We start from the raw sequence: 142,297 nt of genomic DNA, 5'->3' as shown, positions 1-142,297 counted from the left end.
ACTTTCTCCCTGGCACTTAACTAAGTGTCCCGCTGTCACTTGGCAGACCCCGAGGGTTTTTGCAGACTAGCCCCAGAGCAGAGCGCTCGCAATGCAAACAGCGGCCAGGCCTGTGGGCTCAGCCCTGGCATCTGGCGTTACAGCACTAAGGTGCCCGTGCGCCGCTCCGGCAGTCTCCTGCCGACACAGCGGCGGGGACAGCATCACGACAGCATCCAGCAGCACCATCTTCTCCCATGCCAGGAGAGCAGGACGTTGGCAGCTTCCATCCACACCCCTCCAGGAGCCACTGCATCTCCCCAGCACGTTTCTGGCACCTCCAGAGCCCAGGGCAGGGCCAAAGCCGGCCCAGAGTCTAGGAGGGCATCTGGAGCCCTCTGCCCCCACCCAGCAGAGCCAGAGCCCCACAGAGGAGCACACAGGCAACTTCACTGAGACCCAAGAGATATCAGGGAAGGAGAGAGGCTCGGACGTTGCCTGCAAGGCAGTCCAGCACCACTTCTGGCAAGTAAAAGCCGCAATAAATATCTCACTACAAGTTCCTCAGCACTGGGCTAGCCCCTGCTGGAAGTCTCTTACCACGTGGCCTACAAGAGCTTGCCTGCTCTTATCACTCTGCTCTGGGTCTTCTGGGCTTTTTTTTGTTTTTTTTTTTAAATAAAACAAACATCATACATTGTGGATCACACACATCCAGTGGCCCAGGTCCCAGCGCGCTCAGCACCTTCTGCATGGTGGTGACGCAGGCGGCCGCCAGCAGCTGAACAAGAGGCCAACGGGTGCCAGGACACTTGGTGCCGCGGCGAGCAGAGCAGCCCAGACCTGCCGCCTCTGCCCTGCTGCCACCAGCCTCCATGGCCCAGTCCCACAGCCTGGCCTCTGCTCCCATCAGCTGCTGTTTTGGCACCACCCTGCCCGCTACTTCACAGGCATGGGATACTGGGCTAGGGGAGGATTCTGGGATGATGCCTGCAGGCAGGGAAGGGCAGCCAGTGCTAGGAACAAGCCACGCAAGGGAAGGAGCTTCAGACCATGCCTTGCTTCACGAGCCTCATCTCTAGCAGCAGACACAGGCTCTTCACCGGGACAGCGAGCCTGCAGCTGGTATACGCCGCAGGTGCAGTGCTCAGGGCACTGTTCAGAGCACGGGTGTTCCTGGGCTCCCTGGCAGAAAGGAGAGCTGGGATCCTGCTGCCAAAGCAGCCCTCCGCCTGCGGCCTGCCGTTCGCCTTCCCGGGGCACCTTCAGACCAGGCTGGGGCAGGGCAGGCTGCCCATTTCTAATATCCACGGGAGCAAAAAGGATTCACCTGCACACACATGACTCATGATCAACTTTTACCAGGTTAAAGTTAGCATGAAGGAAGGACTTTCACAGTTCCCTGAGAGCGATGGGCACCACAACACCCCTGGCTTCAGGGGTTTGCAAGAGGCACGGCAGCACTGGCACACCGCAGTGGCAAAGGAGCTCTTGGCCAGCCCTCTGGCACGCTCTGAATGAGCGCCGAGACGAGAGGGGACAAGGGTGCAGGTTCAAGAAAGGACGTGGGAGAGCAGAGAGGGGAGGAGGTTTCTGCATGACCAAAGCAGAGCAGTCACTTCTCAGCACACACCTTTGTTTCTGCTGGGGTTCCCACCCATGGGTGAACAGTGGGAGACCACAGCCGAAGCCAGGAGGTGTCCTGCACAGAACCCACTCTGTTACTGGCAGGGGGCAGCTAAGGGGCCACGTTCCCCCTCCTCTAGGCAGCAAGAGCTGCCCACAGCCACAAACAGAGCCACTCTGGCCCTTGGCAGGGAAAGTGCCCAGGAGGCCTCACCGCGGGCCACAGCCCAGGACAGACCATGCCCCGAAAGCGCTCAGCACAGGCCACAGTTGGCAAAGGGACATGCAGGAACGGAGCAGGCAGACCCTGCTCTCACGCAGCTCCCTCCCAAAGAGCCAGGAGGAAACATCTACAGGTCTTCCTTCTACTGTCTGTGCCCATATACAGCAGCTTGAATGTGCCAAGCTCTACACGGGCATCACCCGCTGTGTTCATGTCCTGTCACTGGCAGAGCCCAGCTGCTTCGTACAGCGAGCAGTGCCAGGGCCAGGCCAGCCTCAAGGCCCCAAACCACCAGCAGACAGGTCTTCTCTACACTCCATCCTCTTGTTCCAGCTGGCAACAGGCACCCAACAGTACCACCCCACCGTACACCCGTGTATTCCCGTAGCGCTGAAGCCAGCGTGCGCATCTGCCTTGATAAAAGGAGGCTGGGATACCAGTTAGACCCAGAGGAGACAGTTTAACAGAGAGACCTACTCTGACCGAGCGCAAAGTCACTGGAGTGCGAGGAGAGGCCCAGTGAAGTCATCGCAGGCATCAGGAGAGCACTTGGTCTCCTGTCCGCACCCCGAGCCAGCCGCAGCGAGAGGCCGCCCGTGAGGATGGCAGCACCCCAGCTCCTCGCGGGGCCCGGCCACAGCTCCGGGGTGATGTGCCATCCAGTTTGCGGAAGGTTGCGTTAAACTCTGTGCTGGCCGGGGACCACAGAGTTAATTTTCCCAAGAAGCTGGGAAGGGACACGGCCAGGACAGCTGACCCCAGCTAGCCAAGGGGAGATGCGATACCATATGACATCATGCTCAGCATATAAACTGGGAGAGTTGGCCGAGGGAGGGGGATGGCAGCTCAGGAGCAGGCTGGGCATCTGCTTCCGAGTGGTGAGCAACTGCCTTGCGCATCACTCGCCTTGTACTGTTCTTTTATTAGTGTTATTGTTGTCGCTATTTCTTCTCTCCTGGTGCTGTCCTATTAAACTCTCCTTACTCCAACCACCAGTTTTACTTTTTTCTTCCAGTTCTCCTCCCCAGCCCACCGAGAGGGAAGGAGCAAGCGAGCAGCCGCGTGGTGTTTTAACTGCTGGCTGGGCTAAACCAGTGACAGTCCCTGTGGCCAGTTGTGAACCCAGACACCAGGGAACCTGGGGCACTTAACACACCATCTTGTTCATAATCCCACGGAGCCAGCATGTCCTGCCATCGTCTCTTAGGGGACAAGCTGGAGAGGAGGAAAAGGGCACGTTCATGTCTGCACGGTGCTGTGGTCCGCTTTGGCCTGCAGCATCCAGAGCATCTCGCCTGGCCTCAGATCCAGGAACTTGTCCAGCATCCTGAAGGGAAACAGGCCACCTGCTAGGGAGTACCACCACACTGGCATGCGGGATATATACTTCGAGAACCCCATTTAACTAGCCATTTCCATGCTAATTAAGTATTTGCAGATTAAAGTGAAACTCTAATCTCAAATGAGACAGCCCAATTTTCTAAATGAGCTTATGGTTTTCATATGGAGATCAACATGTTCTCACCAGCACACCATGCAATGCTCCAGGCTGCTCCATTCAGCTTTATTGCTGCCGTCACAAGTGGGGAGTTTTTATTCTCCATGCTCAAGTTTTTATGCCTTTTTAACCCAGGATAATTGATGCACATCCCACACCAGTGCTGCCAGTCTGCAAAATCCCCAGCACCAGGCGGCCACCGGTGCTTTTGGCTGCCGCAGCCGAGGCCATGGTACTGCCTTCTCCGAAAGCAGCCGGCGCAGGGCACCGCGCGCAAGCGGCAAGCACACCAACGCGGCATGCCGCGCTGCCAGGCTGACCGTGCGCTCGGAGCTGTCTCGTTGCATTTCGAGAGACGAGCAAAGCAGTGCTGAAAGCTGTTTTGTCCCTCTACAGGAGCAGACCAACGCGCTGCGGTGCGGCCTCTACAAGGCATCTGCTGCTAGCAATGACGTTTTCAGTTACGCAATTTGGGGCACATCAGGTTACTACCCTCCTCCCTTGGACTTATTTTTATTGTTCTGAAAGCGCAAGACATCCCTACACCAGACCAAGTCCACATTGTGCCAGTATTTCCTGTCGCTCCTGCCTGGGCTCCTCCAGAGGATGCAGCATCTGTGCACAACGCAAAAGCACTATCAGAAATTCCACGTCTGAGCCAACACCAACCCCGACACCAAGCAGTGACCATGTGCTCTTCTCCTTCTAACGGCCTTCCCACAAGAGTGGCCAAGCTCTCCGCTGCAGCTGGAGGATTGATTTTCCCAGTTCAGGGGCTGAGGCTCACTAACACGCAGCTTATGAGCTCCCAGAATCCTGCGGATACACAGTGTTCCCATCACGCGGTCCCGAACATGGGTCCTGCATGCACAAACACATGCAAGTGCTCTGTGAAAGCAGCCACAACTCATTGTGGGGAGTGATCATGTATCTCGTTTGCACGCACGGCTCCATCAGCGCGCGTCCCCGTGGAGTGGTTCACCCCTGTTCTCCCTCAGAAACAGGAGATCTTCTCGAGATGATCTTCAAGTGGAGGAGAAAAATGGGTGTTGAAAATGAGCTGAGAGCAAAGGCAAGGAGAAGCCACAGTGGCCCAGACCAGTCGTCCTGTAAAGGGACAGATCTCCAGGGCTAGAGGAGAACTTTCAACACACACTTCAGAAACACGCTAGCCAAGTTTGGGGGAGGTCAACGTATGAAGGAAAAGGAATAAAGCCCTACAGTGGTAACAGGGATACACCCAAAGGCATGAGTGAGAGCTAGTCCTACCACAGCGCTTGCAGGGCACCTGAGCTGGAGCTGCTGCTGCGGTGTGCTGCCCAGTACCCATGTGGCAAGTTCACTCATTCATGTTAGCAGAGACAACACTGGAGACCACAGCACTCCGGAGAGGCTATGTGCTGGGACTGCCTTTCAGCACTACCAGGGAAAGCCCCCAGCAGCCCCAGGGACCGCCTGGGACAAAGCCACCACAGATGGGCCACCACTGAGGATGCTTTTCAAGATCATAGCTGATGGAAAGACAGACTGCCGTTGCCTATGTCCTGTTGCATGTCAGAAGGAGAGGAGAGTCCTGGCACAAAAGCCAAAGTGCCTTTCCAAACTTTCCACCGTACAACACATCTCCACAGCAGAGCATCTAGTTTCCTGCTTGCTGAACACCATCTAGCTCCAAGCAAACGAAACACACACTTGTGCACTCACCCTCTAGTGCAATCTGTGAGTGATGCACAAGCTGGGCAACATAAGCAGAGCACCAAGGACTCCATTTGTACGTGCAGCTGCTACACCATCATTAGACGAGGAAACACACACTCCTGCACCTGGTCTGCAGAGAGCCACCGAGGAGAATGAGAAGCACTTGGACGAAGCAGAGCCAGGAGACGTTCTGGAGCAGCAGGTACGCCCTTCTGTACGTGGCAGGAGCAGGCACCACGTACAGCACCCAAGGAGTAGCTAGATTCATCCCTGAGCAGAGCAGAAAAGGTACTAACACAAACCCCGCACGCAGGATCCTGGCAAGCAGGACTCAGGGCTGGTAGGACCAGCCTGCTCAAGAGACCCAGCCACACCAGCTCCTCGGGGTCCCACTCTGCCCAGCTGCCTGCAGTATCTTCTGCTCCAGGCACCTGACAGATCCCTCCCAGCACCCCACGGTAGAGCACACTTCTGCAAACATGGTGGCAAGCTGGGGGTGTGCAGGGCACCCTCTGCAGTCTCCCCCATGCCAGGCAAGGATCTTACCCCTACATAGGCAACACATGCTTCCTGGCTTGTGAAACGCTCTGAAGCAAGGATATGAAGCGGCAGGTGCTCAGACAATACCTTGACAGGATCAAACCACCTTGAAGAGGCAAGTTCACATGGGCTGCAGTTCTCCCCACACCTTCCTCCACTGTTTCAAACCACCACATTCCCTGGAAATTCGCTGCCCAGCTGACACTCCAGCCTGGGTGCACGTTCTCTCTCCCCTGACATCTAACAGCCAAGCTACGGCACCGTTCAACATCAAAACTCCTGTTAGGGCCATCCATATGTCCCACAGCATGTCCCTGCTCCTTTGTGCTTTGGAGAGCCTCCTCTCACAGCTCGTCCCCGAGATCCCGAGCTAGAATGGGAAACTTGGCTTTCTCCACGTATCTTGCTTCTCTCCTCCTATTATTTTATATTTTATTTATATTCTGTGCAGGGGGCTAAAAAGAGCCGGCAGGCAGCCCCACACTGCAAAACCGGGAGGAACGCTGCAGGTGGCTGGGCGCCGACTCCCTGCCGCTGCTCCGCATGCCTGGGGCTGTGCTTTGAGGAAGGCCGGCCTGAAGTCAGGGAGAACTTCAGCAGAAAATAATACGGCACTCAGTCTTTCCGTGCTCAACCCCCAGGAAAATCCAAGACAAAACTCCGCTCGGGGTGATCAGCAATTTCATGGCACGTCCGATGCCTGCAAGAGCTGGCGTGGCTGAGAGCAAACGGGGCAAATCCAGGAGGCTGGGGAAGGCTTGGAGAAGGCTTGGAGAGGTCTGTGCCAGACAGTCGGCAAGGAAGAGCTCCTCTCCAGATGTGCCTGTCCAGCACAGGGGACCCTGCCCAGCCTGCCACCGCACCTCGCCTCAGCACACACTGCCCAGAGGAGGTCCCCAGCCAGGCCCCAGCAGCCAGCCCCACCAAAACCACTTCCAGCTTTTTTTCTCCAACCGTGCTGAGCCACCCCCCAGCAGGAAAGCACCCCCAGCTCTTTTACTAAGCCTCCAGAAGCACATCCCTGGCCACGCTGCCTGCCCAGAGCAGGAGCCAGCCCAGGAGAACATTTCACAGCCCCTCTGCGGGTCTGACCTACCTGGGGGAGTTACTGCAAGGTCAGGCTGACCCAGCAAACTCTGTTCTTAGGCCCACATCTCTCCAAAGAGCTGAACGTGTCCTAAACATCCCTGTTACCATCCAATCTGAGAAGTCCTCGGGCCAACAGCAGGGCTGGGTGACTGGCATGTCTGGCAGGATCCTCCAAGCACACCCCAGTGTGCCCGCGGGCACCTGCCTGCAGCACCTCCCGCACGGCCGTCGCGATGCCCATGGAGAAGCCCTGCAGCACCACTGCGACCGCAAGGCTGTAAGGAATGTTGTAAGTCACAGCACTGGAAGCAGGAAATCTAGAAGACAAACTGCTACAGGACACCAAAGAATTCCTAGTATGTGGTTTGCAAAAATAGTTACAATGCTAGCTTGCCTGCAACTGGTAAACAGCGTTAAAACACGCAGCTCTTCAGGGTTCCCCTTTACTCCCCAGATGGATCTCAGGTAACTTCAGACAGATCCCACAGCAGTCTCAAAGCCACAACCCAAAGAAGCTCCCAGTTTAACGGGATAATCATATTTCTGGCCAGGTTTTGAAACTTTAAAGACAACAATGTCTCCAACAACATTGTCGAGTATTAATTTCATTCACATACTGCATAGCTAATCGCCTGTAACCACAGCAAGCAGTGTTCTTCTGCTGCTCCAGTCTCTCTGCAACACACATCTCCTAGCCGGCAAGCCGAGAGCAACCAGGAGGGAAATCCTGGTGGAGCAGCTGGGGGTGCACGAAGCTCCTGACGGACGCTAACCATGTGTCAGCCCCGATAACCTACTTCCAAAACTGGCAGTGTTCACCGCAGAAGAATAAATAATTTCTAATACTCATCTCATCACCTCGTGCGACAGCGACAGCAAGCTCTGCGTGAAGTTCGCTCGTACATCCAGCTCATTTTGGGAACTGCAGGGCTTCAGGAAGCACCGACGAGCCTGCGCAGGTGGGAACGTGCGCCGCAGGAGCGGGGCCCGTGATGGGAAGCCCAGCACCCAGGGCTGCTAACAGGGCACTGCTGGAGCGGGCGGCTACTGCGTGCTCCCTCCAGAACCCAGCCCGAGTCCGGGGGTGCGCAGCCCCCCACCCAGGACCCTGTCCAGGCCAGCTGTTAGCTCCCAGAATAGCTCAGATCAGCTGCAGAGGATCAAATAATTGCCCCAGGGATGGGAAGCACCAACTATTTTCAGCACTGCTGGGTTAGGGGAGAGCAAGTGCCGGGGAGGCAGAGTTCCAGCCCCCAGCCCCGCAGGAGGAAGAGCCCGCAGCTTGTTACGCTCTTTCAAGGTCCTGTTTTTCCCAGGAAAGAAGAGGGTTTCTCAAGAAGAGGAAAGGGTTTCAAAGAGGGTTTAAATCTCAGACTTGCTTTTTTGAAACAATTTTCCGGACTCAGAGGCTGCAGTTTCACACCAGGAAAATATTAAATATGCAGATTTTCCACCAGAGGCACAACCCTGACATCTCCCACCTGCCCTCCCAGCCGAGGGCGGCTCTTCCACAGGCCCCTGCACGCCAGCCGCGGCACGAGCAGCACGCGGCACTGCCGGCCACGCTCCGACGGCCACTCCGGGTGCTCCCACCCCTCATCACAGGCACTCAGCTACTTGCTGTTGGCTCTTTTTCCATGAAATCTTTGCAGGTCACCTTTAAAAGCCACATGAGAGCCCTAAAACTACTTGAGAGGCTGCAAAATTAGTTGTGCCCATAAAGATGTTCTTTACAGCAGCGTGCAATGCCAGATCCGGAGCACTACTGCTTCTGCGCCTGGGCAGGAGCATCCAATCCCCATCCCACAGAGCAGCAATGCCAAAATCCAAATCCAACGCCTGGATCCAAAACTGGGAAGGAGTAGCCTGTCCCTGCTAGCATCCGCATCCTGCAGACAGGAGAAGGCACGGCAGCTGTGCCATCCCGAGAGCGAACAAGAAGGAAGGGGAAAAAAAGAGAAGCAAATTAGTGTTGCACAATCCCTGTCTGTCTGCTCGAATTTGAAATCACAGTTTTCTGACTTAAAAAAAAAAATCCAGAAATTTGCATATAAAATTATAAGGTAACAGGAAAGGAACCCCAGCTAACCTCAACTCTGCTCTGCGTTACTGGCCACCAGGGGAACGGGATGTCCGGGTGCGAGGGCCAGCTGGGGCAGCGCGGCTGTGAAAGCTCTGCCAAAGCAAAGCAGAGCTGCCAAAACACCTGGCCTGGGAGAAGACTCATCGGGCAGCCCTCGTCTGGGATTCAGCTGTAAAATCGGGGTTAGGGTTGAGAGAAAGACAAAAGCTGCAGTTCGAGAGGGGCTGGAAAGGGCTCACTAGAAGAAAGTGGGGGCTGCTAAAAGACATGGGCTTGCAGAAACCTTCCACAAGGATGACCTTGTCCAATGTTCAGCCATTAGAGTTGGGATAAAGTCCAGAGCTGTGGCTGGTGTGGGGCTGGAAGGGGGCTGCTAAAGGACCTGGCAGCTGTCAAGAGACCTGGGCTGGAAGAAACCACTGGTTCAGGTAATCGGTAGGAGACTTCTTGACGGCTTCCCAGGAAAATCAGGGTTATGGCTAAGAAACAGAAAACTCAGAAGTGCGGCAGGGCGAGGGAGGGCTCGTCTGAGCAAAGCAAGGGCTGCAAGAGGCCTCATCTGGGAGAAAGCCTTCCTCAGGGAAACGGCTGGGGGGCTTGGCCAAGGCTTGGCCGGAAAACCAGGGTCAGGGTTCAGGGAAAGAGAAAGTCTGGAGCTCATGTGGGGCTGGAAAGGGACTGCCAACAGGAAGAGGGGCTGGCAAGAGGTCTGGCTGGGAAACGGCTCAGAGACCTTTCCTACAGCTCAGCTGGAAAATAGCTCCTAGGGTCGGGATCTGGACTGAAAGGAAAGGTTACACCCGCAGCTGGGGTGGGCCTGGGGAGGGGCTGCTGAGAGACCTGGGCCAGGAGACACCTTTTGCCAGGAGATGGTTGGGGGACCCTTCCTATGGGGAGCCCTTCCTTATGGGGAGCCCTTCCTCATGGCCCAGCAGGCACAGGAGGGTCCAGGTTGAGATGCAGAAAGCCTGGTGTCATCGCTGGAGCGAAGCTGGAAAGGTGCTGCCAAGGGTAAGTGAGGGCTGTCGAGCCCTGGGCTGAGAGAAAGCTTTGGTCTAAGGCTCAAATGGAAAGGGAGAACTAGAGTTCAGGCTGACAGAAAGCGAAAGCCTGGGGTTTCAGTTGGAATAGGGTCAGCGATGGGCTGCCAAAAATTATTTCAGGTTGCCAAGAGACCTTGGCTGGGAATCATCTTTTGTACAGCAGGTCTCGTCAAAAGGTTCGGCTATAAAATTAGGGTTAGGATAACACTGGCGGCAAGAGAAAGCCTGGAGGGGCAATCGGAGCAGGGGTGGAGACGGGCTGCCAAAGCAAAGCGGGGGCCTGCAAAGAGACTGGGCTTGGAGAAGCCTTTGGTCTGGAAAATGGCTCAGCAGCTTCTCTACAGCTTCCCCCAAAAGGGAGAGTTAGGGCTGAGAGAAAGCCTGGAGCTGTAGACAGAGCGGGGCTGGAAAGGGGCTGCCAAAAGGAAATGGTCAGGACACCTGCGCTAGGAGAAGTCTCTGGTCCACGACATGGCTCCAGGCCATGGCCAACCAATCCCAAGAAAACAAAGGCTAGGAATAGGACTGAGGATGAGAGCTGCCTTCGGAGTGGGGCTGGAAGGCGGCTGCCAAGACACTTGGCATGGGAGAAATTTTTACCTATGCAATGCCTGGGGGTCGTTGTCTGAGGCTCAGCAGGAGAATGAGGAGGAGGTTTGAGAGAAAGACAATTTCTCCAAGTAAGGTGACAGTCGCAGTAACGGGCTTCTGCCCTCCTTTGCTCAGGTGCAACGGGAATAGAACACAGTGACAAACAGCATTTTTTAAAATCAAATGTTTGTTTTCAGAGGCTGGTGCTTTGCTGAGGCTGGCTGAGTTTTTCCAAGGACAGGTAAAAGATCAAATTTTTTCTTTTTCTGTAACCTCTTCCTCAAAACCAACATCCGTTCTTGTTGAAACCTTAGAAAGAAGCCAGCCTGAGGCACTGCAAAGATTTGCACTGCAAAGCAGCGAAAGCTACATGAGGATTATTCCGACTGCACAGAGGAGCTTCACCACCGAGAGCACCAACACCACCTAAGATCGAATTACAATAAAATGTATCTTGCGGGAACGAGCTGTAATGAGACCGGCCCACAGTCCGACGGCCTCCACAGCCAACGAGCTTGTGTTAACAAGCGCGAGAGGACTGTGCCCACAGGTTACGCGTTCCAAGAGCAGGCAACAGGATGAGTCTGCACCATCCAAGTTGTTCTCAGTTGCAAGGTCCTGCACATGGGTCGGGGCAATCCCAAGCACAAGTACAGGCTGGGCGGAGCATGGATGGAGAGCAGCCCTGAGGACAAGAAGGACTTGGGAGTGTTGGTTGATGAGAAGCTCAACATGAGCCAGCAATGTGTGCTGGCAGCCCAGAAAGCCAACCGTGTCCCGGGCTGCACCCAGAGCAGCGTGGGCAGCAGGTCAAGGGAGGGGATTCTGCCCCTCTGCTCTGCTCTCCTGAGACCCCCCTGCAGTGCTGCGTTCAGCTCTGGGGTCCCCAACATCAGAAGGACATGGAGCTGTTGGAGCGGGTCCAGAGGAGGCCACGAAGATGATGTGAGGGCTGGAGCACCTCTGCTATGGAGACAGGCTGAGAGAGTTGGGGCTGTTCAGCCTGGAGAAGAGAAGGCTGCGGGGAGACCTTCCAGCAGCTTCCAGTACCTAAAGGGGCTGCAAGAAAGCTGGAGAGGGGCTTTGGACACGGGTGTGTAGTGACAGGCCACAGGGCAATGGCTTTAAACTGAAAGAGGGGAGATTTCGATTACATCTAAGGGAGAAATTTTTCACTGAGGGTGGTGAGGCACTGGCACAGGTTGCCCAGAGAAGCTATGGCTGCCCCATCCCTGGAAGTGTTCAAGGCCAGGTTGGATGAGGCTTTGGGCAACCTGGTGTAGTGGAGGGTGTCCCTGCCCATGGCAGGGGGTTGGAACTGGATGATCTTTGAGGTCCCTTCCAACCCAAACTGTTCTACGATTCGATGATGCCCTACTTGCCTTTTAGCAGACTCTGCTGGTGGGCTCTCACATCTGAAACTCCAGTTGATTTTGCAGTGCATCCTCTGAAAAAGGCTGGGCTAATAGAAGTTCATTGATCACCAAGATGCCCTGCAAAAAGGTGTCCTCCATGTAATATAACACATACACAGGTGAGGATCAGTCAAACAGGTCCGGTTCTCAGGGTCTCAACAGGACAAGCACTTTGGTGGAACAGTACAGGGGGATGAAGCTTTGGTTCAGTTTTGGGCCCCTCACTACAAGAAAAATACCAAGGCTCTGGAGCACATCCAGAGAAGGGCTATGAAGGTGGCGAAGGGTCTGGAGCCCAAGTCTTATGAGGAGCGGCTGAGGGACCTGGGCTGTTTAGGCTGGAGAAAAGGAGGCTGAGGGGAGACCTTCTCGCTCTCTACAGCTGCCTGAAAAGAGGTTGCCGTGAGGTGGGCGTTGGTCTCTTTTCCCAAGTAATGAGCAATAGGACAAAAGGAAACTGCCTCAAGTTGCACCAGGGGAGGTTTAGATTGGATATTTGGAAAAATGTCTTCACTGAAAGGGTTGTCAAGCATTGGAACAGGCTGCCCAGGGAAGTGGTTGGGTCCCCATCCCTGGAGGTATTAAAAAGATGTGTAGATGCAGTGCTTAGGGACAAGGTTTAGCAGTGGACTGGGTAGTGTTAGGTTTACGGCTCGACCCTATGGTCTTAAGGGTCTTTTCCAACATAATAGGATTCTATGGCTCACAAAAAAACCCTCAGAACAGCACCCAAAACCAGTAAGGCACACAGCACAGTCAAGGGCTGTCCCTGTCTGTTCCGTGGGGACACATCCAGCCTTGCCTCAGCCGTTCCCTCTCTGCAGCTCCTGCATGTGCTCCCAAGGCACCCACCCGCCCACCACCAAGGACGGGCCCCACAGATGACTTCAGACACACAAAGCACGATCTCTGCGTTCAGGCTGGCAGTCCCCCATCACAGACTTTCACCGATAGTCCTTTGAGCATTCTGCGTCCCAACAAGAACAGATGCTCCAACAGCCCCTCAGTCACGGACACACCAAGGCATTTGGGAAAAAAAGTTTTATTCATAGCCTTTATCCAAAGGGTAACTTTCATTTCCTGCAGGGAAATCACATCTGCAGCACAGCGAGGAGGGTGGGAGGCAGCAGCCCTGAACGCAGTCCTGATTTTGTTTTGCCTTCGCTTTCTGGCTCCATTCCTCTGGCTACTATCTTCAAGCTCTCCCATCTCTTCTCCGACCAGCCCAGTGCACCCAGGCCCCCCGGCCCATGGCACAGCTGTACCTGCCACAGCAGCAGCTCAGAAGCTCCCCAAGGCTGGCGAGACACCGGAGCTGCCTCGGGGCAGGCACGAGCACGGCCCAGGTTGTGTCCACAGGCTTGTCTCCAACAGCCAAACGGGCTACAGACTCAGCCAAAGCAGAGGCCTTATCATCTGCAGAAACTGATGGCATTTGCCCAAGCAAGCTCCTCATTCGGCACGGATGAGAGTTTTGTTACTTTATTAACTGCAGCACAGTGCCATGCTCAGCTGCCTGTGAGAGGCAGGTGGCTTCCTTCTTCAAAGGGGAAAAAGAACAGGTTTGATCTGTAGGAATAAGCTGCGGACAGGAAACAACGTGTGCAGTTAAAACAAAAAAAATCAACGCCAAACCGTCAGCTCCTTTAAGACTGTTGATCCTCTTCAGAAGGACGAACAAAAGGGGCAGGTGGCTTTCTCCAAGGGAAGAACAAAGCACAAGATGAGGTGGGATTCAAAGAGCAAGTAGTGCTCGCAAGCCACCTCTGGAAGGACAAGGGGAACCCCCAGGTGCACGTGGCCATGTCCACCCATGTGCCACAAACACTGGTGATAATACACTCAGAAAACCTACACTCTTTCTTTTCACTTCCTAAGCAGGAATTCTGCACCAAAGCCACTCCAAAGCTGCTGCAGCAAAGAGCAGCAGCCCTGGGCTGCAGCCACCAGCACCACAAAGTCATCTGCACATTGACGTGTGCCACTACACCATACATTTCAACCCTGATTTTCAGACCACAGCAGTGGCAAACATCCACTGACACAACCAAGCCACTCAGCACCCTCCACATGCATGTCCCATCTCAACGAAGTGATAGAAATCCAGCAAAGACCTTGCATTCACTTCTCAGCAGGTCTCTGGGATACTCAGGTAGGTATCCCAGAGACCTGCTGAGAACTGATCAGAACTGAGAGGCCCTGACACCTGCTCCTGAAGCCAAGCAAGCTGGGGCCAGTGGGAGCACAGTCTGCCTCGCGCCATGGCTCAGGCTGAGGAGCCCCTCCAGTAGGCCCCTCCAGCCTACTTTCAGTCCAAGGTAACAGCATGCTGCCAGCTGGGAGCACGCAGTGACATTGCAGGCTCACAACGCTATCTTAAATCACTCTGAAAACATGAGCTGGGGTCCGTGCCTCAGCTGCCCACCCTCACCAGGAGCTAAAAGCCAGCATTTAGAGACCAGCAGTTTTCCCAGCTGCTTTTCCTACATGGCAGACTGGAAGATGAACTCATTCTGTGGTTCATCAAAGACATTCAAGGCGAAGAGGAGCCCGCACACTTCAGCCTGGAGGCCTCTCTGCTTATTACAAACCAGAGAAGTACTCCAAAACAGTATACCCGGCTCCACACATCCCCACTCATCCCTCAAACAAGCTGGCACTGGCCCCACTGGAGGTGCACCCTCTCCGGGCTGACCCCATCTGCCAGCCGTGCTCCCTGCGGCCCGAGGGTGCCCTTCCCAGGCGAGGGAGCAGCCCCAGGCACAGCACAGCAGGCTCAGGCTCTGGGGAGGTGCCAAGGACAAGGTCTCACTGCAAGCAGCCCCCTTGAGCTAGAGGCATCATGAAGTGTCCGACCTCCATCCATCAGCAGACATCTGGTGACGCTTCCTTCCAGATGAGGGGTGCAAGCCTCGCTCACCTCCTCAACACTGCATGGCCTTTCTCTCCCCTTCCTCCTATAATTTCGATTACAGAAAGGATCCTGTGAAAATACAGATGCCCAACAGGCACAGCACTTTGCATGCAGCCCCAAAGCTCAAGCAGGAAGGCAGAGAGATAAAGAAGAGAGGAGAATTGCACAGCCGTGCCATGAAATTGCTGATTTTCAAACAAGCAGGTCTGCTCTGCCGAAGTGCCTCAGGAAGTGCCGCATCTCAGTGTTTGGGCACAGCTTGGAAGAACAGAGAGTAGTCAGGGGTGCCGGGTCCCAACCTGCTGCCCAGGCCTGCAGGCTGGCAGCAAGCCGGGCTAGTGGACTGCAGCTAGCCCAGGTAGAGCCAGGGAGGCTCAGCACACTGTTGCTGCTCTGGTACCAGAAGATGTGCTAACTTGCCCTGAGAAGGGCTGGCAGAGGTCGAAGTACAGACAGATGAGAAGATTCCAATCTCTCCAGAGCGGGAGCCAGCGCTCTCAGCAGCACAGAGCTGCAGGCAGCTCCCACAGCCACAGCACGGGAGCCCTGCTCAGCCCTTCCAAACACAAGGCAGCAAACAAAGGGCATCAGGCAACGGGGCAACCCAGAGCTTTCAGAACACTGTCTCCCAAGTAAAAGGGTCCAGATCTTTCTTTTGCCCCACATCATCAATGCCTATGCCAGCGTGCGTAGACAAGCCGTCCTTGTGCGTAGACACCAAGCCAGGTCATTTTTGTATCAGGGTAGACATCACACAAAACCTTTCAGGCCTTTGCAGAGCTGAGGCATTAATACTGCTGCTCCAGCAGGAACTCCCGGAGTTCTGTTACTTGGCACTGGTCAGAGGCACAGGAACCGCATCAGAACCTCCTGGTGTGCCCCATCCCACAGCCTGGAGAGCCTCTTGCAACAGCGCACTGACCAGAAGTGTGTTGGGACAAGCTGGGTCAGCACGCTGGGGGTAAGGGTCCTGCCTTGGCAAGGAAACACTAATCATTTCCAAAGGAGCAAGGGTGCCTGCATCTGCCTGGAGGCAGCTGGGGGAAACAAGTACTGGCCATTGCTTGCCAAGAGGTGTGCTGCCTTGCCCTGCCACTCCTGCCCTAGTCACTACAGAGTGGCAGATGACAGGCCAGGACTGATGGGCTCTGGCAGGCTCTCCCAGGCAAGCTGGAGCAGAGGTCCCCAGGGCCTGGCAGCACCTGCACATCAGAGGGGCCTCCAGAGCACTTTCCACCCTCAGTAGCTTTGCTCTTGGCAAGGCAGACAGCAAGCCCGAGGACAACCAAGCATGGCCCAGGCATCAGCCGCCCTCCCTACCTGATGCATCCACACCGCAGCTGAGCAGCAGGAGAGGACCCAGGGGTCCGGCTGGAACAGACTGAGAGCAGAACTCGGAGCCTGCGCTGTCCTTCATCCGCTTGGCTCGACCAACACCCTTCTCCAAGGCACCAAACAGCAGAGAAAGAGACATCTGCAGTCCCCTGGTGCTGCTTGGTTCTTGCTACCTTATCAATTCCTGTTTCCAGGCAGGGTTGCACAGACACGTCTCAGCCGGCAGAGCTACCGAAGCCTGAAGCCCGAGTATCTGTGGTGCAATCCAGAGGGACTCAGGCAACTACATTCCTGTGGGCTGCACAGAGAAGGGGCTCTGCAGAGACATCGCCCTGCCACCGGATTGAGAGAGGTGCTCCTGCTCACTCGGGGAGATCCAGGCAGGGGAGACAGCACTGAGAAAACACCCTGCAAAACACTGAAGAGGCAGAGCTAGAGGAGGGGGAAAGAGAAATATGGCACAAGAGTGACACTTCTCTCCCTGGCTCCTCCCAGCCAGCTCTCAGCAAGCTGAATTAGGGAGGGCTGTGGACCAGCAAAGCCTCCTCTGCTGGGCAAAACAGCAACCGGGCCGGCTGCTCCTCCACAACGTGCTCCAGCAGCCAGGAGCTTCTCTGTGGGATCCTCTTTTGAAGGAGGTATCCAGCCCCCGCCAGAAGCCACCCGTCTGCAGGCTGGCACGCAAGCAGCCCGGCTCTCTCCCCACAGCCTGCTGCAGCAGGGTTTGTTTATGTGTCTGCAGCTGCTCCGTGCATCCGCCATGGGAATCCAGGCTGGAACTCCAGCGGAGAAGCGGCCCCTCCTCCGTGCAGCCTCGCAGTGCGGCGAGCACACGGAGCCCGGCAGGCAGAGAGCTTCAGGGGGCACGAGCCCCTGGAACAGGCCTGCCAGGGCGGTGAGCTGCGTTCCCAGCCCTCCGCAGTGCCTCCCCCACATCCTGCCTCCAGCCCTCCGCTGGGGGTAGAGAATGCAAATCTTGGGTTGTAATTTTTCCAAGTTAAAAATAACCCAGTAGTTTAGTAAGAGCAAAGCGGCAGCAGCGAGGCAGGGGGCTGGGGAGCTCGCGAGCTAGCTGCGAGGCAGCACAGCATACATTTTTCCTTCCCGAGCAGAGGCTATGGAGAGGCAGCCTCCCAGCTCTGCACACGCGGCGACGGAAGCAAGACCCCTTCAGCATCCCAACCACCGAGGCTCTGCTGAGTGGCCAAACACTTCGTTTCAGAGCTGCCCAACACCCCTTCATGCTCCCTGGCCCCAGAGGGGAGCGGGCACAGGCTCGGCTCCCCTGAGCACGATGCACGGCAGGACGGAGGATGCACGGGGAGAAAGGAGCATAACAAAGGTGTCCGAACAATCCAAAGTCAGAGAGCAAACACCCCTCAGGTGGATGCACAGATCCAAGGCAGGCCGGGTAGAGCGTCGCGCCAACGGCCAGCCCCAGGGGAGTCACAGCTGTGCTCCGAGCAAATCTGTTCTTAAAATATTTGTCTTTAAAATAAGAAGGAGGGGAAATAAACTGTGTTCCCTGTGGGGCCAGGGGAGCTGAGGTATCTGCCGATAACGACACACAGTCCACCAGGTAATTGTGCCAGCCAAGCCATGCAGCATCTTCCGAGGACACCCAACTCCACCACCCCACAGGGGAACAGGCAACAAGACTTTGATGGGCAGGCAAGAAATAGCCACAACCTCCTTGCCACTTGCTCCATGGGACAAGGAATGGGGAAGGCGTCCCTGTCCATGGCAGGGGGGTTGGAACTAGATGATCTTCCAACTCAAACCATTCTGTGGTTCTATGAATTCTATGCACCTCTGCTATGCAGGCAGGCTGAGAGAGTAGGGGCTGTTCAGCCTGGAGAAGAGAAGGCTCCGGGGAGACCTTCCAGTACCTAAAGGGGCTGCAAGAAAGCTGGAGAGGGGCTTTGGACATGGGTGTGTAGTGATAGGACACGGGGCAATGGCTTTAAACTGAAAGAGGGGAGATTTAGATTGGATCTAAGGATCTGAGGGTGGTGAGGCACTGGACCAGGTTGCCCAGAGAAGTTGTGGCTGCCCCATCCCTGGAAGTGTTCAAGGCCAGGTTGGATGGGGCTTTGAGCAATCTAGGTCCCTGCTCATGGCAGGGGGGCTGGAACTGGATGATCTTTGAGGTCCCTTCCAACTCAAACCGTTCTGTGATTCTATGAATATGGTGATGCTACACAGCATTCCCCCTCCGAAAAGCCTGCTCAGCACCAACACTTCTGCTCCCAAGCCCTCCCAGGCAAGCTCTCAGTCCTAAAGCGACAGCCACGTCAGAGACCCTGGGGAGACACTCGAGACGGTGCCACTGCCTGCGCACAGAGGATGCTCTGTTGGCACCCAACACGCAAGAGAGCACAGGCAGGCTGGATGCAGCCCCTGGTAACACAGCTCCAGTCAGCTGCGCTTCATGACTCGCACGACAAGCTCACGTGGCAAAAGCGGTAATTGCTCCTTTTTGGACAGTTTTCAAACGCAGCTCCTAACCCAAGTCCGTAACCACAATGACCTTCAGCAGTTATTTCAAAGCTGAGTGCCACAGGGCTGAGCACCGAGGGCTCGCTGAGACTCCATCCAGCACAGCAGCAAGCAGGGACCAAGAGCATGAGTGGAGAGAAAGCTGGAAAACGTCTGGAAACACCTTTGGTTTTGTTCAGCAGAAGCACATCACGAAACACAAAGCCACGTGTGGCCAGGCAGTGCGTGCACAAAGACACAGCGCTCCAGCTTGCTGTGAAAGAGAGGGAAATCGGCTCTGAGCCCACTGTAATTTGTATGTACCTCACCATCTTCATGGAGAGCTTGAAGTGAAGGGACACACGGCTCCTAAGCAGCACTGGGGTTGAGAGGTGGCTGTCTGCAGGGTGGGGATGCACCCCCTTCCCCACCATGGAGATGCACCCGGCATCAGCTGTCCGCGCCTTCCCACACCATCGCCCCGCTGCCCTGCTGTGCAGGAGCTGCCATGAGCAAGACGGGTTTCTCAAGCCTACGTCGGCTGTCTTCTGATCAGCAGGCCAAGAGTCTCACTCCAAAGAGTTGCTCACAAGCCCCAGGCAGCGAATTTTAATCCTCAACATCAGCAAGGCAAAAACCAGAGGAAAACCAAACCCAATCTCTGCAGCGCAGTAGCCATGCAGACGAGGAGAGAAGGGAGGCAGGCCAAGCCTGCCCGGCCTCGCCACTGGCATGCATGGGTGGCAGGCGCGTGATCACCCTCGGCAGCACCGAGGGGCAGGATTTCAGGGGTGAGGGTGCGCTGGTGCATGCGTGAACACGTGCAGCACCCCTGCGCATGCAGAGGGCCCGCAGCAGGTCCCTGCAGGTGGCACCCCACCACATGCCCTGTCAAGGGCGTCTCCAGCTCAAGCTCCTGCCACCACATCGGCAAAGGCCATCACACTCGTGTGGCATTTTCCAGACCTCTGCTCCCCGTTAAACACAGACTTGCTCTGCTGTGGCATTCGACCCCGGCCACCACACAGGCCGAATTAACTGCCCTGTCTGCCAAATCTTAACAAGCCATTTCTCCATCACCAGTGTCAAGTCTTCCTTCCACTTCTGCCCCAGCATGCTGACCAGCAAGCCAATGAGGAAGGATATGAAGGGGGTGTCCAGGGAACAGACTGTGCCAGTGGCCGTAAAGCCTTCCCCCTTCTCCCATCACAGTCCTAGCACTTAACTTCCTATTTAAAATAAGGGAAAATGCAGTATCTGTACCCATATGCTGCAGGAGAGTCCCGAGTCGCCTACAGCAGACTGCCGCTTCCACAGCTTCCCGTGCAGCATTCCTACCCCTCTGGACTGCACTGCAGGCAGGAGCCAGACAGCTCACAGCCTCTCCTCGCCGGCCGGGAGCCAGAAGCATGCTCCTCGTAACGGCAGCTCAACACAGCTGCAGGACCAGCTTGCTGGCAACCAAGAAGGTGCCTGGTGGGCAACTCCTCTTCCTTAGCCTGGGATCGTACGCCCAACCTGCTCCAACCCAAGGCAGGAGCCTCATGTTCCAAGGGGAGCATGTGTGAAGGCTGCCAAGGAAATGGTACGAAGCCTTTCCATCTAGCTCCGTTTTAGATGGAAACAGGCAAAATAGCTCTGAGGACACACTCCTGGTGCTCTCTTCTCTGACATGGCTGGCTGTTACCACTGGGCAGAGATGGGATCGTGAGCTCAGCTCCTACTGGCTTCCTGGACCAGTGGTCATGAGACGCCAGACTTGCCAGTAGCAAAACTAAAGCCTTTTTGGAATTACTGGGCCCATGGGAGCACAGGGGTTATTGCCAGCTGCTTCAGAGGCTTCTTGCAGCAGGGCAAACCACCCAGCTGCTCTCCAGCTATCAGGAGGGATACAGAGGTTTCAGGAAAAACCAGCGCCCTGCACACTCTGCACATTTTCCTGTTGCTTTTTACTTCTCACGCACAAGCACTCGGATCTTCACTAAGCTGCCCAAGTCCATCCTCAAGGTCACCGGCCCTGTAAAGATGCCACCAGGCACATAATTTAGCCCACAGCACCTTTATTAGTACGAAAGGTGTACAAAAGCCAGCTCAGCCGCTAGACCTTGACATCCGGCCAATTCCAAGAACCTTTTAAAAGGTTACTGCTTGCGAGCTCACACTGGAGAGCACCAAACTCAACCTATCCCAAGGCAGATGGCCAAAAAAACGAGATGGCGTTCCTGAAAGCACAGATCTTCCCCTCTTGCTGTTGTTAATATCAAGCGCTGCAAACTCAAGGTGTCAGAAAACAGCTTTGCCACACTGCAGACAGCTCCTCAAAGGCAATCCGAGCCCGCTGTGCCTCTATTTTCCAACTGTAGAACGGGAGTAAGAACCAGCCTTCACAGCTGGGCTACTGAGAGGATGAACAAGCACTTGCAACGCACCTCAAGACTTGGCTGTAGAGCACATCTGACATCCAGAGCACTTTTCCTGCTGGGATGGCACAGCAACACCGACCACAGCTCCAAACGGTGACAGAGATCCCACTGCAGAGTCCAGTTCTGCTGAAAATCATTCCTTCAGGGGTTTCTGTCCATTTTCTCCAATTGAACCTCCCTGCCATAGACCTCCACAGCCGATGGCCTTCACCCCTGCCAGCCATCCAGCTGGTGTCCCCACAGCCCTGACCACTGCCGTTACCTGCCCACTTTAAGTGATTCCCTGTTGCCCTCTCACTACAATCACAGTAGAGGACAAGGCCGAACCAGGCTTTGCATCCTCCTGTCAACCTGCCCCTGCTTCATCTAGTGAACAGCCCATGGCAACGTGCCCTAGGAAACACAGCCAAGCCAGGAGCTGAATGAAAGGTGACCAACCCACCAGCGGCTGGGCCACAAGAGCACAGTCAGCGTTTTAAGTGTCCTCGCAAGCAGGACGGGCAGCATTGCTTTGCCAAATGCCTTGTCTGAGCACAGGTGGTGGAGTGGGGTGGGGGGTACAGTGCACAGAGCGAGCTCAGGGCCAGCCTCGCTTTGCCCACCATGGCCATATCTCATGACACAGTTCTTGAGCGCAGGCACTGAAGGCTGATCCCAAGCTACATAGAATAATGGAATGGTTTGGGTTAGAAGGGACCTTCAAGACCATTCAGTTCCAACCCCTGCCATGGGCAGGGACACCTTCCACTACACCAGGTTGCTCAAAGCCCCATCCAACCTGGCCTTGAACACTTCCAGGGATGAGGCAGCCATGGCTTCTCTGGGAAACCTGCGTCAGTGCCTCAGCACCCTCACTGTAAAAAATTTCTTCCTTGGATCTCATCTAAATCTCCCCTCTTTCAGTTTAAAGCCATTGTCCCGTGTCCTGTCACTGCACTCCCTTGTCCAAAGCCCCTCTCCAGCTTTCTTGTAGCCCCTTTAAGTACTGGAAGGCTGCTGGAAGGTCTCCCCGGAGCCTTCTCTTCTCCAGGCTGAACAGTCCCAACTCTCTCAGCCTGTCTCCAGAGCAGAGGTGCTCCAGCCCTCACATCATCTCCGTGGCCTCCTCTGGACCTGCTCCAACAGCTCCACGTCCTTCTGATGTTGGGGACCCCAGAGCTGAACGCAGCACTGCAGGGGGGTCTCAGGAGAGCAGAGCAGAGGGGCAGAATCCCCTCCCTCGACCTGCTGGCCACACTGCTTTGGATGCAGCCCAGGACGCGGTTGGCTTTCTGGGCTGCCAGCGCACATTGCCAGCTCATGGTGAGCTTCTCATCAACCAGCACCCCCAAGTCCTTCTCCTCAGAGAAGGAGGGCTGCTCTCAATCCATCCTCTGCCCAGCCTGTACTTGTGCTTGGGATTGCCCCGACCCATGTGCACGACCTTGCATTTGGCCGTGTTGGGAGATGGGCCTCTGCCAACCTCATGAAGTTCAAGGTTAGTATGTCAGGGTCCCTCTGGATGGCATCCCTTCCCTCCAGCATATTGATCGCACCACACAGCTTGGTGTCATTGGCAAACTTGCTGAGGGTGCACTCGATCCCACTGTCCATGTCACCAACAATGGCATTAAACAGCACCGGCCCCAAGAGTGAGCCCTGAGGAACACCACTCGTCACTGGCCTCCACTTGGACATCGAGCTGTTGACCACAACTCTGAGTGCAACCACCCAGGCGATTCCTTACCCACCAAGCAGTCCGCCCATCAAATCCATATCTCTCCAATTTATAGACAAGGATGTCATGTGGGACAGTGTCAAACGCTTTGCACAGATCAAGGTAGATGGTGTCAGTTGCTTTTCCCTTATCCATCGACACTGTAGCCCATATCTTAGCGTGGACAAGTGAGCAGCTCTCCTGTGAGCTTGGCAGCACTGCCACCCTGGTCCTAGGGGCCTCAAAACCCAGCTGACAAAGGAAGCTCAGCTCGGACTGTGCTCTCTCACATAGTGGAGTTTGGAGAGGGAGCAGAGGGGACCTCCGGGAGCAAAAGGACGTTTTGCTGCACTGCTCAGTCCCCAAGTACGGGACACCACCAGCTTACAGAGGTCACTTGCTTGATGTTGCCCTGTTGGAGAGGAGCTCCCGCACACACAGAGGCTGCCCCTGCCCTGTCAGCGCTACAAACCCAGGCCACCCCACCCCAGGAGAGGGCAGAAAGGTTGGCTGGCAAGACCCCTGCCTATGGCAGTGCCAGGCACTGGGAGATCCAAGCTGCTCCTCAGGACCCAGGAAGGCAACATCCCAAACAACTACAGCCTGAGAGTTTCCTGTACGCTGTAGTGAGGTCCCACAGCTCCTGGCATCTGTTCTGCCTGTATATCCCAACAGAACCAGCAAACCTTGGCCCAAATGAGCAGACAGGAATCGGCTGTTCTCCAGGCCTGAGAACTTGCATACTGAAGCATTAGACCTCTTTCCCAACCACCTAAAGAACAGGGAGAGAAAGCAAAACGCAGCACACTGATGCAACACAGAGCAAGAGCATCCTTCACAAGCAGCACCGCTACCCCACTGCCCCCAGGTCCACATGCCTACACACACCTCCACTGCGACTGCTCTGCACGGCACAGACTGTAACTCCCCAACGTCCACCACCAAGGGCTTCCAGTTTATTCTGAATTTAACTCTCTGGGATACAAGTTCTCCACAATCTCAGCTGAAGCTACTTTGAAGAACAGTCTCCAGAGTTCAAATGCCATCTGCAAGGAGACATTCCTCGCAACCATCTCAATGCTGCCTTGCATTTGTGTCTTTTACACCATCCAAAGAAACACTACAGCACGGGAGGCAGAGAAAAGTGCCAAAAAGAAATTCATCAATTCCTCACGTGCAAATGCTTGGAGTTCAGCAACGTCAGGTTTGGTTCCCTCCTCGGCTACAGGCAATTCTTTCATACACTTGGGCTGCCTTTTTAAACGGCAAGCGTCCAAAGTCCTGCCCAGAAACGCTGCAAGTAAAATGCTACCGAAAGCACATATGGAGAGGCAGCCCATTCTTGTCCCAGCCCATAAAGCCCTCCAGTCAGAGGGCAGCTCAGGGAGCAGTGGAGAGAGCAACAGGCCATCCGCCTCGCCAAGCTGGAGGTCCACACTTGCAGCACACCCAAGCTAACACCAACCGTGGAGCACCATCTCTGCAGAGTCCCTTTTGCTAAGCAGAGCTGCCATCTAAGAGCACACCAAGCCCCTTCAAACAGCGCAGAGACAGAGCTGCTACAGGTCTCTCCTGGAGTCAAGCTGTGTTCATTCAGGGCACAGACACGGAAGACACTCACCATGTCCAGGACCCTCCTGGCCAATCAGCACCATCTTCATGGGGTGGGCTGTCCAGTGGGCAAGCACGTGGCATCAGCTGCACCAAACTACCAAGAGACTCTTGTCCCTGCTTGCCTGGCAGGCGTATAGACATCAGTCTCCTTTGACACGTAGCAACACGAAGGCCAGGGGCAAGCAAACTCTGGGCACAGCAGCAGTGCATGGTTCCCACTCTTACTGGTTGTACCTGTCAGAAGTCCATACCAACATGGTTTCCATGTCTCCTCTCCCTCCGTACCTGGATGAGCCACTCGTTTTCTGACCCATTCCTTCAGCAGACATCTCTAGAGCAACTAGCAAGCAACAAGGTCCAGAAATCCACTTCTGCTCTGTGTCAGACATCTCCCTCTCCCAGCCCAGGGTGGCAGAAAGGGCAGGGGGTAGACCTGGATCCAGGTTTAAGAGCACTGTCCAGAACTTCACAGCCCCAACATCACGCTCCGCTCAGCAGAGCAGCCAGCAGAGGGTCTGTCTAGGAACCAGAGAGCAGCACCTGCAGATAACCGCATCTCCACACAGTGCACTCTGCCCCACCAGATGTGGGCACAGCTGTACCTATTCAAACACGAATGGCCTGCAAGCCTGTGGAGCCACCCCTCGCCCCAGGGCTCCTGGAGAGGTCACTCTCATTGAAATCACAACTATTAAAGCTTCAAAGAGCCTGTGCCCATAGCGACCCACTCCTCCCTTTGCCTCCCGGGTTCAGGACCCCAGACCTGGGTCTCAAAGCACTATGTGGGACTGGCCCGACTCCAAAACAGCGATGTTATTCTCAGACAGAAACTCTCACCCTCCGGAGCAAGGAGGTGGAACCATCACCGTGAGCGGCACACAAATCTGTAACCACTTCTCTGAAGAAAGCAGAGTAACCACAAACCTCAGCACCTTCACAGCCTTGCTTCGGTCCGCCTGCCCGCAGCATCCCCGCACAGCCAACAAACAGAGCACAGTCTCTGCTGTCTGCGGTGGAGAAGAGAAACCTGCCTTTATGTATGCACAAAAGTGCATGACGGGAAGAGCTCAGATACCCTGGTGAGGGGCACCCTACGGGGACTGGGAAAGATCACTGAGAAACGGGGCTTTGCTTGCCCTAAAGCAACAAGCAGAGAAGCATACAAATAAGAGCCAAACACTGTGCATGCCCGCTCCCCACTGCTCTCCTTCCCTGGCCACGGGGCACAGGGTCCAGCAAGGCTACACCACGCACAGAGACAGAAGCCATCAAGAGGGAATGGCTCTCTCTTCTCGGATCCCCACTTAACAGACACCTAACACTTAAGCTTCATTTTATCTTCAGTACGTTTTAAGCTCAACCAAAGCGGGTGAAACATTTAGGGTTAAAGGTGCTCTGTGCACAAGACCTAGAGAACTCGAGGCAGCGGCTCACACAAAAATAGCAGCTTTCACAGCACGTCTAGAGCAAAGCACTAATGTTTATTCTTGTATCTAGGACTAACTTTAATTCTGCCTTGATGCACATATATAACAAGGCATTAATGTTTCTTAAAGAACCAATACCTCACCTACCTATATGTCAAAAAAGTGAAAGTCCCCCATAACTTTGCATCCCCCTCGTCCCCACGTGCAGCACACCAGCACATTGCTAATGCTGGAATTCACCTTCAAAGGCAGGCGTGAGTTAAAGCACAAAATGAAAACCAGAAAACACATAAAACGACTTTGTTATCTAATGACCTTCATGATTTCTGAAGAGAGGTTTAACAACTGGAAGTTTTTTGAAGGAAACTCAGCTATGTCTACATAACAAGTGTCAATTCTAAGTGCAATTTCTAGTGCAATGCACCAACATTCTCAGCAGTGGCTGCTAATGCGCAGGGCCGGCTAGCTGCAATTGTTCAATTAGCTAAAAGTCCTGCTTCTGCCTTCAAAGAAATGCAAACGCGATACCTCCAGGGGGAAGGGGTGGGGGTCGTACAGCCTAGGGAGTTTTAGCAACCCTAAGGGCACTAAGTGCTGCAGTCCCTGTCCCCCCAGGCACACTGTCAGCTTTCCCCACCGAGCCTTGGCACAGGCTTTGGGCTGAGGTCCCTCCCGGCCCCCTCCTGCCCTTCCCACCTCTGTTCCTGTGCAAGAGCTCCCAGGCTGCAATTTAAACACGTTTCAGGACCACATAAGACACTGAACGAAACAACCTTGCCCCTCTACTGCCCATTGATCCCTCCCTTGCAAAAACATGCACGTTAGTAGGGACACGCAACCAGTTCACGGGGCTGGGTTAACACCAGCCTGACCCCACATATCGCCTCCTTTTACTCTAATGCAAAGCAGGGCTCCACAGATCCCACTCTTTTATGGAAACATTTGCAAAACACAAATGCTCTGCAAATTGACGCTGACAAGCGTAACTTTCCCCTGTGTTTGGCACAGCCACCCAAAAGGAAGCAATGAGTTACCTGCATTTCAGCCCAGGCTTCCCAGAACAGCTGAGCCAAACGGCAGAACGAGCCAGATAAGTGTCAGAAAGCTCCACCCAAAGAGATTTAAACTTCAACTCACCAGTTAAAACAAAAAAGCCAAACCACCCCAAAACAACCAACCTGATAACATTACCTATGCTAGGGAAACATTAGGGCTGTGCAAAGTTAGGGCGAAGGCAGGACTGCAGAAGACACGCTGTACCTCCTAGGCCAGATGTTAATAATATCACCATCAGACTGCTATTGAGCAGCATCCCTCACAGGGAAACCGGCGCTGGAAAACGCCATGTGCACCCCACGGCCAAGCCATCGTCATGATAACACCTGCACTCCCTGATCCGTACCCAGCGACCCTTGGCAAGCACATTTCCAGCGCCCACGTGAAAAACTAAGAGGGACTGCGACCCGGTTCCCACACTTCTCACTTTCTTTTCTGGACTGAAAAACAGTTTTGCTCCTGTTTGAGCAGGATTTATACTCACTACAGGCTGGGAATCCCCTAGAGGCAACAGGCTCCAGTACGGAAACAGCGTGTACCCCTTAACCTCAAGGCAGCATTTCCTCCACAGGGGGAAGGTCCTTGCACAGAGGATGGGTCAACTCCTCCACTGACCTCCTCGGTGCCGACACCACCAAGGCCCCCAGCTCCTCTTTGAGCTCTGGGCCCAAGGGCAGCGCAGGGCTGGAGCCCTACACTCATGCACCAAACTCTCCCAGCTTTTAGCTGACTTCCCGAGGAGCCGAGTGTGCTCAGGCATTCCCAGAGCACAGCCACAAACCTTCCCCAGATACCTGTCAGGGACCTGCCTCAAACATTAAAGCCTGGCCACGGTGTCCCAGGCGTTTCCGACTTCTTAGGCTGACTGGCCACATCCACCATAACAATGCTAAAAATTAATAGCCACATATTGGCAGATTGCTAGGCTGTGTACCAGATTTTCCCATATAAGGGAAAGTTGAAGGCATTGTCCTATCACACGGAAAACATATTGCACCAGCCTGAGATACTAGAAAGCAAAATCAGAGTCTCCTCGTGTCACAAGTGACACCCACAGCTCCACGTTTCTCCCCTTTTGCCGGCAGCTTGGTCAGCTTTCCCCAGCTCCGTTCTTCCCGCCAGAGGCTCGTGCCTGAGGATCGCTGGAGGCTGCCTGGGACAGGCACTGCCCAGCACCCCGTCTGCAGCACGCTGCTACGCAGGGGCCCTCCACTTTCTTAAAGAATTTTTGGCCCACCACCACCACGCTGGCAACGCAGGCACTGCCACCATTCCCAGGGGGAAGCCTAACTCTGTTTTCATGTTTTTTCAGAGTGCTGAGAGCCCACCTCACAAACCCTGTGTGCCATCGCCAACACTGCATGCAGGAAACAATGCTACTCGACTACACACAGACCAATCACCCTGAGCATCTTCTCTCCCCTTTACACAGCTTGTTGGCCCCCAACACCAGCTCTGCCTCTGCTTTCACAGACCAGGGCGAAGTCACCAACACCAGAGGTTGACACCGCTGTCCCAAGCAGGAAACCTGGGATGAAAGAGGAGAAATGCTCTCATTGCTACTTACAGGAGCAATGAAAACAAGCCCTCTCAGCTCCCCTGAAGCCCAGTAAAGACATCCAACTGCTGTGCTTGCTGGTGTCTCTTTAAGGCAGTTTCAGAGAAGCCTCCCTACGCATGCCTGCTTCCCAGACCCAACACACCGAGTCCACATTCCTGCACCAAAGGCTCCCTCGCAGTGAGAGGCTGATCAACCCTCTCCCCTCCTTCGCAAGTGCACGCTTCTCCTGCACACTGATGTACACGATACCAGCTCTTATCTCTGCAAACCCGAGACAGGCCAGGACACTGCAGCTTCATGCAGAAAACAAAGGCTCGCGCTGGCGGCCGAGCTCTCAGCCTCGCCATCTCACAAAAACAAGTTCACTTGCTTGTGCAAACCCCTCCTGAAATAACGCAAACCATTAAAGTGAAACACTTTGTATTATCCACCTGTAAAAGTTTATGTCTTTGGAGAAGCTCTTGAGAAAACATTAAAGATCTCTCAAGGAAGACTAAATCTTAAAAAATTATTGAGATTACACTTCAGGGGGGAGGGGGGAGGCAGAAATTTGCTTCCTGTTAAAGAAATACAGTAAAAAGCACTCAGGAAAACGAGACGTTCCTCTGAGAGCCTCCTTCAGCAAGCCCCTAGAAGTCAACAGATCCTGAAAATACCCACAGCACTGACCACTGGGGCTAAAACTGGCACAGCCAGGGCCAGCTGCTCAAGGACCAGCAGCTTAGACTGAGCCACTCTCCCCGGATGCAAGCACGCAGGGCAACAGAGGGAGAGGTAAACTCAAGCCATATGCTACCAAAGCAGGCCACAGTGCACAGAACAAGGCAACGAGGGACCCTGACAGCACCATCCACAAGAGATGCACTTTATTCACATGCCGCATGCTCTGAGAAACAGCACAAGAACTGCCTTAGTTTCAGAGGTTCATACAGGCTAGTTTTGAACACACCCGCGTTAGCCCACAGCTTCTCAGGGGCTTCTCAGCAACAGGGCAATCAACATTTCTGCTGGGAAGAATGAGACTACAGACTGAAATAAACAGCCACGCTGCAAGACGGGCTTCAAACTTCCCCAAAGTGAAAATGGACCAAGAAGAGCCTTTCTCCAAGTCCTCTCATTGACTTTGGCTTTTATGTGAGCAATAATGATACATACTTTCAGTTCTGCGGCACAAGGTACAGGCAGATGTTTTGATGGGATGAAACGCCACTGGTTATTATTGTGCTTTACAGCTTGAAGCTCTCGAGGGGCAACATTCAATGAGCTTCACCTCACCACTGCTGCACGCTTCCCATCTTTGCAATGAAGGAAACCCAGCAGCGTGTCCAACGCTCCTGAAGGACCTGCAAGTTTAGGCAGCTGTACCAATTCAGAGACAATGGGCAGAATTAGCTTCCCAAAAAGGAAAGACAACAACACTAAGCTTTGTAGTGGAAGAAGAATCAATTTTCCACTAAACAAGTGGGAAAGGAACCCAGTGGCAGCTCTGAACAAAACCAACCCAGTTGGAGGCCAGAAGCCTTGAGAGAAATAACCTATTTACTCCAGGAAGAATTCACTCCCAGAGCAAAAATATGCTGTTATTGCTTCATACTTCGACAGCTGGACCAAACCAACAATTTCTCTGCAAAGCAGCACAGCAGAGCTCCTGCATGAATGAGGTAAACAAAGGACAAGGAGAGGTAAGGCAAGGCAGCACCTGTTCTTGTGCCATCACCCAAACAGGGCCCAAAAGCAACAGCAAGGCTTCACGGCAGGGAAAATACAGACCTCAGCGTTCCCTCCCCTTTGGCAACACCCTAATCCAACTGACCCCGCTCCAGTTAAAAAGATGCAGGCAGCCCCAGCTGCCAAATATCTGCAGCCCTGCAAGTGAAGGGGTCAGGGATAAACGTCTAACAGCTACAACCACCTCTGTCTGCCCACGAGGAGCCCCTCTGCCAGGGAGGCCAGTGACTGCAGAGGGGTGCTGGAGCCTTCTGCACACACCTACAGGACACTGCACAACCACGGCGAACCATCTCCACCCCTCCTCTCCCCATTCTCCAACACCAAAAGCATTTGCTGCATTTCCAAGCAGGAGGTGAACAACACAAAAAGCCTGAGCTTTTAGCTAAAAGCATCCCAGCTCACTGAAGAAATAAACCAAGCACTTTTTCATCGCAAATTACTGAAACGCTCTACCACATCAAAGGCCGGCAGCCGACCAGGCAGAACCAGCTCTCCGTGTGCCAAGGCAGACGGACTGGCCTCCCCGCGATTCCCGACTTTCCTGGGAGTTTGGCATAGTTGTCAGGAAGGCAAATCGATAAAGGGAGAAACCGTTAGCTGCTCCGAGACAGCTGTGCACACCAGGCAGCAACAGCAGCAGATGATTTCTCTTCATCTCTCCGCATTCTGTCTCTCTCGCAGCGTTTACCCTACAAACCTCATCGCTCGAGACTAAAATCCACCTCAACCGCCAGTAAAAGTCACTGGTAAGAACAGGGAGAATCCCACGACGCAGCCACCAAAACACCGCGGACTCGAGGCTGCGCGGGGCGACTACGGCGCGGTGACTGCAGCGGGAAGGAGACGCGACTCCAACGTGACTGTGATGCCTCTCTGTTGTGACATGGCTGCAATGTCACAACAGATCCACGTCTGCTCCCTTCACAGCGGCTGAAGCTGGACGGATCCGCCGATGACAGGGGCGAGCCCGTCGGCCGGCGCGGAGGGAACGGCCCTTTAACCGGATCCCCCCCCCACCCCGCGCTTCGCATCGCCCCGGGTGCCCTTGCTCGGCAGGGGCCGGGCGGCAGCAAACCCGCGCCCCGGGGCCTCCAGCCTGCAAAGCGACCCGCTTCCCCCCCGCCCGCGAAGTTTAAAGACTTAATTATCGATTTTCTTGAGCACTGCGGCCGAAATGACGGCGGAGAGCTGCGCCCCGCGGGCAGGCTCCCGGCACCCCCCATCCCGCCCGCCGCTGCGGCCGCGCAGCTCGGTGCGGGGGCCTCGCTCCCCCCTCCCCGGCCGGGAGGAGCCTCCGCGCAGCGCCGGGGGGAGCCCGCCCCGCCTCCGCCCCCGGCCCCCCGCACGCCCCGGGGCCGCCGCGGCTGCGGGGGGCGCCGGGCCCTGAGCTGCCGGCCCGCCGCCGGCGAGGCCCGGCCTTTCCCGCGCCCGGCGGCCCAGGGGCGAGCTGCGGGCAGGGCCGGCGAAGGGGCCGCGGACCCCTGCGCGGCCCCGGCTCCGCGCCCCGGGGGAGGGCGGCGGGGGAGGGTCGCGAGGAGGAACCCGCGGGGGCGCCGCCGCCGCCCCTCCCCCGCGGCCGGCCCGGCCCGTCCCGTCCCCGCGGCCGGAGCCATGACAGGGCCGGCGGCCGCCCCGGCCCCGCCGCCCGCCCGCCCCGCGGCCCGCGCCGCCGCCGCCGAGTTCATTCATAGCGCCGCCCCGGAGCGGCCCCGCCGCCGCCCCCCACCGCGCCACCGCCCCGGGCCGCGCCGGGCGGGCGAACCCAAAAGTTCGGGGCAGAACTTACCTAAAATGGCTCCTCGGCCGCCCAAATACAAACAGCTATTATTTGGTGAAGTTTAGCCCAGCACCCTGCAAGGACACCCTAACCTCGCCCGGGCACGCCCCCGCCCCGCGTCCATTGGCTGCTCGCCGCCGCGCTCCGGCGCCCATTGGCAGAGCGGCCCGTCAACCGCGCGGCGCCCGCGCCAAGCTTGGCTGCAGCGCGCCCGCCGCTCGCTCCATTGTGCTCCTGTTTGCACCGATGAGAGCGCGGCGGCGATTGGCCGCGCCGCCGCCCCCGCGCGCCGCCCCCCGCCGCCGCCGCCCCGCCCGCGCCCTCCACGTCCGCGCCCGCCGCTCGTTCCCCGGATGTGAACCGGCCCGCCGGGCCCGCCCCGCCCCCGAGCCGCGGCCCCGCCGGGGCCTGTGGCAGTGCCGCCGGCCCGCTCGCCCCGCTGCCTGACCGGGCGCTGAGCGGGGTCCGCCGGAGCGGCCGTGCGTGGCCCCGGCCCGGCGCCTCCGGCCCCTCAGGCGCCGCGCGCCGCCTGAGGCCTCCAGAGGTGCGAAGGCGCCCGAGGGCGGCTCCGCGTGGAAAGGGCCGGGAACGCGTGAGGGCGGGTGAGGGCGGCCGCTGGCCTGAGAGGGGGCAGTGCCGCTCCCCGCAGGGGTGCTCCAGGAGGCATGGAGGGCTGTGTGAGCTGCCCGTCCCGGGAGAGCCTCGGCAGGGAGCAGCCCGGCACGGTCCGGGTCCGGCAGCGGCGAACGATGAGCCAGGCTTGCCGAGGTGGGTTCGCTGGTGGAGTTCCACACAGCCAGACCTCCCCGGGGCGCCTGTCCCTGACCGCGCAGCGCGATGTCCCTTGACCATCCCTCGCCTGGCTCAGCGCCCCGGCGGCACCCTCGCCTTGGCGGCCGGCAGCGCCGGTGCCTGCCTGTGCTGCCTGAGAAGGCAGGAGCTGCTTGGGAAGGGGTCGAACTGGCAGTGTGGAGTCACTCCATCTTCTCAGCTGATGCAGAAATGGCCTGAACAAGTTAGCTGCGGCACCAGAAGGAAACTCTGCTAGAGCTAATTAGCTGTGCTGAGGCTCAGGGCTGATTAACCCAGTGCAGTGCAGCCAGCCCACTGGCAAGGCCCCAGGAGGATGCTGCCACAGCCCTGTGCTGCGCGCTCTGAAGTCCCGACTTGTTCAGCACCAGCTGGTGCTCGTGTCCTGTGCTGTCCGGCTGCCGTGTTCCCTTTGTGCCTCCTGGCTTTCCCCAGTTGCTGTTCTCTTGGCTACACAGCCCTTCTGCTTGTCGTGGAGGGCTCCAGGGCAGAAAGCAGGCAGCACCGCTGGGCAGTGCTGGTGTGCTCTGGAGGTACCTGTCACTGCACACATGCAGATCAAATGCAGAGGACTCTGCCAAGGCACACAGATCTACTGCAGAGCTGCACCTGTCCCATTCCGCGCCTCCTCCAGGTCCCCTGCACAGACCAGTATACCACTCTGCTCTTCCCAGCGAGGCAGGACTTCCTTCTCTGCAGCATTCCCCTTTATCCTTTCTCACTTGCTCCAGCCCACATCTTCACCCTTTTTCCTCCCTCAGCCTCGCTCCTTGCCCATGGACAGCACTGGTGGACACTGCTGGGATCTCACCATGTATGTTTTATTTCTCCTGTCCCCCAGGTTCAGATTCTTTTTCTGCTTATAGAAGGTCAACAGGTGTGAAGTATTCCTCTCCAGTGCCTTCCCCTTTCCCTGTTCCTGCCTGTTCCTTCTCTAGCCACCAGGCATGCCTGTATCTGAGCTTTTAATTTGCATCCTGCACTGGTCAACCCTTGGCCAACCAACACCATCCTGTGCTATATCCTCCCTCTGTCTCCAGAGCAGCACCTTGGCCTCTGTATGAAGAATGCCTGTAAAGGTGGAATTAATTGATACTTTATGACCAGAAAACCAAAGCACCTTGTTTTCAGATCAGCCACTTTTTGGTCAGTTGGTCTCAAAAGAACGCCTGAGGGTGGTTAAGCAACTCACTGCTGTATATGCAAAACAGACAGACTAGTTGTTAGGAAACAGTGAAGCAAGACAAACAAATCCTCTCCCAAGTGAGAATTCATCCGGCAAATATCATCTGGGAAAACATTTTAACACCTTCTTTACAGAACTGCAAAAGTGTTGGTAGGACAGGACCTCAGGAGGTTGTGTTGGAGATTTCCAGAGGTCCTTCCCAGCACCGCATTGGTGACCAACACAAGATGAGATCAGCCATGGCTCTGCCTACCTGAGCCTTAACACCCTCCATGGCCAGAGATTTCCCCCACTTTTCCAGTGACCGGTGCCAAGGCTGCAACATCCTCCCAAGGAAAGGATGTTCCTAATGTCCCACCTGAATCTTTCAGGATTCTCTTTGTGGTTATTCATAGAATCATTTAGATTGGAAGAGACCTTGAAGATCATCAAGTCCAACTGTTAAACTAGCACTGCCAAGTCCACCTCTAAACCGTGTCCCTGAGCACCACATCAATGCGTCTTTTAAATACCTCCAGGGGTGGTGACCTAACTGCTTCCCTGGGCAGCCCGTTCCAATGCTTGACAACCTTTCCAGTGAAGAAATTTTTTCCTACTATTGAACCTAAACCTCCCTGGCACAACTTGAGGCCGTTTCCTCTCATTCTATTGCTTGTTACTTGGAAGAAGAGTCTGACTCCCACCTGGCTACAGCCCCCTTTCAGGCAGCTGTAGAAAGCGAGAAGGTCTCCCCTCAGCCTCCTTTTCTCCAGGCTAAACAGCCCGAGGTCCGTCAGCTGCTCCTCATCAGACTTGGGCTCCAGACCCTTCGCCACCTTCGTAGCCCTTCTCTGGACACGCTCCAGCACCTCCATGTCTGTCTTGTAGCGAGGGGCCCCAAACCAAACACAGTATTCCAGGGGCCGCCTCACCAGTGCTGAGTACAGGGGCACGATCACTTCCCCAGTCCTGCTGGCCACACTCTTTCTGATACAAGCCAGGATGCTGTTGGCCTTCTTGGCCACCTGGGCACACTGCCAGCTCATGTTCAGCTGGCTATTGGCTGCTCTGGCACTCAGGTCAGACTGGCAGGCCTGTAACTCCCCAGATCCTCCTTCTGGCCCTTCTTGTAGATGAGTGTCACATTTGCTAAGTTCCAGTCAATTGGGACCTCCCCAGTGAACCAGGACTGCTGATAAACGATGGAAAGTGACTTGGTGAGCACTTCTGCCAGCTCTCTTGGTACCCTTGGGTGGATCCCGTCCGGCCCCATAGACCTGTGTGTCTCTAAGTGGTGTAGCAGGTCGCTAACCACTTGCCCTTGGATTATGGGAGCTTCATCCTGCTCCTCATCCCTGTCTTCCAGCTCTGGGGCCTGGATACCTGGAGAGCAGCTGGTCTTGCAATTGAAGACTGAGGCAAAGAACGCATTCAGCATCTCAGCCTTTTCCTCATCCTTTGTCACTATGTTTCCCCCCCACATCCAATAAAGGATGGAGATTCTCCTCAGCCCTCCTTTTGTTGCTAATGTATTTATAGAAACATTTTTAATTGTCTTTATTGCTCTTTAATATATCACCAGGCACTGCCGAGAAGGATTTGACTCCATCATCCCTGTAACTGCCCTTCCAGTACATGTGGACTGCTGTTCCATCAGCTCCCAGGTACCTCTTCACCGAAGAAGCCAGCCCAGCTCCTCCACCTGTATTCACGGGCCCTGTGCCCATCTCGGCCATCCGTCACTGATGCTTCTCTGGCTTCTCCATATTGTGGGCCCCAAAACTGGACACAGTAAAGAGAGAATTTGTTATTTTATAATGGAAACTAATCTACCTAATCCAGACTACGTGTTTTGTTATTCACAGGGTGGGATTCCTGTGTTTTGGACAAAGTGGTTTAGAGAACTGTCCCAGTGTTGCCATTCCACTGTGCTAGCGACACTCAAACAGGCTGAGTGGTGCACCCAAACTGGGACCATTCCCACCTGGTCCCCTCACAAGGCCAGTGCAAGCTCTGTTTTTGGACGGCCCCAGCACCCTTTGATGCCAGTACTGGAATCCCCCTCAGCCTCTCTGCAAAGCAGGATTACGTCTCAAGGTGGGCTATTCCCAAATCCTCCTGGGCACAGGATGTAACCGCTGTGAGTGCAGGAAGCTCAGCTGAACAGAGCTGGAGCCAAGCATCACCTGGAGCACAACCTTGCTGCCAGCAGCCACTGTTGTGCACAGTTTTTGGGATCACCAGCTTCTGATCTGGTTTGAAATAATGAGGAGGAGGAGAAGAGAAGGAGAAGGAGAAGGAGAAGGAGAAGGAGAAGGAGAAGGAGAAGGAGAAGGAGAAAAGGAGAAGGAGAAGGAGAAGGAGAGTTTTGGCCTCTATAAAGAGGGATTGTGATAGTCTCCCTGGGCAAAATCCTCTGGGCTGAAGACACCCCCATACCTCGCTGCCCATGGGGGACCTGCCTCCTCTCAGGAGCACAGCCAGCTCTGCACCAGGATGCATGGAGGGGCCATTGCTACCTGCGATGTTCCGGGTGGAGGCTGCTGTGCATGCAGGAACATCCACCGCGGCCCTGATTTGCAGATGTGCCCCACCCCAGAGGACAAACGTTACTGTTAGGGACTTACCTTCAAACCGATGTTAACTGGAATCAGGAAAGGCAAAATGCAAATGGAGGTGGTTACTCCCAATATCTCAACTAGGCAACAGTGAGGAATGCAAAAGAAAGCAAAAAGAAAATGAAAGAAATAACGGGCTTCAGTGACTTCCATAGAACGTCAGTGGGAAAGGCGGAGGCTGATCTGCAGCCAACTCTCCTGCTGGGACACCGGCTCTCTGGGTGCCTGTGCCTTTCTCCCGACCAGGGTCCCCGAAGCAGGGGAAGCAGCAGCATCTGGGGCCTGGCAGTACCCAGGATGTGCTTCTGCTTACAGAGAGGTCCTGACGACTCCTGAGGTCTGCAGGGAGTTGGGCAAAGGCTCTTAGGCTGTGTCCCAAGGTGGCGGTTGTGTCCTGAATCGTGTTCCCTGTGCAACTGGGGCAGTGGCTTTGCTCTGGCAGCTGCTGCACACCAGCACCCGCGGCCACACGACTTCCTGCAGGCCACTGCACACAGCTCTGCGCCCTGTCGAGCAGCGAGTGGCGAGGTTGCCACCAGGGACGGAGACCTCCGACGTCGCATGCCACTCTTGCAAGTGTCACTGATTTATCCAAGACACAGATTTTGCAGCAGAAGGTGCAGCCTCCCCGCCCAGGAGCGCCGGGGGCTGAGCGGCCGCGCGGTGCTGTGCCATGCCTGCAGGCTACTACCGACCGACCGCGCTGCTTCTCCTGGACGGGAGCCCCGGAGATTTCCAACACCTGCTTAACATTCAGCGGCAGTACAGATTACCCAGGCACACCTCAGTGCCGCAGCGCACTCAGCTGGGTGGGCAGCCACGCGCACCACGCCAGGCATGCTGCCATCGCAGGGTCAGGCACCGGGTGCCCCAGGGACAGCTTCGGCAGCGGGAAGGAAGGAGTCCCTTGAGGCTGAAGAAGTGCCAAGCATTTCCAGACTGAACTTGTCCTCTTGCAGAGCGGGATGCTCCGGTGCTGCCCTCAATAAATGTGCCTGCCTGGGCACTGCTGAGCCCGGGGTGCTGGGGTGTCTGCCCGTCTCACAGGCAGGGGCAGGCAGAGCAAGTGTGGTTTCCCTCTAGCTGATGTGCCACACCATGACACAAGCCCAGGGAGATAAAGACTTTTCTCCGTGGTGGCCGCCCTCACCCAGGAACACAGCAGCCACTCCATAGGTTTTGGAAGCAGTTTGAGGAGGTCATTAAAGGAACAATTAACTGCTGTTGGCCATGGAGGTTTTTTGGGTGCAGGGACACAGGGCTTCATGCACCTCAGTAAATGAGCCTCAATCACTGATGTGGCCACCCTTTGTTTGTTGTGGCCATCTGTTCATTTGCACATCTCGGAGGAGTCCTTCACTTGCCTGATTCTTGGGAGGCTGGTGTGTCTCCGATGGTTGCCTGTGGCCTCCTTACAAGCCAGTGGCTTTACTGGAGCTCTGGACCTTTCATGCACGGAATAATGTTCCTGGGCTGTCGTGAATGTTTGTCCCAGCACAAAGCGAGTTAAGGATCCCTCAGCTCCTTTTTACCATGCATCCTCCCATGCCAAGAGCTTGGCCACGCAGCACTGGGTGGGAGCTCAGCTGTTATCACCTCCTAGTTGCTCTGTCCGACCTCCATCCAGGCTCTCCGGATGGAGGTCAGCAGGGACTGAGGACCAGGAACCTCAGTTCTCCCATCCCTCTTTGATGATCCATTTGTAAAGCAAGGCAGAGGGGTACGTTTGTCTAGGAGCTGTCCAGAAGCTGCCCTGCAGATTTTAGAGTGGACACACAAGATTGTTTCCAAGTCTGGACCTTAGACTCTGAGATATGCAAACCCCTGTCAGGTGCACCTCAGCAGGCAGTTCTGGTTTTACCGCATCCTTTTCCTCTAGAAGCAAACTTCAAGATGGATCGCTCGTGCTGCTACGAACCTGGGCAAAGCCACTGGAGTTATTGCTCTGGAGTTATCGGCGTGAACGGACCACGTTCTGGCCATAGTGAGGGGTGGTGGCCATCCCAGCCATGCTGCACCGGGCAGTCAGGACAGCTTGAGCACCCTCAACCATCCTCTCCCCATACATGCCACAGGCACAACCAGAGAGTGCCAGTCTGTCACTTCAGACCGGAGTTTGAGTGTGGCGGGCCTGTTGGGCTGCTCAGCCTCTGCTCTTCTTCTGCCTCCAATGGTTGAGGCGTAGACAGAAGGCTCAGTGTGAGCCATGGGGTTTGTACACCTGCTCCGGTACATGAGCCCTGCGTCTGTGAACCACATACCATGCAGAACCATCTCGGGGGGCTGGAGACCCACTTGGTCTCTGGCTTGGGGTTTGGAGGGGCGTTTGAGGAGCAGTTGCCAGAGGTCATATAAAATCACATCTTTTAGAGCAAAATTTAATGTGTCTGTCTCTCTCCTAATACAAACCCTCTTAAGTTGATTCAGGAATGTCACAAAAGTGTTTTTGATTTTGTGAAGGTTTGTGCTGCCTGAAGCAAAGCCCAATTGCTTTGGGAAACGCTTTGTCTAAACCCGTCTCTGTCTGCATTAACCATCTCCTGCCCTAGAAGGAGATGTTCTCTAGCGCTGAGCATCCGAAGGCTGGAGCTGTGGGGAGGGTGCTCCAAAGTGTGCTCTGGCACCAGAAACAAGGGGTGACATCCATGGGACCACAGCCCAGTGCAGGACACAGGGACACCTGCCTGGGACCCAGCACCCAGCGAGGCTTCGCCAGGGCTCCGCAGACCGGCCGCAGGAAGATTACCAGCCCTCGTTGCCGATGCTGTTACACCCCCAGAGCAGAGGTGTACGTGCTGCTTGTGCTGGTGGCCCTCCCTGTGCACAAGTCCCTCGGCTGCAGCCACAGGTCCTCTTCAGCAGCTGGGGAACGGGGGCCAAGTCAGAGACAGGAGCTGGGAAGGGGAGATGGAGGCTGTAGAGTCCCACCAGCAGTAAAAGCATCAGTTATGTTTACAAAGGTCTTTTGGGAGGATTTTGCTTGGGAGCACTCGATGGTGGGCAGTGACACCCAAGCAACCTGGGCGATGGGAACATGCAGGTCCAGTGACCAGCTCCTGCTGGGGATGGGAGTGTCAGCTCAGCTCCTGCCATGCCGCAAAGTGGGTGAGAAGTGGAGCTCCACAGCCGAGCACCTCTGGTGAGGCAGCAAACCAGAAAGGGTCTGGAGCTGCCCCGGCAAACTGCCGGCTGTGTGCAGGGCAAGCGGGCATGGAGCCTCCTTTCTGCCAGCTGTGGCCGTGGTCAGGTCCCAGCTGGATCTGGCGCAGCAGGAAGGAGAGGGAGTTAGTGTGATGCAGCAGCACACGTCCTGTGCCCCTGTGAAACACAGAGCCTGCAGGCAGCTGGAGGGGGAAGGAACAGACTTTTAAAGACCCTGCACAGCCTGTAAGCATGCGGGAGTGATTCAGCAGTGTCAGCGTCAAGGTAGAAGTCAGCATTGTGAAGACCAGTGTGGTCTTTCCAAGCAGGCTGACTTTCCATGGTCTGAGGAGCAGCTCTGAACCCTGGTGAGGTGCTTGGACTCTTCTGCTCAGGCCCATGGGCACCGTGGGACCTCCCAGCTCCAGGAGCCACCCGGGGCTGCCCCTTGTTGAAACTCCCGTGCATCAGGTGCTCTTTGCTGGTGCCAACAGCGAGGAGGTGGCGAGCTCCTCCGTGGGCAGCTGAAGCGGTGGCCGAACTGTGCGTGGGATTGGAGATGCCCCGGCCCGGATGCATCTCGGCCCCGGCTTTGCTTGTTGCCCGGAGGGCTATCCCGCCCGTGCTCCAGCCTACGCGGGGGACTCCAGGGATCCCACAGACTGGTGTTTCCTCAGCCTTGGTCCAGGGAGTCTGTGAGACAGGCTTTGGCTGGAAATTCCCCGTTCAAGGACAGAGGTTTCCTTGGATGTGATTATTTGAGGAAATTCGCCTGCTCTCAAGAGCTTCTATCAGATAAATTACACATTTGTTGTAAATTTTCCTGAGGGACTGTTCAGGATTATTAAGCCATTTCTGGGGCTTTGCTGCCGCAGATGATTGATGGCAGAGGAGATGGGGTGCTCCCAGGAATTGGGAATTTCCTGGCCAGTCCCCTGCACCATCGCAGGGTGATGTGTGAGGCTGCTGTGCATGGGGCCATCGCTAACGCGGCGAGCCCTCTGCTTTGTTGTTGCTGTAAACCTGGGGACTGTCCAACACGACACCCAGCTCGTGGTGCGGGTCTAAGTTTGTGCTGGATCGTGGAAGGTCCTGGGACCCTTCCCCACAGGGCGCCCACGCGCCCCAGAGGAGGCCGTCCCTGTGACACGGTACAAGAGCCCACCTTATCCCGCAGACATGTACGGGGCACGAATTACACAGGAAACTTCGTGTCTATGGAGAAATTCACCTTAATCTCCTTTTACCGCTGCTCTTCTGCAGCTGCTGTCCCGGGAAGCTGGGAAGAAAAGGTCTGAGTGGCAGCTGTGACGTGCTGCGTCCCTCTGCCCCACAACCCTCACCGTGCCGACCCTGGGCACACTGCCACGGCAAGTGATGGTGGCAGGAGCTGGTCAAGATGATGGCTTCATCTGGTCAAACCTAACCCCACGGCCGCGCTGTGGGCAGCGGCTTTAGCTGGGAGGAGATCTGCCGGCAGCAGTTTCCCAGTGCTCTCGGTGAAATCCCCAGGACTTACTTTCTGCTCAAGTTTTGTGGCTCCTTTTGCTTCAGACCTGCCAGCTCACAGGTGCTTCTAACCACTCCTCCAGTTAACGAGGGTGAAAGGTGCCTAACATGCTGCTCATCGTTAGCCAGGTCCCTGAACGTCCATCGCCCACCTCCCGCGTGAGCTCTGCTCATCCTGTGCATGCAACTAAAGCAGAGCCACCAGCCGTGACTGCCCCTGGACAGAGACAACAGAAGTAGTTTCAGAAATTCAAATTACACAGCCCTCAGCTCTTCAAACACTGTTTCTCTGGTGACACATTTTCCTCTCGCTGACTCCAATTGATTTTGCTTCCAGGCAGGTTTCCTCGCTGGGCTCTTCTTTCCCCAGGCTCCTGTTGAGCCCCGGCATGACATGGGGTCTGCCGCCCACGCGAGCTTCCCCTGCTTTGCTTTATCCCCAAAGTTCATTCTTGTGGCTTCTCCAGCCCTGGCTTCACTGTCAGTTCCCGGGGGAAGCTGGTTGAGATCCGACCCCCAGCACCTCCCTGTGCTGCCCCGTGGGATGCTGCTGCTGTTGCCACCATGGTCCCTGCAGACCTTTTCATCCCTTTGGTCTCCAGGAGTTATTCTCAGGGTTCGTCCACTTGTTCTACCTTTCCTTCTGGCCGTGAAGCCAGCCAGGCCCGTGCTTTAAGGGTTTTCCGTATGCTTCTACCCAGAAATGGTAGAATCCTGGAAATGAGGGAACCTTTGGGACCAGCTAACACGAATGCCAGCTAACACCACGCTGCTCGGGCCCCAGCTCTGCTAGAAACCTTGGCAATGGAGACCCCAGCCCCTCCCGCCTCTCCACTGGGAAGATTTTTCCTAGTGCCTACCTTGAATTTCACTGTGATAATTCAAGCCCGCTTCTCCATGTGTTATCCGGCACGGGCAGATTAAGCCTTTCCTCATTGCAGGAATCATTTACATTCCTGCAGACTGCTGCCGCAGCCCCCTCCGCTCTCTCCTACCAATTAAGCAATCCCACGTCTTGCCGGTTTTTCTTGCTGGTCATGTTTTCCAGATCTCTGACATCCTTCCCTGGATCCTCTCCAACTGACCCAAAGGGCAATGTCCAGACATAGCTGCCTTCTCCAGCCGCCTCTTCCTGGTGCCGTGGAGAAAGGCAGAGCCGTCTCCAGCATCTCCGAAGCCCTTCCAGTTATGCATCCTGGCATCGTGTTTGCCCCTTTTTTGCTGTTAGCCCTCTGCTCCGCTGAGATTTATTAGAATGTCGGGTCCGACCCCCCACAGTTGCTCACTTGCTCCCCATGTCTTGTTTGCACGAGGGCCTGGCTGTGCCGGGCTGCTGCCCAGTGTCCTGCTCCCCAAGCCCGTCTGTCTAATTTGTCAGTGAGGGTGGGGGGTGGAGGCAGAGTTTGGGGTTAGGAATCTGCCTTCCAACGCAATTCCCGCTCTTCCTATCTTCCTGTTTTGTCTGCAAGTCCTGTGTCCTGTTATCTCACCCGCCGGCAGCTGCAGCCCAGAGGCGGTTATCCGAGCTGGGACCAGCACTTGGTTTACAGCAGCGTTGGGCCGAAGATTATCTGCAACTCTCTTCTGAGCTTCTTTTATGAATCTGCGTCAAAAGCCCGACAAACATCAGGATAGACGCTCTGCGTTTCCCGTTGTTCTGTCACAGGAGAAAACCGACCGCCTTTGCCGTGCTTTCCCCATGAGAAGTTGGTGCTGGTGGCTGCTCCCCGCCGTGCTGTCCCGCAGGGTCCGGGGGCTGCGGCGCTGCCTGCCGGGTGCTGCCCAGGGGACTGAAGCCGCACTGAGCGCTCTGTGATTTTCTCCTGCTTAAAGACCCGCACGGCGTTGCCCTTCTGCTGCCCGAGCCCCCTCCATTTCGGCTGCACCCCTCACACCGCGGGCTCTCCAGCAGCCAGCCCTGCCCGCGTGCACTGCGGGGGCTGCCAGGCCTGGCTGCTCTCTCCGGGCTGCCCAGCTCTGTTCCTGGCAGAGCTGTTGCCCTTTCGTCGGGGCTAATTGCACACCCCGGCGGATCCAGGCTGATGCACCGACGCAGTGAATGCCCCCAGCACTGCAGTCTCTGTCAAGAGTTCCCCTTCCCACCCGGCAGCATCAGCCCCAGCTTTGCTGTCCCCTTTGTAGAATCACAGAATCACAGAACGGTTTGGGTTGGAAGGGACCTCAAAGATCATCCAGTTCCAACCCCCTGCCATGGGCAGGGACACCCTTCACTACACCAGGTTGCCCAAAGCCCCATCCAACCTGGCCTTGAACACTGCCAGGGATGGGGCAGCCACAGCTTCTCTGGGCAACCTGTGCCAGTGCCTCACCACCCTCAGAGGGAAGAATTTCTCCCTTAGATCTAATCTAAATCTCCCCTCTTTCAGTTTAAAGCCATTGCCCCTTGTCCAAAGCCCCTCTCCAGCTTTCTTGTAGCCCCTTGAGGCACTGGAAGGTTGCTGGAAGGTCTCCCCAGAGCCTTCTCTTCTCCAGGCTGAACAGCCCCAACTCTCTCAGCCTGTCTCCATAGCAGAGGTGCTCCAGCCCTCACATCATCTTCGTGGCCTCCTCTGGACCTGCTCCAGCAGCTCCATGTCCTTCTGATGTTGGGGACCCCAGAGCTGAACGCAGCACTGCAGGGGGGTCTCAGGAGAGCAGAGCAGAGGGGCAGAATCCCCTCTCTGGACCTGCTGCCCACGCTGCTTTGAATGCAGCCCAGGATACTGGGCTTGGCTTTCTGGGCTGCCAGCGCACGTTGCTGGTTCATGGTGAGCTTCCTCCCTATGCACTCTCATTGCTTTGCTCACTAAATCCTTTTTCTTTTCCCTTTGACCTTCTCGATTTTGCATTCCAAGCTGATGCATTTACATTCAAGCCTCCCCATCTCCTTCTCAGCCCGTTCCCAGCTGCCTGGTCCAAGACTCGTAGTCTGGAGAGAGCACTGGGGTTCTCTCCATCTTGCCATGACCTCTGGCGCGGCTTTTGGCGTGGTGTCCCGTGGCCTTCTTGCAGCCAGGCTGGTGAGATGTGGATGGCAGAAGTGACCAATAGCGAGGGGTAGGAGAGGGCTGGAACATGGGATGTTTGGGGTGCACAGGGGCAGGACGAGACTCGGCGGGCTCGAGAAACTTGCTATAAGGACAAGACTTTGCCCATGAGGGTGGTCAGCCCCTGGCCCAGGGCTCACAGAGGTTTGGGCTCCCCGTTTGTGAAGATACTGGAACCACACCTGAACAAAGCCCCGAGCACCCTGGTCTAAGTGGCCTTGCTCAGAGCAGCGTGTTGGACCAGGCATCCCCGGAGGTCCGTTTTCTCGGTCCCAGGCTCCGGCTCATTCCCTCTGCAAGATGAGGGGCTCCTTCATGCCTCAGCTGCATTCATCCCACTTATTTCCTGCACCCCCTGCATCCACACCCTGGAGGTTAGAAGAAAAGCCAGAGCCTTTGCCTTCCACTCGCCTTTTGCCAGAAAAAGATCACTTTTAATGCTTTGGGAGCGTTTGCTGGACAGTCTGTCCCTGCTGTCCTGATTCCACACTGGCCGCTCAGGTAGGGACATTCTCCATCACCGCGATGTCCCAGGCTCTGGGTGAGCCTGGCGATGGCTCACCCAAAGCCTGTCAGCGCACGGAGCAGCCGCCGCGGCAGGATGGCAGCCGGTTTCTCCCTGGGTTGCAAACCAAATGCATCCAGCCTTAATAGACAAAGCAACACATTCCTCCCGAATCCCCTGCCTGTGTTTGCAGAACAAGCTGCATCCTTCCAGATTGATATTCCAGTCATGTGGCTGAGCCCATCAAGCCTTTGTTATGCCAATTAAATCATAATCTTGATCACGCATTAAGACTTCCAGCTCCTTTTGTTTATCCCTCCAGAGCGCCCGACGGGGCAGACGTGCGGTGGGCTGACGCCCTCCCCCCCTCCCCCCCTAGTCCTCCGCTGTGCCCAAGGGCTGTGCTGGGAATGTGGGAATGCCACCTCCTGGGTCACCTACGGCACCTTCAAGCTCCATATGTGGGGCTGCAAACCTGCCCGTGCCAGAGCCGGTGCTGGGAGGGTCCTGGGGGAGACGGGCAGCGTTGGGGCTGGTGGGGCTGGGACCCTTTCTCCTTCCATGGCTGGTGCCAGGCAGTGGAGTGAGGGTGGCTGGGGAGGAAAGTAGAAGGAAGATGAACAGCAAGCACCCAAGCTGGGCTCTGAACACCATCTGCTCCACGAAGCAGCCCCCAGCGCTGCTGGAGGAAGCTGCCAGGCAGGGGCAACGCTGCCTGGGCACTGCCCATCCCCGCACAGGTGCCATGGCAAGGGGCCAGCAGGAGGGACAGGACCCCCGGGCCCTGTGTGGTGGCTGCGGAGTCAGTGGTGGTGCAAGAAAGGGCTCTGTGTGTGTGTGTGCACACGCATACACATGTGTGCACGTGTGTGTGTGCCAGGAGTGTCCATCTCGGTCTCCCAGCATGGCATCGGAGCCAGGAAAAGGCAGGCTTGGGTCATTCCAGCTGTGAGGCAGTACTTGGGCATTTTAAGTATCTGATGTAAATCCAAATTCTGGACATGCTTCCCTGGGGCCTGAGTCTTCTCCCGGAGCTTCATGCTTCATCATCAACACTGACTCGGGATAAGGCCCCCCGGCCCTGCCCGAGCAGCCCCATCCCATCCTACCCCCATCCTCCCACTCCATCTGTACCGTTCCTGGGACAAAGGCAGCAGCCAGGCGGGCGGCACCGGGAACATGTGTGCTGGGCTCCCCGGTGTGCCCGGTACCCACCCGGGCACTGGGCATCCCCAGGCTGTTTGGCTGGAGCAGAGTGGGGATGTTTGCAGAGAAGCAAAAAGCCTTGGGGACACACTGCCCGCCTCGGGAGAGGAGCCCATTCCCCCGCGCACCACCGGGCCAGGCTGTTTCCACAACTTTCCAGGGAGTTTTGCATCGCCGTGGTCCCAGGGGACACGAGCCGGGATGGGGACACCGGCCGTGGGGCCCGACAGCATCCGCGGAGCCAGAGCCGGGCTCTTCACTGTGCGGGGGGCACAAGGGGAGGGTGCTGGGACAAGAGAGGCTCAGGCTGGGGCTGGAGAGCTCCGGAGGTGCCATGGGTCTCCCTGCGACCCTCTGAGCCGGGCTCTCTGGTGAACACAAACAGGGAAGAAAATACTAAATGAATTTTTTAAGGTCTCGTGTTTTAGGGTGGCAATGTTGTGCTGGAGCCCAGCACCGCGCGACGGGGAAGTTTCCTCTCTGGAAGCAAAACTCGTTTTCATTTTCCTTCATGTGACGAAATAATTTACTCCTTTTGGAGATGTCGTAGCAATTCCTGGGGAATGAAAGCGGTTCGATTCCGTATCGCTGTGTTACAAACACTGGCCAGCCAGCTCAATGATTTAGCGGGAATTAATGGTGCTGAACATTCCCAGTTCTCCACGCAGACAGAGGGCTGAGCTGCAAATCCCCCTCCGCACACCCCACACCTGCCTAAATCCTGCCTGTCCAGCAGCTGCCTGTCCCCACCACCGGGCAAGGGGCTCGTTGGGCACCTGCGGTCACCAATGCCCGGCGCATGGTGGGGCCATGCGGGTGCCGCTGCAGCTGCACCCTGGCATGGCACCCTGAGCCCCATTGGCACCCTGTGGCTCTCTGGCACTGCAGCCCTGGTGGCACCTGGCCTGGCCCTGGGGCACCAGCTGCCTGTTACTGATGGGGAAACTGAGTCAGGGAGCAGCCGGGCCATCACCCGCCCACTGCACCTGCTGCGGGGCCAAGGCTGCGGGCAGCATCTCCCTCCCCCTGCCAGACAAGGGGCTTCAGTGGGCAAAAACGAAGCTCATTTGGAAAAAGGAGCCCCCTCAGCCCCATCCCGATGCTCCGTGCTGGGAGCGCACGGGCACAGCCACGCTGCGGGCACGGCCTGGCCAGGGGCTCGTTAAGCACCAGTTGAGGAAGAGGACAAAAATCAGAGCCACAAGGGTGTCAATTAGCACCGGTTCGTTCCTGAGCCCGGTGCTGGCATGAAGGAAGGGCCTTCCCGCCCTGGTGTGTCCCTGTCGGGGACACGGGGGACAGGGACACAGTGATGTCGCTCACAGCACCATCCCGGAGGAGAGCAGGGGGGTGAACAGGATTTATTTGGGCCCAAGGCAGATAAGTTGCAGGGAAGGAGGAAAACAAGGACAGGGCAAGGCAAAAGCAAACAGAAAAACTTCAGACACATATTTTTCGGACAAAAGTGCGGGTTTCCAGCAGGACCGGTCAGGCAGGTGGGAAGGAAAAGGGGCATGAGGAGCAGCCATCGCCAGCCAGAGCAAACTCCAGGGTAGCGGGACGGGGGTCTGGGGTGGGAGTGTGCTTTGGGGAGCCCCTGATGCCCTTTCAGGCTGGGGGACCCTGAAGGAGCACCCAGACCTCAGGCCAGGGTGCAGTGCAGTCGGGAGGATGCCATACAACACCATTCAGGGAGGTGGCTGCACTTTCCTGCAGCTCCACAGTGTCCCCAGCCATCACCCTGCCACCATCCCTCTCGGTGCCACCCCTGTGTGCACCATCCCCGTGTGCACCATCCACGTGTGCACCTTCCCTATGTGAACCATCCCTGTGTGCATCATCCCAGTGTGCACTATCCCCGTGTGCACCATCGCTGTGTGCCCCATTCATGTGCACCATCCCAGTATGCATCATCCCTGTGTGCACCATTCCCGTGTGCACCATCCCAGTGTGCACCACCCCTGTGCACCATCCCTGTGTGCACCATCCATGTGCACCATCCCCGTGTGCACCATCCCTCTGTGCACCATCCCAGTGTGCACCATCCCAGTGTGCACCACCCCTATGCACCATCCCTGTGTGCACCATCCCCGTGTGCACCATCCCTGTGGGCCCCATCCTTACGTGGTCCTGCTCAATGGCAGCTCAGAGGTGGCCACGTGCTGTGGCAGCTTTATTGCCATCTGAGTTGCCAGGAGGAGCCCCAGGCAGGAGGCAGCACACGGCTGGACTGGCAGCACCTCCGCTCTCCCGCTCTGGGATGCTGGGAAGCCCTCGGTTAGTAACACAAAGGGCTGGGCCATGGCACGATGGGCCCCTCACCACCCGTGATCTCTGCCTCCCTGGAGGGGAGACATTCACAGAGAAAGACCCAAGTCGGAGCAGAGATGTCCGCATCAGGCGGCGAGTTGATCTTTGCTATCCTGGGTGACTTCCTGTACCCCTCCTTGCACCCTCACCCAGGGAGCCCTTCAGCTGCCCAAGGCTCAGCCTGGACCAACCCCTTCGAGATGTCCTCTGTCCCACTGCCACGAAACGCCGCTCGGGCCAGTGCTGCCTCCCGCATTCATAAACCCACGGTTTGGGGTTCCTTGCTGGAAATCTTGAGTCCGAACATCCTAAAAATGCTTCAGCGAAAGCAAGTCTGTGTCCAGGGATGCCTGGTGGCACCAGTGGGTGCCCTGGTGCAGGGTCTCATCCTGCAGCGGAGCTGTGCGGGGCATCCCCGCTCCTGTGGCCTCACTGGTAGGGCATGGGGCGTGGTGTGGGACATGGTGTGGGGCATGGCATGGAGCATGGCATGGGACATGGTGTGGGGCATAGCGTGGGGCTGAGGTGGCTGCACAGCCCCCCCCAGGCTGTAATTAGAGGCAGTAATTAGAGTGCCCCTCTCTGCCCGGTGCTGTGGGGGACTGACAGCAGCGCAGGCAACACAGGCTCGTGTCCCCTCACCATTCCATCCCCCATCCCCGGGCGTTCTGCGGGCGCAGAGGAGGACAGGCCCGTGGTGTGCTGGTGGTGCCCAGCGCGGCACAGCTCCTGGTGCTGAGCTGCTGTTGTCAGCCTCTGCCTGACCCCCGGCATTTCCAGGGAGGTTTTGCTCCAGCTGAAAGGTCACTGGTAAAGTAAAATCAAAACCCAGCAAGCCCTTCCCCTGCCTGCCTGCAGCGGGGCTGGGGCTCCCCTGCCTCCCCGCCATGGCCCGGCTGGCGCTGCCCGTGGCCTTGGCCTGGGCACTGGCTGCCCGGCGTAGAGTGGGGCTGGGGACGTGCAGCTCCATCAAAACCCGTGTCCTGGTTTTGACTGGGACAGAGTTAGTTTGTCTTTTGAGCAGCCACAAGGGCTGTGGTTTGGGTTTAGTCTGGGATTTGTTGTGAGCAGAATGTCGATAGTGCACTGATGGTTACAGCTGGTGCTGGGACATCAAGGACCTTCCAGCTTCCCGTGTTTTTGCCGGTGTGCAGGAGCACAACAGGCTGGGGGGGCATGGCTGGGGCAAAGGGCCCACAACTGCCCTTATGGTTTGAATTTAGATTTAGGATTGAGGGCCAAACTGGCCAATGGGGTATTCCATACCGTGCAGTGTCGTGCCCGGGATGTAGATGAGGGCTGGCTGGGAAGAAGCTCTTGCTCTTTCTGAGGGGGTCTCTCTTGGTCTCACAGACTCTTAGAGCCCTTTCTCTCTCTCTCTCTCTCTCTCTCTCTCTCTTTTTTCCGGCCTCTCACTCATCCAGGATTGCGGAGTCAGGACTTACCTGCTTCAGAATTGCCTGCCAGGATGGCACAGGCATTGGTCACTGGGTGGTGAGGAGGCACACTGCGCCGCTTGTCTGTATATATTACTGTAATTCTGTATGTACACACCTATATATTCATATTTCATCATTATGCTATCATTATTACTTTTAATTTTATATCATTATTATTAAATTGTTCTTATCACAACCCATGAGTCTCCTTCCCTTTTCCCCTTTGATTCTCTTCCCCATTCCCCGGGGGTGGGGAAGGGCAAGCGAGCGGCTGCCTGGTGTTTAGTTGCCGTCTGGGATAAACCACGACCCCCCCTCTTGCAGAGGCTGTGGGGGGTCCCTGCCCGCCGTGCAGCGAGGGGGGGTCAGCACAGAGCAGCTCCCCAGGAGACCCAGCACCTTCCAGTTGTCATGCCCAGGGTCCTGGGCAGCCTGGCACCAGCCACCTCCCCACGTCCCCTCCGCAGGAGAGCCCTGAGCGCGGCAGCCGTAAATATTGTTTGGCGTCCGCGCGGCTAAGCGACTGCTTAGGAACTGAATTACTGCTTAATTGCACAAAATTACACAGAAATTTATTTTCGGAGCAGCAGCAGGTCTGGTCTGACGTGAATCCCTAACAACGTGGCATTGTTTCCCTGGGAAAGGGAGCTGCTGCAGCGCCCGGGTTTGCGCCGGCACCGGGACACAGATCGGTATGGTTTTGCTGGAACAGGTTGAAGATGGGGCTGTGGGGCGCAAACAGCCACACCGGGATGTCCCGGTGTCCCCGGTGCCCCCGATGCCCCCGGCCTCGCCAGGAGCGTGCAGGGGACAGGTGTGCCCGATGGCTCTGGAGCACAGAACCAGTCCCATCCCGGGGGCAAACCAGCCGGTAACTGTCGTCGGTGTTGCAGAAACACCAGCGGCCGCCGCGGCGGGTGTGAAATTTAAGGCAGAAAAGCTCCAGTTTTGCTGGGGGAAAAGAGCTGCCCCAGGAGCTGCCGCCCACGAGCCGGCACTGCGCCGGACACGAGCCCCCGGAGCCATTCACGGGGGCACGGGCATGGGCACTGGGGCCTGACCTCCGCCAAAAGCTGCTTCCCAAAGGCGGACGGTGTTTTCCCAGCCGTTGGTTGGAGGATCCAGCCCCGGGCCCATGGGGAGGGGACCACAGCTGGACACCCGTGACAGAGGGGATGGGGCAAAATAAATCCGGGGGCAGCAAACCCAGCAGGTGCCACACAGGGGTGCTGGGGGGCAATGGGGGGGTCTCAGCATCCCGTGCTGGCTCCTGCTGACCAGCTGGGTCTTGGGGCAGGAAACCTCTGATGGAAGGAGGGATGCAAGGGTCTTGGCCACACTGATGCTGCTGCCCCAAAGCGCCCGTGGCCACGTGGGTGGTGGTGGATAAGAAGGTTCCTGCACAGCACCGTGCATAGCACCCGCCTTGCGCCCGCCCAACTGCTCCCAGGCTTCCGCAAGGCACCAGGAGCTGCTCTGGGATGGCTGGACCAGAGCTCAGGATCATGGGACACATCCTGAGCAAGGGGGAAAGAGGAGTTGGCCCCTGCCCCGGAGCACTCCGACCTTCAGCGGGAGCCCTCGGTGCTCCCAGCTCTCCCTCCAGCTCCGACACCCTCCCGCCTGTTGGCCGTTGCCACCGTTAGAATAAATGGCCAAAATAAACCTAATTTGGCCCTTAACTGTATTTTCTTAATCTGAACGGAAGAGTCCTGCAGTCAATCAGCAGTGGAGTCCCCGAGGGCTCTCGCTGCCGAGGAGTCGTCGAGCCAGCGCTGCGCTAACAAGTATATTAGCTAATGAAAACAGTATTTAAAATAATCACAATATTTCTTTATTTGCATGTAAAGATGACATAATAAAAGATAATTAGCAGCATGTGAAGCAGTTCTACTACTCAATTTTCTCGGTTTAGCTAATTAATTATCTTAGTAAAATGCATCATTATGGCTAATTTTAGAAAATCTAGCAGCTGCAAGGTCATAGTGGGAACAATTTCAATTTGTAATTGGAAGAAACATGAAAGTGAGTCAGATAATCTTTTATTAGATAATAATAATAATGAATCACATGGGCATGTGTATTAAGTACTTTAAGAGGCAGAAAATGCTCTGAATCATTTAATAATGTCATCGAAGGCGCCTCCATCCCGGGCAGCTGGGAGAGCAGGGGGCTCTCGGCCCTTGTCCCTGTGTCCCAGCCCTGGCTCGGGGAAGGCTCCGGTGGGATGTGGGGGCTGGAGCCAAGGGGCTGCTCTGGGTCCCTTCGGCCCCCTCACCCTCCACCCCACCCCAGGGCCTGGGCAGGTGGACGGCAGACAGGGGTGTCGCAGCGGCCCCCCCTCCCTGGGGCTGTCCGTGGGGCTGCCCTGGACCCCCCTCGCTGACAGCAGAGCAGCCCGAGGCTGGCCGAGGTGGGGGCTGGGGTGGTGGGGCTGTGGGACCCCCCAGCATGAGGGGGGAGGAAGGGACTGTGCTGATGGATAACGGCTCCAGGCACAGGTGGTGCTGGGGACGCTGGAGGTGGTGCTGGGGGAGGCACAGCCCAGTCTGGCGCTGGGGCTGAGACGAGCTGGGGACGGAGCACAGGACCCCTGGGCCAGTCCCCAACGGACCCACAGACCCCCCATACCACAGACCCACGTACGGCCCCATACCCCCAGCCCTTCTGGGACACCCTGCAGTGGGGCGCGGTTTTACCACCCAAAAGCAGCCAGATCCCCCCGGAGCTGGTGACAGCGAAGGTACCAATGCACTGTGGCTCCCCCCATCCCGCTGGCGCCAGCGCCGGGGGCAGCCCACCAGCCCTTCCCTCTGCCACCAGGATGAACTGGCCCATCTCCGCCTTTCCCAGTAAAACCTTCGTAAGAAAACCCAGCTGAGCGCCAGAGCCACAGTGCATCGCCCTGTCCTGCTGCCCCCCCGTCGGGGTTAAAGAGTTTAACCCCTGGGGTTAAACAGAGCCGGGACCCCCGTGCAGGGCAGGTGGTTTTGGCACAGCACATGTGATAAAGTGGAAAACATCGCTGCACTTGCAGGAAGCAGAAGCAGGTTGAAACATCGCGTGTGCCCGGGTGAGTCTCCACCCAACTGCCCTCAGCCGCTGCCGTGCCCCCTGTGCCACCCGTAGCTTCTGGAGCAGCACTGGGAACAAGAGGTCTTCCCCAAAGCAGCATGCAGAGCCGAACCATCACCCCAGCCAGGGCTGAGACCCCCGGGATGCTCCTGGTTGCCGTGGCAACACGCTGCCCTCCTCCATGATGCTGCGATGGGGCCCGTAGTCACGGTGATGACCTAACCCACAGCCCCGGGGTGCCCAATGGCCCCCGCAGCACTGGGGTGCCCAGTCAACGTGGCCTGTGGACATCCCAGCGTCACCGGCACAGCCCAGGGACACGCCGGTGGCACCGACATAGTCCAGCGATGCTCTGGCAGCACCGGCAGAGCCCAGGGTCACCCCATCAGCATGTGCCTGGTCCGGGGACACCCCATCGGCACCGACAGCCCGGGGACACCCATGGCACCCCCACTGCCTGGGGGACACCCCGTTGGCACCCACCACCGAAGTGGGTGTGTGGGAGGACCCCCGTAGATGCAGCTCAGCCCAGCTCCACCTTCAGCCTCTCACGCCCCTCCCGGCGGACGCACGTTCACTGCCAGCGGCCGAAGAATATTTTCTCGGCTTAAAGCAGTAACTAAATTGCATTTTGCCCTGGAAAATTATTTGTAACGCAATTTGGCTCCATTTGTGGTCAGGATTAGTTGTGCTGCAGCAAGAAAAACGGGTGTATTGGGCGTCAGCGTGTGGTGTTGCTCCTGCCTCCGCTCGGCGAGTTTGTAGGAATTGAGCTGACGAAGAGGATGGTGGAGGGCGCTGAGGAAGAGACGTCTCTTCTGCATCTGCCGTGGCAAAGCTCCCGAGTCCCTCCCCTCACCGGGGCTGGGCAGGACACGAGGTGCAGGATGGCCGCGGGGTGCTGCCCGCTCAATTAACAGCGAATTAGAAATTAATTCTCATTTCTGGCCATGGTGGAGGGCAAGACCGACGGCCCTCGGGCTTCCCCTTAGTTGAGGTTTCCAGCCTCCCCAACAGCTCAGCACTGGCAGATCCCTCCCAACACCCGTCCTGGGCTGGGAGGTGCCCTCAGCCCCCCGAGCGGACCCTGTTCCTGCCGGGAGCTCCCACGGGCACTCTGAACCATCGCTCGGGGCTGCCGAGCAGGATGGTGCTGAGGAACCGGGGCTGCCATCCCACCCTCACCGGCACGCCGGGGCCGGCACGTCGGCAGAGCTGCGGGCAGCTCCCACGAGAGGGTTTGGATGTCGCTGTGAGTCAGGGTCAGGTTCGGAAGCTGGGGGCATCCCACGGTCACCGGCACAGCTCGGTGCTACCGAGCTAGCCCAGCCCGAGGCTACCAGCAGATTTATCAATAAAACTGGGGAAAAAAGAGGGGTGCTGGCAGCAGCCTGGGGTGGGAAGCGCTGGTGCAGGATGAGTCCACAGCAGCCCACGTGGCAGGAGGGATTTGGGCTGCTGGGTGACTTGCCACCGGACCACCCAAACTTCAGCACAGTCAAGCCCAAGTCCGTTTATCCAGGGACAAAGAGCTGGTCCACTTTGGGCCGAAAACCTGTGTTATGAGAACCTCAGTGAAGAGGAGGATTTTTGAGAAGGAGCAGACATTGGCTGAAGAGCAGCTCCCTGCACCACCAGAAGCTGCACTCTGCGAAATGAAAACTGGGGAAAAGCCACCGGGAAAGTGATGGGAAGAAGCTTGTAGCAAGAGGTAAGCCCAGCGGGCAAGGACAGCCAAGGGTTCCCAGCCCCGCTCTGCCTGCTGCCTTTTGCTTCCGTTGTGAGGAAGAAGAAAGCATCAGGCCTCCAGACGCAAGCCCAGGAAGCCCTTCTACGTGCCAGGGCTGCAGAGAAAGATATTTGGTATTTGCTGTTCCTCAGGGATGGGTGTTGGGGCTGGTGCTGTTTAACGTCTTTGTCAGCGACACAGACAGTGGGATCGAGGGCGCCCTGAGCACGTTTGCTGACAACACCAACTGTGTGGTGTGGTGGACACGCTGGAGGGAAGGGAGCACCTCTGCTCTGGAGACAGGCTGAGAGAGTTGGGGCTGTTCAGCCTGGAGAAGAGAAGGCTCCGGGGATACCTTCCAGCACCTTCCAGCACCTAAAGGGCCTACAGGAAAGCTGGAGAGGGGCTTTGGACACGGGTGTGTAGTGACAGGCCACAGGGCAATGGCTTTGAACTGAAAGAGGGGAGATTTCCATGAGATCTAAGGAAGAAATTTTTCACTGTGAGGGTGGTGAGGCACTGGCACAGGTTGCGCAGAGAAGCTGTGGCTGCCCCATCCCTGGCAGTGTTCAAGGCCAGGTTGGATGAGGCTTTGGGCAACCTGGGGTAGTGGAAGGTGTCCCTGCCCATGGCAGGGGGGCTGGGACTGGATGATCTTGAAAGTCCCTTCCAGTCTAAACCATTCTACAACTCTATGATATGACTCTGTATTTAACTATTTACCACTTATTTCTGTGACTCTTCAGAGTTCAGTGTGGGACCTGCCCTAACCTTCCCTGGGAGCAATGTGGTGAGCAGCTGGGGAAGGTGGCACCTGCTGAAGTTATCAAACATGGAGCTGGCAGGGACACCAACGTTCCCCTTGCCCTGTTTGAGGTTTCTGCAAGGGTCAGTTGAGGGTTTTTGTTCCAGCCCTCAGGTGAGTTGATGCGTGGCCAGCTCATACAAGGCCAACAGCTCAAAGGCAGCATCTCACGTTAGAAGCTGCTGTGAAGGCGAAGTGCCACGGCCAATGCAGGGTGACTACCCGGTAACCTCCACCGAGCACTGAGACACAGAGCCAGGGCCCTGCCGGACCGAACACCGCAGCCCTGACCCAGGGAACCCACAGCGAGGGTCAGCCAGAGCTTGTCACCTCCCTGGGAGCGTAGAGATGGCGGTTGGGCTGGACGCTGGAGGGGCACTGACAAGCCCTACCCTATACCACGGGTTTCCTGAGCTTCCCTCGTTCCCCAGAGCTCGCTGCGTCGCCTTCGTAGGACACCGGACTCTCCTGCGCCGCTGCCCAGCTCTTCTCCTAATCCCAACCACTGAGAAGTCAAATCTTCATCCTCACGGCAGTAAGAGCTGTCTCCAGCGCTCACCAGATTCCGCGCTGCGTTTTAACCGCGCGGCTTTGCCGCAGCCCCTTCCCCAGCACCGCTGGCGGCGTGTCTGCGGGGCGTCCGCGCAGCGGGGGGACCCGCGCCCCACGTCGGAAGCGGCGCCCTGAGCACGGCAGGAGCAGTGGCTCCCCCTTCAAGGCTGTTCCGACCCCTCCGCTCCCCACGCCGCCGAGACCCAACGTGATTTCCTGAAACACGGGCTGGGGCGCTGTTACCATAGCGGCTGCGATTTTACTACATCCATCTGCTGTTTCCCTGCCAAACATCTCCACGGGCTGCTGACTTCAACCGAAGGCATTGGGAAACATTACAAATCGACAACTGCAAAGTTACTAGATAAGAATCTTTAAAATTTATTGGACTAATTGTGTTACATTCAATATTTGATGTGTTTCTCCTGGACAAAGAATTGGCATAAATACAAACAAGCCTTTGTGTGCCTTCCCTAAACAAATAAGAGATAAAGTACTAGAGACGAGGGAACATAGTTCACATCTTCATATTTACATTTTTGCCTTTACTTTACAACTTAGCGCCAGGAATATTTACAGAAAAATACAATAAGAACAAAAAGATCGTGTCTTGGCAACATACAGAAATTCATACAAATTGTATATGATTTGAAGCACATGATATCCGGCATTCTCGTTTCTAATTGCTCCTGATAAAATCCATGTGGAAAAGGTCTGTGTTTGCCTTCCAAGACATCACGCAACTACACAATCCTTAAAGCCCATCGACTTTGTCTGTGAGATTGGAATTTAGTTCTCTCGTCTTCCCGGGCGCGCAGAAGCTCGCGGGAAGGAAGCGCAGACGCCTGTGGAGAACCCGGCACACGCGTCCCTGCGGCCTCGTGCCCACGCTGCTGCCCACACAGACACCTCCATTTCCACAGGCACCGTCCTCCCCAGCTCCTGCTCGCTGCGAGGTCCTCACACCTTTTTAAAAAGCATCTTTAAGAGAACTGCTTTTCTTTCAAAGAGAGTCTTTACTAAGGTACTAAAATTTCTGTAATTTCAACACTGTTCAACAAGGTGATGCCGCTCCCCCCTCCTTGCGCACCCGTAAAAGGGTGCCCCCATTGAACGCGGAATTATGAGCCCAAGCAGAAGCTCTTGGGGAAGGAGAAAGTCTCCGTTGAGTTATGACGCAAACGTTGCGACTCGGCTTTTGCAGCGCCGTGCTGCCCGCGGGGCCGCGCCGACGTCGCGCCGGGCGCAAAGCAGGCGGCCGGTCCCGTCGCCTCTAATCAACGGGAACACAAGCCTGAGCCGCGCAAAAAACCCAACGCGGCAGTTGGTGATGAAAAAAGAAGTCTGGGTACTTGACTAACGTTCTTGTAACCACAACCGAAGTACGTACGTCCCGCTTGCGCTAACCTCCCGGGGAAGAGCTCAAGGCTGCACCCTGGCCTAGCTGAAGGCATCGGGGTTCGGCCGCTGACTTCGGCAGGACGAGGATTTCACTCCCAAATCGGGGTTTTGCATTTTATCCCCAAGTCAGAGACCCCCCTGCGCGCAGGGGAAGGAGGGATGCTCCCTGCAGGCACTCCCACCGGCACAGGTGTGCCGGGGCCGTGACCGGCACCGCACCAAGCGGGACGGCAGCACGTTTCTGTAACCACAACATTTTCATACTGAACTATGGCTCTCCTGAAGGTTCACCTTCCCGAACAGTGAAAGCCAACACGCACGGTCGGGTCGTACCACCGGCGTGCGAGGTGTTAACCGGATGGTTTTACGGATTGAACGGAGCCCGTTGTGACGCTTGCACCCCGGCAGCAGGACGAGCAGCAATAACCTGGGCAAAGCCACCTTCGTTCAAGCCTACTGGGAAGCTGCACGGCTCCCAGCGTTGCTCCTGCTGGGGTGGGTGCCAAACACGGACACAGACCCAAGCCGACTCCTCAGCCAAGCGTGAACCTTCTTAAAAAGTGAATTTTTCAGGCGGTTCGTTTGGCTATCTGGGACTTTGCAGACAATACCCCGGGATTCCCCAAATGCCTTTCCGTTACTGACCGTGCCAGAATGCCTGAAGGAAGTATCTTTTGCAGCTCACTGCTCTATAAACCAACGACTTTGCATGTAAGATACACTCAGCTATGGCAGGTGGGTTCTGTCGTTACCTTACTGAGGATGTGCCGACGTCTGAGTGCTCAGTATGTCTATCTCTTACACATGCACTGGTCATGCCTTTGAAATCGGTGGGCTAAAGTGTGTTTGGCCATCAATTAACCCAACAGGTGCATACAAAATGTGGGTAAATTTAGTGTCCGTGCATTAAATCGATACTGGCGAGGGGTTGGCAGAGGGATGAAGCTGCCCGAGTTTCCCTTCACACCTCGGCCAACACTCCCCATGCGGCTGCTCCTGCAGTCTGCAGCCCGGCACCGCGCAGCCCGGGCACCACGCTCGCTTCGACACGGCTTTTCTTTACATGTTTCCTTTTTCCACTTGTGATTCACCTGGATCAAACCCCAGAGCCCGTGAGTTGAGAGGCTGGCGTGCTCGTCCCCTGCAACAAGCACACCCCACCCAAAACCCCTTGGGTTGACACCCTGAAAGTCCTTTCAGGTCGAGTTTTAGGGGCCTGTGTTTCCATTAACTCTTTGTGAAAAACCACAGGGAAAGACAGGCGCAGGGCACGTCCCTGGCAGGCAAGTTGTAAGGAAACAATTAAGACTGTTTCAGGTCAGAACTGTTGCAAAAAGTAACACTGAAATACCAAAATTAAATGACTGACAGATACTAGTGCAACGCATATCAAAGAGCTAATAAAAGCACTTCCGGAATAACGTGAGGAGCTCCCCAGATTCCTGCCCACACTCACGCTCTTACGTTACCTGCCTACTGGAAGGAAAAGGACACACGCTGCTGCCAGCAATCCCACACCGCACCCACCGGGAGCACCAGCGATGGTCCATTACTGCAACACCAGGTGAGACTGTGCTGGGAGCTGGAACGGGCTCCCAAGGCTGCTGGTGCCCTTGGCACCTTCTACATTCCCAGTATGAAATTTGTAGTTGTAAACATCTTTTCCCAGCACATCCTTTAAGTCCAGAACGCACCAAATCCACACTCTGAAAATGAAAACTCCTGACCTAGGCGAAAGGGAACCGCTGAGCATGAGAGAGCACAGCAGATTCCAAACAACTTGGAGTTCTAACTCCAAAGGGGCTTTCAGGGAATGGCAAGTTAATGGGGAAAAAGAAGAATTCTTCAATTTTCTTTCTGAGTTGTTTTAGTCTGTTTAACAGGAGCTTCTGAAAAGTGTTGTAGAAGCTGCGAAAGCTGCTTGTGCTATAAATATCAGGCAGGAGGCAGCCCCAGAATCTCAGATTTCAATCCAATGGAAGGGAAGCAAGTGATGTTTACACTTTTTATGGAAATGGTGAGTAGGTGATACAGACACTTCAAAATAAATTAAGCAGTTGCACAAAAAAAAAATTTAAAAATCAAGCTACTAAAATTAAATGTGACATTTTGCAACAGATCTGAAAGTCATAACCTTGTTTTTACATAACCAAGAGCTCTCATCTAGTAACAACTTCTGTTGGAAAGTCAGGTAATTCCAGGTGGTGTTTGTTGTCAGCAGGATAGAAACCTCCTAAGTGGATGGACTCGCTCCCACCACGGAGGGAACCGTAGAACACAGCACCTGGCTATGAACTTCACGACCTGGTGTTTCCAAGCAGTTTTCCTCCTCTTGCTTTCGGTACACAAACTGGTCAGAAGCAGCAAAGGATCTTCTGCTGAGCTCGGAAGCGGGGCTGAAAATGTCTTTTAAGTCCTTGCAGGGATAGCTAATGCTCTGGAGCAGACTCCCTCCTCGAAGGAGAGATCCTGCTCCCTTCTCCTTTAACACGTGGGTTGCAGGGAGATGTCTGAAGGCAGGTTTGTTTGTATTTCGTTTTCCATCCTTATACGCAGAGATGGTTTTGTTTTGATTGTTTTCCTCTCACAGAATGAGACACTTACAGTTCCTAATTAGTCTGGAATAGATGATTGGGTGAAGAGATTATGTTGTTAGCATCCAGGGAGACTGGAAATAAGTAATCTTTTGAGGGAAGGTGAATTAAGTCAATATCCCAACTGCAATGTTTTGGATTCGTTTCTCATTCCTCCCACATGGTATCTGCTGACTTGTGCTAGAATATAATTTCCTGAATTCCAGAGGGCTGAGGAAATTTGTTGTTGTTATTTAACCGTTTTCATTACTGTAGCCACCAAGCTCTGATCTAATTGTCCTGGAAGGATAACGACCTAGGGGTTGCAGTTCTTGAGCCCAACCTCCTGGAAAAGTGAGGTATAAAATTCTGGCTCCAGCTGCCTGTTCCGGTATTTGTTGACAATGTCTGCTATCTTCTGTTTTCGGCGGACATGTGGGGGGTTGTATGAATCACTCTCCAGCCTCTTTCTCCGACAGATATTTATTACCGTCTGCCTCACTAAAAAACCTGAAAAAGAAACAACATTTGAATCAAGTTTAAACAAATTCGAGCCCGTGTTCCTTTGCTGGCTTCACAGCTAAAGACAACGTCGGGTTCTGTCCCATCCAGAAACCCCGGGGAGATGCTCAGCACCACCAAGTCAAGCACTCTTCTCAACAAGTAGTTGGTCATGGATAACCATGGTCCCCAGGCCTGTAAGGACATTTTACTGTGAAAATGAGTAAGGAAAGAAACTAAGTCAGCGGCACCCTAAACTGGCTGAAGGAGGAAGAGTTCTCTGCTTTGCCAGAGCCAAGCACCTGTCTGCAAGAGCACCCTCAGGACCAAGAGGGGAAAGAATCCAGGGCAGCTAATACAAGACTCGCAGTGCTACAGCCCCTGGCCATGGCACACGAGGACACATGGAGCTCAGGCAGGCCCTGAGGTCACACCGGGTGATGCCAGGGGAGCCTTCAGAAAGAAAAAAAAAAAGTACCCATCAGTGCTTTTTGCCAGCAGGAACGGCAGAGACTTCCCCTTGGAACAGGGGACAAGGAAAGACTTGATGGGTTGTGGCTGCAAACAGGTTTCTCTTCCTCTCGCTGCTTTGCCACTGTTACCTCTCCGCAACCCCTCCTGCTGCACATGGCAGCGAGGAGAAGGTGGGGAACCAAAGCAGTGACTTTGGTCAAAGCTGGCAGCGGACTTGATCCTGTTTCATTCCAAAATGAGATTCATGTGCCTCTAACGACCTAAGGGTCTGTTAACTCCTTTGCTTTTCACAAGCGCTTTCATAAGGCAGAAACAAGCAGTGTCTTCCTTATTCAGAGGACTTGATTCCTGACTGCACACAAATCACACCTGCTGAACTCAGAGACGAGATGAATTTCATTATATTTCACTCTGATGCAACTGAAAAACCAGCCCAACTCTAGGAAAACACACCTGGTTCTTTTTCAGTACAAACCATTGCCAACAGCTGAATTCACAAATGTTACTTAAAGGCTCAGTCTGGCTTCAATTGATTTCCCCATCACTGAATTAAACATGCAAAAACCAGAACCTGGAAGTCACCAACAGACCCCTACAGCACTAGTTTTATGGCTATGTACAAGTATCCTCATGTTCATTTATTCATTCTGCTCTGCCTCATGAATCGCTCTCACTGCAGGGAGATTTCCAGGTGTTGAGGCTGCAGTAGCACAGACACCAAGACAGACCCATTAACCCATCCAGGAACACAGGAAAAGCAGAGAGCACACACAGACCCCTGCTAACATGTGCTTGCATAGTAGGTTAAGTATTTTTATTGGACACGTTAGAAAATCCTCAATTGCTGTGGCTTTTCACGGCTATCCGGCTTCTAAACCGGAAGGAACACACACAGCATGCCAGCACGGTCCGAAAATTCAGCAGTACCCTCTGGCAGCCAAGCAGCACTCGGCTCTCAGTGATAAACACCAGGGTCACACTGCTGGTCTCTCTTATCTAAACCACAGGCATTTACCTTTGCCTTCCACCATTCCCAGTTCCAACCCTTCACTTCCCTCCTACTCCAACGCAGTGGAGCTGTTACACTGTCAGCCAAGTGCTGACCACCTGCTCCCTCTGCTGTTCCTGCAAATTCTCTTCTGCCGTGCCCAATACTTCTTCCAGGGAAAGGTTCCAGACCATGTATTCTGCAGATATATTATTATTAAAAAATAAATCAAAACATGAGCTTTACTAAAAACCTTTAGCTTACCGAGAGCTCTCCTACTGACTATCATTCCGTCCACCAACGGGATAACCATATTGAATTTCCCAGTTGCTCCTTGTAGTTTTATCCTGAATAAGCCAGTGTTTAAAGGATGGATGAAGATCACAGGAACTTCTTTCTCGGGAGTGGTAGATCTTAAGGGAAAAACCACAGCTGTTAAATCAGTTTTATAGCACTGTTTCAATTAATCTATAGATGGAAATTGACCACTTGAAGTGTTAAAGGAATGTTAAAAAATGTCTTGTGGCTAAACCAGGACTCCTGTGTGGATGCTCTGGACTTCAGAAGGGTGTATCAACTACTGTTTCTATGATCTTCCTTCACCACAGAATTTGGGAGTCCTGCAGACAGGGCTTTAAGCCTCACAGCACATACACAGCATTAACTGCCTCACAAGGGAGTAAATCAGGAGGGAGGCTAATCACAGACTCAGGATAAAAACTACACATTTTCTGTTCCTTAATTTATGTTTAAACTGCAGCGATATGAAAAGAGCTCTTCCCTTTTTTCATCAACAAAAAAAATTCCATTGAGGAAACTCATCTGTTTTTTTTAACATGACTGCCTAGAGTTTTCAGGGCTGCCAGTAAAAGCTGAAGAATGCAAATAATTTGTCATGACTTCTAAATTGCAGCCTAAACTGTTGTCCACGAGAATCAAAAAAAAAAAAGAGAAAATACGAGCAGTCTTACCTCAGGGAAGTGCTACTATTGGCTGTAGTTTCCACACCAGTGCTAGTCTCAGACACCAGATCAGGGAGGGGGAAGTTTTCTGTAAGAAGAAGATGCACTGAATAAAGTTTATCTACCCCAATTTTTGTTTTGTTTTTGTACAACAAAAGATTATTTATCTTCAGTCGAAACCACGCAGTACTCAAGCATTTATACCACGGATGTTCTTGCACTGCCAGTGACGCCAGTTCTTTGGTTTCAGCTTAAGCATTCACGGAGTGCACAGACACATCTCAGCCATCCTGTGCTCAACAGATGAGGTAACACATGTCCCAGACCCCCCAGTCTCTCAGTCCCAAAGGTCCAAATCTCTAGAGGAACAGTGAAAGCAGGAGGAGAAGTACTTTAATCACAAAAAGAGCTTTCCAATTATTATTCAACAGCATCTTCACCTACCCACAAGTAATGGACCTCGAGAACAGTGCTGGGCATTTCAAACGACACCACTCACATCCGCCGTTCCCTTGAGCCTGCTCCAACAAGCACGGTACTGTTTCTGGAATCCAAGCTCTGCAGATCCTCCCCATAACTCACAACTCTGCTGCCGAGTGCTTGGTACCAAGTGACAGGATAACACAGACGCAGGAGGAAGAAGTAAGAACTCGGATCCCTGGAAGGAGCTGTGGCACTTCCCGTCCCCTCGTTCAGGGGCAGGAACCGAGATGTTGAGAGTCACTCACAAAAGTGCAGTTCAGATGGCAGGATAGTGCCGACATCTCTTCCAGCAGAAAGAGTATAAGGCCTCAAAACACCTTTTGCCATCAGAGCTGGGATGCCAAGAGTACACAAAGCTGGAGCCAGCAGATGGAGAGCATGGAGGGCCATGGAAGTACTTTGAGATGGAGCAAGAAGGAGGGCAGGCAGTTGGCACAGACTACAACGTGACAGCTTTTCCACCGTCCAGATTCAAAGATGTACCAGAAGCATAAGGCAAAAGCCAAGAACACGAGGAGCATAAGGCAAAGCCTCTGGGCTACAAGCCACTTGCAAGAGCTGCCACCCCCCTGCCCCAAATCCAACTGCCACACTTACTGAGGCTCACAAACTCATTTCTTCAGCTTCAGGCCCAGGGCTTTGGGAGATTCCTGCGGCTGCTGAAAGAAGCAGCCAAGCAGAAACGTGCGCATGTAGCACAGTTGCTGCCTCTGCAGTGAGCTGGCTTTAGCTGCCACTCAAGAAAGAAGAGGGTCAGGGTCATCAGTTCGGGAGCTGAAGTGGCTGGGGGACTCCTGGGGCTAAGGGAACACACTCCAGGCCAATGTCTGGATAAGGAAATGAGGCTGCAGAACTTGATGTCTGCCTCCTGATCCCAGTGAATCTGAGGGATGTGCTGTGGACAAGGTGGTTGTCTTAAGAATTTACACCTACACTCGACATGAAGCTTCCTCTTGATTACTCCCATTCTCTTCGTTACTTTCCTCTGGGAGGAGCTAAGGACTTAATTGAGGTCCATCCTTTCTGCCAGACTGGGAACCACAATTAGAAATCAAAGACAGAATATAAGTATCAGTTACTGGCTGGTGTTACAGGCTCTGCTGGGCTGGGCCAGTACAGAGAGGCTCTCGCGCAGCGCTAAAGCCAGGTCATGGCTTAGAACCTGCACACAAGGAGCTCTTGGGGACAAAGGACTTCTTGAGCCTGGCAGACGGCTGCCCACCATTGCCCACGTCGTGGTGGTAACGGGACGGGCAAAGCTGGGTCTCTCCCAGGTCAGGCAGCACCCAGAGCCAGAGAGGAAAAACCAAACTAAGACGCGTTAAGTTGCACGAGGAGCAGGACCCTGCCTGAACAAAGATGCCGAAGGGAAGTGGGATGGCAGAGCAGGAAACGGGCACCCCGAGCACAGAACTAATGAACACTCCCACAAGAGAGAACACAAAAGAAAGTTTCAAAGGCACCATTAAACCAAGAAGATGATGATCCCTCCAGCACAGAAACAGCAGGTGTGAGAAGTCACTTTCTAAAAAGTATTAACAGATTCACTGAGGAGACAGCAGCTATGGGGAACTCAAAACCAGGGGTGCACACCTGCCTTCTGTGTGAAGCTTAAGAAAGTGCATGACAGCATTTCACATGTACTGCCAGAACTAAAATAATCTCCAGACCTACGTGCCAGTGACTCATGTACACCTCATGGACCACCACTTACAGATTTCATAGATTTCTAGATTGGAAAAGACCTTAGAGATCATCGAGTCCAACCATCCCTAATCCCCATTAAACCATATCCCTAAGTAGTTCATCCACCCTATTCTTAAACACATCCAGGGATGGGGACTCAACCACCTCCCTGGGCAGCCTATTCCAGTGGCTGACAACCCTTTCAGAGAAGAAATACTTCCTAACATCCAACCTGAATCTCCCCTGACTAAGCTTATACCCATTTCCTCTTGTTCTATCACCCATCACTAATGTAAAGAGCCCTTCCCCTACCTTCCCACCATCTTTTCTCAAGTATTTGTAGGCTGTAATCAGGTCTCCCCTCAGCCTCCTCTTCTCCAGGCTAAACAGCCCCAACTCCCTCAGCCACTCCTCATAAGTTTTATTTTCCAGCCCCTTGACCAGTTTAGTCGCCCTTCTTTGGACTCGCTCCAGGAGCTCAATATCTCTCTTAAAGCGAGGGGCCCAAAACTGGACACAATATTCCAGGTGCGGCCTCACCAGTGCCGAGTACAGGGGCAGGATCACTTCCCTGCTCCTGCTGGTCACACTATTCTTGATACACGCCAGTATCCCATTGGCCTTTTTGGCCACCTGGGCACACTGCTGGCTCATATCAAGCTGGTAGTCAACCAACACCCCCAGGTCCTTCTCCGCCAGGCAGCTCTCCAGTCACTCCTCCCCGAGCCTATAGCAATGCTTGGGGTTTTTATACCCCAAGTGAAGGACTCTGCACTTGGCCTTATTAAAGCTCATGCCATTGGCCTCAGCCCAACGATCCAGTCTGTTCAAATCCCTCTGAAGGGCCTCCCTACCCTCGAGCAGATCGACACAGCCTCCCAGCTTGGTGTCGTCCGCAAATTTACTGACGGTACATTCAATTCCCTCATCCAGGTCATTGATAAAGATGTTAAAATCACTCAAATATCAAAGAACTGTTTTAGAATCTTAGAAGTGTCAGTTACAGACATTAACAAGGATTTAGCATTTTACAGAGAAAAGAAACAGTTTTTCTTCTGGTTCCTGTTGTGTTACTTTAGCGAACAATAAAAAACTTCTACGCACCTATATCATCATAACGTTCCACCCAGACCACATACACTTTGGTTTCAGGTCCCATCGGTGGAATGGTCCGGCCCTGAGGCACCCTCTTGGATCTGGAAGTAGGACTGAGCTGTTTTGGACACAAGAGAAGAGTAGCATTTGCAAACATGGCGAGTCCAGCAATGCATCCAACAAGCATTTCCACAGTTGCTCCTTGGTCTTTCAGATCTCAGACAGGTACAGCCTCTGCCACCTACTGAGATGGGGCAGCTGCTGTGGAACTACCCACTGACAAAGTCATCTGGGGCTCCACAATGCTTATAATCAACATAAATTAATACATTCACTCTTAAAAGACTGATTCAAATTTTCCGTAATGTTCTCTCTTAAATCAGTAACTAAACATACATTTGGAAGTGAATTCTACACCAGAAATAAGCAGCTGTAAATCCTTTGCTAACTGTTACAGCAGTTCAGGGTTTTCTGCTTTGCTACCACACAAAAGCAACTTCACATTTGATACTTCAGACACAACTGACACGTACTATTTTAAATTGGGTAGGTATGAAAGTGATCATGTCTATCCATCCAAAATTTTCAAGCACGGATTCCAGTCTGAATCATTTCGTAAATACTGCACATAGTTTTTCCCACATGCATTTCAAGATTTCAGTAAGCAGAGCATTACCACTTAGCATGGTTAAGTTTTATTTTTAATTAATGTAATCTTGCAATCTCCTACTGCAGGTGCAAATTCTGGCAGGACCAAAGTGGATGTTAAAGATTAATGGCTAGAAACAAGCAGCTCCACATGCCAGGAAACCAAATCATACTATCAAAAATTGTTGTAGCACTGCCAGCGTGCTTCTTGCAAAAAAATATGTATTTGTGTGTACACATATCTCTCTCTGTATATATGAATGCCATTTTTCAGTGCAAGTTTTGCCTTACCCGCTGGGAGGAATTCAGATTGTCTGTATGATTGGGAAAGAGTTCAAGTGTCAGAGGCTGCTGCTTCAATATTCCTGGCAGCAGATCCATGTTGGAGTCGCTTTCTTGGTCAGAGACGTTGCTTTCCAGTGAATCAGCTGTAAGACAGAAGAAGAAAGGTGGGTTTTGTCTTTTCTTCTGGCAAAAAACTTAAGATGTCATCATATGTAAGGTTTTGAAACTAAAAAAGGTTGTAAGGTCTTTGAAACTAAACACACATAGATTTACGGACAAGTCAATGCACACTCAAACGCAGGAAGAGGATTCAGCAGCGGACAACTGCCAGTTATCCAGAAACAGACTGCAACTGAAGCACTCCCTATGGAATCTGAAGTGTACTGTCCATTTCTCCAGGACACAGCCTCCTCCTTCCTACGGCTGTCATTTCCTCACAGCCCTTTTATCTCAGGGAACTTTTGCACAGTGGTTTAGTGTGCAAACACCTACACAGCAGCTCCTTGTGCTGCAGAAGCACGTCGTCAAGAGAGGAAAAAAGCATCAGCAGTTGATGGTGAACCATACGTCCAACCTACTGCACCCGGGGGGAGGCAATACGCTGCGCAGACCGCGACACGTGTCGAGGCTCAGACCAAGGAACAGGGGCACAGAACGGGCACCGTTTTAGGAAGGAGTCTAAGGCTTCGGATGTTGCGATTTAAACATCAGCAGCTTTCTGACAACAATCTTGCTAGACATGCTACTAGTCAGCCTGTTTAGGTTCTGCTGCTGAAAAAGCTCTCTAAGAAAAAAATGTTTTGGTTTAGTGAGCAGCATGTACAAAGCGATCTTACTCAGGGACTCCACTGGTGATGGGACAACAAAAGCTATTTCTGTCAGGGCATCCGCGTAATAGAGCACTTTCTTCTGCCCATTGAAGATACTTGCCCCAACATCTTCTGAAATAATTAGATCATCTGAAACAAACATAAAAGGAAAGTTTAGTCAAAAGGAAGCTCTACTCTTTACACACTGCCTCAGCAGAAGACCTTCAAATACGAGGTGCAATCAATGAGAAGAAATCACGCAAAATTTATTTTAAAATGAGAAGATTTCACAGTCAAATCTCATGGCTAACAACTATTCTCAGATAAACTCTTCTGTTATCTTGAAGGAAATGGCATTTTGGGTTGGGAGAGGATTTATTTTCAACATACTTCCGTTGTACCATGCACCCTATTGCCCTCATATTTAGTGGTCCAGTAAGCACTGCCCCAGGGATTCACCTGGTAGCTATTTCTAACCATTCCCTCTAAGAGACATCACCCAGCTAGTCACTACATTTCCAAAGGATTCTACCACTCATCACTTCAGTCTGATACTATTCTAGAAGTCAAGCCAGTTTCTACAGACTCTCCTCTGTGTCTTTTCTTCTGCCAAGGAGAGTCAGAGAAAGGCTCTGTTGAACCAAACCCAGTCTAAGAAAGCTCCTCCTTCTCCGCCCTCATTTATTCCCTCATTACAGTTGGTCAGTACATCAAGCCTTCACAGCACAGAGGGAAAACAATTCTCTGGTGGAGCCACACTGTAAGTAAATTAACCCCCCCCTCGCCTGTCCTTCCCCGTACCGCCTCCAGAAAGACTAGCAAGGGCTTTACGCTGAATTGTTCCCGTGATCCAGTTTACAGAAGGGTTCCTGGGACTGCTGCCTCAGCAAAACCAACGGAGCAGCACAACTCAGCATGCTGACAGAGAGGTGGCCAGTGGCACGCAGAGCCCCCGAGCCACGCTTTACCATCAGGGACACACTCCGGCACCTCCAGCCCATGGCTCTCAGGGAGCAGCACCACAGCTGGGGCCCAATTGTTTAAGAACTTCTTTGCTTTGGGGGCTGTGCAGGGAACAAAACCAAAGCATACCCCTGAGAGTTTATTTTTATCATGTCTCACTGGAAGCTATTCTAGATTGAAAACCCGTTCAGGAGTCATCAGAGCCATCCACAAAGCAAAAATACATTTAACAAAATAAAAACCTTTAGTCATGGCAAAGATTGGAGGAGAAAACAAAGCAAGCAATCTTCACAAGTCGATCTAAGTCTACTTTAAATCTATCATTTCAGGTTTTTAGCTATTGCTTGCTAAAGGTACGACTCCACTCATGGATTTTTCCAACAGCAAAATCAGATTAGAAGTAGCCCTCCCTCCTTCCCATCCCTGAATGCTTTCTGTGGTCCTTCTTCCCGTGATTTGCTGAATGAATTCAACTGTTTGGTGGTCCGCGAGCTAAGCTGGACAGCTGAAAAAACCCCAAGTCAAAAAGCCCACAGCAAACTGGGCGACTCACTAACTGTCTGTGGCACGGCCGTACTGCCAAAGCCAACGGCAAAGGGCAGGGAGCGGGCTCTGCCCCCGGGTACAGCACGGTCCGACCCCGTCCTCGAAGCAAAACTAAACCAAGAGCTGGCCCTTTCTGTAACCTCTCCTGACTTATTCAGAGAGAGACATGCTTCTGCTCTCCTAACAGAGAGAGGAGTTAGGAGTCTGGAGTCCCCAACATAAGAAGGACATGGACCAGTTGGAGAGGGTCCAGAGGAGGGCCACGAAGATGATAAGAGGGCTGGAGCACCTTTCCTATGAGGACAGGCTGAAAGAGTTGGGGCTGTTCAGCCTGGAGAAGAGGAGGCTCCGGGGTGACCTTATAGCGGTCTTCCAGTACCTCAAGGGGGCCTACAGGAAAGATGGGGAGAGGCTGTTCAGGAGGGCCAGTTATGATAGGACAAGGGGTAATGGTTTTAAAATAGAGGGAGGTAGGTTCAGGTTGGATATTAGGAAAAAATTTTTTACCATGAGAGTGGTAGAACACTGGAACAGGTTGCCCAGAGAGGTGGTGGATGCTCCATCCCTGGAGACGTTCAAGGCCAGGTTGGACAAGGCCCTGAGCAACCTGATCTAGTTGGAGATATCCCTGTTCCTTGCAGGGGGGTTGGACTAGATGACCTTTGAAGGTCCCTTCCAGCCCTAACCATTCTATGATTCTATGATTCTATGATTCTAACCTGTCCCCAACACTGCCAGCCTTCTATCATCTGTAGTTTTACTCCACGAATGAACAGAGAAGCCGTTAGTTGGCCGCAGTTACAGGTGAGGAGCATCTCTAAGGCACAGCGAAGGCAAAGCAGAGCAGGAGCGCTGCTTAAGCAGCTGCAGCTGTAACTGTGGTGCACCTGATGCAAGTGCCAGATCAAAGATATTGATCAAGCTGGACCAGCCTGGTCAATGCCTTTGTGTGGCCCACAGCAGAAGGGTGAGGCTCTGAAGATGGCCAAGAAAAGATCTGGCCCTTTGGAGTAGTGACCAACCACACACTGAAACCAACCCAGACACTATCTAAATCCCAGGTAATCCGATCACACTGTTCTTCAAGGCAGGAACTAACCCAGACTCCAATTCACCACCCTGGGACAGCAATTCACTGTCCTGAGGATCATTTTGGTTGACAGAATGGGGAGAGGGTGGTAAGGCCAGAGAAGGAGTTGCTGTAGTGGAAAAAAGCAGAACAAATTAAGCAGGACAGAAGAGCTGTGTGTGGGCTCCAACCACCGTGACCTACAAACATCAGCTTGTTTTCGTTGCTTCCTACTAAGCATAATTACAAGGCTAACTTATCAGCCAACGTCTCATTCTAATCTACTCACAGAATACTGAAAATCACACAGTATTTCCAGTCTATTTGCCAATATGCAGCACGATCTGTACCCGATTTCACCTGAATACTGGTTTTGGATAATGTATTAAAGACTTAACAAGTCTGCTAAAAACATAGCACCGAGGTATTTCTTGCTGAGGCCACTTCCTCCCAACAACATACACAGACATTAGTTTTGCTCACTTTGACTTGAAGCCTAATCTAATATTTACACATTCTTTCCTAGTAAATATTGTCATTTATCCAAAAAAACTATTCAAGGGCTCAGATAGGCATCCAGGAGCAAGAAATTTTAAATTAATTGTCTCTTAAAGGAGCCTTAACGTTTTAATTTAATATTATACCATTTACTATGTCTTACCTTGCTCAGGTCCCTCTTCATCACTGCAGCTATTGATTGACCAGCTTGTTGAGACATGGCCAGTCCACCCAGGGTGCTTTCCCACATCAACAGACCAGCCGAGAGACAGCAAGAACTCCAGGAAGTGTGGCTGAACAATTCTGGAAGACTCCATGTTCTTCAGGATCTGAAACAACCAGCAGCATCATGGTAGGTACAGGAGACTCCAGGAAGCAGATCGCTACCTCCCCACTTTTTTAATTAAAATTTTGTGTCACCAACGTGGTTTTGCCCAAGTATCGTTATTCAGCAAGCCTGAAACCCCTGACTTTCTACAAGGACACCACTCCCTGCTGCCCAGCATCCTCCCATCCTGCTTGGCAATGTCCTATTCCATCAACTTGTCTTTCTGCCATTACTGCTAAAGCCCGTAAGATAGTTAATTAAACTGCTAGAAATGGCAATTTTGAGATTTATCGACTCACCAGCGATAAACCACAGCGCAGAACCTGCACTAGCACCAAATGTAACACCAGAATTTTCTGAACAATTTTCACTACCAAACTGAGCTGAAATTTTAGGAGAAAGGTATTTTATCACTACTCACTTGTACATGACACACAGTAATTCAGAAGGCGGGCCTCGCTGCACAGTAAATTATGAAACAGATTTTGCAAAACAATTCTCAGCACGATTAAGCATGCACTTTAATCAAATGTCACACTGTACTGTTCACTCTAAACCTTAATCCTACTTCTTATAAAGATCTGGGACGTTTCCACATCCAAAGGTAATTTTTATCCCCAAGGGAAAGTTGAGACCTTCACCAAACAGCACAGAGGGAGACACAGATGATGTGTGAGTTGGTCTACTAGAACCATTGGGGTCTGCGGAACAGGCAATGCTGTGCAACGCATCCATCCTTTTTGGGCCACGTGAGAATCCGTTTTGTGGCAGAACATCTTTGACTTCGGCTTGTGCGAGGGCAGTAGGCTGGGGCGCAGCCGCCGGCAGAGCAGAAGCTGCAGGGACAGGTGCTGGGAGGGAACCTTCCAGACAGGGGGCTCTTTGCTTCCCATCCTAATGGCTCGTACAACATTCAGCAGTGACTAGACGCGCTGCACTGGGATGTCACTGTTATTCTCGTCACCGAGCACACTGAAGTCATAGCTATGCTTCAGAACGAATCGAGGTAAGTGCAGCTTAGAAGACAATTCCAGAAAGTAGGCGAGCTCAGGCTTTACGCACCTACATGCTCCTATATCCGAGCCCATTCGAAAAAAAGAATCTACAGTAAAGTAGGGACAGGGGGTATTTTCAAAGGATGTTTAATGAAGCGAAGTATAATGATATAAAAAAGCATGTGGGCAGTTTCATTACCCTGTACAGACAAATGCAATGAGACTCTCCTCAACTCTAAACGCCCATCACCACCGAAAAATACCTGGGCCCAATGCAACAACCAGCAGGCTAGAGGCCACTATTCTGGGCTGCACAGCGTCAGAAAAAACACAGCTGGCACCAGACCCGGTGAAAGGAGAGGGAGTCACCTCTCAGAACAGAATGAAGCCCTGAGCTGAAGTGTTACAAACTCGCACACGCAGAGAGGGCTGAGCAGGACCAGGCAGCCTGCCCTGCTCGGAGCAGAAACAGGTCACCACTTGGCTCCCATCTCCTTCTCTCTAGATTGTTAATACTGGAAACGAATCAGGACAAAGTCACAGGTCTTTTCAAAGACAGGAGCAGTATCAGCATCTTACTCAGCTCAGGTGCACAGAGAGGAGTACGTTGTTAACTTCCCCACCACTGTGACTTTGCACCAGCTGAACGGCTCAGGAATCACAGCGAGATGTCCGGGGATCTTGAAGCAGGAGCGGCATCTCTACACCGTGTTTAAAGATGTCCAGAATCTCCCAAATACAAGATTTTCTTAAATCTATGGCAAAAGCCATGCTAACTGGGATTCCAAAGGCTGGCAAGTTCTTCAGGACTAAGTGATCTCATCTGTCTAAATCCATAAGAGCATAAAGGATCAGATGGGAAAAAGCATTCTGCTGGCTCAGCACGAGCACGTGTCAGCTGGGAGGCAAACCTTGCATGTCTTGTCGTGTTTGGCAGCTGACTTTGGACACGGAAAGACTGTTTACTGGCTACTATGAACTTCGACTTGAAGACTCACAAATAGCACAATCCTGGTTTCAAGAACCAGTGTATTCCATGCAGAAGTAGAAGGTGCTGCAATGTTCTGTCAACTGTACCATCACGGCAGCATGAGGATGCGGCACAACAGTTTATTATGGAAGTCAGGCTTCTGCTCTTTACTGTGAGAGCTACGAATGGGATAAGGAGAAGGAACTATAGCAACATCTCTTTCTAACGAGCCATAAGCCACCTTAGCGAGTTTCTAGGTCACAGCCTAAAGAAGTCACGATTTAGATTTGCACAAATTAAGCTGATTAACCTAATCACACTTGAATGTAAATAGTATAATGTAAAGACTTACAAAGTAATAATACTTTCTCAGTTGCAGAAAGCTTTTCATTCCTTTAGCATGCGTTTAACATCAGGATGAAACCAAGCTACCTGGACGTTGCATGTTGCTGGAACAAACTGCAACCTTCCCTGCAAGCTGAGCCAACGAATCTGAAATGCATTTCTGATAGGAATCTTTGAACTCTCCAAATAAGGACAGAACAGGTAACAAAAATACTATTAATATTTTTAATACATATTTAATACCTATATAATATATAGATAAAAAAAGACATTACAACAATCCTAAATGTGGGTAACGTACTTCAACCTACAGATGAAAAGAGTGTGCAGTGAGTTGTTACAGCTCACACTGGAAACAAACACAAATCCCAGAACCCTCGGTCCTGACACTCCGCTCTACGCATTCGCAGTGACGCTTTGCTCACCTGAGGATTACTAGAAACAAGACAATACATGCTAGTTGGCACTCTACACTTTCACTTACCTCCTGGCTTGTTTTCTGGCCTGCTTTCATGTAGAAAATGAAAACGGTATCGAAAGGACGACACGGTAGTAAATCCAAGTAGCCAAGGTCATCAAAAAACCCAGGAAGAGCAGAGTCAAGTGCAATCAGGTGAGGAGGTAGACGGCTGTTTGCAGGTTCCTATCCAATAAACAGAGTTCAACAACTGAAAAAAACCCACCATCTTTCCTAACTGAAAAGGTCTTCATGGCTTCAATAATAATCCATTAAATTATAAAAAGACAAATTTTGCTTTTCTTCTAAGAGCAAAATAATACACAAATTTCTGATGCAATATAATCCTGATACTGTAAATGAAAAAGAGCAAGCATAACAGTATGACAATTTGTTGCACTCTACTATGTTCATTAAATAAAAACAGGTTTTTGCTAGCGAAATGGACATAACATTTTGCTCAGAGTGCCAGCTACCACAACAAAAGCAGGACACACTGTCAAAATATCACTACTCTACACAGTCACGTGTAGTTTCACATTTATTAACTTAAATACCAACAATACGTAAAACACTAAGCACTTTCAGACAAGATTTTTGTGAAAGCTCCACCATCTACTTTTGTTGACTGTTTTCTGGAAGAAAATGCAGCAAAAAAAGGGAGAATCCACAGGTAAGAGGCGGAATTTCAAATTAAGAATATGGATCATCTCTATAAACTGTTGTTCTTTTAACTTTAAAAAGAAAGCTCTACAACCTGTATGTACTCCCAAGTGTTTATATATGATTAAACCACTTCAAAACAACCATCTCTGGAGCAGAACTTCTAAGGTAGCCATATTTCAGAATTTCTTCCCCAAAACCTAATTCAAGCTGAGGGAATGATTTCCAGTACGACCACCTGAATGTCACAGCTTATGTACCCACGGCAAAAATAGAGACCCAGCACCTATTCAGAGCACGTTCAACTCAAAGGCACGGCCTCTCACAACCCTGCTCCCAGTCCTGGAAGACTGGAATCCATCACTACACTACAGCTTAACAGTAGCTGGAATTACACACATCTTCCACTAACAAAACTGAGTTTTCTTCTTTTGCCAATCCCGACCATGCGGGTACCAAGGGCATCTGCACAACACTGAGAAGTATCAGGTCACCTTCAATGCCTCTAGCGAGAGAAACCCGAAGTGAGAGAGGAACAGGCGTGCTGTCTGGAACTCCTGTGCCGGTGGTGGGGGCTTACACTCCGTGATCGGATCAGGAAAGCTCTTCTTCCGCCACTCCTCTTCGCTTTTCTGATCTATGGAAGTCTCAAAAACAATCTGCTGGGCCATGCCGTTCCTCAGCTTCTCGTGTCGCTCTTCGAGCTGCAAAACATGACGTGAAATGCTGATTCCACCCAGGCTGCTAAGATCCACCAAGAAAACAGCTCCATCGTTGAGGAAAGCTGTAAGTCACGGATACAGCAGCGGCTGTGACTCCACCACCAGGATGTGCACTAAAGCACTACCGACAGCATCCTGCAGTGTTACGGAGCGAACATCTAAACATCCTGTTTGCACGGGAGACCTGCTGCAAGTGCGTGTATCCAGCATCAGCTACAGCTTCTCCCTTTTAAGGGAACAGAAACCAAAACACCTTTGGCGCTGGGAAACTTAAAATATTTGAGACACGCACCCCCCTCCTCCCCCAGGAGATCTCAAAAAAGCCCCTTCCGTTTCCCCAGAAGCAATAAAATGCAAGTCCTTGCTTCTTAGCAATACCAGGATATTAGGATCTGTTATAAAACACGTTGAGCAGTGCCTCCCAAAAAAGACATTCAAGGCACTGTCATCTTCCTGGAGAAGTACACAGATTTCACTAGCTTGCAGAGGTTATTATTCCATTAATACAAAATTAGTCAAGCTAAAGAGTAAAACTATTTACAGTAAGACCTTAGTGTACGATTCATGAACACGTAAAAAAAAAACAAGAAGAAAATTAAATGGGAGACTGAGAGTTACTCACTTCCTCATTCACAATTTCATGTAAATCAGGAATGCTCAAGTCAGCTTTCACAAACGGGATCTTGTCCACTTCTTCAGGAAAAGGCCGGTGCTTCACACTGTATTTCAATCCAACATCATTTTTAGGAGCTGGACGAGGTTCTGGTACAAAAGTCTGACAAAAAAGGGGGATAGATTTTACATTTGAGGCATTGTACCAGTAGACAATACTTTATTATAACAGATGGAAAACATTCCCTTCCCCCCTCAGCACCAGAAGTACACTAATCCATTAGTGAGAGGTATCATTAAAAAACATCAAGTACTTTAAATTAGTAGACTTGTATTAAAAACGTGGCTGTAAATTTTGAGAGAGACACAGTTCTGCCCATTTTGGTGGCTGCACTCCTGGAACCTATGAACCCTGCTTACCATCCAACCTCTGAGCAGTTGCAAATCCCAATAAAAACTGCAGGCTTACACGGCAACATCTTATTTCCAGCCCATTCTAACTGTATCGAGCAAAAGCTACCAACTGTTTGAGAAGCCTCCACTTCAACCCTTGCTGACTATGGGGATCACAAGTCCAGCTGAGAAGTCCTGGAAGACAACAGCAGCAACACTGTGGGTCAGGAGTCAGATGCGCTGCCAGAATATGGAAAGGGCTTTCATAATGTAGCATAATGCAATTGTGACATCGTTACCACATCACCTTCTAAACTGTTAGTTTGCAATTCAAAACTTGAAGTTACCAAGGAAAGCGACAAAAGAGCTGGGTGCAGGTTTGCAGGTGCATACGGTCCAAGCAAGCAAGACCTGTAATTACATCTGGAGTGCTGCTTTATAAAGTTATTTACTATCAATTATGTTTCAAAAGGGCAAAATTGTTCACATTAAAGCTACAGAATGCCTTTAAGTTGGAAAAGTTCCCTTGAAAGTGGTAAGGAGGTCAGCAGCAAGGACACGACTGCTCCTTCGGCACGGGAGGTCGCACGACGGCACCACTTAGCGAATGGTTCAGCTTCGGCGATGGCACAGCCCGAAGGCATCACGAAGGGCATCACTGAGGGCTGCTTTGCATCTAATTCATCTAATGCTGAGACTGAGGGGCCCTTGCTTCATCTACATTATCATTTCCTTTGTCTTCCTGATGTGCATGTGAAGAGTTGGAAGATTTGGAGAAGTTCACAACCACACAAATTTCGATAACAGAAGGACACTCTCCACTAGACAACTGCAATGAGAGGATTTACTGTAAAATGAGATTGGGGTATTTCTCCTCCAGAGTTCCTCTAGATAATTTTATTTTTTTCACAGCAGGTTTACAGCCATCTTTGCAACACTGGGCTTTGTAGCTTGAACAGCTGTTCTTTCTGCAGCATCTCCTTCTACACCTCCAGGCTGCGCTCCCTCTGCTGCAGGGGCTCTGCCTGACATCCTCAAATCAGCACTGCTCATGCCTACACACTGTCCTCAGCCCCATCACCTCAGAAGCTGCATTCACAAAAAAAAAAAAGAGAATGCCCCGTCCCCTTGAACAAGCCTAGAAGGCAAGAGCACTGTCAGAGCCTGTATTTAATATTAATCACGAGTCGTAAAGAGTCACCAGAGATGTGTCACATTACCTACAGCTAACGGCCCCGCGGCTCAGCCTTAATGTATAATCACCAGCTCTGGGGGCTGTCTCACATTAGTGGAATTTCTGCTGAACATCTCTAAGTTAAAGATTTCTTTACGGGCTTTGATAGAGACCTTTTGATTTGCTTTAGCTCCTCTTGGTAAAAGACAGAGTTGCTGGGCCCATGCAAATCTTCCGGATGTCCCACGGATCAGAACCGTGACAGAGGGGAAGGAGTCATCTGCAAAGCACATGGGTTAAGAGAATAAGACATCATCACAAATCGCAAACACTGTGCAAAAATTTCGCCAGAAAGAAAGGCAGGCAGGATGACAGAGGTTTTGTTCTCAAGGTTAACTCCTCCCTGACCCTGAAGACAGTTCCTGGTGAGGAGGAAGTAATCCTCCTCTCCGCAGCAGGGACGTACTAGTCTACTTTGTGGTCTGTTCAGTAGCTGCCAGCTCAGTTTCATCATTTAAAGTAACTTTCACCCAAATTCATGCAGTTCACTGTTTCTTTCCAAATTATCTCCAGGAAATGAGAAAAGATTGTCCAGCCACTGCCTGTTTAGATAAGATAAATGACCATATTCCATGGTACCTCTATGACCTTCTGTAAGGGTCCCACACAAACAGCAGCAATAAGAACAGTGGAAGGACAAGAGATAACGGTTAAACAAAGACAGGGGAAGATTCTGACTCCACATGGTGGAAAATTTTTCACCATAAGGAATAGGGACACAGACAAGTTGTCCTCATAGGTTTTCAAGATCTACTTGGACAACATCAGGTTGCTTTGTCCTGGTCTGAATTGAGTGTCGACCTTGTTTAGAGCAGGAGGTTGGACTGCAGGTTCCTGAGGTGCCTTTCAACTTACACAGCGACGGTTTTAGTATCGCAGGGATTTCAGTCTTCCCTCCAGACTTAAGAGGCCTCTGCTATTGGTGACCTTAGAAGAGGGGTCATCGTACCTCTACAGCTTTTCTTTTAAAAATTATTTATATTCATTTTTGTGCCTGTAAACCACAAATTGAGCCCCCAGGTAACTAGCAGATACATTCCTTCTCCAGTATCTCACAGCAAGTACAGGGCACAGCATAGCTACACACACAGGGACAAACCAAGCCAGCTCCCCACAACCAGCCACCCCAGCAGTGATGGGATGCACTGTGCATTGCTGCAATTAATCTCGTAAGGAAAGGGGATTTGTAAGCAAGCTACACGCAGCAAGAAAAGATAATCTAATTTGAGAGTCTAATAGCTTCACGGGACTCCTCACGAACGCCTTTAGCAGAGGCAGAGCAAGGACGAGAATTGCTCAGCCGTTCTAGCGTGCTCTAACCCATTCCAGCCAGGAACACGCTCCTCCAGCACGGACAGTGGGTGGAAGTGGGGCAATGGCTCCCAGCATCAGCACTTTCCGCAACATCCCTTTAGTGACCCTCGATGAGGCTGGAGCACTCCGGACCACAACTCAAAACAACTTCTCTTAGCCAGTTCTGTGCAATCTCTGTTTTCCAGACTAATATCTATACTCCACCCTGTCCATCGGTGAGGAAAACAGATCTGTGGCAGATCAGCAGATCTAACATACACTAGTCTTAAACTCGGGTAGTATGTAAAAGAATTTTCATCTATTCTCTTAGGTAACACCATGATACATTAAGACTTAAGGGGGGATCAGTTATTCTGCTCAAAGCATCATGTAATTTAACACCACAAATTTTTAATAAAAATTTTTGTTGGTCAAAGCACAGGAGGTTGAAACGAGTCCGATTCAGCTGTGAAAGCCAACACCGTGTGACAGACATCCTCTATAGTAGGTGTCACTGACAGTTGTAACAGCTCCTAAGCAACTAAAGCCATCTGAGCTGAAAGCACCCACAGATACGTTCAGTAACACGAGATCCAAAGCAAGCAAAAGCAACTGTGCAAGCATAAAGGAGTCACATCTACCATTTGTTGAGCACTTAACCCCATCAAGCCTCCTACACTCTATATTTCATTCTTTGATGAACAAGGATGTTTTCAAAATGTAACGCTGTTGCTTTTGTCCACCAGCAACGACCAAGACAGCAGTCAGCTGCAAGTATCTGATCGAACTGGCTGAAAGACAGAGACAACTGCAGGAACAATTTGGATGGGCCTGTACGTGTTTGACCCCACCACTTCACCCCAGAACAAGACTCTGCTCGGTTGCACACCCACAGAACAGGTAGCCCTCTGGAACATGGGACACACGCGATAAAGCGCTTTTGTACAAAGAGTTTTAACCAGAGGAAGAAGGAAATATGAAGTCCGAACTTACTCTGTTCATTCCCTAGAGGCTGCTCCAACATGGCCAGGATGACACTGTTATCCAAAACGAAGTAACGGAAGCTATGCTTGTTTATGGTGGGGAGACGAGAATATTTAATTAACGTGGTTTCATTCACCAAGCTGCAAGGAGAAGCAGGGCCACTGGGAGAAGGAAACGCTCCAAGTAACTGCATGATACTGCAAGTGAGAAAAGAAGTTAAGAGTTATGACAGATTAAGAATACGAACTGTTCCATCCAAGCACAGACCTTCATTCATATTCTTCATTTGCATCTTGACATAGCAGCTACCCTGCGAGGGCAAGCCTGCCCTCCCCCATCAGCCTGTTTTGAAACAAAAACAGTAACTTCAGAAGAACATCCATGAAAACCAAGGGTACTCTGCCTACAGAACGAGTTTATAACCTAGGTTATAAAGATATTAAGATATGCTTTAAAGCGTGAAAATCTGTACCCTTCCACAGCTTGCTTTATGTTCGCTCTTGTAAGAAGATTACGGATGGCTGGAGGCAATCATCCATAGTTCAGCCCACTCTTCTATCAGCAAGCAAGGCAGTCATGGTAGATGCACTAGTTGTGACTGTCTTTGCTTTCTTCAAGCACAGATTACATTAACTTAAAACCCTTTAAGAAAGGCCCAGGATCACACAGGCATGCCTACCACAGACGGTGACCTTCCATGGGAGAAAGCACCACATGTGAGTTGTGATCCAGTGCCTACCTCCTTGGAGCCACAGCTTTGGGAGGCCCCTAGAAGTGTTGATTTAAATCATCTGAAGTTGTACAGGATCTACCTAATACCATCAGAAGTTGAAAATTTCTATGACAGGAACCAATAATGAGAGCTGTTCAGTGTCAGACTGAAGATCAAATGATGTAACTCAGGACTTTACTCTTAACACCACCACTCAGACCAAAAGTAAGTTCACTGAAGTCCTCCCCATGCACCTTTCCACTTTACTCTGAGACCAGATAGTTTCATTTCTAAATGAAAAGAGGCACTTTCAGGAGACAACAATGGTTTGCCCACAAGTTCCAACGAGTAGTTGTTTTCACCTTGGAAACTACACAGTTGCCTTTTACTAACAGCAAAGTTTATAACAATTTGATTGCAAGGCAGAGCAAAAAAGAAAGCAGCCATTGCCTTTTGCAAAACATATTTATCCTACCCATCCTCAATCTGTCCCGTCTACCATCATGCTGCTCACCCAGTAAAACAGTGCTTTTCAACTTCTCTGGAACAAATCTTAATCCTCCTGTCTGTGTTTCCCTTTCCCAACCCACACGTTATCTGTTACTGCATTTCCAGCAGAACCTCTCGAACACATTAAGCAAGCCCAACGCTGTGGGCAGAACAACATCCCATCCTGCACCAGCTTACATCTGCTGCATGTGCCATTTCCTGCTGCGTTACACACGAGACAGCGTCTACCAGTTTCCCAATCAGTGTGGGGATGGCCTGACTTGTCAGGCTGGGGACAAGGAGAAGGATGAATGCAAAGACAGACGATGAGGGTGCTGAGGCTGTCCAGAGAAGCTGTGGCTGCCCCATCCCTGGAAGTGTTCAAGGCCAGGTTGGATGAGGCTTTGAGCAACCTGGTGTAGTGGAGGGTGTCCCTGCCCATGGCAGGGGGGTTGGAACTGGATGATCTTTAAGGTCCCTCCCAACCCAAACCACTCTATGACCTCCAGGTCAAGTGGGAGATAGAGGGAACTGCTGTCTGCAGAGAGGGCCAGCTGAGAACAGAAGTCCAGGGGCTGCAGGAGGGCTTGGGTTTTGCTCAGGGGAAGAGAACAGGCAGGAGGGGAAGACAGCAATCACAGGGATTTTTTCTGTTGAACACCTGTAATGGGAGGGGGAAGGCAGAGCACAGGACAACTCTGCCCGGAGGCCAAAACAGGGAGCTTCTGGCTGACTTTTCACATGCTCTTGCTGCATCACAGAGATCTCACCAGCTGGGAATTCCTAATGAAAACACTGAGAGTGAGGCAATGCTAAACAGTAAACATGCTCTGACAAATTACATACCACGTTAGTGTAGCTTCAGCAGCATCCTTCACTCTCATGGATGCAGGGTTTGGCTCCTTATCTCCTTTGTACTTGACCTCCTGTTCACTGTTTTTGGATTTACTTCCTGAAATGCCCAGCTCCACAATCTCCAGTACCTCTTTTAAACAATCCTAAAACACAAGAGGAACCACCTTAAAGCAGAAGCACTCCGATAAAGGTCTCCAAGACCTCAGTGAAACAGTGATATACCATCAATGAAAATAAAGTACTGCTGGTAATATGAGTTCAGAAATGAAGGTAGGAGATTATTCTAACGGACAGTCCTGGATTAAGATCACGTTTGCTATAGGAATGGTATTTTCTCCATCTATGACTACAATCTTCAAGGCCTCTCCCAACCCAAATGATTCTATGATTCTATTCTAGTCTATAGATATCTATTTACGTTTGTATTCTATTGGTAGAAAGCACTCTGAATGAACATATACACACAACATATTCCACTATATATACCCGAAATTGCCAAGAGGACTACTAAGAGTGCAATTTAAAAAACGTAAACATATTTAAAGAGAAAATAAATACATTTCTGAGACTCTCCGCAGAACTTTTAATTAAGTTCTAAGCACATTAAGAATGAACTCATCTGGAAAACAGCAAGAAATCCTTTTCCAAATCTTTCAATTGCCAACAGCTTTCATCAGTAAAACATATCATGGTATCTAATTCATCAAAAGAACAATAACAATATTCTAAAAGTACACAGCAAAGCTTCTAAAAATTTATTACAGGAGAGACCAACACTCAGCAGAACTGCAAGTATGACTCACAAGTGTTGCTCCTTACAAAATCATTTGCTGAAAGTATTTGGATTGCTACAGCAAAGGTTCAAATCTCATGGCTTGAGCTACAGAACAAGGAAAATGTTCTCATGAATAAAGAGCTGGCTAAAATCTGAATACAAGTGGTCAGTTTTTACCAGCGGAGACCAGGCAGGGTGCTATGCCTGGGCCTGTGTCCTTCCTTATATTCATCACTGATGCAGAGAAAGAAGTGAACGGGAAGATTCACTTCAGTGCTATTTAACATCTTTGTTGGAGACATGGACAGTGGGATCGAGGGCACCCTCAGCACGTTTGCAGATGACACCAAGTTGTGTGGTGTGGTGGACACGCTGGAGGGAAGGGATGCCATCCAGAGGGACCTGGACAGGCTGGAGAGGTGGGTCTGTGAGAACCTCATGGAGTTCAACAAGGCCAAGTGCAAGGTCCTGCACGTGGGTCGGGGCAATCCCAAGCACAAGCACAGGCGGGGCAGAGAATGGATTGAGAGCAGCCCTGAGGAGAAGGAACTGGTCCCTTCCAACCCTAACCATTCTATGATTCTATGATTCAAGTTTTCTGACAGAGCAAAGTTAACCAGCGATGAGATGCAAAGACTGGCCACGAAGAGTTACAGGAGGAGATTGCAGTATTGGCTAGTAAAACAGCAGGTGAAATTCAAAGCAAATACAAGTGAGGCACCTGGAAAACTGCAATTCTAATACTTGCAAATGCCATGAAGGGTTCCGACCTGACGATCACGGCTCGGGAGCGAGCTGCTGAATGTCCAGTATGTACTACACAGTGTGCAACACTATCTCAGCATGCAGTGATAATTAAAATAAAAAAAAACCCTAATGAAAGGAAATAAGGCATTATGCAACTGAATAAATCCATGCTGTGCCACGTCCAGCAAAACCATCTTGTCCTAGTCACCTGCTGCGATGCCAGGATCCCAAAGTGTAGGCAGAAAGCATCTTTAAATAAAGCCCTGCTTGTGGGTTTTCACTTTTAATTTTTAAAAATATACATATCTTACATATGCTATAGAAACAAATATGTATATAAACACAGAAACAAATATATATTAATATATGGTCTATATAAAACTATTAAGTAATACATACTAATATGCATCATATAGCAAAATATGGAAAGATCACTGAGCTGTCTCTGCAAGGAGATCAACAGTGAAAATATGCACTCTAATTTTTTATTTTTTTTTTAACCAGCAGGACAGAAGGCTGTTGGAAACATGCCCCTCTCATTTCCTGCTCTTTTCAAGCTTCCCAGGCAAATTCCATCTTGGATTGAGCCTTGCTTAGTTTTCTAGAAAACTGGTTTCTCGGTGAAACATACTATGATTACCAAAATATTAGCATCAAAGAAATTCCATAAGTCTAGAAGATGCTTTAGTCAGGCAAGGGACGAGAAATGAGAAGAGACATGGCTTTTACTGAAGTTCATCTGCAGCAGGTAGCTATGCTACACACACTGTTAATTCCCATCTTTTGTTTTTTCAGTTTCTGTTTTTTCAGGTTTTCTTCTCTTCTCTCTTTTTTCAGTTTCACAAAGCGAGAAGATCAAGACATTCTTAAACATACGAAAGGTGATTTTAAAGCCAAAAACATTCTTGGTGAATAAAGGGCAGAAATCAAAATTAAAAACTATTTTGCACGGAAACTAGTTTTGAAATTCCTAGAATACTTTTGAAAACTGAGAAAAATCACATTATTTTCAAATATCAAGAGCAGCCAGGTTGGGCATGGAAGGCATTAGCAGTTGGGAGTGCTCAAGATCCATACACCAGAGCCCTTACCTTCTCATCCAGCATGTCGGGGTGCTCGGTGAGCCAGACGCAGAGGCACTGGAAAGCTGCAACTATCATGGAGTGAAGGTCGCGGGAGTGGAGCGGGGCTGGGCGGCTGCACTGGTACACGATGTAGCTGCACACTGAGCTAATCGCTCGCTTCCGATCAGAGGAATCGACCACGACTTTCACCTGTGTCAAGCAAGCAGGAGAGGATGAGGATTCCTCCAGAAAAAAAAAAAAAAATCTTTTGGAGAAGAAATAGTTTGTAAAAGCATTTTTAAACGCAGTTTTCAGAAATATGAATAAACGGTTGAGCTATTCTATGATTACAGCTTGAAAGCTGTGAGTAAAAATATTTAACAGTGATGGATATTGAAACTTAAAGGAAGGATGTGCTGCATTCAGGCACCATCGTACGGCACGGCTTGGTTTCCAGGAGCAAGAGTAGTATTGATATGTTTGATAAGAAACTAATTGCACGCCTAATAAATTAGCATTTGGAACATGTTTTCAGCAAATACCTCTCTCCTTCAGCTATAGCAACCCATTCTGTATCTCTGAGAACCTGCTCGCTGCCAAGTCTCCCTTCCACAGGGCTTCATTCTGCTCCCATAACTTCCCACTAGGCATATTTTGTCAGCACAGTAACTTTCACCGCGAAAAAGGGACAGAAAACTCACCCTCAGACAAGCAGGTTGGCAAAAAAAAACATAACCCCTCTCCCAAAACACACTGCCAAAACCCCTCAGCTCCTCTCCCAACTCAGGGCTTCAGGGAGCAAGGCTCCACACTGGAGGGGTAGTGAAGAGGCAAGTACACCGAGGGAGGACACTGAGGCATGAGGATCGACATCACAGAACTAAAGAACTGAAGCTCTCTTCTCTTTTCTTACCAATCTGTGACTTGGCATAGGAACAGTCAGTCAAAGCTGGATTTTTCTACTCTGTAGCATTTGACCATGCCATATAAGCTTTACTCCTTCAGGCTGGGGAGAGAACGGGTTGAGAGCGGCCCTGAGGAGGAGAAGGACTTGGGGGTGCTGGTGGATGAGAAGCTCAACATGAGCTGGCAACCCAGAAAGCCAACCGTATCCTGGGCTGCACCCGGAGCAGTGTGGCCAGCAGGTCGAGGGAGGGGATTCTGCCCCTCTGCTCTGCTCTCCTGAGACCCCCCTGCAGTGCTGCGTTCGGCTCTGGGGTCCCCAACATCAGAAGGACATGGAGCTGTTGGAGCAGGTCCAGAGGAGGACACCAAGATGATGCGAGGGCTGGAGCACCTCTGCTCTGGAGACAGGCTGAGAGAGTTGGGGCTGTTCAGCCTGGAGAAGAGAAGGCTCCGGGGAGACCTTCCAGCATCTTCCAGTACCTAAAGGGGCTACAGGAAAGCTGGAGAGGGGTTTTGGACAAGGATGTGTAGTGACAGGACAAGGGGCAATGGCTTTGAATTGAAAGAGGGGAGATTTAGATTAGATCTAAGGGAGAAATTCTTCCCTCTGAGGGTGCTGAGGCACTGGAACAGGTTGCCCAGAGAAGCTGTGGCTGCCCCATCCCTGGAAGAGTTCAAAGCCAGGTTGGATGAGGCTTTGGGCAACCTGGTGTAGTGGAGGGTGTCCCTGCCCATGGCAGGGGGGTTGGAACGAGATGGCCTTAAGGTTCCTTCCAAGCCAAACCATTCTGTGATTCTGTGATTAATGTGCACCCTTACACAAGCAAGAAGGTGGATGATCTTGCTGGTGACAACACTGGAGCCAGGCAGCTGTACTACACACAGTGAGGGGGTGACAACTCGGAGCCCTAGGATGAAGACAGCATTTCCTTCAGAAGCATAAGATCTACAGCAAATCGAGTCCCCCAAGATGAGCTTATGAGAAGTAGGCTGGTGAACCAGCATTCTTGCAGGAAACAGGATTTTTGAATTTACCAAGTCCCACCAGTAACCTGGTGCTGAACAGACACAAGACGGGGCAGTCTCCGACCCGAGAAGGGCTTTGGGAATTGCCACCTCCAAAGGCACATGCGCAACTTGTTCTCCACTGTGCAGTTCTGCAGTAAGAGATGATCTCTTTCTACCCTCTTTGTTACAAAGGGGAAAGATAGCCAAGATACCCCAGAGAAAGAATTACTTCAGTTGCATGAGAATTATACAAAGATCACAATATTTAATATTAACCTGGGTAGGCATTTGAAAAGATAATATATTTTCACGTTCCTATCGTTGCAAGGCAATAAAAAACCCCAAAACTCGGTTAACCACACAAGGTACAGGAACCCCTGGTTTTGTATGACACACTGTGAGACCCAATAACTATACATTAACTCATTGCAGAACACTTTCAAATGCATCCTTCAGCTCGTGCTGCTGCAGCAATAAAACAAGCACCCAGTCTAACACGGCTCGGTGCTGACCCCACGCACTAAAAAACGCCTGAGACACGCTTATTTCAGAGATCTGTTGAGCTCCTGGGGCAGTATGACAGGAGATGCCGAACTGTCACGCCAGGTCATCGTGGCTGCTGTACATACACTGGGCTATTGCTTAACAAACGTCATGAAGTCCAGCTTGGGGACAAAACCCCTCAAGCAGAAAAGGCATTTTACTTCTCAAGAAAAAAAGCATCCCCTCGACCTTGTAGCTTTAGCTCACCTATTGCTGTTGAATCAAGGAACTGTGTGCAGATAAAGCTCTGAAGAAGGTGACAGCTTCATTTTAGAAATCCGCTCTCATTTTCTAAGCTCAGAAAACTACTTCCAAGATGAAATGGAAGGGGAAAGGCAGGTACCACAATTACAAAAGGGCAACTGAGTTGTTTAATACTCTAGCATATTTGGTTTCCCAGGGAAGCTGTGGCTGCCCCATCCCTGGAAGTGTTCAAGGCCAGGTTGGATGGGGCTTTGGGCAACCTGGTGTAGTGGAAGGTGTCCCTGCCCATGGCAGGGGGGTTGGAACTAGATGATCTTTGAGGCCCTTACAACCCAAACCACCCCGTGATTCTATGATTTGCAATCTGCCAACTCACAGAAACACAATCTCTTGTTCCAAGACTGGTTATGCAGTGCACGGACAGACAGGACCCCAGCCACGCACAGCTATGATGAATGGTTCACAGTGAGGTTGCAAACTAATGGCCCAAGCCCCTACACTGCCACCAGAAGCTTAGTGACAAGTTTTTCCCCAGCTGTGCAACCTAATATGGCAGATGCCTCCCCTGTAGTGTACAAAACCGAAACAAAAACCAAAACCAGATGCACACGGGAATCTATAACAAAGGTTAGGAGCCATCCCACCAGTCAGAAGCCTACAGTAGAGCCACGTGCCTCTGAACAAGCCACCCTGAGCTCCGCTCTCAGCCAAGGAGCGTTTACAGAGCACACACCGTTTGAGCCACAGAGCATTTACACCAGGAGAAGATGAAGTACAAAAGGGGTATTGGTTTCTTTTGTGTCCAAACAACATTTTCTGACAAACTCAGACACAGACGTTTGTTTCGTGGCATGACTTTCACCTAAACAGGACTATAACGACCCTTTGAGAATAGGCCAGAGCACAGAAAACTTCGCCTCTCACCTTTGCCAGTCCAGAGAGAAGCTCCAGTGCAGCCAGAGAGATGCTCATGTCCTGCCTCCACTGCGAGTTGAGTCGCTGGGTTACCAGGTGAATACTGCGTATCAGCAGCCCCGCAGCTGTATCTGTATTAAGAGCTAGGATATAACCCCAGTGCCACGCGTGAAGGGAGGGAAAACAACTAGGCATTAGTGACAATAAGCAAAGCACAGGCACAAGCCAAAGCAGCCACAATACACACATGAAATAAAGTTATACACAACCCAGAACCTAGAAATCGGGTTGGTCACTTTTGCACAAGCTAACTCCCTCATACACATCACCAGACATTATACAAAACATTCAGGCTAGTTTATCCCAGGTTTTTTTTAGGTTTTTAAAAAGATGTTTTGGACTATCCCAGTAAAAACAGGCCACGTTGTTTTCAGTTTTCTCTTGTTTGAAGCATCCACCTTCAAATTCTTTTCATAAATTTCATATACCCTTACCTTCTATGCATAGAAAATAAAAAAGAAAATCCAAGAAAATAAACATATGACAAAAACATCTTTCAAGATATGTCACAGTTTAAAGACTCACTAAGTCAAATATTTAAAAGATTTTTTTTTAACCTTACAAAGGGATACTTTTACAAGGACTTGTCAATGAAAGCCCATATGAAGTAAACACAATTGAAATGGTGTGCTGAAAACTTGCACTTTAATAATTTCAAACACACAAATCCATAGGGAAAGCACCAACATGTTTATATGAATCCCTAGTATATTCTAATATCTTTCCTGATAATCTCCCTCCTCTTCTTACTTACAGAACTAGAGGAAAAAATATTTTTGGCTGGCAAGAACAGAGTTGTCAGCCTAGGCTACAGTATAATAAGGGTGATCTGTTTTCACATTTATTTGGTCAACATCAGTTAAACAGAAAAGGACCAAAGGAGCAAGTTAAATGCCAGGATCTCAACATTCGGCCAGTTTACCACACACAGATTTAGTAGAACATGGATTTTTATCACAAAGATTCAAAAACGCACGGTATGAGACATAGCAAACTAATGTTAATTAAGAAATTCTCTTGTTATAACAAGTGACACATCGCAAGCATTCTGCTCACTTGCTCTATTAAAACAGAAGTCCCTAAATGCCCTTTAAATATAGCTTAAGAAAAGTCAGGAGAGCATTTGGAATGCTACCAAAATGATCGAAGCGATTAATTTACGCTTGGTGTACATTTATCCCACTACTGCTCATGAAAACTAAGTGTCTTGAAAACAAATGCTGAAGTGAACCAGTTTGAAAACACCTCTTTTTTCATAAGCTTTTACATTCTTATCTCTAAAATGTTCACAGAGCCCCTTAGTAGGATTAAAAACCAGCCAACTAAAGGGCACATATGAGCACAGACTGGCAACAAACAAAGGAGTTATCCACCCTGGGTTCAACACACCCATGCACATTGATGTATTAGCCAGAATTTGGAACAGGAAAAAACCACAGAACACACCACTCTGGCATATAACAGCAGAGGATTTTTTGTTTCAAAAGAACTGCCCTTACCATAATCCCTCAGAAGGGCTTGTGCTGGTCTCTCGCTGTCTGGCGTGGTGGGCTCCGTGCTGCCCCCGCTCGCAGTGCTGATGCCACTGTTAGTACGACTGTGGCTTTTGAAGAGGTTGTTTTCCCCACCGTTCTGCAAATCGAAAGTCAGTTTTAAGTGATGAGAAGATTCTTCTGAGTTCCCTATACCAGAGGATGCTCTCAGATACAACGGAGAAAAAAAAGATGCCCAACCCCAAGATGCTACCTGAGCACCTCAGCACAGCAGATAGACTGAGCAATGCATTCTTGCTGAAGTGGTAACTTCTTAAAGAAAACACACTCACCGTTTCCATCTGACAGCCAATGGCTTCCAACAGCGCGGAATCTTGAACAATATTTAACATTGCACCTGAAGAATCAGATATAAGAAGGTAACTAAAGACTGTAGTAGAATATTCACTGCTAAAATTTATAAAGAAGCACTGAAGGTCTAGCATACAGGATCACCATCCTGTTTTACAAAAACTCTTACAAAGTTTTATAAAACTCAGGATTTGCTTCAGGCTTAGCCATTTGAGGCAGACGAGAGCTGAGATAAGAGTGCTTCCAGCTGTTTTAGAAATGCTTTGAATGTAATTCCTCAGTTCAAAAGGATTTTGGTTTCACAGAGGGACTGGTATCGTTCCTTGTCTCCCATCAGATTGTGCTCATTTAAAAAACTCAGGTTACATTTAAGGATATCTGCTGATTCTATGAATAAATTAACAATATCTGTGAGACAACTGAGAGTGCTAAAATGAGCTGCATAGTCCAAAGACACCCAGGGGTTAAACGCTGCTGGCCCTGGCTACCTTCTTGCCTGGCACAAGGTCTCCCTTCCCAGTTTGACCATTAGGAGCCAAAGGCAGCTGGTGACTGGCAAACAAAACCATGTTTTCAAGTCCTGATGAACCAGCAGTACAGACAGCAACCTGCTGGAAGACATGTCTGGTGCACTCATCAGCCCTTAAGACATTGCTGCAAGGGACCATGCTTGTTCTCATACTGGTTGGTGACCAGTGAAATGAACCCCCAAACCACCATAACACAAGGAGTTTTATTTTCAGAAAGACATTTCTGCCCACAAAAAAAAAAAAACCAACAAAAAAAACCCCAAGGCTAATATTTGCATCATTGATAATTTATGAGTTTGTAGAGCAAATTAAAAATGGCTTTCATTTCAATTTGGCTCAAATATAAGCCAAATTCCCTAAATCAGGAGGCCAGTGCATAATCTGAAGTGGGATACACTGCAATTCTCTCCACCTGGAAGCAGCCTCTCATTTTCTGTGCTTTGTTTTCCATCAGTGTCCAAAATATCGTACTGAACAAGCTGAAGGTTTAAGAGCACGGGTAGCACCCAAGCTAGCCAGCAGGTAGCTCTCTCTTAGAATCACAGAACGGTTTGGGTTGGAAGGGACCTTAAAGACCATTCAGTTCCAACCCCCTGCCTGCCATGGGCAGGGACACCCTCCACTACACCAGGTTGCCCAAAGCCTCATCCAACCTGGCCTTGAACACTGCCAGGGATGGGGCAGCCACAGCTTCTCTGGGCAACCTGTGCCAGTGCCTCACCACCCTCACAGTGAAAAATTTCTTTCTTATATCTAACCTAAATCTGCCCTCTTTCAGTTTAAATCCATTGCCCCTTGTCCTGTCACTACATGCCCTTGTCCAAAGCCCCTCTCCAGCTTTCCTGTAGCCCCTTTAGGTACTGGAAGGTGCTGGAAGGTCTCCCCGGAGCCTTCTCTTCTCCAGGCTGAACAGCCCCAACTCTCTCAGCCTGTCTCCATAGCAGAGGTGCTCCAGCCCTCGGATCATCTTCGTGGCCTCCTCTGGACTCGCTCCAGTAGCTCCATGTCCTTCTTGTGTTGGGGACTCCAGAGCTGAACACAGTATTCCAGGTGGGGTCTCACGAGAGCAGAGCAGAGGGGCAGAATCCCTTCCCTCGACCTGCTGGCCACCCTCCTTTTGATACAGCCCAGGACACGGTTGGCTTTCTGGGCTGCCAGCGCACGTTGCTGGCTCATGTTGAGCTTCTCATCCACCAGCACTCCCAAGTCCTCTTCCTCAGGGCTGCTCTCCATCCATTCTCTGCCCAGCCTGTACTTGTCCTTGGGATTGCCCCGACCCACGTGCAGGACCTTGCCCTTGGCCTTGTTGAACTCCATGAGGTTCTCACAGACCCACCTCTCCAGCCTGTCAAGGTCTCTCTGGATGCCATCCCTTCCCTCCAGTGTGTCCACCACACCACACAACTTGGTGTCATCTGCAAACCTGCTGAGGGTGCCCTTGATCCCACTGTCCATGTCTCCAACAAAGATGTTAAATAGCACTGGTCCCAGTACTGACCCCTGAGGAACACCACTCGTGTTATTTCTTCCACCTCGGAAGAAAAAACTACAAAATGTGTAACACACCATTACATTTCAACTGCTGCTGCATGCAGGGTGCCTTAGGTCACACAGTGTGAACGGGCTGCATCTGCCTGGCAGCAGCACCCCCAGGCGACAGGGAAAGCAGCAGTGAGGACACAGACCTGGGACAGGCCGACACTGATGCACTCAGCGGCATCTGTCTTCATTTTTTACCACTCTGAAAATACATTTAACTTGGCAGATTATGCACCGTTCAAGTTTTCAGCTTCTAATCACTTTCTGAGTATTCAGAATAATGTTAATACACTTATTATCTCAAAGAACAGTCTGTTGTCAAACTGTGGTGCATCACCAGACTCTGTTCCAAAGCTTTTGTCTGAGGATTTACACCGTGCTGAACAAATGGCAGCTGTATTCTGCCGCTGCTGGACCACCAGTCACTCGGTATTTCAATTTGTTTCTGGACTCAATCATGTCAAAAACTAAAGTGTTCCCTGTAACCCATTAGGCAAGAACCCTTCTCAATAGTAAAACAAGTTTTTTTTTTCTTATTTCTATTCCTAGTTATGACGGACTTTTTCTGCAACAATGTGCTTTACTTCCATCTCTACTTTTCAGGCATTATTTCACATTTGTAAAAACTGAGAGACTACTTTAAGGACAATGTGAGGCTTTTCAAGATGTTTTCATAATATGAGGGAGATTATACAGATGACAACCTGCCAGGAATTTCATCTTTTTTCTTGCAAAGCAACACATGACTAATAAACCATATTATTCCAGGACAGATTAAGACAGATTCTTCTACAACACAGTTAATAAATAAGAAAAAGTTGAAATAACCTAGTATCATTTGAGTGTTGTTGGGATCTGTTTCTGTTTGCAAAGCTCCTATAAGTATATTCACAAGCCTCAGCTTCAAGGAAAGGAAGGTTACTGGCTTATCATATGTTGAGCTGTCATCATTGCTGAATTTTCCTTCCAGGACAACCTGAAGGAAAAATACATTTATTTCAGTATCAATCAGAGATCGCACCAGCATGATATTTAAAGGTTTAAAAAGTCAATATCCACATCACACATTGCTACTGACAACTTTTAATGCAGTCCTACTGGCACACACTTGCTAGAAGAGTTTCAGTGCGAAAGAGAACAGCAAATAAAACCCACAAGTCATCCAAATCCCACTCCAAAATGCCCAGGAAACCATAAATGGAAATGCAAAACAAAGCGGTAAGTTTACTACCTCAGACTTTATGGTTCCGAAGTGATGAGGGAGAGGCAACAGAGACAGCAAGATGTTAATCGAAGCTCTTCTTAGCTCTGTGGGGTTTACATAGATTTTAAACTTTGAGAGTTCTCTGCAAATCAAATAATCGTACAGTTAATCAACTTTTCACAGGAATTTGGAGCCAAATTTAATTACATTAAAATTAAATATACAATCACTCAGTGGTCTTAAATAATGTGCAGTACATAATGTAGCTGTTTCTTTCTAGGCTCAGGATTTTTTTAGGTTTTTTTTAAACAGCAGCAATAACACAAATTCATGCAGGAACTATCACTTGCTAAGGATTCTATACCCCACATAAAAGCAACGAGCTGATCAAAGTATTATTCATACACTGCATCTTCAAAGCAGCAAGTTTTGGTCATGAGCCTACAGTGGTTTATTACCACTCGAACCCACCCAGGATTATCAGAGATCTGCAGAATAATCCCATGCCATATTGCATAAAACACAAGCTGCTTAGCTACGTTTTTCAGTAGCCACCAGCAAATTCTTCTACTTGTAAGACCTGTCCAAAAGAAGCAGTGGCTCAGATTCAAGCCCAGAAGATAAATAATATTTTATGCATAACTTCAAAATGAAAGGCAGTATCACGACATAAAGCGTATGCTGAAGAAGGCATGCAGAGCAGCACTTAGCAAAACATCCAGAAACCTACAAGGCTCTGACAAGTGAGGCTGGATCTTCTGATACACCTACTCCAATTCCACCAGTTTGTCTAAATTATCAATTTTACTATTTAATGATGTGTAAGATTACTCTCTTAATAAATTCACTACAGCAATAGCCACTGATGAATATCCTGTGAAATTTTACTTAAAGAGCAGTAGGCTTTCAATATATTTGAGCTAAATCACTCCTTTCCCCTATTCTTACGGATACTGCTTTCCATCAATGAATATGTAGATAACACAGCTCATGTATTTCCTTTAAAATAAGCACAACTATTAGTTTAAAGAAAACTGCATTAAATAAAATGAAAAATTAGAGCTAATGAAGTGCTGCTATTATCACTATCAAACACATACACAGTATGAGGCCCACATTACAGAATTCCTGCAGTGAAAACTACTCGGAAATGACAGAAACCCCAGAAAATAAAACACCTCCCCACAATTCTGATGATATTTATACGGAAATAGCAATTTACCTGTCAGGTAAAATAGTTTCAAGAGCCGAAATGAAATAAGGAACGACGACGTCAATCCCTTTCAGGTCACAGCAGAACAAAGGAGGGGAGTTTAAAATAACGCTGGCAAGAACCGGGTGGCAGACGAAATCTGCTATCTGCAAACCCTGAATTAAAAGCATGTAAAATCTGACAAAGAAAGATAAGATTAAATTATTTGCACATAAAAGCATCAGCATCCCACATGAACAAGAATGTGCAACCACTATTTGATTTTTCTATAGAAAATAGAGTTTCAAAAGTTTCAAAATCAGAGCTAGGGAACATTTACATGAGCATTCCCCCCAGAGTACTTTAGCACAGGCAAACCCACCTAACCAGCTCCACCAAAAGCCCCTCCCGAACCACACGTGTTCCATGTGAAATGCCAGCGCTGCATGGCCTCATCGAAACCTCTGACTCGATGGAACACAGGGACTGGGAGCTGTGCAAACGCCGCCCGGACGGTTACCAGCAGCGCTTGCATCATGTGCTCTCCCACTACTCCTTCCCCACCTAAGGATGGCAGCGAGACCTTGACTTTAACTCCCCAACACGAGAAAAACACTAGAAAATCTTCTAGGGGGAAACAGGACGGGACACGCTGACCAGTGATTTGGAAAACGAGACTGAACATATCCATCATAACCAGTTCAAATGACAGAGCACCGGGGCAGGAACCCAGCGGGCCATCACCCTGAAGCAGTTAGTTTCTTTTGCAGTTTCTTGTTAGAGAATATTTACATCCCCTTTATTTTTTTAAAAGGCTTGCAAACACAGAGGAATCTCACTGACTGGGTAAGGGAAACACCAACTATCTACACATGAAACGCTACAACGTGCAAGAAATAAATAGTTCAGTCTTCCAGGAAGTTTTGATGCCATCTGGGACAAACGTACCTGAACAGGTTGAGAGAGTCATGATTTAACACTGATTTTCTGCCTCTAGCCTTTGCTATTTCACTTTTGAACAAAAATTTGGAAAAAAGGTACACTATGATAGGCAAGATTGCCTTATTTTATTAGAAACAGAACTGTAAACAGAGGTAGTTCAGAACACAACTGTTTCAAATAATGGAATATTAGTATTTATATTTAAATAAAAAATAATAAAAAACAACCAAAAAACTACCCACAAACACATGCCATCCCAGTGTTGTGGTATTTGACAACCTAAGACCCTTCACAGTCTAATAAAGTGTACCAAGTCTCATGTCTGCACACTTATTTTCTCCACCTGAACACCATTCGGTGACAAAAAAAAACCCTCAAGAATACAAAAGGCAAGACGGGATCAAAACGACCACATGCCTTCCAGCTGGGAGGCACCTCAAGGGACTTCCCTTCAACCGGAGCCTGAAGAAAACCCAACGCAAACCAGCACCAGGAGAAGAGGAAAGGAAATCCCTGCTCAGTGGAGCCAGGGATCCCACCTGCGGCCCCCGAGGGCTCACCGGGGTTTCGAATTGGCTACCCGGGACGCAGGCGGTAACGGAATGCCATCCACCGGGAATCACTATGCACCAGAAAGTTACACCAACAAAGCAACTGGAAGATAGGTCAGTACCGGGATAGGTAAGCTGGTAATATTTCCTCCCCAGTCTTCTTGCTACAAAATATCCTACACAGTGTCCCGCACGCCTCTGCCCTTCCCGCTTCATAGTTGTCTGGGAATTCACTCGCATCAAACGTGGGGTTGGAAGCCATTGTGTCTGTGGACATTTGGGATCCTTTCCGGCGAAACTCCACGCTAGCTTGAGTCGCTATAGCTGGGAAGAGAAAAAACAGCATCTCACTGCTTTTGTTAACGTATGTAACAGGCTCATGGGATCCTGGACACAAAGATCAAGTCAAATTTAGAAGCCATCATGAAGCTGTTCACTATGCTTGAGGCAGTGCCTCCGTTTAGGAAGTGTTCGTGGGTGTAACTAACTATTTTTCTTTGTAAGGATGACAACAACTGACGTTCACATCCTAGAGCCTGTCCCAACATTCTGCTGGGAAGAGCATGCTGATACCCAACATTAGCTTCCTACCCTCTCTGGAGGACAAGCATCTTCCCTCACCTAGTTCTGATCTCCAGAAAAATGAAGTACCACCTTGCCTTGCTGCCTTCAAACACCAAAAAACGTTCAGACGGTGCCGTTACTGTGACCTCCAAGCAAGTGCTTAACTTTTCACCGGCCACCTCATCTCTTATGCTGCTCGGAACACCAAGCTGCTTCGGTCCACTTTTGTTGTATGAATGGAATTATTAAAAAATAATCCAAAAATTTTAAGGACCCATACCAGAAAGAGAAATTTGCTGAAACCCGCTCTTGTGATTTGGTCCCTGTCTCCTCACACGACTGCTGAAATTGCCAAATGCCCGGGAGGTCAGACAGCCCCAGACAGCAGCACCAGGGAGCCTGGCCCTCTCCTACCAATGCCTCTCCGGAGCCCGCTCTGCCTGCCCGCGCTCCCTCCCTGCAGCACGGTCCTGCCAGCCCCAGCCAGTGGAATTCATGTCTTTCTAGAGAGGTTTCTGGTCCCCCTTTCACACACCAGTATCACACGATGCAGGAGGCTACTTGCTTTGCAGGCTTCACCCTTTCTTTCAGGATGGCAACCAAAAGATAATATATATATTGCGCTCCGTTCCCCCCTTCCTTGTTTTTTCCTTGGACAACTTCACTCTTGGATTACTAACAGCGGAAAGAGCACGTTCCTCCTCATTTTTAGCTAAGACTATATAGATTTTCATAACTTCTATAAGCTACAAAACCAAACAACAGATAATGCGTGCTCCTAACTGAATCACGCCAATATAGTTCCCCCAGTACCAGAGAACTTCCTCTATCTCGACCCTGGGACACTGGGGAACACCAGGTTCACAATCAGCCTTGCAAACAACTCTCACAGTTGGAATATTTGATAATTTAAGGATAGTTTTTTTTCTGGCCTTTTTTTGTTGTTGTTGTTTTGGTTTGTTTTTTGTTGTTGTTTTTTTTGTTTTTAAAACCAAGGAAATGTCCTAATGACAAGTGTCCACTCTTAATTTTTTGTCTTCAAATTCGTAGTTTAACCTACTGTTACCTTACAAATTTTTCATGACATAAGTAGCAAATAAGCACAAATCTTTATGCATCTTCCCATGAGCCATTTTTTGTCCTGAATAGGCTATCCAGCAATATATCGTAGTTGGAAAAAAACACTACATGCACAATGCATACAAATCAAACACTAGGTCTGTAAAATAAGCTTTAAGTGAAAAAAACATGGTTAGTGCAAAGTCCTGAAACTCATGGCATGATCACAGACTAAAGTACAGAAAAGATGGGACTGATTCAGGCAGATTAATTTGCTTTTGCCAACAATCCTCCCCATTCAAAAACACACACAAAAAAAATTACTTGTCTTTTTCAAGTAAAAGTGCAAAAGCTACAAGAGACAATGAGAATGAATTTACAAATAAAATATGGGATAATGGAAAAAGAAAAGCATGACCGCAATTAAGGAAAAGCTACTGGTTCCTACTTACAAGATTTATAAGAAAGAAGAATTTGGATAAAAGATGCTGCAAGATAATAGAAATAAAATGGAAACAAATCAAAGGACAGCAGTAGTTATAAAATACTTTTAAGATGGTGAAATCGTAATAGAAGTTAAGAAGCTTTTAGCTTTTTTAAAAAACTGATTAAAAGCTTTATGATATAGCAAGCTCGTTAAACACATAGGAAATTGGCATTCAGGTCCAAAATTATGGTTTTGAAAGTACCATGCAAAACAATGAACGAAAAGTTACAAAATACTAACAAGCTTTAGAGCTGTTCACATTAATGCACACCAGTTCTTTAAGTGGATGTATTAACCCTTCCCAGCTCAAGTACATCTCCCTATGCCGCGCTGTGTACGGAGCGTGCACTCCGCTGTCCTAAGGCTTCAGAGACTTGGGACACGTCTTGTAGGGGGAAGGCGACTTACCTGCAGTCTCCTTACAGCAATACCAGGAGCTCCTGACCACGCTACAGCTCCATATTCCCCAACCCAAGCTGCTAACAACCCTGCTCAGCAGCCCGAATCCCCTGACCACCACCAATCAACAATCTTGCGATGCAGAAATAAAAGACAAATATCAGCCTCTCAAACACAATCTCCAGAGAAAGAAGAGAGGAAAGACTCCAGTAGCCAGGTACCAGGAGAGAGTGCCACCACCTCTACGAGCTGCTGCTTTGAATGTGCAAGGTCAGATCAAGACTGTGACCGAGCCTCCCAGCAACAGTCAAGATGTCCCTAATCAGGGCTTCTTAAGAGTTTCCTCCTAGACCCTCAGAAATGCTCTTTGGGACGTTAATGACAGTAGGGCCAGAAGAGATGAGAGTACAACCACATATCCCAAGACTCCTGCTCTGCCAACAGCACCCGGGTGACACCAGCGACCTGCGTAGGTAAGACCCTCCAGCTGCTGCACCCCACGCAGCCGGCAGGCTTGCGACTCACTGCTTTGGGTACAGGATTAGGAATGTGCCCATCGGATCGGAAGATGCAGCTGCTGAAATGCTGGCACAAGGTACTCATGAGTTTTTCCCAAATCTCCTAAGTTGCTGAGGACAGCAACTACGAGCAGCAGGCACTAACCTCGAACTAAAACGCGTCCTGCCTCTGAAATTCCTCTCGGCACACGCACGCACCCCAGAGCTGTCATACTCAGGGTTAACTCCATAAAGGCTTCACACCGAATTTCCTATGAAGGCGTTTTCTCAAGTGCCAATCACAGGGAGCTATTTATGCCCCGCAGCTAAATAAATAACATGCAGCCACCTAGTTCTAAAGACTGTATCAGCAGGATCCAGCTCCTTTCAAACCAACTATGCATTTTCAAATCGATCATTTTTCCTCTCGTCACAACACAGAGTAACCTTTACGGCTTTACAGCACGCAGCTAACGCAGCTCCCCCATCAAGGTCCCAGTGCAGAAACAAAAACCTGATACAGGACACTCGAGGCATAAAAGCCTTACACCAAGGACAGCAAGATCACTGTTTGGCTTCAGAGTCCAAACACCACCACAAGACTCTCTGGAAGGACGGGGCTCAAAGAGCAAACAGGAAGACTGCTTTCCAGGTGATAAATTCCACCAGCACTCTGCCCTACGCAGATGACCTCCAGCTAATCTTGTGGGAGAGAACAATCCTCTCTCTTCCCACAGAGAGACAAACAAAACCACAGCAACTTCAAACATGATGTATGATGATCCTGAATCGTGCAAGGGGTGGTAGAAGAAGTTCACCAATGAAGATGGCAGAAAACTGAACAACAGTGGGGCAACAGTTATATTCACAGAACCAGAGAAGAGTTGAGGCTGGAGGAGACCTCTGGAGATGATATCGTCAGCACCCACCCCTCCCAAAGCAGGGTCAAGTAGAGCAAGCTCGGTTACCCTTCCACCCATGCAGATATTTTTCAGCTCAGAACCTACAAAAAGCTGCACATTTTTTCTACCACAGTCATTTTTCTTGACTTCCTTTCTGGAGGTTAAAGAGTTTGAGAAGTAAGATACAAGAGGCTCCAGGACAAGAAGAAAAGCAAGGGTCAATAGGTACTCATCCACATTGGCCTTGGTCAACCGCTCCTTACCTCCTAAAGCTCATCAACAAGACTTGTGTTGTAAGATGGGAGAAGGACGATGTGCCAGTCCATGTGAATCAGCAGGGGGTCGTTTAGAAGAACTGAAGTAAATTCTGAACTAGAACTTGAGATTGCAGCTCATCCACAGGGTTACCTGTTAGGCACTCACATTTAGCTCATGAGTACCTCTTTAGAAATCATGCCATACAGGTTCTCAACGAGAACATCTCACATGACACAAGAGGAATAAGAAAGCATTCCAGAAAAGTGTCCCAGGGCAGGGGATCTCTCGGCAGGGCCAAGGAGCAATCTGTACCAAGATATTTCACCTCTTTCTTTTCTAAAGTGACCCTCAGTCCTCTAGCCAGCAACAAAACAGGGAAATCACAGAGAGAAGAAAGTCTTAACTGCACAGCACTGAAACAAAGCGAACACTAAAAAGGTTTAAAGCTGTTGAGATCTCACACAGCTGCCATCCCAGACCTGAAAGTCAAACAGTGCACGTGGGCCAGGGGAGGACAATACTACAGAGCAAAACTGATTTTAAGTGCAGACACTTCCCAATCATAAAATATTTAAAGCACCTATGAAAATAGCAGTGCTTCCTGAAGCTAACACAAAGATTATCAACAGCAGTGTCAAAGATGGTAAGAATATTCAAGCTAGTGGCAAAAACATTACTGCACCAGGCTACGGACCACAGCATATGGACCATGATAGACAGGGGTAGCCAAACCGCAGCCAGAAAGCAGCAGATTTATTTTTGTCCTCTTTCCTAACTGCCCTCTTTCTCCAAGCCACATCTGTACTGGGCAGCATGAGCAGAGGCAGATGGATGGACACAACACTCAGATGTGATTATTACCGATGGGCCCCACTTGTGTGACGGAGGGGACCATGTTACACAACCCTCCTGGCCCAGCTCATCAGTCCAGCACAGCACCTCCTGCCTTACACTGCTCAAGGAGGAAAAGACTTCACCTGGAGGCATCAGGCTTCACAGATTAGACTCCCAGAACAGAAGCTTAAACCTGATTTAAAAGACACTGATGCTCCAAGTCAGGAGAAGCTGCAGGAGCTGAGCCCTTTCTCACCTAAAGCAGAGGCTGAGCAAAAGGATTTATCCAAAAGGACAAATCAGGCAATCCGACTTCGGTGCCTCTCTACAAAGTTTCAGCAGTAAGGGTCCACCTCCAGCTCACTCTGCTTCCGACCGCCTGCCATGGCATCACTACGAGCAGTACTTTACACAGCAGTAACACAGCATCCTGGAAGGGCACCAAGCACTTGACTAAATTCCCTAAGTTAATCCTGTCTTCCAAATTGCTAGAAAAGCAGGACATAAACACAGCCAGTTTTCTGGGTCTCCACCAACATAATTCCCTCAGATCCACTGCTGCCAATAAACGGCAGAACGCGTGACATGCGAACACGGGTCTCACTATGGACAGCTCGGAAGAGCACGGAGGAGGAACAGAATGGAGCCACTTCCAAACAATTGCTTGCTTCTAGTTTTCAGGAAGCTGGTAAGCCCCTCTGTAGGGCTAACAACGTGACAATTTTCTGACTGCTGTTAGGTGGCTTAACACACTGCATACACCAATAGAAGGCCCTGGAACCCCTTGAATGAAGTCAATCATTTTGATTTTGGATGACTGTACTTCGGCTGGAATCACACCACCTCTGGCTACAGCTGACACTGTTGCATAAGCAGCATCTCAGCTGACAGCTTTTTCAGGTGAAGCATTTCATGAAAGTTGCTCAAGATACAGGCTATGTCAATATTCAAATGATCTAATCAATCTGAAAACCATTAAATAAAGAAATGCATTAGCTGCACATGCAACAGAACACACCCTCAGATTACGCCTTACTCCCTCCTAGGCTCAGCTGTTTCTCCAGTGATGTGCCACGGGCCTTTCACACCGGGACTGGAATCTCTTTCCACAGAAATCCACAACTGAACACTTGCAAAAATCACATGCTGCATACCGAAAAACACCCTTAACAGATCCCAAATCCTAAACCCATCGCCTCTGCACAGGGATTTCCAACACAACAAACGAGGAAAATCGTGAGTTTCACTGCTGCTGTCACGTCCCACTATAAACCCCACTTGCTACGACAAACCTCTTCCTCCTATTTCTCTTACTTCGGCCAGCGAGCTCCTAATGGATCTCCTGGAAGAGTTTAGCAGACATTCAAAATACTACATGAAGAATAGAAAAAACGCAAAGAGTGAGGAAGTTTATTCTTTCCTGAATATTTAGCAGCAAAACGAAGAAGAGTGCTAAAAAGCCTCCCTGAGCAGAGCACTGATTCTGCTCTCATGCCTCAAAGCATGGGAGACAAAATAAATCTAGCAGTTAAGGACTGAAGACAACACATAGCAGCCGTCACTGAAAGGCAGCAACTTGACTTGCTATTTTAGGGACTTCTGTTTTCATAACACTCTCCAAACCAAGAAGTACCCCTTTGTGCAGTAACTGGAGTGATGTTTGACAGTTTTTCAAACATTAAAGACTCACTATAAAAAGTTGCTATTACTCAGAGAGATAGTCAAGCAGATTTCGAATTAGGAAGCGGACTCTCTTATCACATTATTTCCTTCACTTAACAAAATCTTCCCCACTAGCATAATTGGGACTGCCGTGCTTGTTAGAGCAAGGGAGTGTTTAATAGTAAAAAGCAATTTTTTTTAAAGTTTTAAAGCCTCCAAACATCTGCTCAGCTAATAACAGGTGCTGGCTCAGCTGGGAGGGGTTAACCACAATACAGCACTTCAGATTTTTTTTTTTTTAATTATGCATGTGTTAATCTTGCAGGTAGGAAATGTCAATAAAACAACAAAAAAAGTGTACGTTTATTTTTCAGTAATATTTACCAGTCATGCTGCTGTCTCTGTTTATTCCATTATGAAGTTTACAGTGAACAAATGCTGCATCAAACAACCACGATCCAAAGAGGTTCAAGATGCTGTTAACCTTTGGCCTGCGAGGAGCTGGTAGGGGCCGTGGCTCAGAACTTGTCTGGTTCGGACTAGAGAGCGGCGAAGTGGAGGAGGGTTGGTGCTGCACTTTTGAGCTATGCACAGTAGTTACCTAGTTGAACAGAAGAACAGATCAGCTCCCAGAAGCAAGGAAATCACTTCCTCTACCTGAGGAAACTATCAAAAGGGTCAGCTACCTAAATACGGAATAAGAACTCTTACAGTGCTGGTTTTCATCGTTGCTTTGTTCACAGTCACTGCCCGATGCCTTCGGTTATGGGGTGGAGTGGTGTTGGTAGCAGTGCTCTGGGGCATGCTCAGCCTGTTCACCGGCGTGGGCGGCGCGCTGTCTGAGCGGGGCCGGGAAATGCCTGTAGAGCAAGGAACACAGCCAGCTTTCAGCAGGGCTTCCCCGGGCTCACACCCAGCAGCACTGGGGCCTTCTGCAAATGGAACAGCTGTCCCCCCCGCCCCTAAAACTGCGGTAGGAAGAAAAACATCTTTTCCCTTTTACTATTAGCAGAAATAAACACACAGGAAAAGAAAACCCTGCTTGCATTAGCTGAGCAAACCATTAAGGAGCACCAAAGAGCCCCACACCTTAAGAAGGTGGGAAACAGTGCACCAGAGGACCAAGCCTAGGAGCAGGCACAGGGAAAGGGGCTGGCTTCGTTCACCAAAGCCAATTTAACAGCTCCTTCCTGTCAAAATTCCCATGTCTCTCCCCTTTCTCTTTCTTTTCCCTTCTTGTCTGACCCTCCAAAGCCATCTTGGCCGACTAAATCAAGATGAAACCCATCTGCCATGCAGCTTTCTGCTGGGTTTGTGGGTTGAATCAGCTTCTGAACAGCCGCGCACTGAGACAGTACGAGAGACGGGGTCAGAAAGCAGAGCAAGCTGTCATTTTTCCAGCAGCAGCAGGACATTAGATCAGTCTTCATCCAGCTTCACAGAAACACTCGTGGTGTATGAAGCTACGCTTCCCAGTCAGAATCAGAAGCAACCAGCCCTCTGCAAAACCTGAAGTGACAAACAGCACTTCTTCCCATTTTAACAAATATCACCAGCCTCGCATCTCCATTTGAAAAATTGAATGTGGAATTGCAGTGTGCTTGAAGACTTGATACAGATTTTTTTGACCATGTTAATTAAAGTACTTTTCGTAACACATTACAGAACAACTAACTCCTGCTAAACCATTAGTGCTACACCCCTCACAGAGGGCAGAGTACATATGAAATGTATTGTTTCCGTACACTTTTTTGGAAAAGAGGATGCAGTATTTTGCCAAACGCATATCTCATGTAGGTGCGTATCAGGAAGGGCAAGATAAAACCCATGTGCTTTGGCACTTGGGGTAGGAGGCAACGAGAGGTCCCCTCAGCCTTAGCTGAAGGGGTCCATACCCAGCTCGACAGTCTGCCTGAGCACACTCTCACATCTACACCTACAGCTTGAATTTAATTCCACCGAGAGCTCTCCTGCCCAAGTGCATCATAGTCTGACATCGTCTTTGAACTCTATGTGGGCTATCACCCCCCCAGGTGTTTGATCCTGCTACATGAGACCTGCAAAAGCCTGAAGTCTCCAATTCAACATTCTATCAAAAGCTCACATGGACAGCAAAGCTCCTGGCATGCTTATGGGAGAGCCTGGGCTGCCAGGGGCCCACAGAAGCGCTCCACAGCTGGCCAGCACAGAAGATCTCAACCCCAGATACCATCACACCCCACTCCACTGCCTCTGGACAAGGAGTTGTGTACGTGATCCCTGTCGCCCCAGTGGGCGCGGAGTCTTGGGCAGCCAGATGCACAGCACGAGAAGGACCATCACACCCTTAGAGGGTTAAAAGGCTCAGACAGGAACCCAGGACTATTTTTCAGAGGAATTCACTACAACAGCCACCCCAGCATTGCCGCATGCTCTGTGCAAAGCCAACAGCCACTCGGCTTCTTCCTCTGCCTCCACTGCAGGTTCCCCCCTCGCGAGTCTTACATCACAATTTTCTCTACTGAAAATTAATTACTAACCACACTTTCACAAAAAGCTTGGATATACAGTATGTTTTTCCTCAAGACATACCATATTTAACAGCTTTAAAAAAATAATAATAATAATTCGGCTAACATAGCCAGTGAAAGACCCTTCAGAGGACACCTTCCACCGATGTTCAGTTGGGCTCTCTTCTTTTTTTTAATTATTGTGTCAGTGCCGACTGCCAAATCCTATTATCAGGTTGGAAGACAGAGTTTGACATATCACTGCAAGGAGGTTGTTTTTGTACGGTTAGGCCATATGTTGCCTATATACAATCCTCCTTTAACAAATTATGGTATTATTTGACAGACTACTGAATATTTTAAATCTCACATCTGGTATTAGTAAAAGGCAATCCTTAAAATTCCTTAAAATTGGTGGCAAGACATATGCAAGAACACAGTGGACACAACAAGTTCCAACATTCAATATCATTGCTTAAGAAAAATGACCACTTAACTTAAACAAAACTATTTCTAAAAAAGTGAAGTCTATAGAGACACAAACTTGTTTGCAGTGGGGAACACAGAACCAATAAACCTTGCAATATTTTTACAGAAAGTATTTCTAGTAAAAAGCATCTTACAATTCAGTGAGACAGAAGGATCTTGAGGTGCTATGCTTAAAAGGACTCAACCATTCAGGTTTTTCCAAAAGACAACCAACATGTAAAAGCCAACAGTCTAATTCCACAGCCCTTTTTTTTTTATGGACACAGTTCACGTGCCTGCTCAAGTCTCCTGCGGTCTCACATCAGCTCACGTTTCTGGCAGATGACATTTGTTTGCATATATTTAAGCAAAAAAGCAGGAGACAGGCAGCTTTTCAGAGTTTACAATAGTATGTCATCTCTGAAGAATTTTTAATAAGCCTCAAGCACATTACAAATAACGTTTTAGATTTCAGGTACCATATAGTGTTGCTTCACACTCACCAGCCAGTGCTCACATCTGCCTTACCTCTCAGTCACACCTGAGCTACTCGGTTACCAGCAGACACCAAGAAACACAGCTTTCCTCAGCAGTACTAACCACCCACCGACCACAAACCAAGTGAAACTGGCCCTTGTGCATACAGATCTGAAGATGACAGTCAAAATTCAGTGTCTTCCAAGGACAGGCGCTGCACACAGCTGTTGCCACTAAGTTTGTAAACAAAGTGGTCAGCGCTCACAACATGCTAAAAGTGTAACACTTGCATTGCTGACTACACAAAAAGAGAAAGAAGCCTTGTTTGGCAAAGAGACAGTTGGTTTTATTTTAGACTCCAGATTTATTGTTTTGTTTTGCATTTGAAACTAAGGCCATCTACAACTTCGTGCTTTCAAATATTATTGTGTATACAGATGGTCATTTAAAAGTGACCTGAGGTCCCTTCCCTATCAATTCCAGGATATACTTGCAAGCGATACTTATGGCTGTATTTATGGAGGAGACAGATCTAAGGAGAACAAAGTAATCACTAAGTTACTATTCCCAGCTATCCACAGGTAAAACAAAAGCATTACCTAGGAATGCATCCACTAAACAGCTGATCCCACGCATGGCACGAAAGAATATTTGAGGCAGATGTTTAAGGCAGGGGTACTGATTCAGTTCTTGAGTCATCCCACTCACATTCAGAAACTGCTCCTGAAATTTGGGGGTAGAGCTAATAATGGCTGGGTTACTCAAATCCACAGGATTACTGCACACAAAAAGAGCACAACATATTTTGGTCAGATTAAGAACAGTGGTTAGGATTTTAAAAATACTTAAAGATGCAATAGTTTAAGGCATTTAAATAACAAAACAAAACGGCATCCAATATCAATACATTTTCAGCTGTTGTTCCATCACAGGAAGACAATTCTCACTTCCTGGGTTGGCAGTACCTATTGTCTTCATTTCAAATGTTACACAAATACACTGAATAATTTTATTAAGATCCAATGAACTAGAGCACACACTTGTTAGAATAAACCCACTGTTGCAGTAATGTTAATTACTTAAGAGGTCTTTTGAACTCAGTTTAAGAAGTCTTCAAATTGTTAAAATTATTCTCAAAAGGTAAGCAATAAATCAAATATTGCCAGCAAACAGCAACAAGAAAGGGACTGGGTTGTGAAAGTCTGAGCAATTTTTCCTGACTGATACAAATCCTGTAACAGCAATTCCAGATTTGAAGAGTACAGTACTTGCGACGTTACTAGCACAAATGAAGAAAAAGAACAGATTTCTTTTTTTTTTTAGTTAGTTAAGAAGTAGATTTTACACCATCTAACGTTTACCTAGCTTTATTTAGTAAATAATGTTTTATACAAAAAGTTTAATATTCTGGCCATTCAGAACTCTAACGCAATGCCACTCCCAAGAACCCTTAAAAATCAAGCATGCCACTTGCTTCTGTTGTGTATTTAAGGAAGAGTAACATGGATGTTAAAATTAACTGTATAGCTCTCTTCATAAAACCAGAGAGATACACCCATTTTAAAAATAACCTTTTGTGGGTTAAATTTAACACCCTGGAGAATAAATGGAAACAGTATATATCTCAGAGCCATTGTTCTGCTTTTCCTGTTTGCTATCTCAGAGAAACAAAATTGTATTGAAGTCTCATTTTTCAGATCCTCAAAAATGCCAAACGGCTAAGAACTTTTTACTTAAATGAACCAGTTTACATTCTGAAAGAGTCAAAGAGATGCAAGGTGAGGAATTCACTCAGAATCCTGCCCCGGACTGCTGCAGGGCACCGGTACAACAAGTCTCTTGTACTTTACTCGGGTGCTTAATCTCAGCAGGCTTCAGAGAAAGATTCCATTTGTCGTGCAGACTTAGAGAAATGATGTAAGAATATGAACAAGGGATGTCTGTAATTACAATACCTCAGCATATGTAAAAAGCGAAACCAAGTTTGGGCAACGCACTCATTATCCATTTCAGGAGGAATCAGACCAGCGTCTTCATCGGGAATTTTAAATGGAGGAAACGAAGGTCCGTACGTAAAACGCAGCAATCTAGAAAGCAAGTCAGACAGACCTGTCACTCAGTTAATACTCCTCAAAAATTTAACAGTGCATTTGAGCCTCAAAGGTATCAGCAGTCCACAGCTGAGCCCACAAGCAACACCACAACATCCCCAGTTTTCCTTGAGATCCCTATTTTACACCATCGTTTGCCCCTCTTACAGCTTTGAAGGGCACGTGCCTTGGAGCCTGCCCGAAGGTCCAAGCAAATCCAAGAGCTGAGAAGGCACAACCCCCCACGGCAGCTCTCCCACCTGTTTAGCCAGGGGGATTACCAACTAACTAAGCACACACATAACTGACAAGATGGTACATAAAAAGAGGGGGAAGAAGGAATTCAAGCCCTTGTCCTCAAGGCTCTTTAGCTAAAGTGTCCAATGACTCCAGCAAGTCACATGAGATGACAGGTCTGAATTCCAAGTTACTAATGACTTATAGCTTATACCAGCACACCGAGCAACACTCCATCATCCTACAAGCTGCACAGGATTGCAACCCTCAGAGCAGCAAGCTCTTCAAAAAAGATGCGCTATGTCCTGCAGAAGCTGGGAGTTCCAGAGCAGCAAAGAGCAAACCCGCAGAGGGCTTCACAGCAACGCAGCATCACGAGGCCAACGGCTCCGACAGAGATCTTTCTCTAGAAGTGTTGTAACTACTGACACCTTCTTCATCCCCAGCTTTGCAAATTTATAGATCAATTTCCCTGATCAAAATAATCTTGGTGTCCTCTAAAAGGATGGATGAGATCATAGAATCATAGAATGGTTTGGGTTGGAAGGGACCTTAAAGATCACCTAGTTCCAACCCCACTGCCATGGGCAGGGACACCTTCCACTACACCAGGTTGCTCAAAGCCTCATCCAGCCTGGCCTTGAACACTTCCAGGGATGGGGCAGCCACAGCTTCTCTGGACAACCTGGTCCAGTGCCTCAGCACCCTCAGAGGGAAGAATTTCTCCCTTAGATCTAATCGAAATCTCCCCTCTTTCAGTTTAAAGTCATTGCCCTGTGTCCAAAGCCCCTCTCCAGCTTTCTTGTAGCCCCTTGAGGCACTGGAAGGTGCTGGAAGGTCTCCCTGGAGCCTTCTCTTCTCCAGGCTGAACAGCCCCAACTCTCTCAGCCTGTCTCCAGAGCAGAGGTGCCCCAGCCCTTGGATCATCTTCGTGGCCTCCTTTGGATCTGCTGCAACAGCTCCATGTCCTTCTGATGTTGGGGACCCCAGAGCTGAACGCAGCACTGCAGGGGGGTCTCAGGAGAGCAGAGCAGAGGGGCAGAATCCCCTCCCTGGACCTGTTGCCCACGCGGCTTTGGATGTAGCCCAGGATACTGGGCTTGGCTTTCTGGGCTGCCAGCACACGGTGCCGGCTCATGGTGAGCTTCTCATCAACCAGCACCCCAAGTCCTTCCCCTCAGGGCTGCTCTCAATCTGGAGATCTGGAGTTGCACCCTCTTAACATCTTAGCATTCACAGAAATCAGTTTTTGTCTTTCGCTAAGCTAAACTCACTTTTAGCAACATTTCTTGCTACAGTTACTGCACCCTTATTTCTAAGCTAGGAGTGGCTTGTGATGGACAAGAAATTCATCATTGCCCACCCATAAAGCCATAGGGTTTTGCATGACAAACAGGAGAAATGTGAGGAGAGCAGAAGGCCACGGCTGACTTCTAAATCTAGAGTCAAACAGGCTAAATTACCCTCTTCCACTTCCCCCAATATTGGGCACTGCAGCAACCTGCAACCAAGGAATGAAAAACAGACCCAAAGAGCCTGGAGCCCCAGGCTACCGCAGCAACCAGCCTGGACGGAAAAGCAAGCGGGCTGTGGGACACGAGGCCTTCCAGTCCAAACCAGAAACGCACACGCCTGTGCCAGGCAGCAACTGCCACGCTCACGCCCCAGCACCCGGGTACACTGAGCGCCCCAGAGGCATCACCTCGTAGCAGGTTTTGCTGCTGTGACACAGCCGGGGGGTCTGGGCTCCCCCCGTGCCAAGTCATGCCCCACGTCTCTGCAGGGCAGCAGGCGGTGCTACGGCACACTGCTCCCCTTACGAGATGCAAGAAATCAGGGGTTTTTCAAGGAGCGTGGCCGAATCTGAACTGAAATTTGAGATATTTTCAAGAATGACTGAAAACAGAAATAAACAGTAATCCACAGAGCCAAGACAGTTAAATAGACTTAAAATACCCTGGATGGGTAAAAGAAGGAATCTATTGGTACAGCAACACAAGACCCTCGTTTCATCCTGCTATGAAGTCAGAGCTATGGAATCAGATTAACACTCCAAATGTGTACAGATTTCCAAATATAATTTTCCATATGTTTTAGGTTGAGACATTTACTCTCAGCTTATTGCTAATAACCCAACTCAGAAACAACACTAACTCTTTGTAGCTGGAGCTTCATTGAAGCACTAGAAGCGCAGCTTAAAATACCACTGAACTTAAAAGTCAGCGTCAGAGGAGTTCAGCTTCCTACTACTGGGCATACACCAGTATCACCGAACAGCAGACACCACAGAAAACCAGCAGATTACTCTGCCTCAACAAAACCAGGACTGCTAGTGAACAGTGGAAGATGAAGTGTGGGCATGGTGCGTGGAGCAGAACACCAACGCGTGTTTTGAGACAGAGCTGTTCTTTTCAGATCAGTGAATCATAAAATATTTTCTGTTATGCAACGCTGCATCTAATGGGCTAAAAATAGCTAAGGAAATAGCGTGGGAAATAGGCAGAACTTGTATTGCAGCTTTATTTCCCACAGGTTTAACAAGTAGCTGCTTAACCTGGAAAAATCTTTGACAGGTAATTCAAAAGCAAAAGTTTTGGGAGTTAAACCAAACCCCTGCAGAAATACTACTGAATTTTTCATAGTGCAGCAATTTTAATACAAGTTTGAACTTTCATGGAAATTATTATTGGTGTCTCAGGAGAGGTGGGAGGACGAGACCCAGACCTCTGCTCCTCACCGACTAATTTAGTGCCTTCCTCCAAGAGGCTGAGATTTGTCCCCAGATGACTTCATCCCACAAAGACCCCAGTATTAAGGGTACTGAGACCCCCCTCGCTGTTCAGGGCCCTCTGCTACAGCCCAACCTCTCCCGCAGCCCACGGGCCCTCCCCGTTCCCATGCCCAGCAAGGCTGGGTACAGCTCTCCTGATACTCCCTGGAGGAGTATCTGCTCAGAGGAGAGCCTGCAGCCCACCTCCGGCCCGTCGCACCCCTGCAGCACGGCTTCAGCTCCGCAGGGCAGGAGAGGCAGAGACCAAGAGTCACCTCAAACACAGCAACGTGCAGCAGCAACAAGCGCCTGGTAATGTCGGTGGTGGCTGCCGTCAGCCACACAGACTGTAACGCTACACTGACACTCATGACTCATTCTTCATGGGACACGATCAAGGGTCACAGTGACGGAAACTAAAATACATAAACTGTCGAGTGCTAAATATCAGAGACTGCACAACGAGAGACAATCCAATTCAGATCTTCACTTGCAGAACGAGGGCACACACACAAACAGAAGCAGCCAGGGACACTAGCGAGATCTCTCACTGTTTTGCTCATTCACTTCTGGGTGCTTTCCGCAAATAAGCGATTCCAGAAAATCATTCATAACTGATCATCCTCATACACATGTTTATTTCCATGAGATTTCTCCTACCTGGAGGTAAGGGCACAGATGACCTTGCTCCACTGCTCAACCACTGCAGGGTGATGTCGCCAGTTGGCCACCATCTCTTTGGCAGTTTTCCAGTAAGGTGGTGTTGGAAAGCACCGCGTACAAGCTAGCAACCACACCTCAAACAGCACGCCAATTAATTTCTCAGCCAGATTCTCAGCAATGCCACCTTGTAACAGAAACAAAACAGGCCTTTAGTGAGCATTCAATCTAAATAACGTCAAATATGTCCCCTGTGAGATTTCAATATAAGTGCATAAAGTTCATCTTTTTCACCTTTTTTGTTTAAGAGTGATTCCTGATTGCTTCCTACAGCCAATTAGCCTTTTCACAAGACCAAACAGAGTATATAAAGCCCAACCACATATATGTGTCACTAAGGGACACTGGGAATTCACTGATCTTAGAATGCAATAGAAGACAGCCTATCTATATTGATGTCTTTAAAAAAAAAATAAAGGGTATAAACTGACAATATTCTTTTCCAGTAGGCAGGCCAAACATCAAGACACAGAGCGGTTTCAGTGAAACAAACAGGGAACAACATTGCCTGAAACCGTTCACCATGAACTGCTCCTGTACAGAGTCACTGTTCTGCAAAAATGTGTTCAGGAAAATTCAGCTCCAAATCACTTGGTCTTTTCCGACAATGCTTTATTTCAGAGTAGTGTTACAGAATTAGGAGTGAGCCGTCGTGCTTTGGCGGCTACTAAGAGCTTTTAACAGTTTTCCCCCATCCCCCTGGCAGCTCAACATCAAGCAGAGCCCAAGGTTTTTCCAGTAATTGAACAAAATGGAAGTTGAACATGAACCTTGCACAGTCGGAGCTGCTAGAAGAGCGTCATTGATCTGAAGAAGGAATAATAACAAAACCTCCCAGGTTTCTCTTGCCATAATTGTCGATTCGCGAGCCAGTTTCTGGACAGCTTTCAAAACCTGCAAGCACAATCTAATCTGACTAGATCCTGGGTCTGGCCTGCAAGAGAAGAAAACAACACTTGAGTCTCTGAACAAGAACCACGAAGTGACGCATACAATCATCTGAACTGGAGCAATTACAAAAAGAAACATCGGTATCACTGAAAGAGAGCCCAGAACATGAGCTAATATGCTTCTACACACCCTAACTCTGCTTCTAAGCATCTTAACTCTACCTTAACGAGTACCAGATGTACTGTAACAGTCTTCTCTACACGACACAGAACCCATTGCCACAGAGTGGATACTAACTGGAACAAGTACAATCTATCATCCCACAGGAATTTAGCTTAGACCAAACAATGTAGTTGAGACATCATTAATTGTAACGTATGTAATTCAGAAGGAAAGTGGCAAAATTAGGAGAAAATATTGTTAGCAACTGATTTAAATTCTTCTCAGTTCTCCTCTTGCTTCCAAACATAGATCCAATGCTTACTTCCAATTCCTTGGATTTAAGGAAAAAAAAAAGAAAACTACTAGAGGGTCATTAAATAGGAAAACCAGACTGAAGGAAGAGGGGATAAGCAAGGAAGAAAGGGAACAAGTTGACATTCTCAAGGTTTCCCTACAGTAACAACCAGTTCCACACTGTCACTGCTGAGTCACTCAACACAGTGTTGCAGAAGCAGCACAAAGCAGCACGCTCTCTTCCCAGCAGGCAGTTTGGACAAGGCAGAATGTGTACAAAATGGTAACGTGAAACATTCTGGACAGTATTTGATGACACTGGTGTCCTGGTTTTAGCTGGGACAAAGTCAGCTCTTCTTTTTAGCAGCTAGAAGAGCTCCGTGCTTTGGTTTCACTCAGAGGCTGGCTCTGAGAAGAATGCTGACAGCAAGCTGGTGTTTGTGGTTGGACGTGAGACTCCAAGGGCTTTTCAGTGTGCCGGAGTGCAGAAGCACGGCGGGATAAGGGGGGAGTGTAGCCGGGACAAGGGGGACACGATTCCCCTTGTGATTTGTGGTGGAACTGAAGATTGAGGCCAACCTGGCCAATCAGCATTCCATACCATGCAGCGCCATGCCCAGTATAACAGTGAGGGGCAGCCGGACAGACGGGCTTTGGCGCTTTGGCTCTTTCGCCGCTTTTGCTCTTTCGCGCTTGCTGCGCTGTTGCTCTATTGCTTTGCTTTCTTTCTCTCTCTCTCCCAGCACTCCCACTCTCGGAGTACTCTCTCTCTCTCTCCCCCCCCCCCCCGCCCCTCTCTCTCTCTCTCTCTGCCCCTCTCTATTTCGGGGCCTCGCGTTCCTCCGGGATTGCAGCTTCGGGACGAGACGGGCTGCGGATAAGAGGGGGTGGTGAGCACCTACACTGTGTATTAAATCATCTGTATTAAATTGTTCTTATCTCAACCCACGGGTTTCCCGTTTATCCTTTAATTCTCTCCCTCATCCCTGGGGCTGGGGGAGGGTGAGTGAACGACTGTGGGGGGGTTTGGTTGCCGGAGCGGCCTAACACACAACAACTGGTTATCAAAGTTAATAGTTCAAAGAGTGAAAGAAGAGATTACAAATTAGAGTGTGGAATACATACAAGCCGTATTTCAACTCGTATGCCAGTTCCTCATCCCTCCTACCACTTAACTGAAGGGATGACAAAAAATCCCAACAAACTCATAAAAGTACTACCTTCCACGGGATTACTAAGTAGTATTATCAGCCCTACCAAACACTTCCAACGTGGTATAACTCACAAGTCATGTTGCACAGTAAGCATCCCAAGAACATGCTGATCCACTAGACAGAGATCTGCTTTTCGTAGAGGATAGTAGGTCACATTGAGATCACTTATTGACAGACATGCTTTAAAAATACTACCAGCTCGTCTCTTGCCAGATTAAATGTGGTACTGCTGTACTGGAAACAAGACTACAAAGAGACGATATTTAATGCAAAATTGCAGACTACTACTAGTCACAGTTCAGAACTTCAGTGGTTTGCTTGATGCTAGTGCTAGATCCTGACAGATAGTCTCTGTAGAACAATAAAGCTCGGGACAAATAAGCCCTGCATTGGTTACTGCACTTATCTTTCCCCTGAGCAACAACACAGCAGATACTTTAATCAAAAGATGTCCTTAATCTTGACAGGCTTTACGTTTCAAAGCCAGTTTAAAGACTTGTTTCCCTAATAATCTAGAGTATCTATAAAAAGGGGGTCTTACATGTAGGAGTTCCATATGCAAGATGACTGATAGGATACTTCTGAGCTAACCTGGTACGGGCAACTCTAAAGTCCCCATCCATCTTTCAGATCCTCTTGTCCACAAAGTCAACTGAATGGCAAACTTTGGTTGCAGCATTTTGCAGACCCATGGCTAGATTTCTGCAGAACCTGGCCTTCTGGTTCCCACACTCCTTCACAACAAGAATTGTTCTCAGGATTTCATACGAGAAGCAGTAGTTATTACCAAAAAAAGTGACTATTACACTTGGACAGTCACATGTTCCATATTCTCTCAAGCAATTCCAGACACGTTAGTTGCACTGAAGACCCTGGTATCTACACCTCAATCTCCTCAGGAGGGGAGGCAGAGGGAGAAAGTTCTCGTATTTTCCTTCTGTACTTCCAAGAGTTTGCAGCACTGAAGCTTTGTCTGACAGCAACAACTACCACTGCTGCTCAAGCAATCTGCAAGGCGTCCTGACTATCGTAGGGTTGCTAGAGATGGAAAGCCTGAGGACCACTCAAATATGTCAAGAAAAGAAGCGTTCAGTTCATTGGGGTGGGCAGAGGGTCAGTGCTGGAAGGAAGCACTCTAGTCAGTCCAGCAGACAGTGGAAAGGCAACTTGACCTACCCATCTTTCGCTGCTCTTATTTTTCAGCACCACGCTATTTCAAGGACTGTGCATGTAAATGCTTCATTCAGCTGAGCACTCAAGCTAGAATGATTTATACACACCTGCTTTGTGTTTGGTGTATACATGTTCCTAAGATGCTATTTAAGTTGAACTGCTCACTTAAGGCCACTGCATTTCACACCTCAACTACACATCCTCCTCAGGGTCTGAAACCATCACCGTAAGTCTGGGCCACCACTTTTAAGGGAGCCAAACCAACAGCTACATCGTTTCCAGGAAACCAGGATGAAGAAGGAAGCTATTTTAATCACAAACCTCCATAGGACATGGGCTTATAATAAAGGCTTAGTATTTTTGACACAAGAACAGGAGATTTTTCCAAGACATAGCTCAATGCAGGCTGCTACAACAGCTCCTGGGTAAGTATCCTACAGGAGCTCATTGGCACCAGTAACCTGCACCAACTGGGTAAAACCAGAAATTATTCTCCTCTTCCCTTCCACAGGCACATAAGAATATGAGCCTCTGCTTTCACTCAAGTAAGGTGTGCACAACTCAGTTCTGCCATTTAATTTCCAGTATAGAATGCCCTCCTGTTGCTGGAGTGAATTCTGAACACAGTGTCCTGGAGCACAAAGCTTGAACTTTAAGTTTTTTTTCTTGAAAACAGAGTAGGAACTCGAACATCAAGTGTTGATAGCAGCAGCCACGAAAAAACAGTGTTTCAGATACACCTTGGAGGCTTTTGAAAGAAAAACAATAGAAGAGTCACAGTGGGGAGGGGGGGAGTGTTTAAAATAATCTTCCTGTCCTCCCTGTCTCTGGATGTTAATTATTTCGTTCAACAGCCATCACGTGCAGTCTACAACCCTGCGTCGAGCTCTGCCAGTGAAGCTGGGAGAGAAGGGTGGAACGGCAGCTGGTGCCAACAGCGTGCAAGAAACAGGACAACTGAACTGCCTGCTACCAGGGCCCCTGTGTGAAAGCAGTCAAGGGACCATAGCAAGAACTATTTAACGGACTGGTGAAGAATTCATTCTCTACTGTGCAAAGGGAATAAGGGCTCTCAGACAGTAGAGCCTATTCTGCATGTATTAAAGCTTAGAGACAACCTTCTGCAGAAGTCTAATCCAGAGCATGCTTTCCTCAGATTTGTGCCCTTGCCCTGACCATCCTTTAATGGGAACTGAAACGCCTTTTTCGCTACAAGCGAAGAGCAATGACAACTAAAGTTAGGTGGCAGACTTTGCAGCAATCAATAAATAGCAATGAACTCCTCGTCTGAATGCATACGAGTTACTATTCAAAGCCCTTTATTAACAAAGCCTTCAGGTAAAGGTGTGAGCCAAGCACAGCAGAGCACTCTGAAGGCCACTTGCAGTGATACCTCACTAATACTGAAAAAAGCGGGTGATCTGGTACTTACAGACATATACTAAACATTGATCTGAAGTAATTTCAGGTACCTAACATTCAAGTACTGTTTCACAGGGCACCATTAAATAATCTCCTCTTACTTACCCAACATGTGTGCTCAACAGCAGCAGGTAAACTTGTTGTAAACTATAAACAAAGTCTGACATTTGAGCACTGACAATATAACCTTGTCCAAGACCTAAGAGCATATACACCTCTCAACATTAGCATCCAAGGATGTTTTGTGTAACACCAGGCTGTCAGATAGCAAGCACTCCTCTGCACGACTCTTTCGAAACAACCAGCGAAAGACGCTCGGTGTAATTACGCCCATTTAACAGGCAGCAGGATGCAAGCACAAAGCAGCCACTTACTTCAAGATCCTCCAGTACCTGAGAAATGCAGTCAAGTCTTGAGCAAGCAAAGCATGGGATTACCATGACGTGCTCTCAGCTATCTCAGCTGTACACAACACCAAGCACCTGGTCACACAGTGATGCTATTTAATCTTTTCGCCTGCCCTCCAGTAACCTAACAGAGATGGTTCTTGAAGTTCTTAGAACAGCAAACATTCAAGTCTATGAACAACCTGTAATTCTAATTACCTAAACACAGCAGCAACAACTCAATTTGCTACCGAAAATTACCAAACAGGTTTGGAGAGACACCCTCCTCCTAACTTTGCAACGACAGCAGCCTTATTCCACTCCAGAGCCTCCATGGCTCATCAGGCCTCTTTGATAGGTTACCTGCTGACTACAGCTTCAAACTCCTGAGCCTCCTGAGCGTCCCAGCCCTAACACTCACCTTGGTACAAAGAGATTTTGGAGATGTTTGAGAATGCTTTGAACATACAGATTTGGTTCCTTAATAACTGGTAAAGGAATGGAGTCCTTAGGTAATACAAGAGCCATAATCCAATCTGTATACACGTCGACACAGTATTTCACAGTATCGCCATCCAGAGGGAGGGTCAGTCCATAACAAACCACCTCCATAGTCCATTTTACCTAACCAAATACAAAGCAAAAGTTATTAAAAATAAATACCAGCAAGTAAACAACGGTCAGAGCACAGGGGTTCTAACTCAACAAAATAACAGTAGTTACGTGGTACAGGCAATTATATTTAACATACACTGCATGAAAACATCATTAATTTGCATATCATGACATTAGGAAGATTATGAATAAATGGCAAATCACTCGAAATCTTGAATCTCTTTGGTCTAATTGGTAGAGAGAATACCTGGGAACACACAAGAGCTGATGTTACGGAAGACTTTCAAATTCTATTAAATACTTGTACTACACAAAGACTTTTTTAAAAGTCACATACTGTTGCTTCAAAACCGAAGGTAATTAGAAAGGCTTTATGTGTTATCTGCTAAATTCCTTGGCTGTTTTTTCTGGGGGGTTTGTTTGGGGTTTTTTTTGCTTTAGCCTGAACTTCCTGGTACAGTAGCTCAGGCAAACACTTACTACCAGGTCATGAAGTACACTGTTGCCATGAACTAGCTGATAACGGAAGCCTTACGTAGATTACTAACCTAAAAATACACCACGCTTCGTAAAACTTGGACTCTTAAACAGAGAAAAATAAAAGAGGCTACAGAAAATCATTCCATTGCCACTCTAGCATGAAGGAAACCATGATCTCCAAGGAAATGCACTTACTTCTTTGTCCGTTTTTAGTAAACTCTCACTTCCAACGGATGATGTAATTAAAGCTTGTCCAAGAGGACGCACCACTGCATTTGCCACTTCTCTGCCCACGTTTTCAGGATAGCTGTGAAGTACACTGGTATTACCCTGATCATTTTGAATGACAAGATGCAAGGATCTCCACTCTGAGTACATAGTGCCTCTATGCTACAATCCAAATCACACCTGGGGGGCAAGGAAGAAAAAAAGACATAATTAGCAGAAATGTCTATGACAGGAGTTACCAAAACTGAGGCTGTTTGCCACGATGCAGATCCTTGTAAACTCAAGATGCACATGTCCGTGTTATTTGTTTGAAGACCTAGAAGGGATTCCAACAGCTGGTTTTCAACCTTAATATGTTTGGGGTTTTTTTTAATATAGCTGTGAGCTTGAGTTTTTGTTTGTGGGGGTTTTTTTTGAAAAAAAATACAGTAAGTTTCAGTTAGGGACTAGCAGCCCATTTGAGACAGTTAAACTTGAGTAGTGACTTCGCCTCACACAACTTCTGCTCATGCCATCCTTGCAGGAGAGATGCTTTTACTTACATGACGTCTTGGCTAAACAGAGAACAGTTCTACAAGTATTTAATTCATATAAGCAATGGCACCAATTCATACCTTGTTCCCTTTTTCAGCTCAATAGTAGCTAAAAATACGTACCAGGAAACTTTCAGGAAAAATCTTAGTCATCTGGGAAGACAAAAATTCAGCCTCTTTATATTCACAAAGTATTTCTCCTACAACATGCCCTACTCAAAACTGATAGCTGAGAAATGTGATTGATGATGAAGAGTGCACTTCTCTGAAGTGATGTCAGGACGGAGAAGCCGTGGTGGATCACTAACTTAAACCCAGGATCGCTTTACAGTTTCATTACAACGTGGCACTGGTACCAAACCTAGGGCATTAGGGTATGCCCCAAGGCATTTCGCATCCTTGTAAGGTCAGTAAACACACACACAGTCCCTAATCCAGATTTGTGCCAAAGATTCAGGATAGAAGAGCCACTAGAAAATTTCCCAGGTGGCTCTCTCAGAACTAGACAAGAGGAACAGAGTTCTCCTTCCAACAACGCTCCCGGCACACCTGCAGTTGTGCGTTTTCCCCCGTTGCAGAGCGACCCAGCTCAGGCAGCCATGCTGGCAGCCAAGTCACTGAGTTTTCACAGCAGTGGGGTGGCGGTTTTCTTGGCATTGCTACGGAACCACAGCCAAGAGAGGCAGATCGGAAGCAGCACAAGTTGAGCTATGCTTCACAGTCACTCTCAGCCAGCGTTTGCCCAGAAGCACGGCAGGACAGCCCTTTGCCCGAAGAGCAGTGGGTCACACTGTGCCAGCACACACACACCACCCACCTGCTGCACAGACACCAGCCCAGCAGCCTGGCCATGCCCTAAGAGCAGTGGGTCACACTTCACCAGCACAGACACACACATCCCTGCTGCACAGACACCAGCCCAGCAGCCTGGCCATGCCCTAAGAGCAGTGGGTCACACTGTGCCAGCACACACACAGCACCCACCTGCTGCACAGACACCAGCCTGGCAGCCCGGCCAGCGCCCGCAGCCCCGGCAGCAGGGAGGCACGGCGAGGCCAGCAGCTGGTCACAGGACTGCTGTCCGGCTTGAGGAGACCTGCCGTGCGCTGCCAGTGTTGATCTACACCGCAAAACATCTGGAAAGCTAAGCCAGCACAAACATTTTTTCTGCTGAGACGGTTCTTAGCTGTATCAAGATCTGAGCTAACTCAGGTGAGATGGACACACGTACCAGCACAAAGAGCAGTGCAGACCGGGAGGGTGGCAGGAGCATCCCTTCTGGCACAGCAGGCTGGTGTACCCGCTCACACCAACACAAAGCTGCTGCTTAGGCAGGTGGCACCACGCTGTCTCTGATGGCTACCTCCCTCTTTCCTCCTCTCCCACCAACACTGGCAGTCTTTTAGCAGTTATCTGAGACAGCTGACCACATGAACAACAGAACAAGGAGAACAGGGTTGGCACAGGAGAAAAGCAAGGAGTGTTTAACAGCCACAGCTTACATCAGCTCAAGCTGTCACGAATGGCACCCTGAGGACCGTCTGCCAACTACACTTAGCTGGCACATTTTGGAAGCCCGTTAGTTATACCGGGAATATTCTGAATGCCTCCCTTAGACATTCCTTGGCCCAGAACCAAACAAGAAGCCAGGCCTGGAAACACACCTTCCTAGGGACAAGCCACCATTTAAACAGGTCTGCCTATTTAGCTGACTCCCGAGTGCTGATTTACACCCAAAACCTACATAAAGAGCCTGATGATTCCTTTCAAGGGAGGAGAGAAGGGGAAGCAGCAAGATCTTGGTTTTCCAAACTATATCCTTCCTGGTTTGAAGCAGCAATCACATGTGCTCATCTGAGAGCAAATTAATCAGAGCAGCCATTGCCTGCAGAAGAAAATCCTCTTCATCCTTTAGGCATTTTCTCTCTTCATGGCAGGGAGCCATGGCAGGTGGAACATGAATGTCACTATCGTCGAAACCCTTAGGCTTAGAGAAAAACAACAACTCCAAGACACTAGCCCTCGGAACACAGAGAAGGCACAAAAAAAACCCCAAAAACACCCCACCAAACCAAAAAACTCAAATGAACATGATCTGCAATCCTTAGTAACTGTTTAACTTCATCATATCAGTTTCCCTACCACTATCTTCTCCCCTTTCTTCATATCCTATATCCATGGGTCCTCTTCATCTTCCCCTTTCTGTCCCACCTGAACGCTGCCTTAGTCTCCAGCTTGTGTTCAGAGTGGAAGAGGGAAGGACAGAAGTGAAATATCATCCACTTTGCAAGATTTCCCCTTCCTCTCTCAAGCCCCCAGAGCTGCATGCCCCTGTCCCCAGCTTTGCTCATAACAAGGAAAGGGCGAAGGCACTCTCCATCCCTCCCATTTGACCCCCAGTTTGTTACAGAAGCACAGAACGCCATTTCAGGAGCATTGGTTTAAATCAACTGATTTCAACTGATAAAGCAGCCCGTACTTTCCAGTGCCACACTCCAGCTGAAGGACTGGCAGCTACCAGCTCGTGGCAGGAGCTTATCAGCGTGCTGATAAGGGCAAGCACACTTACTGCGCCCGCATGACACCAGAACGGGGCTCCCAGAAGCATGGAAGTGTTGCGCAGCACACGCAAACTGCAGGCAGTGCCCACGCAGGAGCTTTCTCATCTACAGGACAAAAGTCATCAGAGAGGACAAGGATTCCCAAATCCTGTTGCATTTTGGAAAACCCTCACTGCACTAGGGCAAGGTAACGGGGGGACATGATCACCTGCCTTCACGCAGCTCCCCGCCACGCTGACGCAAGCCTCCTTGGAGTGACCCTTCCACACTTCCAGAGGAGCAGCGCTGGCAACCGATACAGGGCAGACACAACACGCCGTGTTTAGGAGAGGTACAGCAACAGAACGGGGTAACCAAAAATCCCTGGTGCCACATACACCCAGCTGGCTGCCTGACCTCCACACATAAATTTAATGATCAAATCTGCACCTTACTAATATTCCAGACTTCCTTCACTCTTGCCATAAAAGAAATCTTCTGTTAGTCTTATAAATACACAGCGAATACTGAAACAAGCAATTGTTTCAGATGTAAAACCCTTTCGAGGTAGGATTTCCTAGAGTATTATTATTTATTTGCCCCCTACACTTAGCAGTAAGAATAAGAAGTTTCTATTTGCAAGGACTAGAAGTTGCTTTTCATTGAAGAGTCCACTTCAAGTGCCGTTTGAATTGGAAATCGCTGTTATCTGCTAGGATTGGGGTGTAGCTCAACCCACCTTCTCTGCAGCCTCTTGTAACTGGACACCAGTTAAAAAAGGCTGGTAAGTCTCCCCACACAACTGTATCTGCTACGATGTTCTGTTTCGACAGATCCAACGTACTGACAGATCTGTAACTTGTGTTACACAAAAGGCACGTAACGTTTTGCAGCAGCAGGACTCTCTTCCTCAGAGGAGCCTGTATTTATCACAAATTACTTGAACAGCAACAGCAAATAGGAAAAAAAAAAAAAAAAGATGCGACAGTCACACCACACAAACAGCATGTCATGATATTTTTACTTCTGTTTTTGCAATGCTTCTGCATTTCAGCTTCAAGAAAAGCACTCTCACTGGCCCCAATTACATCTCCTAAGTTTCACACAAACACGTCTTACTGAGGTTCAAATCGCTAAGGACTCTCAGAATGACTGGCAACCTAATTAAGGGGAGAGTTGGGAAGAAGAATAAATAAAACCCTGAAGTTTACCAAGCAGTTTTACAAACTCTCAAGTTTGGAAAGGGGTCCTGTTTAGGTTCCTGGATGCTACTTTAAATAAAACACCCCCAGATTCTCACAGACAGACAAATCCAGAAAGAAACTGTCAGTATTAACACTGCCAGAACAACTGAGAGATGGGAAGTTAAAATATATACCATCTACTATGAAACTGAGCATAATCCCAATATTCCTTAGTGTGGTAAATAATTTGGATTTCAATATATTCCCCTCCAGATGCATTTCAGCTTAGGAATTCTAGTAGTTACCACCATGTAAACCACTGCAAATGAATGTTTCAGCATTTAAGACCAAAGATTCTCAGTTCATAAACACTGTAGAAGTTGGTGAGCATGAAAGAACTTCCTAATGAGCCCATAAAACCCAAAAAAAAAAAAAGATATTTAGATTCTATCTCCAGTCCCTAAAGACTGAACAGCTGCGGCCGAAATAGTTAAACTCCTGGATTGGTAAAGTTAGACCATGAGAATTACCCAACCAAATAAAAGATGCTTTGCAGTTACTTTGAAGGAATATGCAGGACCTCGGAGCCCAAAGCAGAGGGGGTTTTGGAGTGTGTGCAGGGCAGAGGTCAGGGAACCAACGCTGGTGTACGAAGCAGCTCCTCAGAAAGTGTATGCTGAGAGAGAGGAGTGTTGGGGGCAAACATGAACATTCAGCCCTTCGTGCTCCGCAGCTTCACACAGGAAACAAAGTGTTTGCCTACAGTGCACGAGGATTTCAAGCACACAGACAAGCTGTCCCAAAAACGGATGCTGCTTGGGTTTTATCAGAATCAAATAAGCAGAGCAGAGGCAATCGTTATTAATACAGTAGATGCAAAGACCATCAGCAAAGAGATGCCCAAGGAAAACTGAAGACCTAACACAGACTAAACCAGAGAAGCATCAACATAAAGGATCTACACTACAAAGTTCTGGGATATTAGGTATTATTTTACAAGCATTTCACAGAAAACAAGTAATCCCTCTCTCTGACATGACCCCTACTACACCAATAGTACTGACACCTGCTCTCTAGAGGCAACAACTAATGCCAGAAGGTCAGCTTGCTACAACCCACCTTCCCCGGATCACGTACCAAAGAGGTTTATGAGCAATTTTTCAAGCCAGTTCAGCCTACAGCTTCCTGAGCATGGACAATCACCACGTGCCCACTTGCCCCACTCCGACGCTGCCACCCCTCTGCCCTCCAAGTTTCTGCTGGAGAGAACGACTTAGATCTTGCCAAGACTAACTCTCACATTAAGCCCACCAGGACTGAGGAAGCACAGCAGCTCACCTTCAGAGCCCCTCCAGCAGAGCCCTAGGCACACACCGTGTGTAGAGGACAGCAGGCAGAGCAGATAGCAGGCAAAAAATCAAAAAGGCAAGAGCCAAACAGAAGATCCATCCAAGAGAAACACTAGCAGAAAGGTGATACTTTGTTAAGTCACATTTTGTTAAAGAAAAAATGGAGATGCATGTCAGGATTACTATTAAAAGGAAAAAAAAAAGTCTAGATTCAAGGCAGGAAGAGACAAGGCACAGATAAAGCTCATGTCATCCCTTCCTTGGCCATTCAGCTACAGTGCTACGGAGTAGCAGAGAAGAGAATCACAGCTCCCCTTGCCGAGGGAGGATGAATTTGTCCGATTTTATCACCTAACTGTAGCAGAAGCTAATACATACACCTGACACAGGGAAGGCTGGGTCTCAAACATAAGGTGCCACTGAAGCCACAGGACTGGGGTCTCACTCTGCCCAGCACCCCCTACTTGCTGACTGCAGATACCCCATCGCCGCTCTGGCTCCCGAGGGCACCACTGGGCACCCACCTTCCCCCAGCAGGACGCAGGACACCTGCCACAGAGAAGGCAGCTGCCTAAGAACTGCACGCTGTAAGGACAGAGCCCTAAGCAAGCAGAAACATCCCTCCATTTTCTGTGCTTTGGCTATTACTGTTGTCAAGCTTCATTACTCAGACATCGGCATCACTTCGCTTCTCACTATCATTCTCGTTTTTAAAAGCAGGGTTGAGACAATTATCTTCCAGGCAGGTCATCTGGGAATTTCAGGGGTTTTCACAGCCCTCACTTGTGCCAAAAACCACGCCACGGACTCCACTGCAAAACAGCGCGTTTCCCTGAGCCGGACTGGGAATCGTTCTTACTCAGTGGTTTGTTTTACAGCCGCACTTCTTGCTTGCTCCGCGTCTTTGTACAACTTCACAAACTGCACGAGCAGGGAGGGATTTCCTGAAGCCGACGGCCCCCTTCACGCGGGGAGCAAGCCCTGCTGGGCCTTGGCTGCGTCCACCGCCTTCCCAAGGGAATCCGATCTGCTGCCCGCAGGCCCTGGAGATCGCACGGGACCAAAAGCAGGATCATGGCACAGCCCGGGAGGCCGGCGGCCAGGCACACGGCGCGGCCGGGTTACGCGTAAAGAAGTCTGCAGAGAAACAGCGACCAAAACTTTTCTCCCGTCACGGCCGCGCTCGGGAGCCGGCGCACAGGGAAGGGAGCTCGCGGCCGCGGGGGCACCTCACGCTCGCTTCGGGGACCCGAAACGCGGCTTGAAACCGGTCTCCGCGGCCGGCGGCAGGGCACGGGCCGAGAAGGGCACCACGGCGGCGGGCCAGGGCGAGGGGGCGCCCCGAGGCCCGCTGCCGCCCGCGCTGCGGCGGCTCCGCAGCACCGGCCGGGCCCCGGAGCTGCCCAAGGCGACCGCGGGAAGCCCCGGGGGCGAGCGCGCCCCCTGCCCGCTCCGGCGCGGCCCCGCGGCGGGCAGTGCAGAGGGCGGCGCGGCGGAGGCTCCCGGGCGGCGCCCGCCGCCACAGGCCCCGCCGGCGGCAGGAACGGGCCGGGCGCGGGCAGCGCCGCGGCGGGAGGGCCCGGGCCGCCTTACCTGCGCCGAAGGGCCCGGCGGGCATGTCGGGGCAGGGCCGGCCGCTCCGCCCTCAGGCCGCCGGCTCCATGGTGCCCGCGGCGGCCGAGGCGACACAGGGCAGACGCCGCTCCGCTCCGCACTGCCCCGCGCCGCTCGGCCCCGCTCCCCGCGCCCGCTTCCGGCAGCGCCACAAAGCGCACGGCGGGCGGCCGGGCCCCACAGTGCTCTGCGCATGCGCGCGGCCACGCTGCAGCGCAGCTCCCCACCCCGGCGCGCGGCCCCTGCCGCCGGCGGCGCCGAATAAGTCGCGGGAGAAGGCTGCGCGCGTGCGCGAGGCTCTCCGCGGCCGCGCCTGTGCTCTGCCTCTTAAAGGGGCCGCGCGCCTCAGCCGCCCCGCCCGGGGCCGCCCGCGGCTCCTCGCTGCCCGCAGCTCCGGTCGCGCTTCGCCTGCTGCCCTGCGCTCTCTGAGCAGGGGCTCCCCGTGAGCCCACGCCGGGCCTCATGGCGGCGGGGCCCGCCGGCCCCCGCGGCGGTAGGAGCTGCCGGCGGGACCGAGCCGGGCCTCACTCAGAGGCCCGGGAGCGGGCAGCGCGCCCCTCCTGCCCTCCCGGCAGCCGGCACCGCTCCCGACTGCGGCTGCGGGCTCCAGGGAGGCCGAGCCGGCGCTCACCGTGTCCTCAGGCGCTGCTGCTGCCGGCACCCCCCGCAGCCGCGGCCGGCCGTAGCCGGGGGGGGGTAACAACGAGCAGCACCAGCCCCGTTTCCCCTCGCTGTGGGCTGCGGGCCGTGCCGCTCCCACCCTGCTCCGTGCGCTGCCTCCCTGGCCCTGGGTGCCGGTTCAAGCTCTCTGCGAGCTCACGGTGCGGAGCCGCAGCGTCCCGAGACCCGGAGTCAAACGCAGCAGGAAAGGCAGCACGGGGCACCGTGTGGGGAGCAGCGCCCACAGCCAGGCATCGCTGTGCCCGAGATGCCAACCTAGGCTGCTGAGGGAAGGTGCGAGGGCACGGGTCCTGCGAGCCCCTGGCAACCGGCAGGAGGGCAGCAGCGTGGCTGGGATGGCAGCGCTCCGTGCAGCGGCTGGCGAGCAGCACCGCGCAGCTGGCACCATATCCCCCGCGGAGGGCACGCGGCGTTCACCCCATCCGCGTTGCCGGGCAGGTCGGCCCGGGCTCACGCATCTCTCGGCAGCGGCTTCGCAGGGGCCGCGTCTCCGGGCCCCTCCTGTAGCATTCACCTGGCTGCTCCTCGTTCGGCGCGGCAGGAAGATGTCAGGCCAGACGAACAGCAGCCTGCAAAGAGATCCCAAATCCCTTCTGTCACCATCCATCGAAGGAACGCCATGTATCACAGTACAACTGTACTGCAGTCCCGCAGCAAGGTGTCTGTCCTGCCTGCCCTGTGCACAGGAGGCTGCTGACGGCGAGAGGCGAGAGTTTGGCAGCAAAGATTTACTCGGTGCTCTTACTGTAAATCTCTTCTTCCACCTGTTTGTTCTGCCCCGAGGGAGGCCCTTGCAGGACACAGCCCTTCATAGTGCCATGAATCTGTGGTGCCCAATAAAAGAAGTGCTCTGGAGAGGTGCTAGTGAGGCTGCTGGGGTGGTACGTGCAGCAGGGGCTGAAGAGGCTGGGTGGGAAGGGAGCTCGGTGCACAAGCAGAGGCTTGGAGAGCCAACAACCACGCGCACAGAGACACAATGCAACTAAAAGAAACGGTGCAGAGCTGGCTCCCGGATCCCCCACCCCTCAAACCACAGTCTGCTCGCTGAGCCCATCCTCCTCTCGGCCCCCTGCTGCTCTACCAGAGGTGCAAGCACTCCTGACAGCGGCAGGGGAAGGAAACCTGGAGTTTCTCCGCAGCAGCCCGTGGCGAGCCGCTTTTCTGCTGTTTTCCTTTGCACTCGCTCCATGTGGTTTCCAAAAGCTGCGCTGCCTCCCCAGCTGGCTGCAGTTTGCCCTGCTTGGATTCTCAGTCTCCTAAGGTTCATCCACCTCACCGTTGTCATGTTACCTCTATTTATGCATCAAAAAAGTGAAAATCGCTGTCCCTTCCTTCTCTGTCAACGCAGCGTTCCCTGTCCAAAGCCGAGGCACAGTGGGGCTGCTCCTGGAGCATGCTGGAAGTCATCGTCCCTGGCACCTGTGTCGATCCAGGCGGGAGACTGCCGGGCATTGAGGGGCTGGTGACCCACACCAGTGCCAACCTGAGGGGTGCGGGCCTGGCTGAGCCATGTGTCCCGTGGGGGGAGTGTGGTCTTCAGGCCTGCGCCGGGCTCCACGCACCCCGCGGCCGCAGGATGGGCTTCACCACTAATCGCACCGGAGAAGCCTGCAGGCAGCTCCCACTCGGCACCGAGCGATGACGCCATTGGCCTCTCCTCTTTATCTTGAAGTGAAGCAGCGTGGTTTTATTAAACAGCCTTTTGCTTAGCTGCAGGAATGATGAATGGGGTTGTTTACTTCAGGCAAAACCCTATAAAAACTCTAAAGACCACGATGCTGGTGAACCTTTCCCCTGTGCCCTGTGTCATGCCCTGGCTGGAGCTCCACATGATGCTGCTCGACTCGGGGTTCCTGGCATCTGAAGGGACGTAAGATTATCGGTTTTTTCTTTCTCTTATTATCTTCAGGTCTTTTAATTTAAAGTTATTTTAATCAATACCTTCCAGACTCTGAGTGCCTTGCTGGGCTCCATAATGAATAGAAGCCCCTGCTCTTCACATTTGGTGTTGGGGGCAGGATCCTGGCCTTTCTGGAAAAAGGGCAGAGGGGAGAAGAGTGCCGATGTGCCTGGCAATTGCTCACCACCCCTTGACCAATGTCCAGCCCATTCCTGGCTGGCAATCCCAGAGCAGGAAAATCCGCAAACCGCAATCCCAGAAGAGACCGCAGACCTCGGGAGCAGAATGACCAGCAAGACCTTCCAGGGATGGCAACTGTTGAGAAAGAGAGGCCATCCCCAAGAAACTTTCCAATTCATAGCGAGCGTGACGTTCCATGGTGTGGAATACCCATTTGCCAGTGCAGGTGTCCGTTGCCCTGGCCACGCTCCTCCCACGTTCTTGGACACCTGGGTCATGAGCAAATCCAAGTTGGAAAGTCCTTGATCACTATGGATACCTGCGTACCACAGCTGGCTGCGATGGAAAACAGAGTCTGATCAACTTTGTTCTCACCGAATCGCGTGCCACAGTCTTCTTGGAAACGCAGCTGACTTCAGAAACGTCGCTTTTCTGAACAGAAGATTCATTCTGTGATTCTGTCTCAGTGAAAGCAGGACAAGCAGCAGCACCGCTGCCCAGCCATCAGCGATTAACGAAGCAAAGGGGTCCCCCAGGGCCGTCCAGCACACCTCTGGTCTCAGACAAACCGAGCTGCACGATTTGGCAGAGATGCCGGGAGAAAGGCTGGCACCGCGGCTGCTGCGCCCCGGGACTGCGGCACCAGCAGCGTCCCTTCAAACCCTCAGCAAACCCTTGGGAGCCACCTCGCCAAACCTGCCGCGTGCCTGGCAGCTGCCAGGACCTGGACCCTCTCCCTGGGATTGGGGCGACAAAGTAGTGCTTTGGAAAACATAGGTGAAGCTTGCCAGGACGTCGGGGAACTCGCTGCACGGCAAGGCAGATAGCCACGCGGCTCAGGAAGGCAGATGGCTACGCGGCACGGCAAGGCGGGTAGCCACGCAGCTCAGTAAGGCAGATAGCCATGCGGCATGGCGAGGCGGATAGCCACGTGGCTCAGTAAGGCGGATAGACGCACGGCATGGCAAGGTGGATAGCCACGCAGCACGGCGAGGCGGATAGCCATGTGGCTTGTCAAGGCGGATAGCCACGCGGCACATCAAGGCAAAGCAATTCCGTACCTGTGGGACTCGTATAAACAGGGAGAGGGGCAGGGGCAGGGAGGGGTGCTGGACACGGGTCCTGTCTGCTCTGACTGGGGGCCATCACCCTTCTGCACTGCCTGTGAGCGCAGGGCGGCACAGTGATCCGGGTGTGGATCTCACAGGTGCCAGGGCTGAGGTAACCCCGATTCACAGAAATCCGTGTTGTTACCCCAAAACCAGCTGATGAATGTTAATACACTGGGGAGGTGGGGGAGGGAGAGGAACCATCTCAAGAAACTTTTCTGACCTTTGCAACAAGAAAACTCTACTGTTTACTGCTCAAGCGTGGATTACCAGATTCCTGAATACATCCCAGGTGATCATTTCTTCGGAGCGCAGACTTTTAATACCACTGGGGGAAAACGTCCCTTTGGGACCGGATTGGTCTGGGCCTGGGTGCTCGTAGCAGGGAGGGTCACCCCCTACACCACCCGTAGCCTCGGAGCAGCTCACTCGACTCCTGTAGCCCCATCTGGGTCCTGTCATGGGACCATCGCGGGTGGCTGAGCTAGAGATATCCCTTAATTCCTCGCACAACGATTCCTTGGGGTCGTCATCCTGGCTGGGTGGTCAACAGTCAACTCCTACTTCATTTGCTTTCCCCTTCCTCCTTACCCAGAGGCTCCCAACCGTGTCATCGCCAACTGCAAGTGCCGCAGAATCCAACCCCTCCCTCACATCCAGTGCCACCTCCCTGCCTTGTCAGCCCTGCCGGTCCCTCTGGAAGAGCCCATAACTGTCCATCACGGCACACCAGTTGCAGGACTCATCCCACCCGGTTTCCCAGAGCCAAGGATGTCGTTGCTCTGTGACTGGGCCAAAACTTCCGGCTCCTTTTGTTTATTCCTCCTGCTGCGTGCATTGGTGTGGAGACATATCCAACGTGCTCCTGCACCCTCAGCACATCGTGGAGCAGGCTGGAGGACGTCACTGGCACACTGTCCCCCAGACATTGCTGTGCCACCCCAGGCTCACCTCCAGCGAGCCTGGTTTTGTCCCTTGGCCCCTTCAAATCTGGTTCAAAGCTCCTTCAGCAACCCTTGCTAACTCCTGCACCAGGATCCTTTTCCCCCTTTGAGACAGGCGCACCCCAGCTGTCGCCAGCACACCTGGTGTCCTGTAGATGGACCTATGATCAAAAAATCCAAAATTCTGATGGTGACATCAGGCTCAGAGCCAGGTATTGATCAGCTGGGTCTTCCTGTTTCTTCCCTCATCATTCCCAGCAACTGGAAGGATGCAGGAGGACACTACTTGTGCTCCTGATCCCTTAATGAGTGGTCCCAAGGCCCTGAAGTCTCTTTTGATCTCCCTTGGACTTCTTGTTGCAACTTCTTCACTACCTACGTGAAAAAGCAATAAAGGATAATAATCGGAGGGCCATGCCAGGATCCCAAGCTTTCTCGTCACGTCTTTAACCTGGGCCCCAGGGAGGCAGCAGACCAGGATGCGGGTCTGGTCACACATTGGGCCTTCTGTTCCCCTGCAAAGAAGGTCTCAGCACAGTACATGAAGCAAAAGCTGCGAAGAAGGAATTTCTTCACTATTTCCCATCGGCCAGCAGATGTCCAGCCGCTTCCTGGAAAGCGGGGACCAGCACACATAACGAGTCCTTGGGAAGATGAACATCGTAACCACCTGTGTCCCCTTGCACTTCGATGGCATTAGGGCACGCACTGCACCTCTGTCCCCCACAGCCCTGAACTCCATGGATCCGATGTGCCGGGCCGTTGAATCCGCACGGGGCAGTAAATCTGGTCGTCCCTTTCACCTGCCCAGCCAGAGGGACCCTCTACTCCTGGTTGGTGTATTCACTGTTCAACTCCTGTCATAGAATGGTTTGGGTTGGAAGGGACCTTAAAGATCACCCAGTTCCAACCCCCTGCCATGGGCAGGGACACCCTCCACTGCAGACCAGAAGCCCCTTCACCAAGATCTGGAGGAGAGGTGGTCTCAGCCCTTCTTCTTCATTCATCCATAAAAATGATGTCATTGATGTATTGCAGATGTTCAGGGTTATCACCCTGTTCCAGTGCAGTCTGGATAAGTCCATGACAAATGGTATGACTGTGCTTCCACACTGGCACAGTCGATTCCAGGTGTATTGGACACCCCTCCACATGAAAAAAAACCTGAGGCTTATGCTCTGCTGCCACAAGGATAGAGAAAAACGCGTTGGCAATATCAGTTGTAGTGTACCACTTGGCTGCCTTGGACTCTGGTTCGCAGCGGAGCTCTAGCACATCTGGTACAGCAACATTCAGTGGTGGTGTGACTTTGTTCAGGTCACAATGGTCCACTGCTAGCCCCCACCCTCCGTCAGACTTTCACAGTGGCCATGTGGGACTATTCAAGGGTGAGCGAGTCTTGCTGATCACTCCTTAGCTCTCCAGTTGATGAATCAGCCCATGGATGGGAGCCAGGGAGGTTGGGTGCAATATTGCCACCAGTCCACCATTATGGTAGTAATCAGCACCTGCTCTTCTTCAACCTGGAGCATCCTCCAAGAGGCCAGGCAAGGTAGGCAGCTGCTTAATCATCTCTGTATCCACATCAGCTACACCAAAGGCCCACCAGTACCCTTTTGGGTCCTTGAAGAACCCTCCCCTGAAGGAGACTATGTCATGAACTCATGGGGCCTCTGGGCTAGTCACCATAGGCTGCTTTTGCCACTTGTTCCCTGTTAAGTTCACTTCAGCCTCCAATACAGACAACTGTAGGGCTCACCACTCCTTTCCTTCAGCTTTTCTTGCTGAGCATGATGTCATATAGTTGAGAATGTGCCTTTGATCATTTTGGGTCAACTGTCCCAGCTGTGTCGTCTCCCGGCTGCCTGTCTGGCAGTCGAGGCTCAGCAGGTAACCCTTCCATCACATGTACCTCAAGAGTTTTATAAGATAAGGTCACAATTATCACCAGCGTGATGGCCAACTTTGTGTTGTTCCTAGAGACCACGCTGGTTTTCGTAGTACACCTCCGGTTCAGGAGTGTCGTGGTGACGTTAGTGTGAGAGCAGTTGATAATTGTCTCTATCACACTTGACCCAGTGATGTCATGCAGTCCTTACGTGGGGCATCTAACATGGGCCCTCCTTGGACTAAGAACAGGTGGTTTCCTCAGCAGCACTCAGTGGTCCATGAGAAATTTAAATGATAACATACAGTCATTGATAGAAACCGAACAGCAACGCCCTATTGTTGAGGCAGATGTCTACAATGTTGTGTTGTAGAAGTACAAGTGTGACATCAGAATCAACATCTCATCCACACCACAAGGCTGGTGCTGCTGCTGCCCCATGGTCGAACATCTTTTGTGGGTTTAGCTCCAAGGCTGCTGCTGTTGTACACTTGTTCTCACACCCAACAAGTTTTTAATTTATTGCTACTCTTGTATTGCTAACCGTAGCAAAGACTGTGTGTATAAGGATCTTTCTAGTCGCCAAAAAGCTTACTGACGTAAACTGCAAATTACAGAATCCTCAGGAAAGGTCAGCCCAATGTGGATCGAGGGGTGGCATGTAGTGGCCCTAACCAGAAGACCATTGTTCATTGAGGAGCCAGTGATCCACATAACAGCTGACCTGCGTAGGAGCAGACCGGCTCCGGGCTCCACGCACCCCGTGGCCGTGGGATGGGCTTCACCACTAATCACAGCAGAGATGCCTGCAGGCAGCTCCCACTCGGCACCGGGCAATGATGGCACCGATGGCACCGGCCTTTCCCTGTCTTTATCTTGAAACGAAGCAGCGTGGTTTTATTAAACAGCCCTTCGTTCAACCGCAGAAACGCTGGATGGAGTTGTTTACTTTGGGGAACACCCTGTAAGACCCCAAAGACCACAGTGGCAGGGACATAGCGCTGTCTCTCCTACCCTTTTTTATCTTCTCCCGTTCCCTCCAGTAAAGGGTGTTTTAGTCGATTCCTCACAGAGCTGGAACCTCACAGGGCTGCCCCGAGCCCCTGCACCAAGGCAGCGAGCACAAGCCCAGGGCGGGCGGCAGAGGACGACGGCCATACATTATACAGATACAGATGCACTTTTTGGTTTTTTTTAAATTTGCGGAATGTAAATATACATAAAAATGTATCCTTGAAAAGATTATTTAATAAGAGGTGAAATTGATGATTAAAGTTTAAATGCAAACAGAAAGAGAACGAAGCAAGAAGAAAATGGCAAGCTCAGGGACCATGGTTCACAGGTCTGCTGGGCAGGCCCGGCCCCGTGGGGTGCCAACAGCCCTGACACAGCCACGGCTCTTGCTAGCTGTGTCCTCCTATCCTTTGGCTGATGAGGATTTTATGGTGTGCTTTCAGAACACAAGCCTGGCTGACCAGGTGCTCAGCAAATGGTTTTTCTTCATCAACGGTGAGAACCACAGCCCTCAAAGAAAGGACGCCATCAGAGAAAGGCCATTGGCATTCAAAGAATGAAAACAAAAGGCTTGTTTTAAATTGAAGGCTTTTTTGCATGCTAGAGAATGTCACCCATCCCCTCACTGGGATATTAGCTCTGGTCTACTAGTTATGTTCTCATGGAAGCCCTGTTGTGGTCTACACTGCACGCGGCAGTAACTGGGACAAGATATTAGTTAAACTCAACTGAGAATGGGGAAGCAAAAATGCAGTTTTCAACTCTTGCTCTGAAAAACTCCTTTCAAAATTCATGGCTCATTTTCAAATCTCATCTGAGCTGGTCCGGTTTGGAGCCACTGGTCTCTCCCCATCCAGTGACTCGGTACTGAGAGCTGCCGGCAGGGGGGCATCGCCCCTTGCACCCCGTCTCAGCCCCCTCGTGCTTGTCCCCAGTGGCACAGCCAGGGCACCCCAGGGTGCTGCCACCTGTCGCCCTTGCGAAGCAGACACTGAGCACACCCAGCCAGGAAGAGGGGTCAGACCTCGCCACTCCCCAGCTAGGAGCTCTGCTCCGTCTCCTAGGACCCAGATGGACCCCTGCTCTCACTTGTTGGGGACCCCCAGCCCCTCTGGAGGTCTTTCCCACTTTCCCCTCTATAAAATCATAATGACTCATCACTATTTTACCACATTTTTCCCATATTTCTATCAATTACATTCTTTGGTGTAGCTTCCATACATTCACCTGATAGAGACACTAAAGTCAATGGTCTGTAGTTCCCCAAATCCCTTTGAAAAAGTGGAATCACATTTGCCATGTCCCGTTCCTCTCGTATCAAGGGCGTTTCGTTTTAGGGTTACATAAGCAGGTAGATGACTAATTTCTTGTTCAGTCTACAACACAGGAGGAGTATCATCTAGTGCTAGCGATTTCTTCTTATAAGCAATTTGTCTTAAGATTTCTTCTACTTCAGTTTGAAAGAGATTTTCTGGCTGACTCATTCCCCGTAAAGAAAAATCTCAGCCAGGGAATAGCCCAAAGCTGTTCTGTAGTAAACAGCAATGCAAAGGCTTCAGCTGGCTTCTTGAAAACCTTTCTCTCGGCGTGAACCTCTGTGCATTTGGATAGTGAACAGAGGGAGACGGGTCACCCTGACCTTGGGCCTCACGGAGAAGTTTAGCATCACGCCTTTCCAGTTGCTCCTCTCAGGATCTGCCTCTCTCCCTGCCCACTCCTGGCACACAGCTGGACAGAAAGCCTGGGACCATCATCCCACCCTGCACGCTCAGAAAGCAACCGCTGCCCACAACTGCCTGCTTCAGAGTCAGCTCCAAACCCTGTGAGCAACAAGACTGCTTCTGCCCACCTTGATTAGACACTTGATTTGTCACACAGGTGTCCTGTAGACAAGAAAGTGTTGTGCCGTGACTGAGCAGCATGACTGAGCACATTTCCTGGGCTGCACCCAGAGCAGCGTGGACAGCAGGTCCAGGGAGGGGATTCTGCCCCTCTGCTCTGCTCTCCTGAGACCCCCCTGCAGTGCTGCGTTCAGCTCTGGGGTCCCCAACATCAGAAGGACATGGAGCTGCTGGAGCAGGTCCAGAGGAGGCCACAAAGATGATCCAAGGGCTGGAGCACCTCTGCTATGGAGACAGGCTGAGAGAGTTGGGGCTGTTCAGCCTGGAGAAGAGAAGGCTCCGGGGAGACCTTCCAGCACCTTCCAGTACCTAAAGGGGCTACAAGAAAGCTGGAGAGGGGCTTTGGACAAGGGTATGTAGTGACAGGACACGGGGCAATGGCTTTAAACTGAAAGAGGGGAGATTTTGATTAAATATAAGGAAGAAATTTTTCACTCAGAGGGTGGTGAGGCACTGGAACAGATTGCCCAGAGAAGTTGTAAATGCCCCATCCCTGGCAGTGTTCAAGGCCAGGTTGGATGAGGCTTTGGGCAACCTGGTGTAGTGGAGGGTTTCCCTGCCCATGGCAGGGGGGTTGGAACTAGATGATCTTTGAGGTCCCTTCCAACCCAAACCAGTCTATGATGATTCTATGATTCTATGGTCGTTTTGGTGGACAGTCCTTTCCTGGCTGGACTGTGCCCCTCAACCCTAAACCATCCAGCCCACACAAGGCAGCTTTCTGCCTGGAGAAACAGAGCAGCCAAGCTCGGCGTTGCCCTCTTTGGCGCAGCAAGCAGTGCTGCCCCACTTACGCCTCTCAGTGAACTGCGGACACAATGGATGTGCGGTGATGACATGCAAAGTGTATCACAGCCCGCCGACGGAATAAGAAGAGTGCGCCTTTCAACTCACCCACTTTCATGAAAGCCCCAGAAAGACACAAGTGAATCATTGGCTGTGACACAAAGAAATGAGGTTTGTGATGAGCGACTTTGCCATCCTGCCCTTGGAGCGTTGTGTTCGGTGCTCTGTCTTACAGGGAAGGAGCAGCCTTCTGCAGGGGTTCTTGGAGCAGCCAGCTTAAGCCAAGGGCTCCTTTTGAAGCCAGTACACCATGCAGTCAGCTTACCGGACTTGAGCAGTCTGCCACTTTGGAAACATACGCCCTTATATCAGGTCCTCTTGCACAACTTCATAGAATCATAGAATCATGGAACGGTTTGGGCTGGAAGGGACCTCAAAGACCATTTAGTTCCAACCCCCCTGCCATGGGCAGGGACACCCTCCACTACACCAGGTTGCCCAAAGCCCCATCCAGCCTGGGATGGGACTTCCAGGGATGGGACAGCCACAGCTTCTCTGGGCAACCTGGTCCAGTGCCTCACCACTCTCATTGTAAAAAATTTCTTCCTTGAATCTAATCTAAATCTATCCTCTTTCAATTGAAAGAGGGTAGAGTTTAAACTTAGCTTAGGGGCTCGCCGTTCTCTGTGTATGTCTGGCCTCACAGCATCACACCCTTCTCCATCCCCCACCTGCACCTGGAGATGAGCAATCACAACTTCTGTAGCCTGGGAAGATGCTTGAAAAGTGCAGGCAGCAGGACGGCCCCATCCTGGAGAGGCAGAGCTGCCGGCTGCTCCTGTGGGAGAGCCAGCTCCGGCTGCTGCTCCTGGGACACTTCTGCCCCTGGATCCAGACAACTTTGCTCTCTGCACAGAAGAGGAAAGGCATGGGAAATCACACCGGCCCAGTGGATCTGAATGAACCTGGCTAGGTTTGTATAGATGACATATAGTCATGTTTGTGGCCCGCTGCTCCCCTGACGACCGTAACAGAAGACAGAGGTGCCTGCTAAGGGCCAGCCCCAGGCTCCTCACCAGCAGTCACCTCATCCTTGCTGTCCCTTCCTGGTGTTTGGTGAGAAGGAGCCATCCATCACCCAGGACAGCCCTCAGCGATTCAAATGAGCCTCCTGTGGGAAAAATAAGGGAGTAGGCTCCCTTTGCCTTGCAGTGCAGCTGCACACCCTGCATGCTGCTTTCTGTGCTGTCACAAAAGCTGTCAGAGGGAGAAATGTTAGATTTTGAGCTACTTGCAGAATCAGACCACTCCCAGCCGCCTTCTAGCTCAGTTCATGCTTTGACGGAGAGTCTGTTTTGTCAAAACTGGTATCTCTGGCAGACACCCTCTCCTTGGAGAGAGCTCAATGCAGATATGCAGAGACATCTCTGTCTGTAACAAAAAGACAACAGTATCTGGGGAAATCTGACTTGGATTAGGCAGAAGAGAGGTTGACAGAGACAGACTGAATTCTAGCTGTTATTTTCCAAATACAACTTTCCTCTGAATGCAAACACTTCAAGCGTTGAGCTGCACTAAACGTGCACATTGCACAAGTGATGGCTGAGGGTTAAGTTGGCTTAAGACAGTTTAATCACTTTGTAGTGAACAATTCATTTTTCTATAAAGCTCGAAAATTATTTGAATTAAAATACAATATAATTTCAAGACTCTTGTGTTTTGAACTACAGACCTGGATGGGTGGAGTGGTTGCTTCATCGCTGCTGATCTCCTAGATCAACTCACGTAAGGTGTAGATTTTGGCAAGAACAACATTCAGCCAAAGCTTTGTGAAGGATTTAGGCTGACGTGAGAAAGTTTACAGTGATCCCCTGCTTGTTCAGAACTAAACAACCACCACGTTCTCCTGCTGCCAAGTCAGCTGGCCCATCAGGGCTCATTTGAGAGCTGCCTCAGCAGCCCCGTCCCCTTTGGTGCCTTAGCCCAGAGCCACAGCGTGCCAGGGCACAGTGCGTCCATGCTGACATGCGATAGAATGACCGCAAAAGCATGGAGGAACCCCGACCTTAACTGCCTTTACAGCCAGAGAGCCTCACTTACACCCACAGCATGGGTATTACTACGTTGGATCCTCAAGACAACACCATATGGTTCTGTAAGTCCTTTCCAGCAGGAGTTCTTTTTATTAGCGTTTTCTCTGAGAAAAATAGGAAGTAACACTGTCTTCTATGAGGGTTGCAGAAAAAAAGACACAGCACAGCCGAAAACACCTGGGGAGGAGGTGGTGTTAGGGCAAATGCTGCTGCCTTTTGCAGGGCCCTGGACTGCTCTGCTGCAGGACGTGCGCAGATGAAACAGTTCATGTTGACAACAGGAAGAACAGCGTGGGGACAAGCCACACCAGAGAGCCTAAAAACTTCCTGGGCTGGGAGACCAGTGCAATGATTGTACAGTCTTGTGGCAGGATACCCTCCTCTTTCCACCCCTGTTCAACAGCCAATCTAGTTTACATAATACCTGCAAACGTAAGCAGTGGTACTGCCTGTTTCTGCACACAGTGCCTGCACAGGTCCACACTCACCCTCTTCCTTCCCCTCTTGTTCTTGTTAGCCCAGGCAAGCACAAAGGCATCATGAGGAGCTGGAGTTATGCTTGGGCCTGTGCAAGAGCGGGGAAGACAGCACTAGAGTCATAGAATCATGGAATGGTTTGGGTTGGAAGAGACCTCAGAGATCATCCAGTTCCAACCCCCCTGCCATGGGCAGGGACACCCTCCACTACACCAGGTTGCTCAAAGCCTCATCCAACCTGGCCTTGAACACTGCCAGGGATGGGGCAGCCACAGCTTCTCTGGGCAACCTGTTCCAGCACCTCACCACCCTCAGAGGGAAGAATTTCTCCCTTAGATCTAAATCTCCCCTCTTTCAGTTTAAAGCCATTGCCCCGTGTCCGGTCACTACACGCCCTTGTCCAAAACCCCTCTCCAGCTTTCCTGTAGCCCCTTTAGGTACTGGAAGGTCTCCCCGGAGCCTTCTCTTCTCCAGGCTGAACAGCCCCAACTCTCTCAGCCTGTCTTCATAGCAGAGGTGCTCCAGCCCTCGGATCATCTTCGTGGCCTCCTCTGGACCTGCTTCAACAGCTCCATGTCCTTCTGATGTTGGAGACCCCAGAGCTGAATGCAGCACTGCAGGGGGGTCTCAGGAGAGCAGAGTAGAGGGGCAGAATCACCTCCCAGGACCTGCTGCCCATGCTGCTTTGGATGCAGCCCAGGATATGGTAGGCACGCTACTTCTTAAATGGTTTTATATGACAAAGTGTCTACACGAAACAAAAATAAAAAAGAAAAAAATAATTGCTCAACAAAGATAAAGTTGGTCGGTTATAATATACATTGAAGGGGTCTGTCCAAAAGACACGCTGCTTAACAGCCAAGGTCCAGGCAGAAGCCCAGGTGAGAGACACAGCTGGAGACAGGCACCCCTACACCACAGCTCAGCAGGGAGGGGGCCCAGGGCTGAGCTGGAATGGAGCTCCTGGGTGGGGGTGGGGGGCAGTCCCAGGTGGGACAGGGCCACACAGGCCTCTGTCAGCACCCTCAGGTCCATCACAGGGCCATCTTAGCCAACACATGTAGGGGCTGCTGGGTGCCCGGTGATTACTTACAGCGCGCTTCTCCCATTTTAAGAGGGATGTGAAAGAAAATCACTGTCCTCACAGGTGAGGTACAGCAGGTACAGCCAGTACCATCTGCCTGAAGTGCTCCAGGTTGTTGGAGAGCACCTGGGCTCCTCAGGAGGGAGAGGCAAGAGGGGAATCTGCCAGTTCTGGATGTGAGGAGCAGGCAGTGGATATCAGACGCATGCCCAGTACATTCGGTAATCCCATATGCGGATTTTTGGGAGGCACTGGCAGGGCCCTCAGTGCACTAATAGGCCTTAATGTCCCTGACCAGCCTCAACTGGGGCTTCCACCCACCCACACCCTACCCATGGGCCTGGAAGTCTCATTTAAGCTCAGACCTAGGCTGTTAGTCTCTGCCTGAGCTGTTATAAGAGAACCATCTCTAGCTTTGTCTCACCTATGCCTGGCCCTTGACCAAACCAATCCTGAACCACAGACTGAATTTCCATCTTGATCCTGTACCTGCCCCATCCCCATGGACCTGCCCAGCATTCACTGAGCTGCATCTGATCCTGATTATCCTCACCAGACCTGACCCCAACCTGCAGAATGACTTGGACCTGCCCTATCACCATGGGCTTGCCTGATGATCTGGACTCCCAACTGAACCTGGCTACCATCTTTGGGTCTGCTCTGCTCAGCTTGCCTGGGTGTGATGGGACGGTGCTCTGGCTGGGCAGGCCCCTGCCCCGGCAAGCTGCCCCATCCTAGCAGCTCACTGTTCTCTGATAGGTACACAGTCACCTTGGATCCTGGTTTCTTGTTGGCAGTTCCTTAAAAGAAGGGGAAAATGTCTGGGTTGAACTAGAAAAACTATGGGGGAGACAGACAGTCACCACATCCCCTGAACTTCAGTGTGTAGCCCTGGCACAGCCAGGCAGCAGCACACGATAAATGAATGGGTGTGTTGGGAGAGTCGTACCAAACTCAGGTGGCAAAATGGAGCACCGCTTGTCTCCAGGCTTGAGTGAGCGTGTAACACTGCCTGACTCCATGGTGCTGAACTGAATCTTACTCTCAGGAAACAGACTTGGCTTGGCTTTCAACACGGTGACCTACAATGAAGTGGCCCATTGAGATGGATCACACAGATCTGCACAGGTCTCCAAAGACCCAAGACTCAGGCAAGAGCTGGGTTCACTCCAGCACCAGCAGCCTGAGAGACAACCAATATGCTCCACACCTTGCTACCAACACATGGGAAGCACGATGTGGCTAACAAGGCCAAAGAGCTGGAATTGTCTGCCAGCTTACAGGGGTGTTAATTACCTAAAATGCCTCCCTCTGTGTTCCCTGCATTGCCCTCACCAGGTCTCAGTGGTGGGAGGTCAGATTGCAGCTAACTTCCAACTGCATGAGTAGAGGTTTCCCCAATAAGGCAACTCCTTCTGGTACCACCTCAAGGAGGGGAACTGCTGGCAAAGGAGAAGGCCCTGGCCTGATGTGAAGCTAGCTGGACACGGTGGGAGGAACAGCTGCCAACTGCTGGAGAGAACACGTCGGTGGGAAAAGGTGATACAGCAGCAGCCAGTGCTGAGGGAGGTGGCAGGATTTCACAGGTGGTTCAGGGGAGCGATGTGAGGAAGGGAGCACTGGGCACACAGCGATGCTGCGTAGGGCTGGGACAATGCCAGTAGCACTATGGTCCAGTGCTCCTCTTCCTTCTGCTGGGAACGCACTCGGAAAGGGTTTACCTTCACACACTCTCAGCTCACTGCCTCCCCTCCTCCATTGCTATTTAGTAACCGCCTTTAATTAATTAAGAGCAGAGTTAGAAGCAGTACGTAGGACCACTGGGTGGCACCAGAAACCAGAATATGGATTGAAGTTGGGCAACACCTTGGTTTTTAAATATTTGGGGCAGGGCACTACCAAGGGTAAGGCAGAGGTGCTAGGGATGCCACGCTATCCTGGAAACCAAGTATTCCCGCTGGGAGACACTCCTGAAGAGGGGGGAAAAAAGGCAGCAAGAGGTAGAGGACAGTGGACGCACTCCTTAGGGGCACAGCTGGAAATGGCAGGCCTCGCAGAGAGCCTGCTGTCCGTCCAGGCCGGCCGTCTGTCCGCACGGAGCGTGGCCCCGCAGTCGGGCAGCGGGTACAGGGCCAGAGGGATAACCGTGCCCTCGGGGAGGGCTCCCCCAGCACCCCCCGCTCACTGCCAGAGCCTCCCCGGCGGGAAGGAAGAGGCCAATTTGTCCGGCCTACCAAGGATTGAGCCTTACGGAAAAACAAAACAACCACCGAACCCTGAAACAAACCGAAGCGCACACCAGAGGCGTTCCAGGCTCTGGAGCGGCTCCAGGGATCGCTGCAGGCACGCTCCCTCGCTTCGCCGTTCGCCCGGCTCCGGCCCCGTAACCCCGAGCCGCAGCTCCCGGCGGCCGGCTGCCGCCTCGGCCCCGCTCCCGCCCTCGGCCTTGGGCCAGCGGCTGCTGCGAGCGCGGGGCT

The 142,297-nt window shown here is 51.0% G+C and overlaps 1 protein-coding gene across 5 annotated transcripts; it reads right to left on the bottom strand.

Annotated features, from left to right (window-relative positions):
- Positions 1-58,097: 58,097 nt before the first annotated feature.
- Positions 58,098-125,778, bottom strand: RALGAPB (Ral GTPase activating protein non-catalytic subunit beta). Of its 5 annotated transcripts, XM_086622643.1 has the most exons (31): positions 125,743-125,778; positions 118,511-118,723; positions 117,642-117,844; positions 112,449-112,612; positions 111,619-111,805; positions 107,817-107,948; positions 106,461-106,639; positions 103,139-103,287; positions 102,812-103,028; positions 97,841-97,876; positions 95,888-96,089; positions 94,303-94,470; positions 93,108-93,222; positions 92,705-92,852; positions 89,789-89,853; positions 89,463-89,595; positions 87,913-88,046; positions 84,355-84,537; positions 81,733-81,884; positions 79,695-79,882; positions 77,522-77,628; positions 75,792-75,944; positions 74,942-75,151; positions 73,812-73,970; positions 70,853-71,018; positions 67,641-67,763; positions 66,811-66,947; positions 65,881-65,989; positions 62,617-62,695; positions 61,910-62,058; positions 58,098-60,192 (listed from the first exon to the last, which is right to left on the bottom strand). In XM_086622643.1, exons 2-31 carry the CDS (start codon positions 118,691-118,693, stop codon positions 59,999-60,001), a joined length of 4,524 nt encoding a protein of 1,507 aa, XP_086478769.1. In that variant the 5' UTR covers positions 118,694-118,723; positions 125,743-125,778; the 3' UTR covers positions 58,098-59,998. The 5 variants fall into 5 exon arrangements, with proteins under 5 accessions (XP_086478769.1, XP_086478767.1, XP_086478770.1 ...); XM_086622641.1 differs by lacking the exon at positions 97,841-97,876; XM_086622644.1 differs by lacking the exon at positions 97,841-97,876 and having other exon boundaries at positions 87,913-88,034.
- Positions 125,779-142,297: the final 16,519 nt, after the last annotated feature.

The sequence above is a fragment of the Tauraco erythrolophus genome, chromosome 18 (assembly GCF_009769465.1).
Source record: "Tauraco erythrolophus isolate bTauEry1 chromosome 18, bTauEry1.pri, whole genome shotgun sequence".
NCBI lineage: Eukaryota > Metazoa > Chordata > Aves > Musophagiformes > Musophagidae > Tauraco > Tauraco erythrolophus.
Note: the sequence above shows the minus strand (reverse complement) of the source record. Positions and strands in the feature narration are given on the sequence as shown.

Coding starts and splice junctions, on each gene's coding strand:
- RALGAPB (XM_086622643.1), bottom strand. CDS start 118,693: ATGTACTCAGAGTGGAGATCCTTGCATCTTGTCATTCAAAATGATCAG. Junction 94,471..95,887: donor TTACCAGCTTACCTATCCCG/GTACTGACCTAT, acceptor TTTCTTTGTCAG/ATTTTACATGCTTTTAATTC. Junction 88,047..89,462: donor AGCCCTTCTGAGGGATTATG/GTAAGGGCAGTT, acceptor GTTATATCCTAG/CTCTTAATACAGATACAGCT.